Source organism: Pinus tabuliformis, chromosome 7 (genome assembly GCF_031772625.1).
Source record: "Pinus tabuliformis cultivar Carrire ecotype Pingquan chromosome 7, CPIR1, whole genome shotgun sequence".
Lineage (NCBI taxonomy): Eukaryota > Viridiplantae > Streptophyta > Pinopsida > Pinales > Pinaceae > Pinus > Pinus tabuliformis.
The window spans coordinates 1453840342-1453984520 of NC_142293.1; the positions used below are offsets into that span (position 1 = coordinate 1453840342).

Sequence of the window (144179 nt, forward strand, 5' to 3'; positions counted from 1 at the left end):
GAATAAAAGAATGCTATGGTATTGTGGAAAGAACGAGTGTCGTTGAAACGGATGATCTAGTTCCCGGGGATGGAACATTCATATGCTCAATGCAGGGAGGTGAAAACTGGTCAGTGACACTCAAAGGTGTGTTCCTTCCACGGGTCAAGGTGTGTCAAGCTGCAGAAGTCAAAGGTATGCAAGGTTGATTTTGCAGTCGTCATGGTCAAAAGTTGGCTTAAACACGAGTCCAAGTGAAGCCGGTTCTAGGCCAAAAGGTGCAAGTGGTCAACATGCAATGTAGTAGTACAACTCAACGCAAAGGAGCCTCTAGGGTATAAGGCCAGAACAAAGCGAAAAAGCTAAGAGGAATGAGTCTTCAACGCATAAGTCATGGCGGGACTACAGAGGACTCCCGAGCCTACTAAAAGCGGAGCAGCATGGGCAACAAATGTCAGTGAGGTGCTAACTACGATGCCCATGTAAAGGATGGCTCTACCATCGTGTCATGATTAAAAAATCGTCGAGTGAATATGGTTTACGAACCATAACACGATGGGATCGACCCTGTGGCAGATGCATCGGCAAATACAGGCTAGTATGCATAATGCAACGTAATAATGGTGTCCCTAACCTATATGCCAGTGAAAACGATACCTGCCATGACGGGTCAGCAGTGATGGAACCGTCTCGAAACTGTCGAAAAACGTCCAAAATTTCCTGAAAATCAAACCATTCTCGACATTCCAAGCTCCCAAGTTAAAAGTCACATGAGGCCAAACAAAATAAAATTTTGAAAAAAAATTAGATTTTGGACTCACCATTTTCACCATTTGAGCTTGAGAACAAAGGATTTGGAGCAAAAGGAGCAAACTTCCCATAGCCAGATTCAACCGTTCAAATTCTTCAAAAACCTCCAGGTAACTCTTATACTTAGCTTGCAATTGATTGTGACAGGTTTTAAGATTTTTAATTAATGTTTCACCGTTGAATTTTTTGCCAAAAATTTCACCGCGGCGTATACGCGAGTTGGTAATATGAAACCCGCGTACACGCGGGCCCTATACGCGACTGTGTGCACAGGGACCCGCGTATACGCCGCGAACATTTTTTAACCAAAAACTAACGGTTGAAAATCATTTTTTGCTCAGAATGCCAGTCATGTGGCGAGAAAGGGAGCATGCAGTGGTGGATAATGAATTCATGAACAACCCTGATGCTTTGGAAGCCCTACAGGGATGCGGTTTGCTTAAATTCTTCAAACTACCGAATATGAAGGAAAACACACGTCTGTTTGAGATGCTCATTGATTATTGGGACGTCAAGGAGGAAGCCTTTATGATTGACCAGATGCCGCTCAGGGTAGAAGTGGAGGATATCTATTTTATCACGGGCCTTTCCCGAAGGGGAGAGGTAGTACATTCCCGGGGCAGGGCACGGAGTAGTCTCACGATAGAGGACTACGTACAGATATATTGCCCGAGACATCCCAAGAAGGTTGGGAGCCAGATTTCCATCAGACGTGGCGAGTTTATCACTGAGGATAATCCTGTTCACTATAGCTCGAGTGAACGGATCGTCCTCTCTGCATCAGGCATCACGGCTAACCATGAGCGTGGCAATTGACTGTCTCACTACTGTGTTCGACTGGTGTACTCCTCTTCTGGCCAACATGAAGAGCCAGCTCACTTCTATCAAGAGGAGACAGACCAAAAACTTTGGATATGGGACTATCCTGTGTACTTTCTTTTTCGATTAGGTTCCCGCACTTTGCCCCAGGGTAGCAGTTTCCATCAGCACCCCACGAGATCCACGCATGGGCCGGTGGGCTGATATGATGAAACGTCTGGGGGTGGGGAGGTCCCAAGGACTGCCTTTGACGATGACTTCTTTACCTGGTGGGATCAGCAGATCATCGCCGTAGATGACTACCCCTATGCTAGGTTGGATTTCCGAGGAGATCCTGATCTAGCATTACCGCCGAACGCAGCATGGGGCGAGATTGGTAAGAATTTTTGATTTTATGATTTTTTGGATTTTTCAAATATAATGATGCATTTTGAAAATTATTTTTGATGAGATTCAAATGACTGATATGATGATCATGTTCCAGACATTGGGCCGGTACGACTAGATGGGTTCCCGCGGCATGGATGGTGCGGCTGAGGAGCCGAAGAGGCGGCTGCTGATACAGAGCGGACTCTACATAACGTCCAGCGACACTTGGCGAGACTGAGCTGCTGAGTACCGATGGATGCCATAGAGTACCTTCCCGAGGATATGCAGCGTCATGTGGTTGGCATGCCACATGACTGGGTTCGCACTTTTCGACGTGTGGCCAATGTGATAATTACCTACTTAGCCGCTCATCTTGAGCCGGGGCATTAGATATGCTGGACATGATTATGGACATTTGAGTCTCAATTTTGTATATTTTTGGACAAACATATGTACACTCGAGACGCTTTATGAGATATGTATATATATATATAGTTTGACTTTTTTATGCTTGATTTTATTGTGATAAATGATTGATGTGCCAGTCTAATGCTTGATTAGCAATAGAATCAGCTAACCAATTATGAGATAAGTAAATGATCTTTGCAACAACCTCACCCTTAAATACTGGAAATATAAACATGGATCCCTTACCCGATAAATGTTGTTTAATTGTGACACTATCAACTGAGAATCGAGATAAACTACCTACGATTCGATCCCATGAGAGATTGCCTCGGATAATAAATTAATAACGGCAGTATACTCAGCCATATTGTTTGAAGCAGGACCGATACATACGCCTCTTGATACCATCAATTGACCAGTTGGATAATAAAGTACCCAAGCTGCGGAAGCGATATTCCGAGTGTGCCGACTAGCACCATCGGCGAACCCAAAATAGACCAAGTCATCCATCAACACCTGCCACAGCGGACCAAAAAGTGTTGATATCAAAAAAACTCTCGACGATATATGTACAAATATACATAAAGTACAAAGAAGCCATTGCTTAATTCCTACTTAAGCAAAGTACTTCTTTAGGTAGAGCCCGTCAGGGGGCTCCGCCAACTCGCTCCTAGGGATGTTTATAGGTACAGTTATTGAACCAATCAATATACTTCCTTCGGCGAATGACTGTGTTGGAGCCAAAGGGACCGTACAAACATCTCTAGTCGGACTAGAGGACCTAGATTCGACTTCATGTGAAGGGGAATGAAAACATGACCAACGATGTAGATCTTCCAAAGGTTGATCTACAGCCGTCATTGCTTCGAATATCGCTTCGTCAGATGGAAAAACAATATCCGAGCAATCCAACACAGAAGTGGAATCAAGGGTCCGAGCATGAGCCACATCACCATCTATCTCTTTCCCAGAGGAAGTAGTAGAATGGTTATCTGCAGAGTTATCGATAGATTCACATCTAGGTTCTACTACAGACATAAGAGATTCTATTCCACCCACCTTGTCGTCATCTGATGTGGTCACATATGAAGATAAGGTTCCAAGATCCGAAGAATAAGGAGTTTGAACAAACTCTCTCCGTAAAGGGTCTCTGGAGGATGAAATTGTATCTATTCTAGCCGTAGGAGGGGGAATATCAAACGTACATCCCGACTCTTAGATTCTCAGTAGGTGGACGGGGTTATCCACTAAGGGAACAGTAGAGTCCGAAGTTGCTCGAGGATCGACTGGAGAGTAATCCAATTGATCAACCTTAACGATTTTCCCTTCATGAGGAAAGCAAACGACACGAAACAGAGTCGAAACAACGGCTTCCATTTCGTATACCCAGTTCCTTCCTAAGAGGAGATTGTAGTCTAGGTTAGCATCAATGACTTCTACTTCAATATTAACGACCTTCCCTCCAACACATATAGGAAAGGTCGGGATAATCCCGTATGGCCTATGAGAATGACCATCAAACGCTGTCAAGAGGGTAGGTGAAGGAACAACCGACGGTGATCCAATGGCCTTCCAGCATGACATAGACATGACACACATGGAAGCTCCCTTATCTATAACCGTCCGAAAAATATTCGTTTTCTAGTAGGTAGAATTTATCTGGAGAGCCATGTGATGAGGAAGTCTCGTTTTGACATTATTCATATCAAAAGTGAGAGCTAAGGAATTACTTGGATCCACTGCCCCCATTGCCGATAGCAAGGCACTTCTTTGAGCAAGACATGACTGTTGAACCTCTAAAGCGGACATAGCACATGGACTCTGAGCCAGATCCTCAACAATGGAGTAATTCTGGGTTGCCCTAATATTAGGGTTGATAGTCGCGCGTTTAGCGGAACCTTTCGGTACCAGTGGTATAGTCTCGACAGAAGGTCGCTCAATATGAAGTGGGTTGTTAGTTTCGGGAACTGATCTACCCTTGGAAGTTTCACCTTCACCATAATTGCATGACCGTGTGGCCACATTAGCGTGAGAACCCATCATGAAAACATTTGATGACTTGTCCCCTTCTTGGTTGCCCCCTGCGGAGGTACCAAGATTTGAACTCGCGCTAGCAAGAAGTTGCTGCCCTTGGGGAAAAGAGTTGGTTAACACAACTGGAGAACTAGAAGTCCCTTGCTGCCCTAACAAGCGCTGAGCGTCTTCAATATTGGGGCAGAGGTGAGTTAAATGGTCTCCACTGCACAACTTGCATGGAAACTTAACTTTCTTTCTAGACTCATTTCTACCACCACCAGCGTTATTGCCGGATTTATTTGCGTCAGCCTTCCCATCCTGGTTCTTTTTCTTACCTCGTCCTTTCTTTTTCCCATTGGAATTTTGATTTCCTTTGGGGTTATCAGATTGGACGGCATTAATCGAAGAGGTTTGGGAAGCCAGAGGGTTAGACAATGTGACTTGGTTGTTAGAAGCAGTTTGTAAACACAACTGTTGCAATTGGTTCAACAAGTTCACCGCATTTGTGTCTACCGACCCAACGATACCATCCGCGTGGGGACCTGGCTTCGACTTAGCTATGTCAACCTTAGACCCAGGAGCATCTGGCAAGTATTTTTGTAGGATCCCAGACTGAGAGTAGATCAATTCTAATTGTTGGGCCCTAAAAATGGCTTGCTCCTCAGAATAGACTCCAGACGTGGAGACATCCTTAGAGATCTCGGGTTGTAAATATTTCAAAAACCATTCGAGACGGTACTCTGGAGGGATTTCAGCTTTAATGCGCCTCTTTCTCCGTCTCCATTCCTGAATATGGTCAGAAATATGAGTTGCCTTATCCTGTCGAAAAGTGGCCAGAAGTTCAGTTCCGGCATCATAACGGGCAGGCAACTGGAAATGATTTAAGAAAATATTGGCTAAGTCAGCGAAAGATGTAAAGCTGCCCCCTGGAAACTCTATATACCATTTGGCCGCATTACCAGTCAAGGTGCGTTGAAACAGTCTCAACCTAATTGAGTCATCGATAAGGGAGTTAGATGAGCACCACAAATGGAATGTAATTACATGGTCGCCTGGGTCTTCACCTCTCTTCCCTTCGAATTTTGGAATGTCCGAAGGGAGTTTGGTTGGGACCGGAGGCCAGGCCGGATTGTACTTGATTGGATCATTTGTTAACTTAGTGAGATCTCGCAAGTTCAAAGTTGCCAGAAACGGAAGCCTAGGAGGACCTTGGGGATTCCACCCAGATTGGGCAGAGCTCCTTAAGTTCTGAAAAGATTGGCCTGGATTTTGGAAGGCACCAGGCTGCCTAAAGTAACCAGCAGAACCGGCTGAACCAAAAAGCAAGCCTTGTGATCCAGCAAAATTCGGAGTTCGCCTAGGTCTTCACCTCTCTTCCCTTCGAATTTTGGAATGTCCGAAGGGAGTTTGGTTGGGACCGGAGGCCACGCAGGATTGTACTTGATTGGATCGTTTGTTAACTTAGTGAGATCTCGCAAGTTCAAAGTTGCCAGAAACGGAAGCCTAGGAGGACCTTGGGGATTCCACCCAGATTGGGCGGAGCTCCTTAAGTTCTGAAAAGATTGGCCTAGATTTTGGAAGGCACCAGGCTGCCTGAAGTAACCAGCAGAACTGGCTGAACCAAAAAGCAAGCCTTGTGATCCAGCAAAATTCGGAGTTTGACCAACTCCGGCCGCAAAGCCTCCATAACCAGCAAAGTTTCCTCCTAAAGTATTATAAGGAGTTGATAACCCCTGATACGGATTCCAAGCCGAAGCTAAGGGAGGAATACTTTGAAACCAACTAACTATGGAGTACGGCCTATTCCCTTGTTGGCCGATAAACGGATTCCCAGTTCCCGCGCCACTAACCCCAGGGTTAGTCCAACCTTGGAAAGGATTACTGCTTTGTCCTATAGAAGAAAAAGGCATTGATCCTATCGTCGGGTTGGAATGTGGTATATGACCACTTCCGAAAGGGAAACCCTGGAATGAAGCCGATCCACCCATTATGGACGTGGCGGCACTAAACAGAACTGATGAAATACCCTGTGAATGGATCCCAAATGGAAAGAATCCAGAACCAAAAGCATTGGTTTGGGCATTTCCACTCGTGGACGGAATGGAGGTAGACCCAACTAAAGATGTGCTAGCAAAAGATCCAAACAAAGAAGCAAAGGAGATGGAAATCGTTCCTCCCCCTTGCACCGATGTTGGAGTCTGCATAGTCATAGCACTTGTAGTAGAAGCCATACTTCCAGTAGTGGTCATCGATGGTAAGCGCGTAGCGTAACCTGGACTTGACGGTCTATGCGTCGGAGTCCCAACGTATTGTAATACGTTCGGATGACTAGATGGTATGGGAGAATTCGGAGCCGCTAACGACTTTGAGAGTTCTTCTACCTCTATGTTATTCTCCGCTTGAAAGAGAACTCGAGAAAGAACTGGAGTGTTCCTCTCTTGTTCCGCGGAAGTGTCAGGCCTTGCTTGAATACTAATGCCCCCGAGAGGAGGATCAATCCCCGATGCGTCAACTGCATGGGACGAAACCCACTAGCAGTATTACCTTCGCGCCTTCTAGGAGAAGGCTCTAAACTTGGTGGTGAAAGACCACGAAGTCTTCGAGACCGTCTGGGTGATCGGTCAGCCACTTTGAATTTCTTGTTAAGATCTAACTAAAGACTCAAAAAATTGAAAGCTAGACCAACTAAGAGCACAGAGCACACACTATAAAGTCCCTAAAGATAACAACCAGTCAAACAGCTTCCAAGTATTTCTGCTCCGGGTGATTAGGACCAGACACCAAAATACAAGAAAGTGAATGGGCGAAGCATCCAATACCATGTGAGGGCCCAGTCTTATCAGCGAAGGTATCAGAGGAAGTTACGCTGACCTCCTAACAACAGCCTGCGCCGGTGCAAGCCCCCAAGCTTCGCAAGGGTGCCCTCCAGTAGTACTGTTGAGAGTGATGCAACGTCGACCTCAGGTGCCACGGGATTCCCCTCCGCAGCCACCTGTGTAGATCCTTAGGAGTAGCAACTATGGATACCAACTTGTCGCAGAAGCCAGGCGGAACAGTGGTGAGGTAAGTTCGGACAAGTAGGAGAGGGGGCATCTCTCTTCCCTGTCTTCACAGACCCTCGTGCTTAACTCCTAGATCCGGAGCTTTCCTGGTCTTCCTAACGCTATTGGATTTTCACTCGCTATTCAGACTCCTACGTTTGACGTTTAAATGGCCTTGGAGAGTTAACTCTCCACTCGCCTAATCCAAGGCCCTAAAATCCTAAAACTTGTTGGTGTATCTAACTTACAAAAAAGTTTTAGTGAATTTTAATAGCGCTTGATTTTAAAATAGGTTGTTTTTTAAGTCACGAGATAACGGAAATGAAACTAGTGGTGTTTTTTGACGCAAAAGAAATTAATAAAAACCTAACTACATGCACATGCACTTGTTTTCGTTTTCGATGAAAAGCAATTTCTACAGGGTTCAGAGGAACTTCTAATAAAACAAATTTTTTCTTTTCTTTTCGTTAATTCACGCTTCACACTCCCAAAAGTTAACAAAGCTATGTATCCCTAAAAAGATATGCAAATCTATCCTAATGCAACAAAAATATGCTGATGCAAGATTCTAAACCACTCTAAAAACAAGAAATGAAAGTTGCTTTCTTATCAATTTTTATTTTGCCACTTAAAATGTCTAGATGGAATATGATATGCTACCATTCATTTCGTCTAAACACTAAAACAAGTTCCAAGACAAACATAAAGCACTTTCATTCACTAAAAAGAAACCAAATGAAAACAAAGTTCAAGAAAGAAAAACTAAGTTTTTCAAAAAGTTTTCTTCAAAAACAACAAAAAAGTCTTTTCAAAAATGCTCTCAACAAGACTGAATCTTTGTGACTGAAGAATAGGCAACAAACACTTTTGCAAGTTGACACCACACAATGGATGAAAACTCAACAAAAGAAATGTGTTTAAGGATGCTCTTAACAATAAAAAGTAGCAATGAAAGCTTTGGCAACAAAGACCAAAAAGATCAAAAAGACAAATTTCAAGAAAGTGTCAATCAACAACTTTCATGAAACAAAGAAGTGGATGGTCACAAAAAGCGGTTTTGTCAAGCAAACAAAAAATCACCAAAAGCAAGATTTAACACAAAGATTGAGATCAATCTTCCTGCCCTGATGAATCAGAGCAGCCAAGATTCCTAGCAAGAAATCTTGCGTGCTTTAGCAAAAACGATGATGCTTGCAATAACAAAAACAAGACCAATACCCCTTACAATCAGAGAGAATTTGGAACAAGATGCTTGCTGTAAAACAAACAACTGATACTAGAAAATGATTGTTTCACACTGAATCAAACTACCAGACAGACCTTCAGAGATAAAAAGATTTAAAAATCTTGAAAATTGCTATATTTACGCCAATGTACTGATGTACAGACTGCGTGTATACGCCACTGTAACTAAGGAAACCTGCGTATACGCGGGTTCACTTAAGGAAACATGCGTATATACGCCTCTGTAACTAAGAAAAATAGCATATATAAAAGGTTTCAAGACAAATAAAAAACAAACTGAAGAAACTGGCAAAACTTATAATTCAAGAACAGACCACACAGCAATAGCAAGCAAACAGGTAGCTAAGCCTTGATTGGCTTGAAAACACCTAAACTAGGAACAACAAGAGTGTTGTCCCCAGTGGAGTCGCCAATTCTGTTGAGGGAAATGTTCCCCTAAGGCTTTTGGGTTGAAACCCTAGCAGACTGAAAGTTGTCTATACAGAGAAACACACATTCACACAGCCATTATGCTATTATAAGCAAATTCTATGATAAGGGAACGCACCTTAGGTCCTACGTTTGAGAAGGTTCTCAAGGGTCCAAACCCTTCTTCAAGTTCCTCTTGCTCCTTTGTCCTGCAAAACAACCAATTCCAAAGAACACAGCAGTATATGGACAAAAACTTATAAAGAAACCATCTTCATGTTATAAAGAAAGGTAGTTAGTTATGAAATATAAAAAACCATTCACATATGAATTCTAACATGAATATCATAAACATAAAGAAGATTCATATCAGGAACCAAGACATGTATTTCTTTTATTATAAACAAATAAAGTACAGAAAATGAATAATTTCACCTGAGTCACCTTCCGCAGGCTCCAAGCAAAGCTTCCTTCCGGATCCGTCCAGCCTCAAGCCTTTAACAAACTCCTTCCATGACTTACTCCATGATGTCACAAGTAGTGGATGAACATCAACACACAATGAAACAAGAGTTTCCTATACAAATGGGGGAAGTGCAGAAGGCACAAGGGTCTTCAGACCTGGTCAGGGGGAAAATCTCAGCGTAATAACCTCTCTCTTCTCTCCTCCTTAGGCCTTCCCATTGAGTTCTTTTATACCTCTCCCAAAGTAGTTTTTTAGTTGGGAGTTGGTTGGGAACAGTTGGGCCACGGGCACTAACAGGTGATCACTAGGTAAAACCTGCGATCTCCGCCCGAAAATAAGGAGTTTTATATTTTTTTAAGTGTTTTAATACATATACACGGGTTGGGTATATGCCTTCCCGCGTATACACGCATTTAACTCAGGGAAATGTCGCGTATAAGGGATAAAACACTATTTTTTAAATTTTAGGACCAAGTCTGGAAGGAGGGGTTGCCCTAGGCCATGAGTGCAACATCACAAACCATAAGAGTGAGATTTGGAGCTATAACAAGTACAGAGCCTAGAGAGAACAACCAATGGAAATTGCATCCACTTTACTTGAGAATTTGCAGTGAGAGCCGAAGACAGACATTCCACCCAAAGTTCTGATTAACTGCGGCGACGAAGGAGCAAACCAGGTCAGAAGCTATGGAAAGAGAATTACAAATTGAAACAGAGAAGAAAGACTACCTGCGTTTTAAGCCGAGGATGAAAGAATGCCATCGAGTTGAGCCTGGAGACAAGCCAATCACTAAGTTGCCAACCAGAACGAGAAATACCAGCACAAAACTTGAAATACGGCGGCCTGTTGAACCAACAGCAGAAGGAAAACAAACCACAACAAAAGTATCACTTACCCAGGTGGCTACAGGGCAAACCACAACTGCTAGTGAACCAAGGTTTAAGAACAACCACATTCACAGCAAGGAGCCAGTACTGGAAACAACCAGAGGCGCGCCCAAGGCTCGCAGCAAAGCTGCTTACCAAAACTTACAGAGCTCAGCAGAGCAAACCCTCGGCAAGTCAACAGCAAGTGACCAAAATGAATGACAAACGAAGGGTTCAGGCATAGAAAGGAGCGGGAATACGAAGTCCAAGGCAAGTACCCATTCATAATTGTGTAATTGAATGCCACATAATACAAACCCAAAATATCCGACAGTGCATTCCTCCCACGTGTAATCACAACCGATTTATTCAATCAAACATATAAACATCACATAATCATTTTAATTACGACAGACTGTAAAGTGTTGGGATGGTCCCATCAAAGTGGTATCAGAGCAGGTTAAATTGATTAAAGACATGGAAATAGGAAGGCGAGGTCGTGGCAGAGGTGCTCGAAGGATAGCGGAGGAAGGACTGAGAGAGGAGATCAGAATTCTCGCTGCTCGTTTGGAGGCAATGGAGGCAGGGAGAAGAAGAGACCTGGAGGTAGGCGATGACAGCGAAGAGGAAACTAAAGCAGCAACAGATGGACCGGAAGGTGAGACCCCAGAAGTGAGATTGTTGAGGTCTGTTTTAGTGGCAAGCAGTAAACCCAAACCAGAACTCCCAACCTATGACGGCAGCCTATCCATAGAGGTTTTATTGGATTGGATAACCGAGATGGATAAGTATTTCGAATGTGAAGAAGTTAGCGAAGACCGGAGAGTTAGGTTCGCTGCGACGAAATTGAAGAGACACACAGCCCTGTGGTGGGATAGTGTCCAGACGGAGAGAAAGAGATTGAACAAGATGCCGATTAAAACCTGGTCAATGATGGTGGCCAAGTTGAAGGGCAGATTTCTGCCGAAAGATTATCAGATTGCACTACACAGGAAAGTGCAGAATCTGAGACAGAAAGGAATGATGGTAAGGGAGTACATAGAGGAGTTCTATAAAGTAAACTTAAGAGCCAGATATACAGATGATATCGCAGAAAGAACAACCAGGTGTGTAAAAGGGTTAAGATTAGAAATCTTAGATGAAATTAGTATTTTATCTCCAAAGAACACTGAAGAAGCGTATCAAAGTGCGATGAATGCTGAAGAAAAAATTATTAAAAGGCAAAATGCCCGGAGAGGACGAGGAGCTGGCAGGGGAAAAGGCCAGTCATATGGCAGAGGGCAGACTGCTAGTAGTAATGAGGAAGGCAGCAGTTCTAGAACTTCCAGATCAACGGACAGAGGTGATAATGCGAGAGGCGGTAGGTCATCCCAGCGAGGCAGGGGAAATGGTCGAGGAAGAGGGGCTCGTTATCAATATTACATGTGTCATAAATGGGGACACAGATCGTTTGAATGTCCAGAGGCAGATCAAGCTGGATAGCGGGGTACATATGTTGCACAACTAGAAGAAGCAGCGGCACCTCCCCAAGAAGCAGAAAATGCTCCAGAGACAGGGGAAGCCCTGGTGCTGCACAAGGTGTTGTTAAAACCAATCAAGGAGGTTACCGAACAGACACAGCGGAAGGATTTGTTTAGAACAGTTTGTAAGTCACGGGGTAAGTGTTCTAAGTTAATTATTGACAGTGGTAGTACTGATAACTTAGTGTCCATAGAGATGGTAGAAAAGTTGGAGTTGAAGTGCTTGAAACATCCCAACCCTTATAGAGTCTCATGGCTGCAAAAAGGTCGTCAGTTGCTGGTGGATGAACAATGCGAGGTGGAGTTTCAAATAGGCAGATATAAGGATAAAGTCGTTTGTGACATCATGCCGATGGATGTATGTCACATACTGCTAGGCATGCCTTGGCAGTACGACAGGAAAGTGGTACACGATGGATTGACGAACTGTTATATGTTTGTCAAGGATGGAATCAAGCGTATGCTTGTGCCCATCAAAGAAGAAGGGACAGCAGGGACAAGTGAACCAAGAGCATTGTTGGTTAGTGGAAAACAGTTTCTAAAACAAGTTGAGGACAGTGAGATGGGTTATGCAGTTGTAAAGAAATCAAGGACATTGTTGTTGCATACAGTGGTATCATATTTACCTACAGAAATCCAGTAGATGTTGCAAGAATTCACGGATATAGTGGTGGATGACTTGCCAGACAAATTACCCCCCAAAAGAAGTATAAGTCATCATATTGACTTCATACTCGGAGTCAGTTTGCTGAACAAAGAAGCATATCGAATGAGCCCCAAGGACAATGAAGAGATTAGGAAGCAGGTGCAAGAATTGCTAGACAAGGGATTGATAATGGAAAGTTTGAGCCCTTGCACAGTGCCAATGGTTCTCGCCCCCAAAAAGGGAGGAGAGTGGCGGATGTGCACAGACTCGAGCCATCAACAAAATCACCATCCAATACAGGTTCCCATTGCCACGGATGGATGACATGATGGATTGTTTAAGCGGGGCAGCTTATTTCTCTAAGATAGACTTGAAGAGCGGGTACCATCAGATTCGGATACGAGAGGGGGACGAATGGAAGACAGCTTTTAAGACGAATGAGGGACTGTACGAATGGTTGGTCATGCCATTTGGACTGAGCAATGTGCCCAATACATTTATGAGGTTGATGAATGAGACGCTGAAGGAGTACATCGGGAAATTTGTGATAGTGTCCCTGTGCGACATACTAATTTTCAGCAGGACAAGGGAAGAACACCTTCAACATGTACGGAAAGTTCTGGAAAAATTACAGCAGAATAAACTGCTCATAAACTTGAATAAATGTAACTTTCTGCAGAAGGAATTGATTTATTTGGGCTTTGTAATAGCATAAAATGAACTGAAGATGGATCCGGAGAAGGTTGCAGCGATAGTTAATTAGCCATCTCCGAAAAATTTATTCGAGGTACGTAGCTTTCATGGACTAGCGATTTTTTATCGGAAATTCATAAGGAATTTTAGCGAAATTTGTGCACCTATGTTGGACACCATTAAAAAGGCCAGTCGGCCTTTTCGATGGACAGATGCAGCGGAGAGAAGTTTCCAGTTATTAAAGAGAAAGATTACTGAGAGGCCGATCCTGAGATTGCCAGATTTCAAGAAGCTTTTTCAGGTTCGCTGTGATGCTAGCCGTATGGCTATTGGAGCTGTACTCAGCCAGAAGGATAAGCCTGTAGCGTTCTTCAGCGAGAAGCTAAATGAAAGTCGACAGAAATATTCATCGTATGATAAGGAGTTTTATGCTGTTATATAGGAATTAAAACACTAGAGGCATTACCTATTGGGAAACGAATTTGTGTTGTTTTCAGATAATTCTGCACTACAGTATGTAATGCAAGAGCACAAGTTGAACCACAAACACACCAAATGGGTGGAGTATTCACAGAGTTTCAACTTCGTATTGAAGCATATTAGCGGGCAGGCCAACAAGGTGGCAGATGCACTAAGTAGGAGAGCTCTACTTCTGCAGGAAAGCACTGTGCAAGTGCTGGGTTTTGAGCACTTAAAAGACTTATACCACACTGATACAGATTTTAAGGATGCCTATGAGGCATGTTAGAATCCCTTGGTGAGAGATAACAGTCCATGGTTGGACTACAACCTACAGGAGAAACCACTGTTTAAGGGAGGACAACTATGCATATCTGACTGCTCGATGAGAGAGAATATTATTCGGGAGAAGCATAGTGGAGGTCTGGCTGGACATTTCAGCATAGACAAGACACTCGAGCAGCTCAGTCATTTCTACTTTTGGCCAAAGATGCGGAGGGATGTGCAGCGATTTGTGGCTAGACGTAAAGTGTGCCAGTTGGCGAAGGGTCACAGTCAAAACACGGGACTGTACACACCGTTACCTGTTCCAGGCAGACCGTGGGACTCAGTCAGCTTGGACTTTGTCTTAGGTCTACCTAAAACACAGCGAGGTTACGACTCGATGATGGTTGTAGTGGATAGATTCTCGAAAATGGCGCATTTCATCCCTTGCAGAAAAACCAGTGATGCCACTCACGTGGCCCACTTTTTTTCACAGAAATTGTCAGGTTACATGGGTTGCCTAAGTCTATCCTATTGGACAGGGATGTGAAGTTTACAGGACACTTTTGGCGTACCCTGTGGAAGAAAATGGATACACAGTTGAGTTACAGTTCTGCTTATCATCCGCAAACCGACGGACAAACAAAAGTTGTAAACAGGAGTCTAGGAAACCTGCTACGAAGCCTGGTTGGAGAGAATTTGCGGCTGGTTGGAGAGAATTTGCGGATGTGGGATCGAGTGCTGGCATAGGCAGAGTTCGCTTATAATGACTCGCCTAACCGCAACACAGGGTTCAGTCCATTTCAAATACTGTACGGCATGCATCCTCGTGGAGTGCATGAGTTGCGGGATCTTGGACTGCAAGAAAGGCGAAGCGCAAATAGGGAAGATTTCGCTAACGCGATGAGAGATTTACATGAGCAGGTAAAAATCAAATTACAGGACAGCAGCCTAAAGTATAAACAACAAGCTGATTTGAAGAGAAGGGAAATACAGTTTAATGTGGGAGATGAAGTCCTCACACATTTGTGCAAGGAACGCTTCCCTAAAGGTACATACAATAAGTTAAAGTATAAAAAGATAGGACCCTGCAAAGTCCTTCAGAAATTTTCGGCAAATGCCTATGAGAGACAATTGCCACCCGGAATAGGCATTTCACCTATCTTTAATGTAGCAAATCTGTTTCCCTACACGGTTGACCCAGAAGAGAAGGAAGAAGATGGAACCATGCGGCCTACATGGAATACCCAGGATGGAAGAGAAGCTTGGATGAGACAGATTCCTTACGTTCAGCTTCTCGAGATCGAGCGCATTCTCGACACTCAGGGGGCCAAACGAACTCGGCGGAAGGAGTATCTGCAATACCTGGTCAAGTGGAAGAACCGCCTATTGAGGACAGTTCGTGGCTTGATGCCAGGCAGATTGAGCAGACAGGTTCTTCAGTTGAGAAGCTCATGGACCGGAGTCATGATTTTCTTTTGCCCGGGAGCCTGACGCAGGAGCATCCAGCGCAGGCCCCATGACCGAGTGTCGGTCTCTGCCAGGTCGAAGAGTTGAGTTAACTTTTTATTTGTCTTTATGTTAGTTGACAGAGTAGGAGGTAGGATTTTTTTATTTTTTTTAATCTCTAAATTAGTCAAGGGTAGGTTTGATCGATTAGGTTTATTTGTTTGTCTGTTGCTAATAAGTCATGGATTAATAATTGTTCTGTTATTTTAAAAAGAAAAAGACAAATGTGTCTAAAAGGAAAATCTTGTCATAAGGACATAACCGAATGACTAATAACCATGTAACTGTAAAGTCTATAACTGAAAAGCATCTGTACAGTTTCATTAACTGGAACCATAAACATATAAATGTAATAGCAAAATTCATGTACTGGGTTCAGTACCTCTCGCACTCGAATAATAACAATAACAGAGAAACTAAGTTCTGTCCATCTGTGTGTTCTATTGTATTCTATTGTGTTTTCCAATTGAAAAATATCTGAACAGACAACCTACTGTATACAGATTATTGAGTTTAATTCCTTTTTCTTGTTTCCTGAGAGAAAGAACCAGTTCTCATAACGAGACAGAAGAATAGATACAATACAAGGGTTTATAATTCATTTGTAGCAAACAGTGAAGATAGACCAAGAGTGATACAAATAGTTTCGGTACAGGCCAAGCACACACGGCCGGACGAAAACTTCCACCATACATATAAATTGACAGTCATACAAAATTACCAGCGTATCTATAGCGTTCGTGCACGTTCATATAATCACAAGAAAAACTGCAGAATCATAACTGCAATTCAGGCCAGGCATTCGAAGTAAACCAAAAGCAAATGTCATTCAGGTAAATCAAAACCAAATCCCATTATATTTTCCTGAAGGATTTTTTCTTTCAAAATTGGAAAGTCCAATGTATAACAGTTACATAGTGGTACTGTAAAAACAAAGCCGTAAACGTTCAAACCGTGAACGTCAAACCCTAGGTGATGGTTTCAAACACCTACTCATACACAGCTATAGACACGCAAACCCTTGAATGACAAACCCTAGGTGAGGGTTTCAAGAGAAAATTGCATCCACATACAGAAGATGGCAGTCAACGAAACAGTGGAAGTCCAGACCTCAAAACGATAGAGCATCACTCACAGCATGAGTCAAACAACAAGCTTTGAGCCATACGACCAGACAACTTGCACTGAAACTAGACCGAGGACTGAAGAAAATACAAAGAAGCAGAGCCTACCGAACCAGACCAAGGCATAGAGCACCGAGACCTCCAACCGCAAACCCTCAATACCTGCACAGCGAATGACACACAAGTGTTAGAAAATATATTGTTGCCGAAGTGAAAGTACAGAGCCTGGAGAGAACAACCAATGGAAATTGCATCCACTTTACCTGAGAATTTGCAGTGAAAGCCGAACACAGACATTCCACCGAAAGTTCCTACTAACTATAGCGACAAAGGAGCAAACCAGGTCAGAAGCTATGGAAAGAGAATTACAAATTGAAACAGAGAAGGAAGACTACCTGCGTTTTAAGCCGAGGACAAAAGAATTCCATCGAGTTGAGCCTAGAGACAAGCCAATCACTAAGTTGCCAACCAGAACGATAAATACCAGCACAAAACTTGAAATACAGCGGCCTGTTGAACCAACAGCAGAAGGAAAACAAACCACAATAGAAGTATCACTTACCTAGGCAGCGATAGGGCAAACCACAACTGCCAACGAACCAAGGTTTAAGAACAACCACGTTCACAGCAAGGAGCCAGTACTGGAAACAACCAGAGGCGCGCCCAAGGCTCGCAGCAAAGCTACTTACCAAAACTTACAGAGCTCAGCAGAGCAAACCCTCGGCAAGCCAACAGCAAGTGACCAAAATGAACGACGAACAAAGGGTTCAGGCATAGAAAGGAGCGGGAATACGAAGTCCAAGGCAAGTACCCATTCATAATTGTATAATTGAATGCCACATAATACAAACCCAAAATATCCGACGGTGCATTCCTCGCACGTGTAATCACAACCGAATTATTCAATCAAACATATAAACATCACATAATCATTTTAATTACGACAAACTGTAAAGTGTTGGGTTGGTCCCATCAAGTGCGGGTCTTCAACTGCGATCAGGACCCCTGTACACGCCTATCCCCGCGGTCTATTCCTCCGCCGTTAATATCCATCAATCTAAACTATGTGACGGCTCCCTTTGCGCTTGTTTGCTTATGATGGAATTCACCTTTCCACCAAGATTCACTCTGCCACACTTTGTTTAAACACTCACATCACTCATACAACAGTTAACGAGTTAACATTGGATCGCCATCGATCCTTACAGTGATTGATGGTCGATCAACAATCTTGTGACACAAAATTTAACTCACAGTAAAAAATATATGTAAATTATACACAAGCATACAGAAATCCACATAACACGTATATCTTATATTATACACATAATTATATTACATTCTAAGGCATTTCAGTCTTAGTCACAAATTCTCCTCTCGACTACATTGAATCCACCCTCCTTGTCTATGCTCCCCATCAAAACACGCAGGTTCATAATATATAAAAATAACTATAGAATCATGTATCATTTTAGATCCATGATCTTCTCCTAAAATCGTTCAAACAATCCCTAAATCTCTCAACACACATACATGGCAGATAATTACATTAAATTAAGTCTTCTCAAGACTTATCAATTCCATCAAATTAGCTCATTTTTAACAGAAATTTGCTCCCAGTTTACATGATTGTCCACGTCTCCTCCTCCATAGCTTTCACTTTGACTTTTGATTAAGGGTGGTCGGATGGCAACTCTTAAAAACAAGTCACTAAGCCAATCCCTGGTCGGATGCTCCTGCATCAAATACATATATTATATACAATATTTCAAAAATAAAAACCATGTCTATATACAAGACTTTCATCTAAATATACACAAAGCTTAATTAAAATTCCATAATCATTATAATGAATAAATAGTTAAAATGTTTTTAAAAGTTGAGAAGAATGTTAAAAAATTTAAAGCATAAATTAAATAAAATTTCTCTATTTTATTTTTAAATTGAACATCAACACCATATAATATTTGTATTGAAATCAATAAATAATCTAATATACGTATTTTGGAATATTCATTTTAATAAATAATATGAATAGTACTTTTTATTTTAGTATTATATATTATTTAAGAGATGCAAAAGTAGATTTTATTTAGAGTACATACACTTTTGGTTATATATAATATCTAGATTAAAATTAATAACATATCTTAAATTTTATATATGTTTGATTTAATTGTAAGTTATATATATTATATTAACTATATAAGTTTGATTATATAATTTTTATTTTATATTTATATATAATTTTTATTACAAATTTTAAATTATAATATTGGATAGATGAAAATAATTATTATATATAATAATTCCATAGAAATTTATATAAATTAAAATTAAAATTTTAAATTTTTTTTTGGTAAGCTTGGTTGGATTATATCTTCATCATGTCCAACTTCTCACCCCAATCCGCCGATAGCACAATATTTGAACCCAAAACTTCAATTGAGCTCTCCCAAAGAGTCTTTAAAAATTAAATTATTAAAAGGTTAAAAAAGGCTAGAAAAAATAGTTTTATAATAAATTTTTATTTTAAATTTGGAAGAAATTTTAAAATATAATTTAATAAAAACTTTGAAAATTGAGTATAAAGAACCGTGCTATTTTTAAAATTTAATTAGAAATGAATCTCCACCCCACAATTTTTTATGAGACTTTTAAAATTTAAATAGAAATGAATCTTTGCCCTACAATTTATGAGACTCTCTAGATTTTATGGATGATGGAGTCAACCATTTGACAATGTGTAGATGTTTTTGATAGGGACGCAGGCAGAAAACTTAGGAGAGAATAGCTTCAAGGCTTACAAGCATTAAAAAAAAATTTTTTTTAAACAATTTTCCAATGAAATGGAATGATTTTTTTTTTTGAAATTTCATTCTTGTTCAAATTTCAATGTCAAGGTTGTGATAATATATGCACTACTCTAGTTCACTAGGATTAATTATTTGATCTACTATGATTTTTTGAGAATAGGTAAAGTCTTATATAAGTGGTTCGTTATAGCTATATGGTGAGTGGTTAAATTCATTCCATATAAATTTTTCTTACTAAGCATTTATATGATGAATATTTCTTGTTCTTTTGAATGGATTTGGAAGATATTTCCCCCATAAAAAATTATATAAATAGAAATGAATTAATATCAATTTTTTCAACACTCACATGATTACTTCATATATTCCCTTTATATATTAACATTATAATAAAAATTTATTTATATTTGATAATATATTGATAATAAATAATAAATTCACTGAAGAATAGTTTAAAGGTATCGCAGTTCGAATCGGCCGTTTTGTTTTTCTTTCGATACCGCTACCCCTGCAGACTATCCCCTAGTCATACAGTGGTCAGATCAGGTTTTTGTCGGTTGCTATGGTGGTGGAGGACCTCGTGGACTACGAGGAGGACCCCATGCCTGAACAAGAAATATGGGCGCATCAAAAAAACCCAGTTATGGAGCCCTGGGGCAAAAGCCTCCCTAGATCGACAGTTGCTGTTCATTCGCCTCTACACCCGCCGTGCACCGGAAAAAAGCAGCATCCGACTGTCAACATTGAGGATATACCGGAGTTGGAGTGCCATCCTCTCTTGCCAGCCACACTGCATCTGCTGGGCTCTTGCATGCAATCCTCCCCCTCCTTTGACTCCCCCCTACCATACCCTTCGCAGCGTCCCCTGACTTCCCCCTTGCTGGCCACCCAGCCCATCAACCCTTCCTCCATATCCTTGGCTCCGGCTGGCCCCTCCAATGCACAGCACCCTGCTCAATCTTTCTTTCAACCCGGCTCCTGCAGTTTTAACCCTCACTCGCCTATACGCTCGAGCTGCTTCAGCTCTCTGCTATTGCCTGCTCGTCCGACCAAATCAGCCCAACATAGCACCTCGGATTCGTGTCGAAATCTTCTCAAAGATTACCCAACAAGCAGGCGCTCCGACAAGCAGAAAAAAGGCCGGTGCCTCAGAGCCATTGACTAAGACATCAACTTGAAATTCGGGGAAGACGTTCAAATGGCGGATGCAATGGATACAGCGCAAAAAGTTCTGGTAGGCCGTGTCCGAGGTCGGACCTATTCTGTGGAAAGATTGCAGCAATGGACCGAGGATATTTGGGGCACCCTTCTGAAGGAAGTACCAGCTATAAGAGTCTTAGCCAGAGGCTGGTTTGCTCTACACTTTCATAGAGCGGAATACACAGAATGGATATTGTCGCAATTCTGGCATATTGAGCTAGCACTAGTCCTACTGAAGCGATGGGATCCCCTCTTTGATCTGGAGCGTGAACAGCGTGGCGCTGGGCCTATTTGGATCAGATTGTCGGGGTTACCTATGCAATTTTGGACCCCTCAAGTGTTCAAGCGTATTGGAGATGCGCTGGGAACTTATCTTGAGCACGATCAGTCCTACGAAAGAACAGGAATTATGACTATGGCAAGGATTTTAGTACATCTTGATACTAGGGCTGGGCTGAAAGAGAAAATCACATTACACCGCAGGCATTTCTCACGCAAACAGCTACTAGACTATGAAGGTGTCCATTTTCGGTGTAGAAGGTGCCACAAAGTGGGCCATTTGTACAAGGACTGTCCATTGCTCTCGGAGGTGACTTCGGAAAATTTGAGGGGGACAAAACAACAACCTTCGGTTGAGCAGAACAAAGGTGATATGAAGCAAGGAGAGGGAGACAAGAACCAAGGCGAAATCCCATCAGTGGCTGGGAAAGGAGCTTCAAAGAAGGCAAATAACAGGCGGAAAGCAGCGTCCTCACCGCCTCGTACCCGCTCCAAGTCTACAGTGGACAAATCTTCTGCCCCGGGTAATGAGTCTTTCCCCATAACCTCTGCACTTATTTCAGATGTTATGTATTCTGTTCTGCTTACATCTCTGCATCCTCAGTCCTCTGCCCTGGGCCCTATACCCTCCATACCATGCTCCATTGCCCCTCTCCCTCCCGCATACTCCACCACTCCCTCCTCCCTCAGGGAGTCTTCCTCTCCCCTTACCCTTTTGCCCCCCTGACTAGATCGGGATCTCATCCTTACCATCTTCGTTCTCGCGTCCGTCCTAAAGTTTTGGGACTGGGACTCTCCCTGGACGATCCACTAAACATAAACCTACTCGGGGCCATCCATCCAAAATCAAATCAGCCATACAGTCGGTCGTGGCAGATGTTGCGCAAGGCCGACAATGCCATTGAAAGGGCGCTTAGAGCAATTGAGCCCTCTGCCCTTGGTTCCCCATGATTTGGCTCTCCTTCAACTGCAGGGGATTAGCCAACCCCAAAAAGCGTTTCGCTCTCAAACGGCTAGCTCAGGAAACCAGAGGTGACATCCTCTTACTACAGGAGACTCTTAGCACTTCAGACATCAGCACGAGAACCCTCCAGACCATTCTGACAGGTTGGGTTTTTCAGGGTTTGGATGCAAATGGCAAATCCGGTGGCCTTGCTATTGGTATAAACCCCAGGGCAGTCAAGATAATATCATCCTAGGGTGGATGGGGCTTCATAAGAATGGACATCTTTGTGGGGGAACTTGGACTCACATTAAAAGTAATCAACATATATGCCCCAAACCAGAACAGAATAGCATTTTGGCTTAATTTTCAGGAAAGTAATCTTGTCACAAATTCCACCATTATTGGAGGAGATTTAAACTTTTCCTTGGGTATGGAGGAATCCTGGGGACATCATGCACAATTGGACCCTATCTCGGAGCAGATGAGTACTTTACTGGACACCTACAAGATGGTTGATGTTCCCATGAACAAGAAAGTTCCCACTTGGCATAACAGGAGATCGGGGGAAGCTGCTTTAGGACGGAGATTGGACAGATTCCTGATCCATGAAGACCTCCTCCGTAAACTACCCCTGTACAGACAATGGGTAGGCACTGGAGGCTTATCCGATCATCATCCCATCTTTCTTCAAGTCAGTGGACCAACAAAGAAGCCCTGTCCTCCCTTTAAATTCTTTTCAGGCCATCTACAAGATCCGGATTTCATCAACCTTGTCACTGATTTATGGAGATCACAACCTCCGCTAAGGGCTCAGAGGATGGCGTCGGATTTTTGTGAAAGGCTCAAAGCTCTCAGGATAAAGACTGAGGAATGTTCAAAGAGGAAGAAATTGCGAGATGATCAGCATCTCATTGATATTGAGTTACAGATTGCACAGCTTACGGATGAACGGGGGCTTGGATTCCTATCAGAGGATTCAAAAGCTCATTTGAACACCCTGGAGAAGCAAAAAATTAAGTTGCTACATGACAAAGAAAAACAGTGGAGGTTGAAAAGCAAAGCCATCTGGCTGCAAGCGGGAGATAGTAATACAAAGTTCTTCCACAACTTTGCAAATGGCAGAAAGGCCTCTAATACTATCTGGCAGCTGCCTTGTGAACCGGAAGTATGGGCCTCAATGCACCAACAATTAGCCAGATTGGGTACAACACATTTTAAAAGGCAATTTACAGCTCCGACAGTCACCAACCTCCCGGATATCATCAACCTGGCAGGGCATTTTCCAAGGTTTGTGGAACCTGATGCTGTTGAGGATTTGATTCAACCAGTTACCATGGAGGAACTGGAAGGAACACTAAAGTGGTTCAAGAAGGACAAGAGTCCGGGACCGGACGGCTGGCCAGTGGAGTTCTATCTAGCTTTCCTTGAGCTGTTGGGGAAGGATCTGCTGGCAGTCATTGAAGAAAGCAGAATCAATGGTCATATACACCCTCCCATGAACTTCACCTTCATAGCCTTGATTCCTAAATCTGACTCCCCTGCCTCGTTCAATGACTTCAGGCCCATATACCTCTGCCACTGTCTATACAAAATCATTGCTAACCGCATCAAACCCATCCTATCAAATCACATCTCCCAGGAGCAATTTGCTTTCCTCCATCATCGCCACATTCAAGATGCCATTGGAACAGCCCAGGAAGCCCTACACTCCATTAAAAACAAAAACCTCAAGGGCATCTTTCTCAAAATTGACCTATCGAAGGCTTTTGACAAATTGAATTGGCTTTATCTGAAAATGATCCTCACACATTTGGGTTTCCCTCCTGTTCTCATATCCTGGATCATGGGTTGTATCTCTTCCGTCTCTTTTGCTATTCTTGTAAATGGATCAACCACTTCTCCATTCAATATAGACAGAGGGATCAAGGAGGGCTGCCCTCTATCACCTCTCCTTTTTTTGCTGGTCATGGAAGGACTGAGCAGACTTATTGCAAATGCAAAAAGGAGCGGGGGATTTAGTGGGTTAAAAATCATGGAGCATTTTTATCTATCGCATCTACTTTTTGTAGATGACATCCTGATATTCTTGAATGGGAGTGTCCGAGACACTACCTCACTGTATGAGACTCTGAACCTTTTCTGCAGAGCTACTGGAATGGAAATTAACAGAGGCAAATCCACTATCTCCCTATCGGATTGTACTCTGCAGGGATCACAGCTAGCCATACAGAAATTCTCCTTCCAAGAAACTGATCTGTTGGAGGGACTCAAATACCTGGGCTTCAGGCTTAAACCTGATGGATACAAGATTGCAAACTGGACCTGGCTCATCACAAAGGTGGAAAAGAGAATCAGTTGCTGGTGTCATAGACTCCTTTCTAGAGCGGGTAGGCTTACCCTCATAAAATCAGTCCTCGAAGCCACTCCGGTACACTGGATGTCGCTGCCTTGGATACCGAGAGGTATCCTCCACAGAATTCAACAAATTTGCTGCAAGTTCCTCTGGAATGGCAAGAAGGAGGGCAAGACATTTGCCTGGGTAAAATGTTCCAAAATTGCTACTCCAATGAAGTGGGGAGGTTGGGGACTTAAATTACTCCCAGCTTTTGCACAAGCCTTGGCTGCCAAACAAGGATGGCTCCTTCTGAAACAAAATACTCTATGGGCGGAGGTTATACATCACAAATATATCTGGCCAATGACCATCACCGACTGGATCAGAAGGCCGAATTGGAGTAGAAAGGGTATTTCGGGGATCTGGAGAGCTATACTCAATTCTATGCCCATTATAAAAGAAGGTTTGCTATGGAAAATTAGGAATGGCGCATCTGTCCGCATTGGTATTGACCCATGGCCGGGCTGTGGAAACTCCCATATGTTACCAAATGCTTTGGTACATTATCTAAATAACAGAGGTATTAAGTTCCTTTCACAGATTGGAGACCAGCAGAATTCTACCTTCTATTCACAAGCCTGGTTGAATGAACAGCACTGGCATACCCCAATTCAATGGAGTGGAGCTTGGCAGAGCTACATACATGCCCTCACTGAAACACATGTTAGATTAAGGACTGAAGAGGATGAACTCATATGGGCACTCTCAAAATCTGGACAATATACTCCTAAATTGGGCCATGACAAAATCATTGAAGATAGAAAACCCGAGATCCTCAAAAGCTGGTGGGTCTCTCTATGGAAATTAAATGCTCCTCCATGCACTAGACTGCTGATGTGGAACATTTTGGAACACAAGATCCCCACTGGATCCTACCTTAAAAAAAGGGCTTTTTCGGGACCTTCCCGATGTGTGTTGTGCTTTCAAGATGAAGAATCAACCCATCATCTATTCCTCTCTTGTCCTACCACCAGAATTATCTGGTCACAAGTCATCCAATCTCTTAACTTGAATATGAACTGGTAGGGGGGGGATATCAATACAGCTTAAGAACTTTGGTGGAGCACCTTGGCGGCGGAAAAACTCAGAAACCTCCCACTCCTGGTTTCATGGCATATATGGATCAAGAGGAATAACATCATCTTTGAGGACAGACAAGTCAACTGGAACCTTCTCCACCCAATAATCTGCGCGGATTATGCAGAACTACCAATAGACAACAGTCATGACAAACCCAGGATCATTCGACAGGTGCTGATAAATAAAGAAATGTCGTGGGCCTATTTTGATGGGGCCGCCCAACAGCATGGCTGTGGGGGCAGCATACTCTTCCACCTAACTGAAACTCATTATTTTCATATTAATATGGGTCTGGGACCGGGAACAAACAACCACGCCGAATTGATATCACTCCGTCATCTTTTATATTTTGCCATTATGAAAAACTGCCGAAAGTTGAAAATATTTGGTGATTCAATGAATGTGATTGATTGGTTTCACAACAATGTTGTTTGTACTGCATACTCATTGAGGAATATCTTGGAAGAAATTGTTTTTTTCAAAACATTTTTTGACCAGATATCTGTTTCTCACATCTACAGGGCAAGGAATGGAACTGCTGACCAGCTATCGAAAAAAGCGACGCATTGTCCTTTAGGCTAGTGGATGATCGCTGAATTTTCTCCAGCAGGGACATACCAATACTTTCACAGGCCTTATATAGATGGGGCTTTCCAGTGAGGCAGCAGCCTCTTTTTTCTATAGATTTATGATCATGAACTTTTTTATTATGCTTTGTATATTTTCAGTGATTTTTGCTTGTAAATAGGACATCTTCTATGTACAGTCGATGCTATCAAAAACTTTTGTGATGGTCTCTGCACCAAATACTATACACCCTCTGGGTTATTTTCTGCTTCTAGTCTCTTGACAGTGGACGTGTGCCACAGTTTCAGCGTATGCCTTTGGGCATTTACAGCATGTAATTTCTTTTTATGAAATTATGAATTTTCTTTTTTGGAAAAAAAAAAAATAATAAATTATTAACTATGCATACACATACTTTATATTAATAAAAATATTGATAATAGCGACGTAATTGTGTAATGCATTAATGTTGTAACAATAATTACCATTATATAAAATTTATAGTATAATATTATACATTTATGTATAAATGGTTTGTTATAGCTATATGGTGAATGGTTAAATTCATTCCATATAATTTTTTCTTACCAAGCATTTATATGATGAATATTTCTTGTTCTTTTGAATGGATTTGGAAGATATTTCCCCCATAAAAAATTATATAAATAGAATGAATTTATATCAATTTTTTCAACACTCACATGATTACTTCATATATTCCCTTTATATATTAACATTATAATAAAAATGTATTTATATTTGATTATATATTGATAATAAATAATAAATTATTAATTATGCATACACATACTTTATATTAATAAAAATATTGATAATAGGGACATAATTGTGTAATTCATTAAGGTTTTAACAATAATTACCATTATATAAAATTTATAGTATAATATTATACATTTATGTATTCCTATTTATTTATCATTTTTAATTTGGTTTGATATTTAAGTATTTATATTAAAAAAAAGCTACTTGGTTGTATTTAGTTGGAGTGGTAAAGATAAACTACCAAAATTATTTTAAAATGATTCATCTTTATATGTTGGAATAAAATAACATAATAATTTATTTTTTTTTGCTGAAGCAAGAGTCGTACCTTCTATTTCATTGTAACTATAAACAACTTACATAATATACAACATTCCCATAGGAATTTTGGGCCAAAGAAAACCCAACCGCTTACAGCCAAGGCAACACTGAGCCTTGGTCCCTAAAAAAAAAAAAAAACTACCATTACCTCAAAATACAAACAAAGTCGAAACCGTGCGAGGCGGAGACAACAAACAAATTAAAATTTAGACCACCACTAAAAGGATTTCGAGTTTGGAAGGTGGAAAGCCCTCACGCATGTAGAGCGCGCGAAAGCCACTGATTCCCACCAAGGCACGAAACCTGCCCGGAACAACGCCATTATCCTTGACCGTCGATCCTCCATGCCAGATCCAACGGCGGAGGATAATATCGCAATACCAAGTAGCCCAGTGATTAACCACGCGATAGCCATCCTGGACCCACCAACATGCTCGTTTGTTCCTGACCATTGATCCGTCTTGCTTGATCCAACGGCCGAGGTGTATATCGCATGGGCTTAACATACCGAAGATTAGCGCGCGATGAGGGCGGTATTCCTTCCCCATACTATGCCACATGTTGCTTGGTGAGTGGAATCGCTCCCAACTTCGTAAAACCACTTCCTGCATGAAAGGCATGAGATGGACGATAAACCACTTCCCGAGCGGTATTGCATCCACAAAAAGCAAGATGGGGGTTTTAAGGCCGCCGGGAAAGCCGAAATTCTAGCCCCACTTACCATCTCTTTTCCGCTAACTCATGTACCCTTGCTGAATGAAAATCCATCTTTTCGGTCGATTTTCCGTAGAACTGAATCTGCTCAGCAACTCCGATCTGAAACTTCTGTGTTCATACTGTCGAGGGTTGGGGAGGCCGACAACGCCCTGAATCCCCAGAATATCCTTACTTCTGATAAAACACTGCATAAAGAATCCAAATCAACTCGATCCTGCCTCTGTGTGTTTGTTTCGAAACACCATTATATCCTCATCTGCCTGGTCGTGACATTGCGCCTTTAATCTATTCAGAGGCATCTTAGGCCAATTCATCGCAACCCTGCTATTATTACAGAGTACACCTTGATTGGCCAAGATGTCCGCCAATTTGTTTGTGGTCCTTCGCACATGGTTAAAACTCACAGTGCGTAAACCACGGAGATGAAGCTGAATCCTTTGAAAGACCTAAAGTAGTCTCCATTGTTTTGAAACTTTTCTAGCTTCGTGCCATAGTTGATTCTTTTGATTGAGTTTATTATTAACTCTGAATCAGCATCTACAATAACATTTTGGAGATTATCTTGCTTCAGGAATTCCAAACATTGCTCCAGAGCCATTAACTCTGCCATATTGTTAGGGGCTCTTGCCAAATGGCAATGAAAAATGAAAAGGAGCCATTTTCATCTCTTAACACCCCTCCACAGCCAGCAATACCCGGGTTATCTTTGGAAGCCCCACCAATGTTGTATTTTAAAAAACCATGAGGGGGAGGATGCCAATAATCCTGCTTAGTATCCATTTTCAAAACCTTCATGTCCAGGCCCTGTGGAATAATCCCCTGCATGCCTACCTTCCAAAGAATCTGTGTTTTAGCTTCTGAAGGTGGATTTTTAGGGAAAGTTACCACTATGGTACTTGCCGTTTCCTTAAGTTGTCTTAAGATCTACTCAAAAAGGCGTTGGGAACATTTTTCATTCTTAAAGATTCTGTTGTTCCTTTCTTTCCAAACAGTCCAAATTATGAAGCTTGGTGTTAAAGCCCAGGGTGAGCCTAGAAGTTCAGAATCAGAGAAGTTGCGTCTCTAATTGATTAGGGTATTGATAATACTTCCTTTGTCCCTATCTGTCTGCTGGAAGATAGTGGCAAATGTATCCCACAACCAAGAAGTGAAAATACATTTATTGAGAAAGTGCTCCATTGTTTCCTCTTGGGCTTCACAGCGCTGGCATCTGGAAGGGCCCAGAACACCCCTCCTACAAATTTTATCCCAAGTCAAAAATTTCCTATGATGAACCAACCACATGAAGAGTTTAATCTTCATCCATCCTTGATGTTTCCATATGTTCTGTCAAACCCTGTCCGAATCATTGGAATCCAGCTCAAGGAGTAAGTTTTTTGCCTCCATAAGATTGAAGGTGCCTCCATTATTGTTGCCCCATATAAGTTGGTCATGCCCCCCTATCACTAAAAATTTCCTTTGTTCCAATATTATCAGAAGTGCCTCTGCTTCGGCTTTCAGTGGGTTGTCTTCCTTGTGATACAAATTCTTCCATGTTCTCCATTTTCCTTCACTGTTGGTTTGATCTCAAAAATCTTTTACCTTAAATAACCTTTTGGTATCTGTTTCTTTCTTGAGGTCTAGAAGGTTCTCTCTTAACAGTGTAGGTTCTTGTTTCCATTTGTCCTCACAAAACAAAGCAAGATCACCCTCTCTGATTTCCCAGAAGCTGTTTTTTTGTACTAATCCTCTATTCCCCTAGGCCTTATTCCAGATGTGTGAGCCCTTTATGATGTCAAACATCCTTATTAGATCATTATCTTTCCAATTGCAGGCATATTTTTCTTTCCAGATTCTAGCCAACTGCGCCTTTGGCTCTTTCACCCAGCGCCACCATAATTTCGCCCCTAAAACTTTACTTAGTATTTCTGAATCATCCCATCCAAGACCACCATAATTTTTAGGTTTGCATATCTTCTCCCAATCTACCAAGGCCCATTTATTTCTTTCCTCCCCCTTGCCCCAAAGAAAGTCTCTTTGAATGGTTCTAAAAAGTTGCAAAACTCCTTTTGGACCTGGAAGGGCTGATAACATGAAGACGAGGATTGATTGGAGAACAACTTTTGTAAGCACTAACCGACCAGCAAGGTTTAAAGATCTAAAGGTCCATTTCTTGATTTGATCCTGCATCTTATTAATCACTGGCTCCCAAATGCCCTTGTGCAAAGGCTTATTAGTAAGAGGAACTCCAAAATATTTAGAGGGAAGGACATCCCTTTGAAAGCCTCGAATCGTGGAGATATTTTTCTGAATAGCTATATTGGTGTTAAATAAAGAAATCTTAGATTTGGAGAGATTAACTTCCATACTTGTAGCCATGGCAAAGTCAAAGAGGATATGTTTGTACGGTAGAGCTTCTTTGACCGTGGGTATTTCTGCAACATAGTATCATCAACAAATTGTTAATGGGTCAAAACCTGACCAGTCTCTGAAAGTTGGAGGCCTTTGATATTACCAACTTCTTTTGCATGCTTGATAGAACGACCTAGTCCTTCCATCATGAGGATGAAAAGAAAGGGAGAGAGCGGATCACCCTGCCTGAGGCCTCTAGAAGGAGTAAAAGTCTTGGAAGGAGAACCATTAACCAGAATTGAAAAGTTGGAAGAAGTTACCAGGAACATGACCCATCTTACCTAGTTATGATCAAACCCAAAAGCAATAAGGACCCTCCTTATATAGGACCAATTCAGCTCATCATAAGCTTTCGCTAGGTCCAATTGCATTATCATACCCGCCTTCCTATTGCTTGTCAATGAGTGCACCACCTCATGCGCTTGAATGATGTTATTGAGAATTTGTCTGCCTTCCACATAACTAGATTGCTCTACAGAAACTAGAGTAGGAAGAAGTGGTTTGAGTCTGTTAGCAACAACCTTGGATATGATCTTGTAAACCACATTGCACAAGGCTATGGGTCTAAACCTGTCTAAAGTCTGAGCATTGTCTTGTTTGGGGATCAAGGAAATGAAGGAAGTATTGAGCACCTTCAAAATAGTTCTATTCAACCTGGAATCTTCCACTACGTTCAGAATATCATAATTAACTATATTCCGCAAGCTTTAAAGAAATCCACATTGAAACGATCAGGGCCTGGAGCTTAACCATTCTGCATTTCTTTGATGACCTCACTAACCTCCTCTTCTGTCACTGGCCTATTGAGATTGAAATTATCCTCTCTAATAACTAGTCTAGGAATATGCTCGATTAAATCCCTGATAAAATGCTCTCTATCTGAGATGGTTTCCTGTGTTATTCCATGAAAGTGTTGAACTAACACATCTTCTATATCTTCATGGGAATTAAAAAGATGACCACCCTCATCCTTGATCAAATAGATTCTATTATGAGATCTGTTCGCTATGGTTAATCTATGGAAAACTCTAGTGTTACACTCCCCTTTTTCAGCCATTGAACTCTAGATTTTTGTCTCCAAAATATTTCCTCTTGTTTACATAAATTATCCCAGTCTTGATGGTGTTTGGTGACTTCGTCATTTCTATCTTTACTAAAGCCCTCTGAGATAAGGGTTTGATTGAGTTCCCACATTTTATCTTCCACAGCGTTTTTCGCTGCAAAAATATTGCCAAATTCATTCTTGTTCCAATCTTTAATTCTTAGTTTGATGTGCTTTAGTCTTTTGTGTAGTTGGAACATACTTGTACCCTGAATATGCAAATCTTCTGTCTACCAATTTGTAATGTTGTTGATGAAGTCAGGGTGTGTGAGCCAGATATTCTCAAATCTGAAAGCTCTGTTCTTGGGGGTACCAATGCCCTGAACCTCAAGTTGAACAGGCCAATGGTCTGAGCCTCCAAAGGGGAAAATTTTCGTTGTCATTTCCTTGTTGCTGAGCATAAGGTCCTCTGAGATTATGAATCTGTCTAACTTTGAGGCTACTTGAGACTCTCCTCCTCTTTTATTGTTCCAAGTGAAGAGACCATTACTCATGTCAGTATGAACAAGCTTCATATTATCTATAAAAGTTTGAAAAGTTGTGGAGTCTTTGCTTAATGTTCTGGTTCCCCCTTTTTCTCTGACAGTGATTTGATCATGTTGAAGTCCCCACACAAGATCCATGGTACATCTACATGTATGTCTCTAAGCTCCATAAGAGAATCTAGAAACCTGAGTTTATCATCCATTCTTTGAGGGCCATATACATTCGTAACTAGATAGGTCTCCCTATCTCCCACCGGCTGTATAACCACTAACAAATAATTTATAGATGCCTCAGCATCTATTATGCCAATCTTTTGGGGCTTCCAAAGAGTAAGTATGCCCCTTGCTGTGTTATCTGCTTTAACTTCTAGAAACTCAAATCTATTGAGCCATTTGTTGTGAATTTCTTTTATTTTTTGAATGTAACATTTAGTTTCCTGGATAAATATCATATCCGGAGCTTCTTGTTTCATTCTATTACTAAGAATTCTTTGTTTCCTTTTACTACCTAGACCTCTGATATTCCGAGATGTAAACTTTATTATTAAAGATTCGTAAAGGAGTAGTTGGTTAGATCTTTCATCTTACGTGAATCTATCATTAGCTTTCCGCATTCCATCAATAACTCGTTCTGCTTTTTCTTGCCTCTTCTTTCCTGGGTTTCTGGGCACTAATCCAGGTGTGATTTTCATAGTTTTCACACCTTCGTTGCCCTACCTTTCATTTTTTCCTTGCTTGTCCAGCCCTTTATCATGAGTTTTCCATAGGAATAGTTGTTGTACTCTATTGAACTCTTATGGAGGTAAAGATTCTACTCCCCTCATGGTCCCCTGTTTCAAGAACCCTTCCATATCTAAGTGTTCCCTGTAAAGAATCTCTTGTAGTTCATGATCCTCCATTTCCATCTCACTCTGGGTCATTTCTTGGTCCATCTCTGGTTCTACATCACTCAGCATAGTCTCTTTCTGTTCGTTGATATCCTGTGTTTGTACTATATCTTCTTCTTTCTCCTCCTCCATTGGGTTTTGATCTAGGTGGACGTTGGTGGCCACCCACCTATCCCACTTGGACCCCCACAACTGTCTCTTTCAGTTTTTTAATTTCCTTAATTATAGCACAGTTTACTATTTTTAGCAGTTTTTCGGGTCCTAAACTTCCGGAGCCGTTTTGAGGCCAGCGATTTTTCTGATAAAAATCGTCTTTTCCGTCGTAGTCCTCGGAGAGATCTTTCCAACGGGCTATCATGCGCGTCAAACGGAGATAATACGACCAATTCGCGACCCCGGGAAGTTGGTTGTCCAACTCACCCCAAAACGGGGCCCACAATTTGGCGTTTCATCTTCTAGGGTTAGGTTTTGGAATGTGAAGGGTTTTCCATTGTTTCTCAATAATAAATAGGCCTTCGAGCCTCATTGTAAAGACACTTCGAAACAGTTCAGAGGCATGTAGCCATCACATCTCTTCTCAGAGATAAGCTACCATCACCCTAGCTGGTTTATTTCCATTTCTGGTTGTAAGCATATTTCAGTATTTTCCATTAATGAAATGAAATATTATTTCCGTTGCATCTTTGTGTATATGGTTATCTCTGTAATTTGTTGTGTTCCTGTTTAAATCCGGATCAGTGGTATCAGAGCGGTCTGTTTTTTCTCTGTTTTTCTTTGCATGTCCCCAACGAGGTCGGGATATAAGGAGTTAGGACTTGAATTGGTCGAACCTTTGCAAGACCAGCCTCGCAAATCTCGACAACCTCCCATGGCGGATGAGAAGAAAGACGAGGGGGCAGGACATCCTATCAGAATCTTGCTCGAAGAAGCCCTCGAGCGGCAAAGGAACGCGATGATGGATAGCTTTGCGCAGATCCTTCAGCGGCTACCCAGAGGCGACGCATCGGCTTCCAACAGCTACTCTGGAAACGCCACACCGTTTAAGGTACAAGTTAATTTTGAAATCCCCATCTTCGAGGGTCAAATAGACGCAGATGTCGTAGATAAATGGTTAAATCTGCTAGATGGGTATTTTTCTGTTCATGAATTTTCAAGTCGGGAAAAGATTGTTTTCGCTCTTCTCAAAGCAGCCCCCCACGTCAAGGACTGGTGGGAAACATACTGCGAGCAGAAGGATGAAAGTACAGGCTCACTGTTTTCAGCCACCCCCACTTGGAATGACCTCCGGGATGCCATCAAGGCGCAGTACTACCCTGTAAAAAGCTATGAGGACAAATACATCAAATGGACCACACTGCGGCAGGGATGAGACCAAGATGTACCAGAGTTCACAAATATTTTTCATACCCTTCGCACACAGTTGGGTATCAAAGATTCTGAGCTGCATCTGGTACTCAAATATCGCGGCTGCCTACACAGATACATCCAGGAAGAGATGGAGTTCTTGAACATCTCCTCACTCGGCACAGCATACCGATACGCTATCAAAATCGAGCAAAAGTTCAAACAGAAGAAGCGAGACTTTGGATCTGCAAATCCGAAGCCCAAAGGACAAAGCCAAGGCGGGGTGACCCAAGACAACCCCTCTATGCTGCAAGAAAAGAACAACACCACGAAGCCGAAGAAGGACACAGGAAAGTGGTGTGAGTTCCACAAGAGTCCCACTCATAACACAAGTGAGTGTCGGACCAAGCAGTCGCTGGTGGCCGAGTTGAAGGCTTCTGAATCAGATGCATGTTCTGACTCTGAGTCAGAACCCAACAAGGGGAATGACAAAGGGAAGCAGATCATTGATGCGGATCCCAGCGCCACTGTTGCTACTGCCAAGATCCAGAAAAATGAGCCCGAAGATCCAGAGGAGGGGGAACGTCTTTTCCACTCACAGATGTGGGTGAAGGGTTCACCGCTGCAATTCATTCTCGACAGTGGCAGCCAAAAGAACCTCATTTCAGCAGAGGTCGTGAAGCGGTTGGGCCTACCAACTACACCACACCCACAGCCATACAGTATCGGTTGGCTTCACGAAGGACGAGATCTCAAAGTTCGCCAGCAGTGCCGCCTTCCCTACAGCATCAAGCCCTTCACAGACGAGGTATTGTGTGATGTTACACCTCTGGATGTTTGTGATGTACTATTAGGCCAGCCATACTTGTGGAGGCGACATGCTGTGTATGAGTCAAGGCCTCGCGCTGTCATCATTTTGTTGGATAATTCATTATACAGGATACCGGAGGTAGCCCCACCTACCGCCACCTCTTTGATCACTGCTAAGAAAGGCAGCAAGCTCATCTCACAGACTAGGAAATTTATTTTATGTTTGGTTCGCTCCCAAAGTAAGGGGAAGATCGGTTCTACATCCATGACCCCCGTGAAGGGTTCCTCCACACAGTAGCAGCAACAGAGGGATACAGTCTTGACAGAACATAGAAACAACTTCTCCTTACCCGGAGGGGTACCACACAATTTTCAGGTGGGCGACAAAGTTTGGTTACATTTGCAGAGGGAGCGCCTTACTAGAACCCATCAGAAACTCAGATCACTTCGACATGGTCCTTACACCAGTAACAAGGCTGTGGGAAACAATGCTTTGAAGCACAGCATTCCTCCATTCCTTCACTTGCACCGATTGTTCAATGTGGACCATTGCCGACCATGCTTCCCACCATTTCTTGACACATCAGAGATTGCAGAACAGCTCACTAGAGACCCAGTTCCGCAGAAGCTTCCTCATCTCAGGGAGGAACTCAACACAATGGGGACCATTGCTTCCTGAGGGGGGAGGAATGATCCAGGTGGACGTTGGTGGCCACCCACCAATCCCACTTGGACCCCCACAACTGTCTCTTTCAGTTTTTTAGTTTCCTTAATTATAGCACAGTTTACTATTTTTAGCAGTTTTTCGGGTCCTAAACTTCCGGAGCCGTTTTGAGGCCCTAAACTACGTTTTTTGGGAAATCCACCGCCAGTGATTTTTCTGATAAAAATCGTCTTTTCCGTCGTAGTCCTCGGAGAGATCTTTCCAACGGGCTATCATGTGCGTCAAACGAAGATAATACGACCAATTCGCGACTCCGGGAAGTTGGTTGTCCAACTCACCCCAAAACGGGGCCCACAATTTGGCGTTTCATCTTCTAGGGTTAGGTTTTGGAATGTGAAGGGTTTTCCAATGTTTCTCAATAATAAATAGGCCTTCGAGCCTCATTGTAAAGACACTTCGAAACAGTTCAGAGGCATGTAGCCATCACATCTCTTCTCAGAGATAAGCTACCATTGCCCTAGCTGGTTTATTTCCATTTCTGGTTATAAGCATATTTCAGTATTTTCCATTAATGAGATGAAGTATTATTTCCGCTGCATCTTTGTGTATATGGTTATCTCTGTAATTTGTTGAGTTCCTGTTTAAATCCGGATCAGGTTTCCTTTCATTACCTGATCTACTTTTGTTATTCCTTCTTCTTCTTCGAGTACTTGGAACCTGTTCAGATTAGCCTGCTGCCCTTCTGTTTGATGTTGCTTTGGCCTCCTCTTGCCCCCTTTTCCTCTATGTACCACTTTGTGAAATCCTTCAGTACCTTTCATTGTAGTCGCTTTACTTCCGTTCTTTATTTTGCTGAGACGGTAGTGTCTAAATAGGTGCCCATGCTCATGGCATCTCCAACATCTGAAAGGAATATGTTCATAGTCCATTGTTTGCATCCATCTTCATAAAAAACTTCCAAGATGACCTCATCCGGTAGAGCTCCAGAGAGATCCATCTCCACACATATTCGTGCGAAGGAAGTGTACTTTCCCCTTTTGGTGGCCTCAGAAGATTTGACAAAACGCCTTAATTTCTTTCCTATGGCAGATAACGATTCAGGTTGCCAGTAATCAAGAAAGAATAGAGTATTACCCAAACTGGGACCGAAGTGAAAGTTTATCACTCAGGGACAAAATTCATCATCCACGGTCGCATGTACAGGCCTCCTACCGTTGCATAGAAATAGAGCCCTCCTTCAAACACCCTGTCTTTATCATGAATATTTGTGACGACCACAGTAAAGAAACCCTTTAACCCAAGATGTAAGTCAATGCTTCCTTTTGGTTTCCAGATGTATTTAATCCATGTCTGTAAAGCCTTTTCAGTGGGCCATAATCCCGTGAATTTACAAATGATAGCATATGTCCCCATATGGTCCCTGTGCACCTGCAGAGCAGGATCATTTAAAACTACTCTGGGTGTGACCTCAGCTTTGGGTTTACATGGCCCCTTTTGTGCTTTGCTTTTCACTCCATGTTCCTTGTCTTCTTCCTCATTTTCTTTATTGCTATTATTCTCCCTTGACTTGTTAGATTCTTGCTCCTCTTCCATGTTCCTTATCCCTTCTCTTGAAGGACCTCTGACACTAACGATTTCTTGCCTCAGCTAGCTACTGCCTGCCTGTAGGAGGGAGTGCAGCTCCCCCCTTTGCACCCTTCCATGGATTTCTAGACCTGCAGACTCTTGAAAACCCTAGCTCTTTTTGTCGCGAGTCGTCCTCATCGTAAACCTCATCAAAGAAAAAAATACCATGGATTATCAATACCACATGCCAAAAAACCCAACATAATAAAACACTTAATATAAACATAAAAATAATAAAAATTTCTATTTAATAGAAGGTTTAAGGTGATATTCAATTCATATGAAATTTCTAAAGATGATAAGTCCATTTTATTTATAACACTTGAAAAAAATAACAATCATTTATATATATAAAGTTTACATTCAAATAAAAAAAAAATGGATACATTTTTATCTTTATAATCATAATTACAAAGAAATTTTATAATCTAAAGATAAAAATATTTTTCATGTATTAACATATAAATTTAATTGAACAATTATTAGCACTTTTTATGTAAAGTAATGCATTCGAGAAATATGTGCATCTTTAAATACATGAATTGTATATAATATTTCGTAAATAAAAGTCATATCTTTTTGCATTTTTTTATCACTGGCTCTTTTTGCAATTTTTTATCACTGGCTCTTCAATGAATCAAATTCTATCTTGAATATCGTAGATTTCTACCCATCCATAGTGCATAGAAATACCAACAAAAAATGTGACTAAACTATATATAATATTCCAAAGATTGATAACCTTTTAAATAACATTTGTTATAAAACAAATTTTACTTAACCCAAGATCAAATTTAGCAAGATTTTGTCAAAACTTTTGATGTTAAAAAATGATAAAGATATATGCCTAGTTGGAGGGAGCACATGTAATATTCCACAAACAAAAACTCATATTTTATATATCTAAATAAAACGAGTTATCATTAAACAAAATTATCTTTCGTGTTTTAGGTGCCAAAAGTATTGGTATTCAAAACATTTAAAACAAAATAAAAGAAGTTAATATATTGAAACTATCCTTGTAGCCCCTTTATAGACAAAACAATGGCTAAAGTTCTATTATTGTAGCCTAAGTCATTTGAACTTGTTGGAATGTTTAGGCTTCAAAGTAGCAAACCTAGTGGGTTTAGTGAGAGCAATGCTAGTTGAGCATATATGCTCTATGTATTGTTTGCGTGACTTGAACCCACGTGTTTTCAAGTCCTTTGGAGTGATTTTGGTCCTTTTAACCATAGCATCAACATTTATCGTTTTTGTTTTCTGTGGAAATTAAAACATTATCAATAAATATCAAAATCCACATAGATATAATGAAAATATGAGGACCATGTAACGAATATGAAAAGACAATGCATTAACTAACTATTAATAAATATCAAAATCCATATAGATATAATGAAAATAAGGGAACATGTAACAAATATGAAAATACAATGCATTAACTAGTCATAAAAAAATATGTCAATGTTATTATGAGCTAATATATATGGCATATAACTTACCTCTCTTAAATTATCTTGAAGTCTAGATGAATGTCACAATGGTTGAGGAGAATGTGATTTTTGCTGACTATCATGTCCACCATCATACATGTGAAAAGGTGTTTTAGGAGATGTATATTCATTACTCTAAACATTAGATTATACATAGATATAAGTATGTGACTCAAATAGAATTAAATGTAAAAATATGATAAAATTATAAGAATATAAATAAATATAATCCTACTTTGAATTGTGACATTGGATGTGAAGATGGTTGTAGCATTTGAACCATTTCATTTCCATTCTTCTTAAGGCTTCGACAATCTTTAGGGGTTTTCATTGATTGAAATGGTTCCAAAAGGAACACCTACACCATAAATAAAAAATAACACACACACACATATAATCAAAACAAATCAAGGATAACAGTATAAAACATCCATTTCTCATCCCATCATTATGGTAAAACATAAAAATATATATATTAATGTTTTTTTGTGGAATAGGTTATATGGATTAAACACTTACTGGCTCAATAACCCCTTGAAAACCTTGAAATCTAGGCAAGCGTCGTAATAGTTGGTAGCTTGAATTTAGGGAATTTTGTTGATTAGGATATGCATATCAATAACAATGAGAAATTAGTATACAATTATAATAAATATAAATATTATTTAATGTTAAAATGTTTAAAAAATTAATATATGCAAAAGAATGGACTCAACTGTGTTGTCATTGTCATGATTAGCTTCATCAAAGTTTAATATATGGTTGTGCCCATCTAATCCTTCTTCCCCCACATCATCAGGAACTTCAATCCCTACTTTCTCTTTTAAAGTAATATCTATGCGCTTCATTGTTTCCATATGTCTACAAGGTAGACTTTGATCCCAATGTTGAATTTTTTCACAAATTTTTTGCTTTGAAGTATCATTGTGCTGATCAAATGCAACAACTCACTGTGAAAACAAGTTTCAATGAATTTAGTCCACAACAATAAATTCATATTAATAAAAAACATATACAAATAAATACTTACAGCTGAAAGAATTTCTTCATTGAAAATATTAATAAAAAACATATACAAATAAATACTAATAAATACTTACAGTTAAAAGAATTTCTTCATTGACAAATCTTTTATATGCTTGTTGTCGTGCACGACATAGCCTTGCATCTAAATCATATTTTATTTTTGCATTTTGCCTTTTAACTGCACTCGTTGACTTGACATCACATTTAGCATTTGCATCTCTTACTCGACCTCTTTGACGTGGAGGAATTGGTGGGAGATTTTGCGTGATAGCGTGATGGTGATTAAGGCCAGATAGCTTAGATCAACTCAAGATCTCCACTCAGCCACCAACAAGACAAGTGAACACACACTTGGTGCCTTTGATAGTTACCTCCCATTCATGTCTATTTTCCTCCATTTTCTTACTTCCTTATAAATGAATATGTAAACAATAGTGTTGTTAAAAACATCATAAAAACACTTTAAAGTAAAAAATCAATATTCATATCTATTTCTTTGAGGTTAACCATAACTATCAACTTTTTAAAAATATAGGCCTAAAAATATATTCTTTTATAATTTAATAAATTAAATTTTATTATTATTTGAAAATAGATAATAATTAAATATTTAAGTTAACTATACACAATAAAAAATGAGAATAAAAATATATTAAATATTTACTTAAATTATGTTAAACACACATGGAAAACATAGAATAGGAAAGATAAATCATGTGAGTACCTTTTTTATTAACAATAGATATACATTTATAGTACAAATATGTGACTCTTGGGTTTCAGATCCCAAGGTCTCTTGGACTCTTTTTGTCCATTCGACTTCCACACTAACCCACTTAGGATTAGGTGTCCAACATTCCCCCCCTTAATCCGAAGGGTTATGTATGAGTCCAAGAAGAGAGCAGTAATACAAAATGTGCAAAAATGCATGGCAGCACTAGGCTGAATGTGCTCTCTGAAATGTTGGTATAAAGGGCGGTGGTTTAAGGATGACCACCAACACTGGAACGCTTAGTGCAGTTCCCGGAACTCTTCCAAAACTGGCAAGAAACGGAAGTTTTCTGTTAGAGGAAGTGATCCTATTGTTTTAAAGAGGGAAACCTTCAACCATAAAAGGGAGGTCTCACCCCACATAAAAGGTAAAACTTCAACCTGAAAAGGGAAGTCTCAACCTGTGATGGTTTAAGGATAACCAACAACTCTGGAATGCTTAATGCAATTCCTGGAACTCTTCCAAAACTGGCAAAAAGCTGGAGTCTTCTGCTAGAGGAAGTGTTCTTAATCTGCGATGGTTTAAGGATGACCAACAACTATGTAATTCCTGGAACTCTTCCAAAACTGGCAAGAAGCTGGAGTCTTCTGCTAGAGAAAGTGTCCCAGATTGCCAACTGAAGGCATGTTCACGGGCATCTTTGTCTCTGGCTACAACTTTGAAACTGGTGTGGCAGGTTGTGGCTCAGGGTCGCTTGATGTGACTTTGAAGCTTGTAGATGACCATCATTTCCCCCCCTGTCAGATACAAGGTGAGATGATGGAGAAAACTCAACTGCAAGACTGTTCAATATTCTGGAACAAGTTCTGACATGTGTTTGGAATATCTTCTTGGCTGTTGATGCCCATTGCCAAGAAGCGATCCATCCAAGATGAATCTTTGTTCTTGTAGGACGTTTGTTTCTGAAGCATCTGTGTGAAGAATGACTGGTTTTATGACAGTGCTTACATGGATGAAGATCAAAACAGTGATCTTTCAGATGGCCAACTCGGTCACAGTGTTAGCATTTTATGATCTATTGTTGTTGTTGTTGCGGTGGAAGAGGAATCTGGAATAGCTGAAACTGAACTGTCAAGAAGAGCAGGTGAACTGTCATGAATGAATCCAGCACTCTGAAACTGAATGGGCTTTGAGTAGTCTGGAATATGAAAGGACAAGTCCTTGTCATATCCAAGACCTGTTCTGTGCTTGTTGTGGACAAGCTGTTCCCAAGGTCTGATGATGGGCTTGGGAAGTGCAGACTTAGTTTCTGCATCTGCATGTACAACTGCTGCTTTATTGGGCACTGGATCTGAATTAACTTGCTGTTTATGGGAGTCTGCTTCATTGTTCTGAACAGAAACAGGTTCAGAATGATGACTCCTTTGTTTTAATTCTTCTTGCTGTAGCTGTGTTTCAAGCTGCAAAAAATCAATTTTCTCTTGTGCATATTGTAGACATCTCTGAATTTCTGAGAGAGAGCCTTTGCTGACTTGGAATGTTTCATGATTAGAGGAATATATCAGAGTTTTTAAGAACTCTAATATTTCAGTAATTCGAGGCATATTGTCAAAATTACAACCCTTTAAAAGACTGATTACAACTATGACCCAATGAGTAAAAGTAACACCCACTCACAGTACAAAGACACAGAAAAATCCTTTGTAAATCAAGCCAAATTTACTTCTGTATCACAAACTCTTAGCAACATCATTAATATCCAATCACTAGGTCAATCATAATCACCAGGCATTATTTGATTGGTACACATTCACTCAGCACATTAACAACATTAACAATAGTATCTTCATATTCTTACTAGAAAACCTTGCCAAATACATCTCTGTCAAATCATGTCATTGGCATATATATTCCTCTCATCAATCAGAAGGATCACAACATCAATCTGAATACCAAACCAAACATAACTTCTGCTCAACACCAGCACATAATTCTGATCTCATGTTGTAGAACAAACTGTCCAGACCCTAGCAGCAGCACAACAACTTGGATATATATATATATATGCTTTCTGACCGACTCAATCAGCAACAACCAAACTCCACTTATTAAATCACTCTCTGCTTGGAAACCTTAAACTTATCAACCTCGCTTTCTGCTCAGCTATAAGCTCATCACCCTGAGATTGATGTGTTGGCTTGGCTAGTGCATGATAATCTTCTCCGCGTACAGTGAAATGCCCAGAATTCTTTCCATGCCCATATTAACACTCGGTCTGCTGAAATTTATATAGTGGAGTGATGTGATATTCGGTCTTCAGAACAACCTGTCTTTGCTTATGAAAGGGAAATCTGGCTGGTGTTAGACTCCGAAGAACTTGTCTTCCTTGGTACTTCAAGCTTGAATCCCCTCGCTGGAAAATTTATCTATCCTCTGCAATGTGATTTTCAGTAGTGCAATTTCAGTGATTATTCCCACGCCACTGTGTATTAGTTCACTGTTACTGCTTCCCAGTGAACACTTGTTACACGCTCAACCAACAAGTTAATTTCGTGGGGGTCTAGACTGACATGTCCAGGCCTTTTCCACCTCACTTCTAGTAGTAACTTGTCCCCCACAGGGATAAAACTCCTCACACCAGAACCCACGTTGAACTATAAACGATACACAACTCAGGTTTATAAAAGATTTGGATCTCTGCTAATGGTGAGAGCGATTTCCTCCGGGAAATTGATTTGGCCAGAAATGGATGCACACTCTTCGTGCCCTTTGCTTAGCTGAAGGTCCAGCTAGTAATATTTCTCCCACGCAGTCCATAAATATGACTAAATGGGTTGATAACGGTCACCTGGTACGCTGCCACTGTTCTGGGTAAACCCAACTCATCATAATTTTTTTTTGATAACTTTTCTTTTTATAGCTTGCTAACCAGTCACGCAGAGAGGAAAGGCTGTTATTTTTCCCAAGCCACAGTCTCGGCCTCCAATATATTAAACCCGGCCAAGAGAAGTAAGGAATCGACAACATTCGAGACTAGTGCTCAATGTTCATTATTGTGGGAGCTCCACTTCCATTTGAAGCAGATTCAACCTCTTTCCTCAAAGACCCAGACAACAGAGAGATATTCGTTTCCTCCTTCGAACAATGTTTTTGGTTCCTGCAACACTCCTGTTACAGAGATCTCCTTCTCCTCAGGCTTCTTAATGAGCAGTCTTCAATTCAAAACAACTCGTAACATAATGAAATAGTGCCAGCGCACCATTCAAGGCTTCCAAAATTGATGTGGGTCTCTACAACTTCAACCCTTCAAGCTCTGGTCACAGGCGAACGAGCTCTGTAGTTTAATCTACGGTTCTTGAGGCCAAGACAAGGGTTTGTACAAGCCTAAAACAATGGATATGGACAGATGCCAAAGTAGCGGATGACAACGTAAGGAGTTACAAGGGCAGTGGGAGCGTCAAATGAAAGAGCACACGTCCCACACAACTCTGCACTTCTCAGAAAACTGATTAAAGAAAGGTCCAATAATATAACGACGTTTATCCCCGCATATTTGACCTCAAATCACATCATTTCCGCAAAACTATATGCGTTTTCATTGAAAAACTATAGCGTATAAATGTAACAACTTTAAACGCAATGATGACTATACCACGTTTCCGCGTTCTTCAATTTGACAGCATTCTTTTCATGCGTGGATTGGAGCAGTGTTTTCCAAAATACCCTGCTTCTCCATCAGACTCCAAACCGGACCACGCTTAATATGACAGCGTTCAACGAGACAGCGATTTTTCCTCCAGCAATCAACGGAGCCAACGCATGCGCTTTTCATGGACCATTCATGATTACAGCAAACGCAACATAATTACAGCAAACCAATAGTCATAATTACAACAAACGTATGGAGCAGAGCGCAGAGGTAATGGCAGAAAATGAGAGCGCAAGTGCAGGTACGGCAGACAAAATGTAGGGAATGTTAGATAGATAGTCTTAAAATAGCCAGAGCCAGATGCAGCGTATACAGTGCCAGAGGTCAGGTAGGAGAGGCAGCAGATTTTTTTTTTTATTTTTTTTTGGCAAACAATGAATTAATGGAGCTTTATAGGTAATGGGCAGAGGTGCAGGACTGACATGCACATAACAGGCCACAGAAAAACAAGCGGCTCTGATACCATGTTAAACACACATGGAAAACATAGAATATGAAAGATAAATCATGTGAGTACCTTTTTTATTAACAATAGATATACATTTATAGTACAAATATGTGACTCTTGGGTTTCAGATCCCAAGGTCTCTTGGACTCCTTTTGTCCATTCGACTTCCACACTAACCCACTTAGGATTAGGTGTCCAACAAATTAAATATCCATTAGTTTTTGTTAAAAAAATCCTTATTTCCCTACAATTTAAATCAAAATATATGTTTATTAAAAATCCTCAAGATGAACAAAACCAAATTACTTAATTAAAATATTAATTTAAACCCCCTCAAGGTGACACCCTTGTTTGCTAGATTTTTGGAGTGGAATTTCCTCTAGAGGGCCATTAAACAACTTTGTTGGTTAAGGAAAGAGTTTCATGACAAGAGTAAAAAATTTCCAACTCCAAGACAAGAGTGTATCAAAGAAATTTGCACTTGAAGAAATTGGATCCCTCTCCGCTCATGCTATTATGGTTATTAAAAATTTTCAATATTCAAGCAGAAGATGGTCTAGTGTAAAAGTGATGTAATACCTAGAACATCATAAAAATAATAAAGTAATCTTCATAGCTCATAGATTAATACATCCATTCTCTACCACGAATATCTTTAATTAATTTAATCCAAAAGCCTCGCTGGTTAAATAAATCATTAACCAAGTGAAATTCACACTTAAAAATCTATTAAATTTCTTAAAGATAAATCTACTCTAGACAATCTATTGGATTTTTCTCAAGAAACAAAGATTTAAAACCTCAACTTCATCCTATTATTCATTAAGGCCAGTGATGTATTCCACAAATTAGATTTAAAACAAACTTATCACATTGTTGTTAAGGGCCAACCACGTATTCCACAAATTTGATCTACAACCATACTTCTATAGACTATGACAATGGTCAAGTGCCTATCTTCTACCAGAATTGCTCCACCTATAAGAACTTGCTAACAAGCTCTTCCTTTTTCGAACTACTCTGATAATCTATAGAAACGCAAGAATTCAAATTGTTTTAAGCTCTTCCTTTTTCGAACTCTGATAATCTATAGAAACACAAGAATTCAAATTGTTTTGAGAGTTGAATCCTTGCAACTACTCCATGCAACTCCTAAGCTTAAATGTTCTATTTCCTCATAAATGAATTGGGTTGCACAATAGATAGCTTCGCATCTTCTCTTGTGTATAGATGACTCAAACAATCATATGGCTTATAGAAATGCATTGAGATGGACTTCAAATATCTATAACTTTTCATTTACACGAGGTTTCGTTGCAATGTTTCAATTTAAAGTTAATTTGAGTTGAGTTTATAGTGATTATAGATTTGATATATCTAATGAAAATTTTGTTTAATGGTTCGAGACATGTTTTAAGCAAAAATTACATATAAATTTATTTGTTTATGAGTTTGGAATCAGTAAATGTAAATGTTGTTGGTTTTGAAACCAATAAATATGATTAATCATTAAAACAAAAATTGTTTAATGGTTTATAATTTAATATTTTAATTCAATTTACTTAAATTTGTATGGATTATACATTTCAATATTAAAAAAAAAAATTACTTTGTAACTAGTAATCCAAAATTTTGTTTAATGGTTCGAGACATGTTTTAAGCAAAAATTACATATAAATTTATTTGTTTATGAGTTTGGAATCAGTAAATGTAAATGTTGTTGGTTTTGAAACCAATAAATATGATTAATCATTAAAACAAAAATTGTTTAATGGTTTATAATTTAATATTTTAATTCAATTTACTTAAATTTGTATGGATTATACATTTCAATATTAAAAAAAAAAATTTACTTTGTAACTAGTAATCCATAATAATTAACCCATGATACTTGAATTCATACATTTTCTCTATGACCCCTGATCGCTAAATTCTTAAAATCATCAATCCATATCGTTGAATTCTTAAAAGTCTGCAATCGATTTAAGTATGTTTGTTACTTTTGAAATGAAACCAAAAACGTTTGTCAATTTTGGAATGAAACCATAATGCACTAGGGCATGGTATTTCGTTCAAGTCCTCGACTGCAACACTACAGCCTCTACTTTCGAGCTACAATCACTGTCTGGGAATCTAAAACACTCTCCGCAACTAAACATTTAAATAAGACAATCGAAATTCTAACAAAAAATGGTTTTGACAATCGAAATTCTAACAGAAAATGGTTTTGATTGATGCCGCTAACTTTGACTCTAGAGATGGTAATATTTGCTTTGCAACTTTGCAGCAATTAACCACAGAAAAATCATACAACACCAGCCTATAACTACCATGCTGACCAAAATGGCCTGCCACAAAGAAAACTAGAAATAAGATAACAGAAACCATGATAAAGACACTATCGAGCTGATGGCTCAAAACTGGAAATAAGATAACAGAAACCATGATGAAGACAGTGTCAAGCTGATGGCTCAAAATCTGAGCCTGCCTTTTTTAAAGATGAATATTAGTTAAATTATTCTTATATTATGATAACAATTTTATTAAGGACCCTCTGATTCTCGCTTAAAGGTCACAATCTATGTCCATTTTAACCATTTAGTTTCGTGGCTTAGATTTTCTTTATGAGCTCACATTCCACAATCAATATATCGTTGTTCTAAGAAGTTTCCTTTATTCCAAATCGAAGAAATAAAATTTAATATCAACCTCTGTGTCCTGCAGTCAACTCTCAGAGATCCTGCAAAGACAAATATGTACAAAGGTGTTTCAGTGGCATACACTATTATCATTTTAAGCTAACGGATACTGCATTCGTGGGCAAAGCCCTGTGGTTTCGGGTTATAACCTCTGGAAAAGGACCAACTTCTCATTATAACTCTCATTAAGTAATAAGTGATTAGCTCCTAATCGATGAATTCTTACTCAATAAGATAAAACATTGTTTGATTTCTTTGGTTCCAAATAATTTTCCATCAACACTGTGAACTTATCATAAAGTCCTGTTTTCTTATCAGAAAATGGATCAGTCAGGAATTAGTTTCTTGGATAGGTGTTTCGTTTATTGATCAAAATTTTTACAAGGGTAAATTTTAGAATATTTTTGAAATTTAGGTAAGATTTCAAAATAATTTTTCAAAATATTTCAAAATTTATAATTAAAATATTTTATTCTTAAAAAAAAAATGGCACCTTTAAGATATCAAAGTTTTCCATATAAATCATCATTTCTCTTTGGAAACATGCTAGTTTTTATTAAATTGTTTTTTGATATTTTTAAATGTTACAAAAGTCTGTGAAAGAAGAAAGAAATAAATTATTTTAACATGGCTAAAAATAGTTTATGGGACAAATTACTTTTTTCATCTGCTTGATATTTTCTCTTTGGAAACATGCTAGTTTTTATTAAATTGTTTTTTGATATTTTTAAATGTTACAAAAGTCTGTGAAAGAAGAAAGAAATAAATTATTTTAACATGGCTAAAGATAGTTTATGGGACACATTACTTTTTTCATCTGCTTGATATTTTCTCTTTGGAAACATGCTAGTTTTTATTAAATTGTTTTTTGATATTTTTAAATGTTACAAAAGTCTGTGAAAGAAGAAAGAAATAAATTATTTTAACATGGCTAAAGATAGTTTATGGGACAAATTACTTTTTTCATCTGCTTGATATATCTGCCCTTTTCTGTGAAGTTTCAAAATAAATACTTAACTATTACAACTAAAAAATCTTGTTGACTTGTGAATATTATTTAATAAAATTTTGTTTTGTTTTAATTAATGAAAATAATTCAAAAATCAAACTTAACAAAAAGTGTACCATCATGTGAATATTTCTTTAATAATCATGTTGAATTGGTAATAATTTATTGATATAATAGGAATAAAGTTTAAAATTAATTCATTGATTATCACTATATTTATTTTTTAGTTTTATCACAATAAATTAAACATATTTTTAGAAATTGAATCTAAGTAAATGGGAAAACAAATCATATTGAAATTTTAAAAAATACAGATTAAAAATTAAAAACTAAACATCTACAGCTACTTTAGTCTTGCTGCAACTAAAATTCACAAAAGAGTCTGAGCACAAATAGTACACAGAGATTTCCCATCTTAAAAGTGAGGGGAAAAGGAAACTTGAAGAAAGGAGACTGAACTTGAGTGATGCCACAGTAAACCCCTCACTACGAATCATTTTCTCAAACAACAGCGTGTGTCCTCTCTGAGGAAGGCAACCTGTTGGAGATGGGAATTGGCGTGTGTCCTGGAGCAAGCTGTTAGAAATGGAAATGTATGACCGCGTGCATTTCAAACGGAGGGCAAGGGCGAGGGCGAGGCTCCGTTATGATCATCAATAATTCTGCGACTAAGGCTACCAAATCCAAGGCACTCGAATGTGGCGAATGATCAATGAGTGCTTTAGATTTGACCGTTGCTCGTGTTATATAACCCTGGCATCACCAATTCACATTTTTCACAATTATCCTTCATCTTTATGAATGGAAACTGGGCTTTCTCACCTGGACGAACGACGCAGTGCTCGGATTTGAGCGTCCTCGTGAGGATGATAACACAGGTCTGCCAGTCAAAGAAAAGAAAAATGCATCTGAAAGGTCATCGAAATGAAACCGCGGCCACCATTACAGTGCACAAGGTATAGATCTGCCAGACCAAAAAAAATGCATGTGGAAGGTCATCGAAATGAAACAGCAGCCACCATTACTGGGCAAAGACTAAACACAAGTCACTACAGGGCAAGCTTCATTTTGAAGGAATCATATTTCGGCAAAGGAATCATATTTCGGCAAAAAATTACCTATGAATTTGGAGCAACAATCCAGTTAAATGGAGAGAAAGGTTTCCAGAGCAACCTCCACGCACAGGAATGAAATCGAAAAATCTAGTATCCACTCTCTTGATCGCGAACGAATTCTCCTTCTCCACCAGAACAGTTCGGGAATTCTTCTCCTTCTCCACTAGAACAATTCAGGAATTCTCTCTCCACCATGCAGGGGAACAATATGCTGACAAGCGAAGGCGACCATTGTAATTAAGTTGGGGAACAATATGCTGACAAGCGACGGCGACCATCGTAATCAAGCGACGGCGACCATCGTAATTAAGTTGGGTTGGTGGTTCATTTAAGATCACCATGAATAAATACCCCCGATTAAATGCCGTTAATAGAGCTGCAGTGGAGGCGGAAACGCGTCAATTCGAACCACCCAGACGACCAGTTACATCAACCATGCTTCCCTGAAAGCTCATGCTCTTCGCCGGATTTTTTGGGAGTATCATGCCATAGCATGCATGCATGTATGATGGGTACTGTGAGGGACAGCGATGGCGGGCACTGTCAAAATGATGTCAAGGATAGGTCGCTGAGAGTTTCGGCAAAAGCTAACCAGCCATATATTGGGTATTAAATGCCCCTATGGAGGCTGGCCCATCTATGTATGTCGAGCGGGTCATGGGGGCGCATCCATCTCCATGGATTGTAACTCCGGTGGCCACCTTTGCGTTTCCGGCAACGAACGCGGGACCCACCAACCGCGAGCCCGCCGCCCCGTCTTGCCTTTGACAACAGCGACCTCGCACCAAAACGCTATTGACTCCCGTTCGAAAATACTCTGCCTCTGCAACCCGCCTGGACGAAACGCAAGAGCTCTGTTCAACCGCCGATTGCTTCCCCTCGCAGGCTGGTTCCCGGGCTCCTGGTACATTCCTAGTAAAGATTTTCTTATATGTATATGAAGGATATGCGGAGCCTAAACCTAGATTTAGTTATAAATTCAATGACGTCTTTATTAATTAGTTCCGTGGATTAAAACGTTAGTTCTGTGAATCAGAATGGATAGTAAAGGGAAAATGTTACAGATCTATATTAATGCTCATTGGAGCAATCTCTCACTCTTGCATGGTTTGTTTGATGCGTGCTCAAACTGAGGCCGCCCTATGGGCATCCGCTGTAGCCGACGTGCTGAGCATTGGAACTGCTTATTGTGACTTAAATTGCCATCTGGGTTGGCTTCTTGCAGACCCTCTGCCATTTTTGAAGTTCAATATGGCAAATACTGCGGATTGAGGTGAAAGAGCTGTGTTTAAGTTAGAAACTCATTTTAAAGCATTCCTGGTTTTTTAAGTCATGATATGATTTAGGGTTAATCTTCTAGCTTTTGATTTCAGTTATTTATGTCTTGTTAAAGTTTGTTCTATAATGCATCTCATTTGTTCTACTATTTACGCTGTTCTGAACATTTGTAAATTACTAGTATGAATTTGAATATGAAACCTTAAAGAACCACATAGCAGCAAACAGAGATTCATATGATGGAAGTTTTATTTTCATGCAAGGAACTCTATTATTTGTAATGGATCGTCATTGTGGTAGATTCATCAGAAATCAAGACTCTTGTTCAGCTGACTTGGTTTACACCATTATTCTTTGGAGTTTAATCAGAAGAGACTACTTGTGTAAGAGCTGGATGGAAAGCCTCACCCCATTCTAGTGGAAGAAGAGTTAGAGATTAATGTCCTGGGTTAGTGATAGACAAAATACTCTTTTCATTGAGAAGGTCTCCGCTCCCATTGTCCTGATGCTCAGATATATGCCTTCTTTGCATAGACAGAAGATTAAAACGTGGATTAGTTTCTAGTTCCACCTATTGTTTAGTCCCAGGCTATTCCACCTCTGCTAAGCCTCACCCCATTCTAGTGGAAAAAGAGTTAGATATTAATGTCCTGGGTTAGTGATAGACAAAATACTCTTTTCATTGAGAAGGTCTCCGCTCCCATTGTCTTGATGCTCAGATATATGCCTTCTTTGCATAGACAGAAGATTAAAACGTGGATTAGTTTCTAGTTCCACCTATTGTTTAGTCCCAGGCTATTCCACCTCTGCTAAGCCCAGAGCCACATTTTTCAAAGAAGAAAGGTGACCTTGGTCTATTCAGAGTGAAGAAATTGTCTCCAGTCAATATTATTCATGATGCAAGTTGTCTTTCTTCCATTGATCATATCTACAAAAGTAAAGTGAGTTTCAGCCATGCAATCAAAACTTTTTGAATAACAATTTTCTGACCATCAATATAAATGTTTTCTGTTTTTTAAATGATGTATCTTATATTTCACTACTGAACAAATATATATCAAGAAATATACAAGTTGTCCCGCCTTGTGTAGGCAAAAATAGCCAGCTTAACCACTTTGGCTACAATTTTGAAAGATTCTACATCTTTCCCAAAAATGCCAAGCCCAGCTGTAATCTTAACTGCCAGCCCTTGAATGCAATGCCAGTTAAAGAGTAATCTCCCCTAGGATATTCAATCATAAGCTTCTAAAAAAATAACATGCATATCATATGGAAACTTTGTTATGTAATTGTTTTGGACTTCATCTGAGCATAACAAAGTGGAACAAACTGATTAAAGTTGTATAACAGTTTTTTCTTTGCAACAGATTTTGCATGTTATTATGTTTCTTTCAGCAATGTATTGATTATACCAAGATGAAGCATTTGAAAGTCTATAATACTGTTTTGTGCATGGGTAGGAAATATTGAAGGGGAGATAGGGAATTATGCTGTAAATGTGTTTATATCTGGTGGGGTCTTTAGTGTAAATTCTACACACTACAAAAAATTGCATTTCAAGTGGTGTTCAATATTCATAGTATGAACTGTTGCTCATATGTTTAGTCAATATTCGTGTTCCCTCATTTGTATAGGGATTTGAAGAATGAGGAAGTGGGAATTGATCAATGAGTTGGAGGTTGAGGACCCAGAAGGGATGATAGAGTTTTCAGCGGAAGATTTGACATGGACAGAAGTAGCAGGAGACCAAGTCGCAATTATTCCATATTGTCGACTTGAGGATTTTATAAGGGGAGAGCAAATGAGGGAAAGTGCACCTACTCAATTTGTTGCTAAAATTCGACGAATTAAAGATGTGAAGGATATCAAGAGGACAAATTCTTCAACATATCTAGAATATGTTGTGTGAGTCTCTCTCTTTCTCTCTCTCTATCTATCTATATATATATATATAATTTTGATTTTAAGTTCACTATGTCAAACATGCATAAATATTTTATTTAATTTTTGGTGAATTCTTGATCACAGATACAGGTATGTCTATGGTCCAAATCATGTACAATCCAGCAATGTGGCTGAACCTGGATCCACAACTAAGAAACGTCTTCCACGTCACAGCATCAAAGTTGGTTGTCAGTGTCACTTTATTATGCGACGACTTGCTCTTAGACAAAATGATGCCGTTCTAATATATACAGCATGCAGACATATTGATGACAAAAATGTGGTTTGTCATGGAAATGAGGCAAATGACATGCCCAAGGAATTCAATTTTGCGCCGCATTTAACAGAGCATATACGAACTATTGTTGAAGATTTGGTTCGTGATGGTTTTAATGCTACGATGATCTGAGAAAAATTTATCTTTGATTTAAGGTATGGATCTGGTGAGTTTTTCACAGGGGCACCTCGAGATTCTTTCATGACAAGAAAGGATGTGTCAAACCTGTACAATAATATCAAGAGGCTAGAGTATGTGAAGCATGAAAGTGATCCAATGAGTGTGGATTGTTGGGTTAGTGAGTGCCTAGAGAGCTTTTTCTTCTACCAACAACAAGATGTTGTTAAAAACATTCCTTTCATTATAGGCATACAAACTAAGTGGATGCTTTCAATGATGGTGAGATACTCACACAACAACATGTTATCAATGGACTCCACTTTTAGCACTAACAAATATGGGGTAAACATATTTACCAAAACTTCATTTATTCTACTTTATTTCAATGTCGTCCTCTTATATGCTTATAATCTTGTTTTCTTATTGTAATGCAGTATCAACTGTACACCATAATGGCTTTTGATGATCATCACAATGGGATCCCAGTGGCATGGGTAATATCATCACGGAATGGTACTCCAGATATTTGTAAATGGATGTCACAATTATTTGCAAATGGGAAAAAGGAAAACCCAGATTGGAATGTCCGAGCTGTCATCACAAATGATGCAGCAACGGAAATCGAGGCATTAAGGTGAACCAGTTTTTTCTTTTTAGAAGAGATAAAAAGCAATAATGTTCAAGGATATTCTCTTATAATGTTATATTATTTCAGGACTTGCACAAAATGTACACTATTATTGTGTGTATGGCATGTCCGTAGAGCCTGGTTGAAAAATGTTGGAACGAAAATCAGGGGAAAGGAAAATAAAGTCCGTATCTTCCGTGCTCTGGGATTAATCATGCATTCGTGTGAAGATGATGCATCTGTGCAACATGAAATTCAAAGTTTCTTTGATGAATTCAAAGAAGAAACTGTGTTTTTGAATTATTTTGCAACCAACTGGTTAAACAACAACAAGCTATGTAAGTTTCCTAAGGTTGCATTTTATCAATTTATTTTGTAATTGACCATTTTCTATTGTTTTTTCGTATCTAATATATGTTTTTTTCCAGATATGTGGGCAAAAGCATATAGGGACTTCCCACATTCCAACCAGGATACTAATAATGCTATCGAATCTTATCACCGGTATCTAAAGCAAAGGTACCTCTGTGAGAAGAATAATGCGTCCCATAGAAGGGTGGATTGGCTGTTGCACCTATTATTAAAAAAGGTTGAGTTGTATTACATTCACATGCAACGTTTAAAAAATGATGGTTTTGTCCGAGTTTCAAAAATTGAGCAACAAATAAATTTAAGTGCGTGCAAAGCAAAGAATATCCCAGATGAAGATTGTATGGCTGATGGAAACAAGGAAAGTGAGTATTTGGTTCGTAGCCAAACTACGACAACTCGTGATACATGGTATCATGTCATCTATAAAGGGCTGAACCTAAACTTTTGTAATTGCAAATGGGCCCTAAATGGCAATATTTGTAAGCATATTCTAAAAGTTGAGATGGTAGTGACTAGCAAGGTTTCAAGGGGCAATGAATTGCCTAATGTCTGTAGGTCTATTACAGAAAGACCTGGATATTTACTTGATTTAAATGAATCGTTTGTAATGAGCCCAGAAATTGAAATGAACCTTCCAGCTTCTCTTTCCACTGATTCAACCATTGTAAGGCAAGATAGCGCCCTAACAATCGATGAGGAAATTAAACTTGTGATGTCATCAACTCATAAGAGATTGAGGGGTTTATTACAAATAACACCCACATCTTTGGAGCAGGCATATGCACTAAATCAATTGGTAAAAAATGTAAGCCAAGAGTACAATAATAAGAAATTTGATGTTGTAACTCCATCCAAGGTCACTACCAAGAGGCGACATAGTTTCTTGAGCCCAACAAAAAAAGGGGGGCAAAGTGTTCCTGCGTTGAAATCAAGAAAATATGGACCACAGTTTCTAAAGGTTGGACGGTGTCGTGGAAGGAAAAGAAGCATGAATGAACAATTGGAGATTTTTTCTACAAAATAAATCAATCTGGACCACACATCTAAAAAGGTACAAGGTTCTATGTTGCAAAATACTGGTATGGAAATATTAATTGATGTACCATTTAATGTGAAATTCAAAATATCATTATCTTCATTGCCTTCAATGCGATTGCATAACATGTTTTTTTCTTTTTTGTTACAGCTGAAAAATCCACATCTCATAATACTTCAAGTTGCCAAGTTCGTTTATTTCATGAGAATAATGTGGATCCAAATATGGGGGGTTCATTGATTCATTTTCCATTTGATTCACCACGTCCACCTCTCTCGTTTGATCATCGAACCCCCTGGTTGTTTCCACCAATGGCACCAAATTCATTCATTGGGCAGCCTACTTCAACCCATAACATTTTGGTTCCACACCCTAGGGTGATGCCCCCTATTGTACAACCAGTCGGATTGTATCGCCGCTTGCACTCTATACAGGAAATAGCGGGTGAATAAAACAATCAAAGTGTCAGCAATCAATGGCAAGATGACAAATATTCGAGCTAATGAGTATTCATGGATATAATATGGGCATAACCCTATAAAGGAATCTCCTAATCCAAGAACATGTTGTGAGCATGATGGGTTGAAAATGTTTTTGGATATGTACAACATTATCTAATTTCAATTTTGTATGGTTATTGTATTGAGCTACTGAAATCTTTTTGTTGAACTCAAAGCATATAAAATCTCAGTGTAAATGTTGGCTGAACTCTAACAAACTCCAGGAAAAGGTTATTTGCCTTTTTGCTACTATAAGATTGATACATCTTTTTTCGATAACAGTATAGTGTATTGTACATAAAGGCAGAATTGGAACTCTTATATATCAGGCTGGCTCATTATTGTAGATGTTATTTTGGCATGTTGCTTCAATACAAAATGAATTTCAATGAAAATTGGTGAAAATTATTGACATGCTCAAAGTCAGTCCTTTGGTGTCTGGAAATGATTGAAAATTGTGGAGTTCGAACAGCAGCTTGCCCTCAAACTTCACAAGAGGTTTCTTTGTGCTAGTCTGGGAGGATTTACCCCAAAAGCTTTGTTCTTGAAGCAGTTTTTGGTTAAACTGATAGTTTGTGACTGATTTTGGGAAAACCTGGTTTGGGTGTTTCAGTGGGATCAGATTAGTATTTATTTGATCAGATTTGAGCAATATTAGCTTTTTCTTCTGCACTCATAATTTTTGTCAGGTTTAGTGAAAATGATGATCCTTGGTTGACGTGGATGCGTATTTTAGCTCTTTAACAGACTTTGAACAGGTTTGGAAGTAGCTTTGTTCTTGACTAGTGCAATCGATTTTATTAGCTGTGAAGCCTCTTTTCCCCAGTGTTACGATTAGTTTCTGTTCAGCAGGAAATTTTCTCGGCTCATGGGAAAATCTATTTTCTGGTAAAATGATTTTCGATCACATGTTCTACTTTATAGCCTGCATATTTGCGTTGCTGGAGCAGTGGTTCAGTGGGAAACCAGTTGGAGTTTTACCTCTACCGGCCCAGGTTTGATTCCAACTTTTTCGGTGTTTGCACTGCCTCTCGTGTAGTTGGAATACCCAGAGCAACACGTCGCAGGGGATTTACCCCAGTCTAGCCAAAAATTGGAGACTCAAGGGTTCCTGTCTAAAAAAATGACCTTTGATCAGCTTTCCAAGGGCGTCACAGGAGATTAACCCCAGTCTGGCCAAAAAAATGGGGAGTAGGGAGTCCCTGTGTAAAACAATTACCTTTGATCAACTCTCTAAACTAGACATTCTTTTGCCAATTTCTGGTGTAACTTGTAAGGACCAAAATGGTGATGATTGCTTTTAGTTAGCTTTTGTAAGCCTTTACTGGTCAGCTTTTACAGGTTTTCTGAAAGCAATAATACCTGCTCGCTTGGTAGATTGATGTTCCACTTCAACCGTAGTTTCTGTTATGTTTACGTTAGATAGTCACTGTTCAGCTTTTGGAGATTATTTTAGTTTATTGGAAGTAACTGATTTTCTTTTATTAGAAGGATTAAGAAAAAAGAATCCTTATTGGGGTTTTGAGATGGACTGCATTTTGGTTTTGTAGCATTTTCTGTTAGGTTTAGATAAGAGGGGCTGGAAGGTTGTACTCTGCATCTAGAAATTTCTGTTGTTTGAGTGTGTCATGGGATCTCTGTTATTTGCTGTTACCTTTCAGAAAAATGCTTCGTTAAAGAATTTGCATCATTATGTTTGGGTTTATCTTTCGGGAATTCGTGCTTTTAATCGTTAATAGCATGTCTTAGCTTTATAAAATATATTCAATTCTAACTGAAAAAAAGTATTGACAATGCAGAAAATGGGGCTTCAGAGGATGAAGACACTGGGAACATTCCTGAATCATTTTACACCAATGGGGGCCTGAAACTGAGAGTGGTTTGGACCATCAGCTCCCTTATTGCAGCCTCTGCAAGGCATTATCTTCTTCAAAATATCATATCTGAGCATCCCACCTTGGAAAATCTTATTCTTACTGATTCAGATCAGCAAGGAGTTCTATGCATGAATAGAAGTCAATTGCAAGAATTTCGTGATAAACCTCTTGCAGCCTTTGCTTCATCTAACAGAACCCAAGTTCCTGCACTAAACATGAAGCTTTGGTATGCCCCATGTCTGGAGCTCCCATGTGGAATGGTGTTGAAGGGTGCGACACTGGTCTCAATTCGCCCTTGTGAGTACCCAATATGCAAGGAAACTGATGGATTTTTGGCTGGAGCTTTCGAAGGACCATTCAAGACTGCAGCTAGCCTGCTTTCAAAGCAGAGGACATATCTTCTGGAAATGAATTCATTCTAGGCCTCTGAAGTTTGAACATAGGCAGTTAGCTCAACTGTTACAGGATTCTCTATGATTTATCCCTAGTTTCTATACATTCAAGAAGTCTGTGAATGGAATATCAGTTGATATCAGAGTAATTTGATCCCGCCTTTGAATTTGGTGCTTCCATAAATTGTCCAAATGGGTAAAAGTTGGTCGACCATTCTGATTATCAATGAACTGGAGTGGGGATGTTGTTACCACTTTCCCTTGCTCGACAATTTGTCCAGATCCACTACAATCTTTTGAAAAGTTCATCAGAGTACTTTTCAGCCCTGCATTTCCTCTTCGTATCACTGATATGCCAGTGTAAGAATTCTTGATGACCATTTGATTTGTTGTGAGGATGACAAGAGTCAGGAAATTGTTATTTGTATAGAGACCACCATTTCTAATTTCTGATAAGTTTTATCACATGAAGGCTATGTACAAGTTGGGTTGAAAAATTCCAACATCTCTCATTGCCATGCAAGGATAAAATTATACAGGACAAGTGAAAGAATATGTCCTCAACAAGCATAGCCATAGTTTACCTTTAATGTTTTGGAGTATTGGAGGACTAGTGTTCACTGAGAATCCCTATTTCAATAAGTACCTTCTCTTCATCTCAAAAAGGACTTGTAAATTTCAATAAAAATCTGTAGTTGTAAAGCATAATAAAAAGCTGTCCACTGATTTCAGGTTGTGGGAGCTAAGTTGCTGCTATTCAGCGGTGCCAAGCAATAAATAAATACAAAATACTAACTACAAATTGATAAAACAAATTTGTAGATATCTCTTGTTCTGCTTGTTATTTTTGTTAGCAGTTTCAATAAAGTTGATCACGTGGAGATCTGTTGCTCTACTTCTCTGTTTCGTATGGGTTTTCTCAACGTTTTACAACAGCACAAACAAATTACAAATATTGATGCGGTACTTAATAGAGTGAGAGCTCTCCTTTGCCATCATGACTCAAACTCAAATCAGATACATCCATATTCATAGCTCCCTTTATGAGCTTATTGTATTTGCACCGAGTATAAATGACTATTCTCAATATAAGGTACTGGTCTTGACATCTTCTCAGACAAGGTCCCAAAAGGGCTTATCTGGGCTCAGATTATGTCCTGGTCTTAACTAAGAAAACTAGCTCTGCTGATTTAAAAGTCCCAAACTTATCTTCCTTTCTCTTGAGGGGAATAACGAAAACCATTATGATGATTGTGAGAGGAGGTCTGCTTCATTTAGCCATGAAGGGCTTTTACGTTCTCCAAGGGTGGGCATCTTGGTCTTAATATCTTCTCAGACAAGGTCCCAAAAGGGGTTATCTGTGCTCAGATTATGTCCTGGTCTTAACTGAGAAAACCAGCTCTGCTCATTTAAGGTCCCAAACTTATCGTCCTTTCTCTTGAGAGGAACAATGAAAATCATTATGATCATTGTGAGAGGAGGTTTGCTCCATTTAGCCATGAAGGTCTTTTAGCTCTCCAAGGGTGGGCAAGTGATCACATTTGGATACAAATCCAAATCTCTGTAATTTATATTTAAGTAATTTTATTATTACAAATACGAAAATGATATATTTTTAATCTCTCTTTCAAGTTATTGAGGTTTAAGGCAAAGGTATCAAATCTAACTTTGTGCTTATGCGCATTCTTAACATGGTTGTGATTATGTTGCTTTGGTAGGTAGACATGATTCGGATATGGTTTACAATGGTTGTTTTGGTAGGTACATATGATCGGGTTCTTGGTCAGTATTGGCTATGAATGAGTGAATATGGGATTGGCTATGAAGTTTCTCCATGCTGTCATCATTCTTAAAGAGAATCAGAATTTTGCTTTCATCATTGATGGTTCTATGTTTGTGTCTGTGAGAGAGTTCTTGAACCTCAATATCCAAGTGGGAAAAAAATTAATATATGAGTAACATTGTGTCCATAATGTTTTCTAAAGAGCACGCTTTCATCATTCTTACACAATGATGATTTATGTTTTCATCATAGATGGTTCTATGTTCGTGTCTGTGAGAATATTTATTATCCAAAAGATAGAGAACCCATCACTTGACACTAATGAAAAGCAAAGCCTATTGCTTGTCACTGTAAATTGGTTCTTGCACGATTGAGTTGATCTTTGGTTGTGTTCTTACCAAGTGTGGTAAGTTACATTCTGAGTGGATCCTAAGTATGATATCATTGAAAACATGAATTCCAGTAAAATATATTTAAGGGTATATATACCATCCAAAAAGATGTAAAACTTACAATACAATGCAATTGAAATATATATATATATATATATCACAGAGTGGGTTTATATATTTGTGTGAGAGGCACAATTTTGTTGTGAAGAAATTTGCACTTTTTGGAGTCACTATATGGCGGGGATACATTAATTAAATATCTGTTAATGCATTACATTATGTCACTATATGTGTAACTCGGTTTATAAAAACCTCAACTTTAAAAACTATGTACTTTTCTTGATCCCCGTTTTAGATATATTATTTCACTTGGTCAAATGTAAAGTGATATTCATTTTAAACTTTGAAGTTTTAAGAGAGCTTCGAACTCATTGTAACGTTTCTTTGTAAAAGACTCTGCTTTACTTACTAGTTTGGATGTGAAAGATGCATGTACATGAGGGTAACGGAATGCTGTAAAGGTTACCTAAATTGCCATTGAGCAGGTAGTGGTGTACAAGTACTTGAGCTCTGAACAGTTTAGGGTTGTTGCTAGTTTTGGGTTGTTACAAGTGGGAACATTGTTTAGTTTTGGCATGCTATTGAAGGGTTCTTGCCATATTGTGTGGATATTGAATGGAGCATTGTTCTAAATGTTTGATAACCTACTCTGTTCCATCAGGATTCTTGTAGTTGTTGTGCATATGTTAATAAGCATGGTATTTTGTTACATCTTTCTTCGTTACACTTTGATGAATATGGATGGTGATGATGTACTTCCCTGTTATGGTTTATGGCATGCTTTTTATGGTCGCACATCACCATTGATTCTGGTGTAAAGTCAATAGTGAGTGTTCTTGATTAGATGATTAGCTATGTCCATTAGCTGAGTTAGACCTGTGGTAACGAGATGGCCAATATTATGGGGCATTACGCTTTAAATTTGTAGTTATTGTTGGTGTCATTCTTGCAAATTCCAAAGCCTTAGTTTTTTGTTCCGGTGCTGGAAACATGGGACACTAGACTCTAGAGCATTTCTTGTGCTTGTAAGAAAGGTGTCCTAGTTGGAAGATTAGTGTGGGTGTGATGAACAAGCGACATGTCAAGAAAATGGGGGATTAAGTTTTTTGAAGCAAAATTTATCATTATGATTTTGACAAAGTTTACGGACTCCATATTTTTAATCTTTTAGGCAATTTTGAAAGATGAGCGTTTCTTCACTTGTGTTCTTTATTTATTAACTTTATTTATTAAGATTATGGAATCTTCAAAGGCATCATGGGCATGTAGGACTTCATTGATATATGCGTACATTGCATCATTATAGGGCAAACCATGTACCTAAGAAAATTAACTTCATACTAGGTTAGAGTTTGTCATTATTATGCATCAATGTTCCTAGGAGGGTTTCATGGTATGGAATTCTTCATCTCACATTAGATTATGCATCAACTATTTTTGGCCTATCATCATATAGATATGGATATATCTAGGGTTTGCATCAGAAATGACTTATACTTCTTAAATGTTGTGAAAAGCAACAAACCAGATGTAAATAACCTTCTTTTGTTACTTTCATTTATTCCCATGGCATCCATCCAGGTGGAAATCAACACTATTAAAGAGGTAGCATCTGAAACTTGAAATTAAAATTAAATTCATACGAAGCTACAATAATATTCGTTGAACCACTAGTAAGTTAAGAATAATTAGTTCACCTCAAATATAATGTACATAATTGGACACATGAATTCAGTTATAACATGATTGGACATCTAAGGTGAATGATATTACAAAACCAAAAAAAAAGTACATTAACGAGTACTTTACTGAAAGAACCACAGTATGAGAATCCCAAGAAAAATGACAACCATGGTGTATACACATAGTCGAGACCTATATTGATGCTGATCAATGTTTGCCAGTGGAATGAACGATGATCCTGAATCATCTCTGGCACCTGCATCTACACTTGAGATTGCTCCAACCATTAGATCAGTAGAGATTTTATGGATCTCCGCAAGGTGCTTTATCGAAAAAGAATTAAATCGAGCACTCCAGATTTTTGCCTCTCTGTAGAGGGGCTTCAAATTGTCTGCACGAACATTGTAGATGCCTTCCATGTGATTACAGATTATCTGAGTTTGTCAGCACTGTTATGTTATTCACCCCATTGTGTTTTGCCTCTTTTAAACCTGCAACAAGTGTAATGTAGTATGCTTCGTTATTGGTTGTCTTTCCCTGCACTTCCCATATTCTATAAATCACATGATTTTTTGCCCCATTGTGAAAGACAAATTTTAAAGATGCTGGACCCGGATTGGGGCAGTATGATACTTCAATGCACAGTGTCCATTTTTCCACCATTCCATGGGCTTTGAAGCACTGCATAGTGACAACAACAAAATAGATTCATGTTAGAATACTTTAACATGACAAAATATCCTGATTGAAATTGATTATTTTTATGCTACCTCAAGTCTGAATGCACATCCTTGAAAAATAACAGAAAATCAAATATCAGTGATAAGACTTTGGGCATATAGAACAAACTTTAACTCGAATGTGTTTAATTTTATATATGGATGGAGAAATCCTATGGGGCAGGAACTTGTCACTTTGTATGTTGGGATGAATGCATGTTAAATGTAGAAATGCCAGTATTCTTCACATAATGTAAAAGCAAGGAAGGTTTCTTAATGACCAAAGCCTGCATATATCAAAATATTTAAGATTCAAAAGATGCAGTTTGCAAACTCTTAATGATGTAAACTTTCAACAGCCAACCAGCCAGAGGCATGACATGAACACAATAATCATGAAGTTACATTTTAGCCCTGAGCTTCACCAGCTCAAAATAAAAGTCAAAATCAACTAATTAAACTAAAGTGACAGATCACAGCTACTGGAAATGGCATATAGAAACAGGTTTCCATAGAACAAGGATCCGACTTGACTATTAATCTCTCTCTACTGGTGAAACCTTACTGTATTTAAAAGTCGCTGGAATATTAAATTCAAACATTTTCATCTGGTTCATAATCACCAAGAAATTTATGAAATGCTATCAGAAAAGCTTGAGTTTGGAACACTTTTTCCATCGCACATCTCAAACAAATGTTTAAATTGCATTATAGACTGACATAAACGTATCACCATGATCTGTGCTCATTTGTCAGCATTAGTTCTAGAAAAAATTGAGACAACGAATGCAAAATAGTTTCCGCCTCTTAAAAACATTTTTGCAAATGATTCTAAACGCAAGTGCATATCCTTTAAAATGAGTTTCTAACTTAAACACAGCTCTTTCACCTCAATCCGCAGTATTTGCCATATTGAACTTCAAAAATGGCAGAGGGTCTGCAAGAAGCCAACCCAGATGGCAATTTAAGTCACAATAAGCAGTTCCAATGCTCAGCACGTCGGCTGCAGCGGATGCCCATAGGGCAGCCTCAGTTTGAGCACGCATCAAACAAACCATGCAAGAGTGAGAGATTGCTCCAATGAGCATTAATATAGATCTGTAAAATTTTCCCTTTACTATCCATTCTGATTCACAGAACTAACGTTTTAATCCACGGAACTAATTAATAAAGACGTCATTGAATTTATAACTAAATCTAGGTTTAGGCTCCGCATATCCTTCATATACATATAAGAAAATCTTTACCAGGAATGTACCAGGAGCCCGGGAACAAACCTGCAAGGGGAAGCAATCGACGGTTGAGCAGATCTCTTGCGTTTCGTCCAGGCGGGTCCAGGCGGGTTGCAGAGGCAGAGTATTTTCGAACGAGAGTCAATAGCGTTTTGGCGCGAGGTCGCTGTTGTCAAAGGCAAGACGGGGCGGCGGGCTCGCGGTTGGTGGGTCCCGCGTTCGTTGCCGGAAACACAAAGGTGGCCGCCGGAGTTACAATCCATGGAGATGGATGTGCCCCCATGACCCACTCGACATACATAGATGGGAAAGCCTCCATAGGGGCATTTAATACCCAATGTATGGCTGGTTAGCTCTTGCCGAGAGTTTCAGCCATTGCGGCAAGTACTGTAAGGGAGAGTTTCGGGAGTTGCATCAAGTACTGTAAGGGTGCATTAATGTATTTATAGAAATGGAAATAAGTGTTGCCTTTTCCACACTCAATTGTTACCACTCTTGTTTCATAGCTTCCAAACAAATCAATTTATAGAAATGGAAATAAGCGTTGCCTTGTCCACACTCAATTGTTACCACTCTTGTTTCATAGCTTCCAAACAAATCAATCTATAGAAATAGAAATAAGCGTTGCCTTGTCCACACTCAATTGTTACCACTCTTGTTTCATAGCTTCCAAACAAATCAATGTATTGGACCAATGAAAATGGATACCTATATAGATACTAATCACTAAAAACACTACATTTCTATGATACAACTTATAATTTTCATTTTTAATTACTCCTTATAAATAAACATCCTAATACCATTAAAAATGTAAATTTCAAAATCATCAAAATTCTTTATTACAACAATAGAACATATACCTTCATTTTCCTTTCCCTAGAGGACAATCCATTTATAATCATCCTTAGAGGACCAACCAAAGTTACCGACGACCCAATAAAACACAACACCATGGCTGACTAGAAACGAAAAACCTTACCTAACTGAATTGGTCCTAACCTACGACCAACCGAATAAGGTAACTCTGTCTGACATTAAGATTGAAAAAAATATATTTATAGTCCCTTTTTTCCATTATTTTTATACCAGATTTCTTTTTTTTAAATGCAACTTATTCGGTTAACAAAAGCGATACTTACTTCGGTTAATTCATATGCAATGTGATTCATTTGCCACAAACGTTGAATACTACGTTGTGCGAGGCATATATTGCCCATAAAACTATGGATTGTAATGGATGGAGTGAATCTCACTCCTTGTAATCCATTTTTGTAACAGTTCGCCTTTCGAGATTGGGTTGTTTCCTCAATTTCCTCTAATGGACTGAAGGTTAAAATCAATTCATGGCCCCCCTGCCTCGTAAGCTTGGTTCACCAAATGAATTTAAAAGATTGAATATTAGAGCAAAACAATCATCAACAGCTTGTTCATTGACATTATATTATGGAAACAATTTATAGATCTCCACCACTCAAATAACAAAATTTCAGCGCTTCTTACATATTTGGATCTCTATTTCAACTGCTTTGACGTGGACAAGACAAATGCCATCTGAGGGGATCTAAAAACGAAAGAGACACTTCAATTTTTGTTTGATATAGAACCAACATATAGAGTTCACCCTAATTTTTGGAGTTCGAAAACGCAGTTGCCCTGTTTATTGTTCACCCGGTTTTTTCTGGAAATCCACTGTCCCAATTTCCTTGTAATTGGCCGATGCTTTATGCTTTCGCGAGTAATTAAACTATACAATCTCCATTACAACGAATCCTGTGAGCTACGTATACCTCTACGGTATGGCGAAAGGTCCTAGGATGGCCAAAGCTGACTGATCTTGCTAGGTGTTTGACCACTATCCGCTGACGCACATTTATGCAAATTCTAACTTTCAATTTAGAAAGAAATTGAAGACCAAGAGAGGTTAACCTAAGCGAGTGACCCACTAAAGCTATGTACATAAAATGAGAAACTAACTTTGCATTTACTTGATAAATCGCTGGAACATGAACTAGATCTGTGACCGGAACCACCAAAAATGCTGAGAACACTGGTTCTTTCTAACGAATGGTGAATATGGCTACTGCCACTCGCGGCCTCCTATTCCTTCTAAGGCCAGGCAACTGCTCACACAATGACTTATATACACTAATAATGGTGACTTATATACAATAACATTTGCAGAAATAATGGTTATTTATAGGTTTTACAAGACCATGTGGGTTCGACAAAAGGTTCAGTCGACCAATATTTTTCAAACTTCAAACTCAGCAACAACTAAAATTAAGATGACCATTCATTGCCTTTCTCACAAAATATTTAAATCAAAAGGTAAGCATGTGCAGAGCGGTATACACCATGTGTTTAATACAAGAAAAAATAAAAATGTGAACATCGTTAGATAAGCACATACCCCGGTTTTTTTTTCTTTTCAATTCTACCCATTCCATACAGCTCTGTCCTGTACGGTTTCCAATATTTTCGCCTCGGCTAACTGTACAGCGATAATAAATATTTATTACACAAAAGGCCAACAAAACAGCTAATTGTTCTAGACAAAACACTCGAGGTGTCTTTACCTGAATTCCAGAGGTCCCTGTTACAACCCGCCATGGCGCCATAGATTTCAGAAATGGAACGGTGAAAATATTTTATATTGAAACGCTGCTGATGCTGATGCCGATTCAAATGATATAATACGAGTGAAATGAAGCGATAGTGTTAGACAGAAGATATAGAGGGTAGGGTGTCACCGGTATTAACAGTCACACATCCAACACTCTGAAAACTTACAGGCGTGCCTTTCACGCCACTGCAGCGTCGCACAGGGGATGTCCTTCAACCCGGCGACGTAATGGATACGGCTTGGTCTCATGACTTCCATTGATATTCTGCCCCACGATATTCTGCCACAGATTTTATTAATATATCAGGGTAGGGCAGATAAACGTCAGTCTTATCAGTCACAAACCTAACACTATTAAAACTTGAAATCTGTCAATACAAGACAGTGTACAGTCACATCAAATACAATAGGGTACTTCACCATCTGTCAATACAATACAGTGTACAGTCACATCAAATCATGTCATAAAACTGAGTACAGTGCTGGCATTAAATATTTTAGAGCCGCCACAGATTCCGGACTTAATGGGGATGATATACAGCATTATACAATATGGTGTTGATATACAGTGCATTAAATTGAAATTGATTTAGTACATTAAATTTAAATTGTTTTCCATACTGTATACCACCTACCCAACATTAACGGTTAAGACACGGCCCTGGGCTATGGACTTTTTGTGTAAAATTGTTGGGTTAGTATGATGTGAGTTTCCTCAGATGCGTGCCAGGTCAGATGGACCTGCTGACATCGATTTCTTGTATGGAGGTTGTCCTTGCGTCGGTCCAATTCAAGTTATTCCGAATTTTTCTGGGGCATTTGTATTTCGTATGTGTCAGTTTTTTTTGGTCCTCTCCCGCAAAACCCTCCATAATGTGAAATGCACCTTTGAGTGCAGGGCTTTAGTGTCCAGGTTCTTGATATAGATCTACACGAGTCTCGAGAGTAATGGCAATCAATGCTTGTGTAGTTTTAGTTTTATTAATGTATTGGGTAATATATATTATTTGTTGGATTTTGTATTATAAAATATATTGTGTAATTGTATTAATGGAGTTATAGTTTCACAAATATTGATAGGATCAACTAATATTAATATATTTATAGCTCTGTTAATGTATTGGGGCATTATATATCATCTCTTAGATTTTGTACTAAGTCAAATCCAACCAATAATATATATTGCCCTAGTACATTAATGAAGCTATAACTTCATAAATATTAATAGCTATTGTCATTTTCTGGTTCAATGTAATTTTTACTAACAATTAGATTATGTTTTATTTGCTTGATATTTAGTTAAATGGTGTTAGAATGATTGGCATGTATTACTTTGGAAATCAATATATAGATCTCATTAAGAATTTGTACAAATGAGAGGTGTTGCATGTCTTTTTTTTAGATTTTGAAAATGGGTGTCAGTGTATAGAGGTATACCATGGGAGCCTTTTTGTTCATGTCTAAATTGTTTAATGTAAAAAAGTTTACATATTTCATCTTTTCTTTTTCATATATATATGGATGATTCATCTTTTCTTTTTCATATATATATGGATGATTCATCTTTTCTTTTTCATATATATATATATATATATGAATGATAATAAAATTTATAATTAGTAAAAAAAAAAATTAATATTTTTAGTTGTTTTTTATTTATTCGTGTGACTTTACATTCTGATTTGATGTTTGGAATTACGCTCACATTAAACACCTTTTAAAAAAAGAAGATGATCTTACTTAAGGTTGGGATATTAGTTTTACCTAAATATTATTTAAGTTATTACTATCTCAATTTTTTGTTGCATTTATTACCGGTACAAATTTGTTTGTTTTTTTTCACATAATAGTTATTTTACATATAAGTATATATACTTATATTGTCAAAATCTATTATATCAATTGATAAAATCGATTTTGGGTGAGGAAAATATAACCCCAATTAATATATATATATATATATATATATATAAATTAATAATAATTAATAATTAATTATTTTTGCGCATGCCACGTGGATAGGGATGACACCTATAATTTCACGTTCTAATTTAATATTCATGTTCAATTCTATTATGGATGAGAGTTTACATCATCCAACTCTACTTTAGACGACAGCCACAGCCATGATATTTTTGAATGTGAATTCGTTTCAATGTATTTTCTTTGGAGTAGGAAGATTCCAAACCTCCAAATGTTTGATATAATTCCATGAGTTACATAATCAAGTTATGTATAAAATGAATCAAATAGATCTCGTTGACAACGACTTTTCACGTAGCTCTAGCCACATCGTTAAGTTAATTGGGCAAAAGCATGATTCCCATACCACATGTGAACGTAACCACATGTTGATAATATCTTTTAGTGGTCACATTTGATATTTTCAACATGTGGTAAGTACATTGGATATTTTTATACATTTTATAAATATATTAAATAAATAATTGTTGTTCATATATTAATTAGTGTTTTGCAATTTTGAATTTTTCATAATCTAATATTTTAGATGCAATCTAGTTATAAATAATTTTTATAAACATTTTAAATTTAAAACTAAAACTAAAATAGATTAATCATTTTAATTATCACTATAAGAAGTTCAAATAGCTAAACATAAGTTTAGAATACTAATAATGATGATGCAATAACCAATTGGTTATTGATTTAATGGAGAGTATAATGTTCTTATCCTCACACTGAGAGCACGAAAAAACAAAGGAATTCTCTGTTAATCCATTAATTAATTTGTGTTTACTGTTCAAAATTGTAAGCTCAATTTAAATTCATACTCCCTGGAAATACACACTTAGTACTCGATAGCTGGAGTTCAGTGCACTTGAATTTCCACATTGAAAGGGCTTGGGTTGAATTACACTTGAATTTTTCTGTTTACTAGTGATAACTACATATTCAGTTTATATTCATACTTCATGCACTTGAATTTCCACATTGAAAGGGCTTGGGTTGAATTACACTTGAATTTTTCTGTTTACTAGTGATAACTACATATTCAGTTTATATTCATACTTCGTGAAAACACACTCTGAGTAATTCTACAGTTGGTGATTATTACACTTGAATTACAATTGGAGATTATTACAATTGAATTTCAATTTTGACAGGGATTGGGTTGAATTACAATTAAACTATAGAGCTTAATGGGATGCTTCCAAGAGTGTTACCATTTGCATGTTGTGACAGGTACATGCCGCTATGTAAGGATTTTATGTGTTTTGCACCTTTAGCAAAATGATGCAAATGGAAAAAACATGAAGCCTACCTTTTCTGAACTAAAAGCATAATACCTAGTCCTTAGTTGATCTATAAGAAGGCTAAAAGTAAACATAAGTTCAAGAACGAACCAACAGAATGTTGGGTTGTGTTATATTCTTTCCACGACTAACCCACGTAGTGAACCGGGGGGTTAGAGGGGGGACGAAGCCCCCCCCTTCGTTGCGCCGATTGTGCAGTAGGGGGGTCACAGGGGGGTTTGAGGGGGGCAGGTAGCCCCCCTCTACGAGATCTGGGGTAGCGCCCTGGGAAAAAAAATTTGTACCATATATTAGGTTGGGCGAACCTACCGATGGTTTTTGGTCCACGGGTTTGGACGCAATGGTTTTGGTCCATGGTATTGGATGCTTCAACATGTATAAATATGTATTGTAACATTGAAAAAAACATAATGGAAAATCAAGCTCGTAGTCCCGGTTTTGGGATGCAGGGGAAATCTCTGTGTATATGTGTTTTATGTGTTATGTTCTCACATTGCTTATTTTATATGTTTTAAAATTCATATGCAGGTAATTTCTGTATGGGGTTAAAACCTACATTTGGTATCGGAGTTGTTTTGGCTTCAAGGGGACGCCTTTGTTGCTGAGGAGTTTCGCTCGGGCCTGTGGTAGACCTTGTTCAGTGGGAGATCTGTGAGATCAATTCTGGTGGTGAAAGAAGATGGCGAGCAGTGGAAAGATAGAGATCGAGAAATTTAATGGTCAGAGTTTTTAGTTGTGGAAACTCAAGATGGAGGATCTATTGGTGGATAAATATCAATGGATCGTGGTAGATCCAAGTACTAAACCAACGAGAGTGTCTGATGAAGAATGGAAGAAGCTGGATCGGAAGGCAAAAAGCACAATACGATTGTGTGTCTCAGATTCAGTATTGCTGAATGTATCAGGGGAAGCTACAGCGAAGGCTTTGTGGGACAAGTTAGGGACTTTGTACCAATCTAAGTCTCTGGTGAATAAACTGTTCTTGTCGAAAAAGTTGTATAACCTGAGGATGAAAGATGGAGACTCAGTGACAGAGCATCTGAACGCATTTAATACTGTGGTAAGTCAGTTAGCATCTATTGATATTAAAATTTTAGATGAAGATAAGTGCATCAGTTTGTTGTGTTCTCTACCAAATTCATGGGATAGTTTGGTTATTGCAATAGGTAGCAATGCAACTGCCTTGCATTTTGATTAAATAGTCTCATCCTTGCTGACGGAGGAGATGAGACGGAAAAATATGGAGAGCCAGAATGGTGATGCCTTGTCTGTACGAGGACGGTCCTAGAACAGAAATAAAAATAAGTCATCGAGTGGGAGATCTAAATCTAGAGGGAGATATAAATCTCCAGGAAAACCTGTAAAAGTGGTGTGCTGGAAATGCGAAAAGGAAGGGCACTACAAAAGGGATTGTAAAACTAAAGCTCCTGATAAAGGAAAGGGATCTGATGATGCTCCTTCTGTAGAGGCGAAAACTACCTCAGATGAAGGTGGGGATGTGTACTTGGCCTCTTCAAGTACACATGTAGATCATGAGGCATGGTTGATTGACTCAGGTGCATCCTTTCACTTCACTCCCAATAGAGAGTGGTTTTGCGAGTATGAGAAATACGATGGTGGTGATGTCTTCTTGGGGGATGACAGGAAGGCTAGAATCGTTGGTCGCAGAAAAGTAAAGTTGAAGTTGCAAGGTAGAAGAGTTAGAACACTTCCAGGTGTTTTGCATATTCCTGCATTAGCCAGAAATCTGATTTATGTAAGCAAGCTGGATGATGCAGGTGTAAAAACAGTGTTCGAGAAAGATACCTACAAGATGGTTCGGGGGGCACTGGTATTGATGCGGGGAGTTCGGACTGGAAGTCTGTACAACCTGCAAGGTAGCACTGTTGTTGATGGGTGCAACATTTCTGTGGTTCTTGAAAGTGGAGCAGAAAATCTAGTGGTCTCTAGAGAGAAGACCATGCTGTGGCATCAAAGGCTTGGACATATTGGAGAGAAGGGCCTTCGAATACTTCATGGTAAAGGTATGGTAGAAGGTATGAGTAATAGCTCTCTGGATTTTGATTTTTGTGAAAATTGTGTATATGGGAAGCAGAATTGGGTGAGTTTCCCCTCTGGTGGTAAGAGGGAGAAACAAATATTAGAGCTTGTGCATAGTGATGTGTTTGGACCTATGAAGGTTCCATCACTGGCTAAGTCTGTGTACTATGTATCATTTATAGATGACTTCTCAAGGAATACATGGATATATTTCCTTAAGAAGAAATCTAAAGTCTTTGATAGGTTTAAAGAATTTAAGGCTGTGGTGGAAAACCAAACAGAGAAGAAGATAAAGGTGTTGATGTCAGATAACGGTGGAGAGTTTTGCAGCAAGGAATTTGAAGAATTTTGTAAGAAGTGTGGTATAGCACAGCAGAAGACTACTCCATATGCTCCTTAGAAAAATGGAGTCGCAGAAAGAATGAACAAGATGTTGATGGAAAGGGCAAGAAACATGCTCAGTGATGCCAGGTTAGGACAGGAATTCTGGGCAGAGGCGGTGGAGACAGCATGTTACCTGGTCAACAGATCACCTTCATCAGCGTTGGAGGATAAGACTCCACAAGAGGTATGGACTGGTAAGAGACCCTCTCTTTCACATCTGAGGGTATTCGGATGTGATGCTTATGTACATGTACCAAAGGGGAAATGAACCAAGTTAGATAGTAAATCTAAAAAGTGCATCTTTATTGGGTATAAGGATGGTTTAAAGGGTTATAAGCTTTGGAACCCAGTAACAAGGAAGGTTGTGTACAACGAAGATGTGGTGTTCAGAGAGGTGAAAGATGTTATTAAACATGAAGTCCAACCAAAGGAATCTGAGAAGATAGAGTTTGAGCTAAAGGAGGAAGAATCAGACTCTACAGTAGAGGAGGAATCAAAAGATGAAGAGCCACAAACTCCGGGTGTAAGAAGATCAGCTCGAGAAAGAAAGCAGCCAGAAAGGTATAGTCCATCTGCTTTCTGTTTAGATTTTGCTTTATCTATTACTGATGATGATCCCAGAACTGTGAAGGTAGCAGTAGATTCAGAGGATGGAAAACTCTGGAAAGAGGCCATGGTTGATGAAATGACATCTTTGCACAAAAATGAGGCTTGGGATCTGATGGAGTTGTCGACTGGAAGGAAACACATTGGCAACAAATGGGTATTCAAGAAGAAGACAAATGCAGAAGGAAAGGTGGAAAAATACAAAGCTCGCTTGGTAGCAAAAGGTTATTCCCAGGTGCCGGGAATTGATTTTGGTGATATTTTTTCTCTTGTTGCCAAGGTAGCTTCTATTAGGTTACTTTTATCTGTTTCTGTTGCTTTTGATTTTGAGGTAGAACAGATGGATGTGAAGACATCATTTCTTCACGGGGATCTGGAAGAGGAGATCTACATGAAGCAACCTAAAGGCTTTGTGGTGAAGGGTAAAAAAGAACTGGTATGCAAGTTAAAGAAGTCTCTGTATGGGTTAAAACAGTCACCAAGGATGTGGTATCAGAAATTTGATACATTTATACGGGGACATGGCTTCACCAGAAGCAAAGCAGATCACTGTGTGTATTTTGAATTAATTGGTGACCGTGTTATTTATCTGGTATTATATGTGGATGATATGTTGCTACTTGGAAATGACAAAGAAATTATCCAGGATTTGAAGACCCAATTGTCCTCCAAATTCGACATGAAAGATCTTGGTGCTGCAAAATATATTTTGGGCATGGAAATTAAAAGAGATCGGACAAAGAGGAAGCTCTGGTTAAACCAAAGGAGGTATGTTGAGACAATATTACAAAGGTTTAATATGCAAGATAGTAAACCGGTGAAGGTTCTTATTCCTATAGGTGTAAAGTTATCTGCTGAACAGTGTCCCAAGCCACAAGAAGAGGAAGATGATATGTCTCGTGTTCCATATTCAAGTGCAGTTGGTATCCTGATGTATGAAATGGTCTGTACTAGACTAGACATTGCACATGCAGTGGGAGTATTGAGTAGGTTTATATCAAAACCAAGGAAGGAGCATTGGATAGCAGTGAAGCGGGTTTTCAGGTATTTGCGTGGCACTAGTGATTATGGTTTGTGCTACCAAGGAAGACTAGGATTGGACAGAGTTTTGGATATCCGTGGCTTTGTTGATGCAGACTGGGCTGGAGATTTGGATCAAAGAAGATCTACAAGTGGGTATGTGTTTAACCTATTTGGAGGTGCAGTGAGTTGGATGAGTAAGAAATAATTGTAGTGACACTATCAACTACAGAGACAAAATACATGGCAGCCACTCATGCAAGCAAGGAAGCAGTTTGGTTGAGAGATTATGTTCAAGTATGGGGTTAGTACAGGGAGCTATAAGGATAGACTGTGACAGCAAAAGTGCAATTTTCTTGGCAAAGAACCCTGCTTATCATTCAAAGACAAAGCACATTGATGTTCAGTATCACTTTGTGAGGGATATGATAGAGGACAAAAGGTGTTGCTAGTAAAGGTGGACACTTTGAAGAATATTGCAGATGCATTGACAAAATCTATGAGCTCTGAGAAGTTCTCCTGATGTAGAGAAACAATGGGCATTTCAGGGCTAGAAAAATGACTAAGCTCTCATGTGCCCCCCTGTGGAAAGAAAACAACAAGTGCGATAATGTTGGGTTGTGTTATATTCTTTCCATGACTAACCGACGTAGTGAATCGGGGGGTTAGAGGGGACGCGAAGCCCCCCCTTCATTGCACCGATTGCGCAGTGGGGGGGTCACAAGGGGGGCGGCAGCCCCCCATGTCTGGGGGGTTTCTACAGGGTTCGGGGCAATGCCCCGGGAAATTTTTTTTGGACCCTATATTAGGTTGGGCGAACCTACCTATGGTTTTTGGTCCATGGTTTTGGACGCAATGGTTTTCGGTCCATGGTATTGGATGCTTCGAAATGTATAAATATGTATTGTAACATTGAAAGGAACATAATGAAAAATCAAGCTGGTAGTCCCAGTTTTGGGATCCAGGGGAAATCTCTGTGTATATGTGTTTTATATGTTATGCTCTCGCATTGCTTATTTTATATGTTTTAGAATTCGTATGCAAGTAATTTCTGTACGGGGTAAAACCTACACAGAAACATAAGTGCACAAGCCCACCCTGTAACATAAATGATAAATAAATATTTTCTAAGCTCTAATTTTCAAGATGGCCACTTTCTTGAAACTCAAATAACTCCCTCGTGTCTCCATCCATTGACTCTGAATCAGACTTGGCTTCAATCCCACATTCTCCTCAGAAATAGGGCAAAATTTGCGGCTGGATCAACTGTGTCACAATGTTGCAAGCCTTGAGCCACATCTAGTCCTTGATGGTCCCTTGTAGCCTGCCAAACAAGAATTACTGTAATAGCTTCTAATAACATACATACAAAATATGCCCTCAACCTACACAAGTCAAGATTGTTCTTTAAACGAATACCTATTAAAGACCCATGGCTTCTTACCATGTGTATCCCTAGCTTCGGGACCTTCAAGAGAAGGATCATTACCTTACCCAAAAAGCCTTCAACAACATGCCTAATCCCCGAGACCGGTCTTAGCTCCGATTACATCAGGACCTTGTTTGAGGATGGGTAAGCCATAATGACCCAACTCAGCTTATGAAAGGCCACACTCTAAGTAGCCAACTCCCTGCCTTAATTTTTTTTTCTTGAGCTAGGCTGAACCTAGACTAGGAGCAAACCTTTTTTTGTTTGTCAATGTGAAAACATCGAAATGACTATGTAATAACCCAAAATATCACAATCTTTAATTCGTCCTTTTTTAATTTTTCCAAACTTAAGTTCATTTTTTTTCTATGTTACAACCATCATCAAAGTGGATATTCCTTCACCCAAAAGCATAAGAGGGCAAATAAATCATATTTAAATTAAATTCACGTGTTTACATGGCCCTAAGTAATGAAATAAAAGTTGTAAAAAGAAAACCCCAATGGTGGAAGAAAAAACAATGTGACTTTTGCTTCACATGCACATGGTCGGGTCATACTACTTTATGTTAATTATATAGGACCCATATCTCTGAGGATGTGGCCAAAATTTAAAGCATATATTGCATGAAGGGTCATGATTTTACACTTACAGATAAGTCATGTTTTTCCATTCTACCATTATTATTTCATTCTCCAAAGGAATGTCATCTCAACCGTCGATCATGGGGTATGTGTTAAGTACAAGGAACTCTTATTATGAGTAGATCTTCTTATTGTTTATGAAATTAATTTAATAATCCACCTCCCATTTTGTGGGGTGTGGTACTAGGGAAATAAATTTTACACCATCCAAAAATGTAGGTTACTCAAGAATGTTATCCCTTGTTCATTAATGTGCTCCTATATGTTTCATATCCACTAGAAAGGAGGTATCCATAAAGAATAGGATTCCATGTATCCGGGACACCAGGTAGACACTAATGATTGCAATCTTTCCTGTGGAGTGAATCTAGTCCATGCCCATTCCCCAAATAGTACAACAAGGAATGACCATCTTTCCTTAATTCGGTCAAATATATATGTTATGTTTAATAACTGCATATTCCTCTTGCCATTGAGTTGTCTGATTGCTTCAGACATGATCTGGTTACTTACTAGCTCCCATTAAAACCAATTAGAATTAAATTCTATCCAAGTTTCCTTATGAAATTTCCCTCTATTTTTCCAAGACCCTCCTCTGCATTTTAAGATGTTGAAAGACACATATATCAGATTAAGCTTTTAAATACAAGTATACCCTTAAAAATATTCAAATCCTACCATTTAAGAGGAAAGCATAGTCTAATATTGGAGTCTTGAGCTTGTGACCAATTCAAAATCAAAATGACATAGAAGAACAGTTCTATTTTCTTTTTTCACATAAAGTACATAGATATTTCTTCCTATGAATTGAAAGCATTTGCCATGGACCAGTGACACCATAATTATTTGAAGTGAACAGGAGCATAGCTGCGCAAAAATAGATTTTCAAATTTGACATGCTGGAGAACCCATTTAGCCCATGTCTTCATTGCTCTCCGAAGTGCGTTTTCGACATCCATATTCAAGTCCACATTATTTCCCTCCTGGAAATAACAACATCTGCAAAAAACTTCCTTCAAAAAATTCCATTCGCTTAAACTAGCATAGTTTTTTTATCCTAAAAAATGAAATATCAAACGCCATAACTAGCATAGTTTTTTTATCCTAAAAAATGAAATATCAAAAGCCATACATACTCTCTAATAATATTTTCATAGTGCCACCAATGTCCTGTGTTGAAGATGAGCACATCCCAATTAGACCAGAGATGTGAAGTATCACCTAGGGTGTCCACTTTCAGCGTGGTTCATAAGTCATGAGGAACACCTCTAGATGGGAAACCTTGGAAAACCAAAAATGGCGCCCTATAATACTGTATTGTACAATTTTAATCTACAAATCTAAAGGACCTGAATCCCTTGTGTTTTGTGATGGGATTTTCATTGACTTCATAAATCTTATTCTTGTTCAGAATTGTTTTTGCAAGCATGAAAATAAGAGATTCCCATTGGTTCCTCCCAATGGAATCACCCACAAACACCCCATGTTTGTTATGGATCCTCTCCAAGAAGTCACTTGTATTGAAACTGAAGTTCAATTCAAACATGACATTAAATCTATTTGATGAATATTGAGAAGAATATAAGTTCAAAAAAATACAGGGACAAACAAAGCATTGATTTCAAACTTATAACCACTCTGCATTTATCAACATTGTATACTGGTGTTAACCCTTTCTACTCATTGAGCATTTTATGAACAATTATCAAACCAATGGCAGTTGGTGAATTGGGTGAAAATTTGATGAACGTGCATGAACTCCGAATGACAATGGAATCTAAAAATACATCGTATTATTTTCAAAGTTCTATTGCTCTCAATGGGGTTGGAGTTTGACGATCAAGACAATAGGATGTGATGCCCTCCACGAAGGTTCAATTCCCTTGAAGAAAGGAATAATCGTTGAGATCAGGTGCAAGTTCTGGGTGATTTCAATGGAATAGTGCACCCTGTTCTAAAAGATTAGCTACATATAAGCTAAACAAAAGATCCTTTTGTTCATTGGTTTGTTGCACCTCGAAAACGAAAAGAATCATTTGTCCATAACTTCTAAAATCACACATATCCCAAAAAAATGATATTTTTACTTTGAGATGGCAAAACTCAGAGCTCCAACAGACAAATCATGGCCTACTAAACGTCTTGAAATCCCAAGCGAAGCTTAGTCAATCCTAAAATCCTTGGATTATCACAATATCCATAGTTTTCGTTCAGTGGGAAGCAAACAACCACGTTATCACAGTAGCAGACAAAGGTCAGGGTTCAAATAAAACACCCATGATAGTTCAATGGCTTAGTAGGTCACAAGAGTAACTTACTAATAAAAGTGCTACAGTAAGATTATTTAGTCCAGAATTCCATTGAATTGGGAATTTTCATAGAATTCAAACACCACAAGGCAAGATTGTTATAATCGATGTTGGCCTAATAGGGTTTTATAGCCACTATAGGTCTCTTAGGTGGGTGAAAGCAATCCACTGTTGTGGGTTCAATATTCAAATCCTCCAAAAACTTCAGTCACAACTTAGTCAAGGCAAATGGCCACTAGCTTACTTTGTAAAACTATGTGTCATCAATAAATATAACAAATGGACATTTTCCGCACAAATGTAATAGAGTCCCTATGGAGAGTGAATCCATATATAATTTAATGTTTAGAAGAGGGTATTAGAGGGTGGTTGATACATTGTTGCATTGAAAACAATAATTTCATTTTTCCTAAAATTACAACTTTTTTAAATTGCAATTTTGAAAAGTTCAGAAGCTTCGCACTGTGCAAGGAGGTCATCTATTGTAGTGAATTTTACAGACATAATGAAATTAACATGCTCAAATTCTTCAAGTCAGTTTAAACTTCCATTGGGATCAATTTCTCGCCTCTGGAATACCTTTCTCTGATGAGAAACTTCAGAGGAACAACTAGAGGCATTGCAAGAAGAATGAGCAAGAAGCCCACAAAAAATGCATGAGAGCACAATTTTGTGATTTCCAGTGATGTCGAAGGCGAGAAAATAAACCTCCATGATGATTTCTATGACATTGAAACTAGGGAAGCTCCGAGCTTCTTCTTTTTCTTCTCTTTCATCGGTGGAACAAGGAGCGGGGCATAGAAAGATCATGAAATTAATGCACACGATGCCCGGGTGAGCATGAGCACAAAAGATGTGATTTAGATTGGCCCTTTCCATTTTCAAGAATAGAAGCCTATCGCTTTAATTATTGAAATTACATTTTTATATAAATAAATATAATGTTTACATTTTTGAAAATATTTATATTAAAATTACAATTATATATTGTTTTGCAAAGTGTTAATTTCACAGCCATTGCGACCAACATTACCTCTCCAATGATCCTCGAGAGAGAGTTGAATTCGGCCTTAAATTCCATTTCTTGGATGGAAATATTTTTCTCTTGGCCATTGTTAACTTGTGTACAACAAAACGGTCATCTAGTCGAGCAACAAGAACATGGTAGTGTAATGGACTGCAAAACTAGTTGTCAATAAGATAAAAATTTGGTGCTAAAAGATGATGATGGATTCTTTATTTGGTCTGCAAATGTTACAGGAATTTACCTCATGATGCTCAGTTCGAAGGGGAATCTCTTAATATACAATAAAAAATGGCGGGCTACTCTGACAGAGTTTTGAGAATTGCTTGGATACACGTGTCGCAACTTTTACCATATGGTTTTTTGGAGCTTAATATGTTCAGGCAATATACACGATAAGTGTTTATTAAATCAGTGGAATTAGGTGTTATGATTTTTTTTTGGGGGGGGGGGAATTTTGTGTATTTTAAATTTAAATTAAATATTTTAATATATAATTAAATTTAAATTATATAAAATTAATAAAAAACAAATTATCAACTTACTTAGAAAATTAAAAAATATATATATGGAACATTTAATTTGGATTTTACAATTTTAATGATGATCAACACGAAAATTGTTTATTCAACCTCATAATTTTAGTTATAATCATACAATTGAGCTTACTCTAATTCTAGAAGTGTCCAACCACTTAAACTATGGATTGTTCATGCAGATTGTTGTTCGAATCCTGACCAGAGAAAAATAGAACACAAAAATTCACGATAAAAACCTGAAACAATCCTTGTCATGAACACAACCTTATTGTAGGTTAGATTCAAGTCAATGGAAAGATAAGCACCCAAGATCAATCATTGACTTTGAAACTCGACCATCCAATCCAATGAACCCTGGCCCTGAATGGGGGCGTCGTATGGGTTCTCTATCACGATTTTCTCCAATTTCCAGAAGGCTTCTAGTATATAGAATGGAGCCCAGTGGGAACATAAATACTTATTTGCATACGCCTTTGATATTGACAGTAGAAAATAATTTCTTCTTCGATTTCCTCAATGGAATATGTTGCTTTCCCAACTACTGCAGCCCTTACGATATTTTTTTTTTTGTGAACTGCGGTATTTCTATTATCTACATACAATTATAAAAGTACAAAACTTAGGAGCCTCAATCTGCCCCGTAGGGAAACCAGATCTGTTGGCTCCTATACTTCCAACAGTCAATGAAGTTATCAAACTGGACATTGTCAAACAGCAAAGCAACAAAAAGCCCTCTTTCCCCAAGTTTACCCCACCAAACTAGATTTTTCTCAGTCCTACTTGACCAACCCCATGAACTACTGCCGCTATGGCATGCCAGATAGTGTTCCAAAAAAACATAGTATTGACAATCGAAAAAGAAAAAGAAACGGATAACAGGCCTCTCAGTTCGCTGCATTTCCTCGGCCGGTTTTGTTGCTGTCGCTGTCTTTCCTCAGCTCCGTCAACATTTCTTTAATCTCCTTGAGGTGCTCGTTCTGCTGCCTCACCAGCTCCTCCACATTTGCAACTTCCTTTTTTGCAGCCGCTGTTTCTTGCGCCATCTCCACCATCTCGGTCGCGACTTGCTCCATGGCCTTGGCCAGGAGGTGTTTCAGAACCCAGTATGTATGTAGAGCGCGGCGATACAGAGTGAGTCTCCCTCGCGTGTTGCCAGGGTCCGGCAGCTGCGAGGACCATTCATCCATTTCCGGGTCAGAGGGTTCCTCTAACACCCTCTCCTCCATGGCGTCGATGATGTTCCTTATATCTGCATTGGTTTCCAAATTATAGGCTTGTTCAGCTTCATGCATTGCCATACTGATCGACCTGTTCCCTCTTTTCCGCCTTTTCTGCGTCCTGTTGCCCTCCGCATTGTTGGTGGGTTGTCGGGGGCGCCCTCTTCCTCTCTTCTCCTGTTGCTTTTGTCCTCCTCCCTTTCTAACTTGCTTCGGGCCTCTGCTGCTCTGCCCGGTTTCGAACTGCTTGCCTCTGAGTTCTTCTCCCTGTCTGAATTCCATCTCTTCTGAACTTTCAATTTCAATTTTAACCCGATCCTGTTCAAAGTGCCTGCCCTCAGCCGCGTCCTTCTCTTTTAGGGCTGTCTTATCTCTTCGCTCACCCATTTTAGAGCGTTTGAGGCGCTGGTTAGGGATTCTCTTCCAAGTCGCCTCTTCTCTCGCCACCTTTCTGTTGCCTGTCATTCTTCCTGTGTTCCTCCTTATAGCCTTCTCACCACTTTTGCTCTTATGATGGGATTGCTCCCCACTTCTATTGTCACTCTTACTCTGAATGATGGCTTTAGTATTGATAATCGGTTTTCGTTTTGGGCCGCGTCCCTGTCTCACTGAAAAATCATTTATTGCTGATGTCAGGAAGTTAAGGGCGCCGTCCTTCTGTCCTCTCCTTATTGCCGCCGGATCTTGCCTTATTCTCCTTCTCCCGCTCCACGCGGAATTGTAATTATCCTTGTTCTGCATCATGATTATCACTACCAATGAGTTGTTTGAGACCGTCCCATTTTGCCAGCGTTACCTGATTGGTCCAGCTGTCATCGATTCGTTCCAAAGGTTCTTTACTTCCCCAGTTCGCTAAGCAATCTGCGGGTTTATTGCCCTCTCTTCTTACATGCGAAGTGATCTTGTAATCAATCCCTTTCAACAATTCCTCTATGTCTCGAACTATGCTTGCATTCCTCCAGCTTTTTACTACCTTCTCCCATTTCTTTCCTTGGATTAATTTTCTTATCGTATCAACAACTAGGGTGGAATCTCCTTCAATTTCTATCTTCCTATAACCGTTTCTTCTGGCAATTTTGAGACCCTGATATACAGCCGTAAATTCTGCCTCGTTATTGGTCATTGTTCCTCCATGTTCCGCATAGATCCACTCTGTTTCCCCTTCTCCGTTTCTGAATATTCCGCCGAAACCCGCTGGTCCAGGGTTCCCTTTCGCAGCTCCATCGAAATTGAGCTTAATAAACCCTTCTGGAGGCTTTCGATAAACTGCATGACTTTGATTTGCTATTGATTGGTGCTGCTTTGTTTTTTGATGGTAGATCATCCCCTGTTCTAAGTTCAGCTTATTTAAAATCTTTGTTTCAGCTTCAGAGGTTTTCCAATCCTCTTCTGCCCAATTCTCCGCTAGGATTGATTCTCTAATTTGTCTTAGAGTTCTCTTCCATACTTCCTCCGGACCTGAGGACTTCCCTTTAAATATTCGGCCATTTCTTTCCTTCCACAGATTCCATACATTAAAGCCAGCTGTAATACTCCACGCTCTTCTAACTATTTTACTTTGAAACTTTCCTTCTCCCCAGTCGCATAGGGTTTGAATTATGTCATGCGGATTTCTTTCTGTTGTTGAGAATAGATTTCTCGTTTTTTCCCACTGGAATTGGGCCACACTACATCCATTAAGAAGGTGTTCCTGATCTTCTTCATCTGAATAACAGAGACAACATCTTGAAGGGCCAGAGAAGCCTCTTTTTTGTATTCTGTCCCATGTTAAAATCCGCTTTCTTCCTACCAACCATGCAAACAATTTAATCTTCGGCCACCATTTTGTTCTCCATATCCTTTTCCACTTTTGTTCTTCCTCCCCCTGATCTTGCTGCGTTTTTACTTTGTAAGCTTCCTTTATGGTAAATATTCCTTTCGTTTCTTTGCCCCATCGAAGGATGTCTCTGCCTTCTCTCTTTTTTATCTTTCTGGAGTCTATTTCCTTTCTGAATGTTGTTTTTTGATCTTCTGTTGCATTCCTTTTCCATTCCTCCAGAGGTTTCCATTCTCGCCATTCCTCATTTCCCCGTTCTTCAGTCCAGTAATCTTTAACTGTAATGAGGTTTCTATCCATACCTGTTCTGTAGATTTCTTGCATATCTTGTAGGTTCATCATTTTCTCCCTTTGTTGCCAGGCTTCATCCCAAAATCTCGCGATCTGACCTCCTCTGATTTCCCAAAATATATGTCTGTCAATTAAATCCCTGCTTTGAATGGTTAGGTTCCATATATCTGATCCCCGAGGCATATCCTGCTCTCTTAGAATTTCTTCCGGGGTGAGAGGCATATTATATTTTGTTGTCCAGATTTCTTTCCATAGATCCGGCCCCCCTTGTATCCATCTCCATCTTAACTTGGCAGCGAGTACTTGATTTAAAGTCCATGGGTCTCTGAGGCCTAAACCCCCTTTTTCCTTTGGTCTAGTTAGACTGTTCCATGAACAGAGGGCCCACTTCTTTTGTTGCTTCGGTCCCCCCCACAGAAATTTTCTGTAAATCTCTACAAGTTTATTACATATTCCTTTAGGAGCAGCCATCACGGATAAGGGATATATCGGAATTGCCTGAATAGTGGCTTTGAGCAGAACTACCCTTGCTGCCAGGTTCAGAGCACGGAAAGTCCAGTTTTCCAATCTTTTCATGATCTTCTCAAGGATATTCTTCCAATTTCCTATTTTGAGGGAAGAGGAGTCTAACATAGTTCCTAAATATTTGGTAGGGAGATCCCCTTTCCGATATCCCAGGACCCTGGTTAGATGATTCTTAATAGGTTCCACAATGTTAAAGAAAAAAGTCCTGGATTTCTCATTATTAACCTCCATCCCTGAGCCTTCCATAAATATCTCTAGGATTTTCTTTATCCTTTTCACCTCTTTCAAGGTTGCTTTGCAATATATCATTATGTCGTCCACGAACTGTTGGTGGGTGACTGTGGTTTGATTTCCCCATAATCTGAGACCTTGAATTTTCCTTTCTCTTAATTCTTTTTTAAAGTATCTGCCTAATCCTTCTGCTGCTATTATGAAGAGAAAGGGGGATAAGGGATCCCCTTGTCTGAGGCCTCTTGTTGCATTGAATGTTGTTGTTGGAGCTCCATTCAGCAGAATAGAGAAATTCGGGGTAGAGATCATACTCAGGACCCAATTCACCCATCTATCACAGAATCCAAAAGCTTTAAGGATCGTTTCTAGATACTTCCAGCTTAGCCTATCATAGGCTTTTGAGAGGTCTAATTTGATCAGCATGCCTTTTTCTTTTTTCGTTTTCAGCGTGTGGATTACTTCCTGAGCCACCACTAACCCGTCCAAAATCTGCCTTCCTTCTACGAACCCAGTTTTCTCTGGGGAAATAATACTTGGCAGGATCGATTTCAATCTTTGAGCTACTACCGAAGCCACTATTTTGTAGATGACGTTACAAAGGGCTATGGGGCGAAAGCCTTCAGCTTGATCTGCCTGATTAGATTTAGGAATAAGGGTCAGAAGGGTTGAGTTTATTCCAGTCATATTCTTTGATTTATTCTGGCCTCCTCTACAACTTCCAGAACCTCTTCTGCAAGAAAATGCCACCCAGCTTGGAAGAATTCTACTGTATACCCATCCGGTCCAGGAGCTTTGTTCCTTTTCATGTTTCTGACAATATCCTCCACTTCTTCCATCGTAATTTTCCTCATTAGTGCCAGGTTTTGATCTCTTGTTACCACATTTGGGATTTCCTTACTGCAGCCCTTACGATATTGGTGTAGCTATAAGGAATTGATTATTTTTCAAGCAAGTATTTGTGTCTACCTCAAGCAAGCTTGGATGAATGCAAGAGACTCTTCTTGTCCAATTACTATTACATATCTGAGTTTTATTAGAAATCCTTTGGATCTTGTTTGCGTGACAAATAGCTTTTGTCTATGAGAACCATCTGGGATCGAACCCAGGTAGCGCTCATCAAGGTCATAGATGATTTAGTCTAGCTAATAGAAAAAACTTGGAGGTCTTGTTTTTGGAAGAAGACAGGGAACATCGTGTGCATCAGTTTGGTGGGTGGTCTATTCTTTATAATAATTTTGTATTTTCTCATTACCCTGCTATGACACAAGAAAAGGATGAGAAAGGCAGTGGTCGCTGAATGGGACGACAGATTGTTGAAGACGCTAGAAATATATTGAGGTAGAAATCATGGAGACCATGATCATGCATCATGGGGAAGGTTCATAGCTGACAACAAATGTATTTCTAACACAACGAGACAGATGTCATCAAAGGAAAAAAAGGGTAGACAAAGGTTGGGCTGACCATTTTCAAGAAGGGACACCTATCAACGTAAATATAATTTTATATGTAAATGTATAATGAATGTTTGATATAATTTCATCAATAATCAAGTTCTGTACAAAATCAGTCAAACAATAGATCTCATTAACAATGACTTTTCAAATAGCTTGTGTGACATCAATAATTTAATTGGACAAACACGATTACCATACCACATGTGAACGTAACCGCATGTTGTCGATAATATCTAATAATAATCTCGTTGCAAAGTAGAGTGTTATCGATGTGTACATTAATAACTATCCTCTACTTGTATATACGTATATGCAATTTAACTTATAGAGGAAATCATCTTTTTGGGACATTTTTTCTGTTCAATTTTAAATAAAATCCAACAAAGATTTTTAAAAACTTGGGTTTAGGTTGTTTAATATGTATAAATTGAGTGTCACAAGGGGTTTTTCATGGTGTTGAATCTATTTATGCATTCAAAAATGCATTTTAAACAACAAAAAATCACATTCTTTATTGAAATTGTTTTGTCAGATTTTAGTGAAAAAGTATATTTCGTCCCTAAGTTAGACTACACATATACATAAACTAAGAATGCTTAAAAGTGCAAGCATGTCTCATTACATAATGTAGTGGTCAATTTTCTTCCCATTTTAATTGTGAGTAGTTTCTAAGTGAGACTTTTGTAATTTTTTTTAAAATTTAATTTTTTTTTTTTTTTTTTTTTTTTTTATTATTTATTTTTTCAATCTAGTTTGTTTAGAATCTGGCAGAGATTCATTGAAATCACAAGTTTTTTTTGGTGAGTTCTTCACAATCGAAGTGCCCCATGGGTTCTTGAGGGTATGAGATGATATATGTAGTCAAAAAACCAGTTTAAACAACATATAAAGATTTGACCACAAATTTTTTCGTCAGATTCTGGCCAAAATTCTGCTGGAAACACCAAAAAGTTGTAATTACACACTATTTTTAGTTGTAATTTTTATTAATATAAACTTGTTTTTTTTCTCTAATTTAATTATATTTAAACTAAGTGAGAATAGGTACATTGTAGCCCTTGTTCAAATATGAAAGCTAGTTCATACCTTTCAAAGTTTAATAATTAAAATAAGCGACAGGAATGCTAATTATATGGCCTTGTTGCGAGGCTGCGAGGGCGCCCTCCAAATTTGAAAATGATGTTGAATATCTTAATCTAACTATTTGATGGTTTTTTTCAGTGGATTTTGTTTATATTTGTGAGAAAATTGTTGAAATTATAATTTTTAATTGTACTTGAGTATAATTTGAGTGTTTTTAAAGAGTGTGAAAAAGATTATATATCAAAATTATATTATAAGTCATTTAAAAATGCATTTTTTTATATAAAATTATAATATAAACAATAGAAAAAACATAATTTTATTGAAAATTATATTTTCAAATGAAAAAAAAAGAAAGTAAAAATCAAGTAGCTAAATTGGGCATATAGACAAATATAGATCTCATTAAAACAAAGTGAGCTAAGACCCCGAGATCATGTAAGAATTAAAATTCAACCAACTCAGACCCTAAGATCATGTCAGATTGTGATGTAAATTTCAAATTGGAAAAATAAAAATCAAATAGCTAAGTTTGGAAAATACACAAATCTAGATCTCCTTAAAACATAGCTAGCTGAGACCCCAAGATCATTTAAGAATTACAACACATCGATCGTAGTCCCTGATATCATGTCAGATTGCAATGTAATTAAGCACATCTTGATGTAAAAACTCAAAAGAACAAATGCACATAAGTTTTCATAGAATTAGCAATATACGACCCACAAGAAAGTGAGAAAACACAAATGAGAGGCCATACATAAAGGAAATTATTAAGGGTCATGCACTAACCTAATCATTGGCTTATTGCTTGGCCATGTTGATGTATGCCATGGATGAATCTTTTACATTCCTGCGCAACTTCAATGAATTTTTTGGTGTCTATATTTCAGACGGATGTGACTTGCTAGTTGTAGATGGGATGACAACTAGTTGTTCGAGGGACGTGGGAATAATGCTTAATTAAGCCAAGTTATTTTCGAATTAACTCACCCATCTACCCTATTGGCTTCCGCGTCTTACTCTGGCACCTCGGATCTCATCCCTGTCGAGCAGTGACTAGAGCGTGCCATGTTGAGCGTAGAGCAGGGGTGTAATTCGTTGTGAACGAAAATTTAGTACCAACATAAAAGCTTCATAGAGGGCGTCAGTAGAAATTTATTGTGTTAGTCTATCCAACAGGTCGCATGCCTAGGTCATAGGTAATTTTCGCCCAAACTCACCATTAAGAAAATCTTCCCTTTTTTATGTGGCCATGCATTCTTATTTGTGTGAGACCTTCAGAGTTGGTAAACAAAAAACACTAAATAACAAAGTATTAAAAGCACATTAATTTATGTGCATAGATTTAAGGTTGTCACTTGATTCAGATTTTTATATTGTTGTTCGCATGGTTTTCCATATCCCATGTAGAATACTAATGCTTTGACATATTAATGATGATAAATTAGTAATATAGTGTACCCATTGGTAGCTTTTCTTGGTATTTTTATTGGTTCAATTTTTCTAGAAATCCTAACACTAAATTTTTTTAAACAATGTTAAATTTTTATTTTTTTTCTGCAATAAATTAATACATAGGGCCAAATTAACAAACATCGATATTTATTTACAGAACAAACTTTTAATAATCCAATATAGGCGTTTTGAACTCATTATGCATTGTAATTTGGGAGAATTTTAATTATTGGATAAAATAACCACACTCAAAGATATTAATTGGAAACTTTATTGACTCCCGGGAATATTAAACCTTACCAACAATCTCTTTCTTTATCCCTATATGTATTTCAACTCTTGTATGTTCTAACTATTATGTATCTATCATAAACTCCTCAACCCTACCCTTATTTCTCCTCAAATATTTTTCTAGTCACCCATATCAAAGCCATGCCCACAAGTTTTACTAGTTTTACTTGCCATCCTTCAAATTTGGGAAGAGGAAAACTCTTCACGAAAACTTTTACATGGTCATACAGGGTCTTATTTTTATAATGTTTTAGTATCTACAAAATGAAAAGAAACAAAAAATTATACATGATGGTGAAAGTATTAACATGGTGTATTTCCAGATTGGAGTACATATAATTTATAAAAAAAAAATACTGAAGTTGAGGTTCAAAAATATCGATGTGCATAGGTGATTCATTGCATGGTTGATGTAATGATCACAATCATTTGAATTGTATTGCATTCTAAAATTGCAATGCCTCATAATATTATGATAAGTATAATTGTTACATTGCCCAAGTTATCATAATAATTGTCCATAACCACATTTCCCACCTTCAATAATATTCTTCTTCTACATATGTAAATGTGTGTCTAAATCATCGGCAATAATAGAGACTAAAATTATAGAAAAAAGGGTTTAACATGAATCTTTTCATATTTATAAATGGCTTAGACTTTCCTTTGTTGTACTCATATAATTTTTTTGCAATTTGTGGGACATAATGTTGTGTATAAACAAACAAAGTAAGATTTTTTAAGATGCATTTTGCAGTTGAAAACATAATGGGAAGTGTGAATTATTCTTCCCAATTATCTTAGATAAATCCAATCAAAATTTTGTGTTTTCATTTGGCACTTTAAAATTCTCTTAGCCTCTTTAATTTGATGATTAAAGACTAAGGTAGACAACATTCGACAATAATTAAATTTGTATTATTTCAAGATTTTATATTTTATATTTTATTTCATAATTTCAAGATTTTTGTCTATTATCACCGATATCAAAGGCATGCCCTGATCCTAATTTAAAGAGGCTCCTCACCTGCATAGATCTCACCAGTAAGATACAATTTTTTGTTTATAATGAGGTAACCTTTCAAACCAATTGATGAGAAAAGCATGAAAATGCATAATTCAGATCAATGTATTTTTGCAATAATTTTATATAACTAAGTAGATGGATAAAATTACCAATTTGTTTGTCTCCAGTGTCTTTTAGATTTGATATCGTGTTTGTATAAGAATATCCCACTCGAGCAAGAGACTCTAGAAAAAGTAAATTGGGCACTGCCAAATTGTTAATTTACCCAAACGAATGGTTATGCAAATGAACAATATAACAAGGTAACAAGGTGAATACTATGCAAGCATGAAATTCTGAGTTTTTTTTGGAGATTTTAGGAACATTTAGAATTTGATGAAAATGAGTGGAGTTAATTGTTTGACTTTATTTTTGCTTTTATCTATTTAATATTGAAATATTCTTAAAACTTAACAAAGGTAATTACTTGACTTAGACTTTGCTTTTGATTTTATATATTTAATTTTGAAATATTCCTAAAATCTATAATAAAAAAGTAATCTTTATAATACTCATCATTCCAAAAAGCGCATCAATTTCCTAACAGGGTTTTAATAACTTACATTTATTTCATGTGAAAGGATTCAAGTGTAGACCAACGCTTATCTTGTTTAATCGAAATGAGTGTATCTATTTCGATTCTCCAAAGGCTATTAATGAGTATCCTAGACCTACAATTGAACAATATTATAATTATTATTGACGCACTTTAATAACTCATGCTATGTTGCATGCTAATCATTCTTGGATCACTTGCAGATAAATATTTGTATACATAGCTCATGAAACAACATGGTTTATTCTTTAAATTGCCATTGTAAATAGTAGGAACACTATGGCTCTTTTATGATTAACAAGAAAGAAATAGATATGAATATTGATTCTTATTTAAAAGTGTTTTTATGATGGTTTTAAAATCACTATTGTTTAAATGTTGATTTATAACGAATTTAGAAAATGGAGCAAAATAGACATGAATGGGATGTAGCTATCAAAGGCACCAAGCAAGTGTTCACTTGTCTTGTTGGTGATTTTGTTGGGATCATGAGTTGATCTAAATTATCTGGCCTTAATCATCATTGTGCTATCATACACAATCTCCCTCCAATTCCTCCATTGCAAAGAGGTCAGGTAAGAGATACAAATGCTAAATGGGCTGCCAAATCAACAAGTGCAGTTAAAAGACAAAATGCAAAAATACAATATGATTTAGATGCAAGGTTATGTTGTGCATGCCAACAAGCATATAAAATATTTTTTAATACGTAAAATGTTTAAATTATGTGTAATTATTTATTGGTATTTATGTGCATATATTGTTTAATAATATAAATTTATTGTTGTGGACTAAATTCATTGAAACTTGTTTTCACAGTCAGTTGCTTCATTTGATCAACTTAGTGATACTTCAAAGCAAAAAATTTGTGAAAAGAATCATCGTTGTGAGCAGAGTCTACCTCGTAGACATATGGACACAATGAAGTGCATAGATAATTCTTTAAAACAAAACGTAAGGATGACGATTCCTAATGATGTAGGGGAAGAAGGATTAGATGGGCATACCCATATATTAAACTTTGATGAAACTAATAATAATAATGACTACACAGTTGAGTCTATTTTTTGCATGTATTAATTTTCAAGGCCTTTTAACATTAAATTATATTTACTTTTATTATAAATTGTATAGTAATTTCCCATTGTTATTGATATGCATAGCCTAATCAACAAAATTCCCTAGAGAGATCTCCACATAGTCTGGCTGCTAAATATAGATCCATAGAATTGGATATACAACAAACTTCAAGGTACCAACCATTATGACACTCACCAAGATTTCAAAGGGTTATTGGGCTAGTAAGTTTTTAATCCATACAACTTATTCCACAAAAACATTAATGTATAAATCGTTATGTTTTACTGTAATGATGGGATGAGAAATGGATGTTCTATATTTTATATTGTTATCCATGATTTGTTTTGATTATATATATCTATTTATTTATTTATTTTTAATCTATATGTTGTTTCTTATTTATGGTGCAAGGGTTGCCTTTGGAACCAGTGCAATCAATGAAAACCCCACAAGATGGTCAAAGATTTAAGAAAGATGGGAATGAAATGGTTCAAATGCTACAACTATCTTCACATCCATTGTCATAATGAAAAGTATGTTTATATTTATTTATTGATCCATAAATTGTCATGGATATTCCACTGGAAAGTTCGTCACAACATATATGATAATAATATATTAAAATTCTGAATTTCTACACTATTGCAGTTTTATTATAACTCTAGATCTATAAATTTAATTGTAATTAGTGCATGCATGCGAATGAAAATTATGCAAAAGAGTAGAGAACGAAAAAATAAGCTCACACACACACATAAGACATAATATATTCTTTGGGAAACCCTTTCGAGAGAAAATCCAGCTGGAAGGTGAGGTCGCTTCACTGTCATTCTCTATTTGGAAATTTGGTTGCAAGTACAAAGAAGTAAGGCTTGTGGCCATGGGCTGCTACAATGCATAAATCCTCCTTGTGTGCTCTACTTCCTATCCCTCTTAGCTATATCTTCTCAGCTATTGAAAAAATGCTCTTGAAATGATGGAATGCCTCTTCCTCTTAATGGCCCAATTATAGCACAACCCAATAGCCTACTAGTGCTTAAGTTTGACTACATAAACTAGAGTTATAATATTGACTATTCTAGAGTATTTTACATCACAAACACGTGGCTAGTCCCTTTTCCATGAATAATGAGGGCTGACATGGCATCCTACCAAATTATAAGTGTGAAAACTGGAATGTCAACTTCTGAGTGGCATAAATTTTGCATACGGACTCTGATTGATGTGCTTCTTGTGCCATTGGAAAGATATATGTGTGTATAATAACATAAAAAGGTTCAATGCTAAAGAGGAAAAATTTTACCCCCAAAAAACGTTTTTTGATGCCTCAAAAAGCTCCTGGAAGGTTTCAAACCGCGTTTCGCCAAACTAGGTTCCGCTGGTAAAAACAGTGCCATGAGTTGATTCAATTTTTTCTTGGTATTTTTATTGGTTCATTTTTTCTAGAAATCCAACACTGCGTTTTTTAAACTGTGTTAAATTAGTTTTTCTTGAAATTTTTCTCCTTACTAAATTAATACACAGGGCCAACTTAACAAACATTGATATTTATTTACAGAACAAACTTTCAATAATCCAATATAGGTGTTGCGAACTCATTATGCATTAGAATTTGGGAGAAGTTGAATTATTGTATAGAATAACCACACTCGAAAATCTTAATTGGAAACTTTATTGCCTCTTGAAAATCTTAAACATTACCAATAATCTCTTTCTTTGTCCCTATATGTATTTCAATTATTGTATGTTCTAACTGTTGTGTATCTATCACAAACTCCTCAATTCTACCCTTATTGCTCCTTAGGATTTTTTTCTATTGTCACCCATATCAAGGCCATGCCCTGCAAGTTTTACTAGTTTTACTTGCCATCCTTCAAGTTTGGGAAGAGACAAACTCTTCACGAAAATTTTACAAGGTCATACAAGGTCTTATTTTTATAATGTCTTAGTAGCTACAAAATCGAAAGAAACAACAAATTATACACATTGGTGAAAGTATTAACAATGTGTATTTCCATATTGGAGTACATATAATTAAAAATAATAATAATTGAAGTCGAGGTTGACAAATATCAATTCACACAGGTGACTCATTATGAAATTCTAATTTTTATTGGAGATTTTGGGAACATTTAGAATTTGATGAAAATGAGCGGAGTTAATTGTTTGACGTCGTTTTTACTTTTATCTGTTGATGTTTGAAACATTACTTTTTCTTTTATCTATTTTATTTTGAAATACTTTTAAAACTCAGTAAAGTTAATTATTTGACTTAGACTTTGCTTTTGCTTTTATATATTTAATTTTCAAACATTTTACTTTTATATATTTAATTTTAAAATATTCATAAAATCTATGATAAAAAAATTAATCTTTCTAATACTCATCATTCCATAGTACTCATCATTCCAAAAAGCACATCAATTTCCTAACAGGGTTTCAATAACTTACATTTATTTCATGTGAAAGGATTCAAGTGCAGACCAACACATGTCTTGTTTATTCGAAATGGGCCTATCTCTTTTGATTCTCCATAGGCTATTGATGAGCATCCTATACCTACAATCGAACAATATTATAATTATTATCGCCATAATTTAATAACTCATGCTATGTTTGCATGCTATGTTTATTCTTTAAATTGTCATGGTAAATAGTAGTTTTAATATGGCTCATTTATGATTAACAAGAAATAAATAGATATGAATATTGATTCTTATTTAAAAGTGTTTTATGATGGGTTTGACATCATTATTGTTTACATGTTCATTTATAAGGAATTTAGAAAATGGAGCAAAATAGACATGAATGGGATGTAGCTATCAAAGGCACCAAGAAAGTGTTCACTTGTCTTGCTAGTGATTGTGTTGGGATCTTGAGTTGATCTAAATTATCTGGCCTTAATCATCATCTTGCTATCATACACAATCTCCCTCTAATTCCTCCATGCCAAAGAGGTTGCGTAAGAGATGCAAATGCTAAATGGGCTGCCAAATCAACAAGTGTGGTTAAAAGACAAAATGCAAAAATACAATATGATTTAGATGCAAGGTTATATCGTGCACGCCAACAAGCATATAAAATATTTGCCAATACATAAATTGTTTCAGTTGTAATTATTTATTGGTATTTATGTGCATATTGTTTTTAATAATATAAATTTTTTGTTGTGGACTAAATTTATTGAAGCTTGTTTTCGGAGTAAGTTTCTACATTTGATCAGCGTAGTGATAGTTCAAAGCAAAATAATTGTGAAAAAATTCATCGTTGCCATCAGAGTCTACCTCGTAGACATATGGACACAATGAAGTACATAGATAATGCTTTAAAATGGAAAGTAAGGACGACAATTTGCTGATGATGTAAAGGAAGAAGGATTAGATGGGAATACCCATATATTAAACTTTGATGAAACTAATAATAACAATGAATACAAAGTTGAGTCCACTTTTTCGCATGTATTATTTTTAAATACATCTTAATATTAAATGATATTTACTTTTATTATAAATTGTATACTAATTTCCAATTGTTATTGATTTGCATAGTATAATCAACAAAATTCCCTAGACATATCTCCACATAGTTTGGTTGCTAATTATAGATCCATAGACTTGGATATACAACAAACTTCAAGGTACCAACCATTATGACACTCACCAAGATTTCAAGGGGTTATTGAAACACTAATTTTTTAATCCATATAACTTATTCCACAAAACATTAATATATAAATCGTTATGTTTTACTATAATGATGGGATGAGAAATGGATGTTCTATATTTTATATTGTTATCCTTGATTTGTGTTGATTATATATATTTAGTTTTTTTAATCTATATGTTGTTTCTTATTTATGGTGCAGGTGTTGCCTTTGGAACTAGTGCAATCAATGAAAACCCCACAAGATGGTCAAAGTCTTATGAAAGATGAAAATGAAATGGTTCAAATACTACAACCATCTTCACATCCAATGTCATAATGTAAAGAAAGTTTATTTTTATTTATTTATCCATAAACTGTTGTGGATATTCCACTGGAAATTTCATCACAACATATATGATAATAGTATATTAAAATTCTGAATTTCTACACTTACAATTTTATTAAAACTATAGATCTGTAAATTTAATTGTAATTAGTACATGCATGCAAATGGAAATTATGCATAAAAGTAGATAACCACAAAATAATATCACACACACATAAGATACAAGATATGTTTGGGAAACCCTTTCGAGAGAAAATCTAGCTGAAAGGTGAGGCTGCTTCACTCTCATTCTCTATTTGGAATTTTGGATGCAAGTACAAAGAAGTAAGGCATGTGGCTCGTGGACTGATACAGTGCACAAATCCTCCCTGTGTGCTCTACCTCCTATCTCTCTTGGATATCTTTTCTCAGCGATCGAACAAAATGCTCTGGAAAGGATGGAATGTCTCTTCCTCCTAGTGGGCCCAGTTATAACATAGCCCAATAGCCTAATAGTACTTAAATTTGACTACATAAACTCGAGTTACAATCTAGACTCTTCTATAATATTTTACATCACAAACACATGGCTAGTCCATTTTACATGAATAATGGGGGCTGACGTGACATCCTCCCGAATTATAGGTGTGAAAATTGGAAGGTCAACTTTCAAGTGGCATAACTTTTTCATATAGACTTCGATTGATGCACTTCTTACGCCATTGGAAAGATCTGTCTGTGTATAATAGCAAAAAAGATGCGGTGCTAAAGTGGTAAAATTTTATCCCCAAAAAATGTTGTTTGGTGCCTCAAAATGCTCTTGGAAGGTTTCAGACCCCGTTTCACCAAACTGGGTCCCACCAGTAAAAACAATCCCATGAGCTGATTCCTCCACTTTTTCGAGTATGAATGCATCGAGATGGATGACAAAAAATATAATGATCAAATCTAGATCATTTATACTCTTATAATATTATCATATTTTTACATTTAATTCTATTTGAGTCACATACTTATATCTATGTATTATCTAATGTTCAGAGTAATGAATATACATCTCCCAAAACACGTTTTCACATATATGGTGGTGGAAATGTCAACAAAAATCACATTTTCCTCAACCATTGCGACATTCATCTCGACTTCAAGATAATTTAACAGAGGTAAGCTATATACCATATATCTTAGCTCGTAATAACATTGACATAATTTATTATAATTTGAAACTGCATATCTAGTTAATACATTGTCTTTTGGCTTTCCATACATGGTCCCCATATTTTCATTATATCTATGTGGATTTTGATATTTATTGATAATGTTGTAATTTTGACTGAAAGCAAAAAAATGAGCGTTGATGTTATGGTTAAAAGGACAAAAATCACACCAAAGGACTTGAAATCATGTGGGTTCAAGTCACACAAACAATACATGGAGCATATATGCTCAACTAGAATTTCTCTCACTAAACCCACTAGGTTTTCTACTTTGAAGTCTAAACATTCCAGCAAGTTTAAAAAACTTGGGCATCACTAGTATTATAGGGACCTAACATGCCCCTCTCCTTCAAAAAAGTGTTATCCTCAACGTTTGAGTAGTTTTGGATGCTTCTATATAAAATTCTCATCCTCCCATGCGGAATCTTCAGTGGATAAGTTCTTCCACTTGATGAGATACTCTGAAATGGATCGATTTCGTAGTTGTCGAGTTCTTGTTTCTATGACTGCTTCCAGTTCCAATATAATTTTTCCTTCCTCGTCAAGTTTTGGCAATATTGTTTGAACTGGGAGCTTTTCGCCTATAACCTTCTTTAAACATGAAACATGGAAAACTGGGTGCACTCGAGAAGCTGCAGGAAGCTCCAATTTGTATGCCATAGTACCAATCTTTTGCAACACCTTGTACGGACCATAATACTTTGGTGACAATTTGTTATCCTTCTTAACTTGCTTGAGGGACATTTGTTTATATGGTTGTAGCCGTAGGAATACCCGATCACCTACATCAAAACTTCTTTCACTGCGATGTTGATATCCCTGTTGTTTCATTCTATTCTGCGCCAACACAAGGTTATCCTTTAAGAGTTGGAGAACTTGTTGTTGATGCTCGATGTGATGTTCCACTGCTTGAACCTTAGAATTTTCTCTTAAATATGATGTGATGGATGGTGGCTGATATCCATAAAGTGCCATAAATGGGATCATTTTTGTTGCAGTATGGAAGGAAGTGTTATACCACCATTTAGCCAGAGGCAACCATTTGACCCTTTGTGTTTGTTTATCATATACAAAGCAACGAAGATATCCTTCCAAAAATTTGTTTACTATCTCTGTTTTCCCATCAGATTGAGGATGATAAGATGAGCTATGAGCTAATTGAGTACCAAGACAAGAAAATAATTCTGTCCAAAAAGTTCCTGTAAAAATGGGATCTCTATCACTTACAATAATCTTTGGGTTTCCATGTAGCTTTTGAATTGTTTCCATAAATGCCAGAGAAACTGTACTGGCTTTAAATGGATGTGATAATGCACAAATGTGTGCATACTTGGTAAGTCTATCAACTACCACCATGATGACACTCTTTCCCTCAGACTTGGGTAAACCTGTGATAAAATCCCTTGAAACCTCCTCCCAACGTTGGCTTGGAATGGATAAAGGTTGTAATAGACCTGGTGTCTTAATTGTTTCAGCTTTATTTTGTTGGCATACCAAACATTCCGCCACAAACTTTTGAATATCCGATTTAAGGCCATCCCAAAAAAATTCCTTCTTAACCCTGTGGTAACTTTTTAAAAATCCTGAGTGCCCTCCTAAGGGAGAAGCGTGCAATTCCAGAAGAATCTTTTGTTTGAGTTGGGAATTCTTACAGAGTTATAAGCGATCTTTGTACCATAACGAATCATTTTTCCAGCTAAATGTATCAGATGTACTGGAATATTGTTGTAACTTTCGAATAAGTTCCCACACTTCTTCGTCATTCTTCCGTTCCTCCCTTGCTTCGTTTATCCAATCTGGTTGGATAATAGAAATGGCGCAAAACAATGCTTCCACATCCTCATCCTTTTTTGAGAGTGCATATGCCACAACATTTTGCTTCCCTTTTTTGTATATGATTTCAAAGTCATAACCCAACATCTTTGTGACCCATTTTTGTTGTTAGAGGATAATTTTTTTTCTAAAAAGTATTTAAGGCTATCATGATCCGTTTTTACCTTGAAGTGTCTTCCCATTAGGTAGGGTCGTCATTTCTTAAGTGCATGTAGTATTGCCAACATTTCCTTCTCATAAATAGCTTTGTGTAAATACTTTCCCTTGATTGGCCTACTTTCGAAAGCAATGGGTCTTTCATCTTGCATTAAAACAACACCAATTCCATTTCTGGAAGCATCACGTTCCACAATAAATGTTTTTGTGAAGTTTGGTGTAGCTAAGACCGGTGCTTGGCACATTTCCTCTTTAAGATATTCGAAGGATTTTGTTGCTTCTGGAGTCCATGAAAATGCATCTTTCTTCAACAATGTTGTTAGAGGTGCTGCTATTTTCCCATAATTCTTAACAAACTTGCGATAATACCTTGTCAACCCGAGAAATCCTCGCAAATGCTTTATGGATGTGGGAATTTCCCATTCCGTAATGGCTTTAATTTTGCTAGGGTCTACCTTAACTCCTTCATGAGATACAATATGACCCAGATATTCCACCTCTTGTACTCCAAAGAAACATTTGGATCTTTTTGCATATAATTGTTTCTCCTCCAATAGTTGTAGTGCCTTGTCAATGTGTTCAACATGATCCTTCCAAGAATTGTTGTAGATTAGTATATCATCAAAAAATCCTAACGCAAATTTTCTAAGGAAGGGTTTGAAAATGGAATTCATCAAACCTTGAAATGTAGAAGGTGCATTGGTAAGGCCGAAAGGCATGACCAAAAAATCATAGTGACCCTCATGAGTTCTAAATGCTGTTTTCGGAATGTCTTGAGTCTTCCTTCTGATTTGATGATATCCTGAATGAAGATCTAACTTGGTGAAGTAAATTGATCCATGCAATTCATCCAATAATTCATCAATGACATGAATGGGAAATTTATCTTTAACAGTGAGCTTGTTGAGCTCCCTATAATACGGACACATGCACCATGATCCATCCTTCTTGTGCACCAATACTACTAGAGCAGAGAAAGAACTTTGGCTAGGTTGAATTATACCAGTCTCGAGCATTTCTGCAACCATACGTTCAATTTCACTCTTTTGGGCATAGGGATATCTGTATGGCCTCATATTTGGAGGAACACTTACTGGAATCAAATGAATAGCATGATCATGATCATGAATAGATGGGAGACCTTTGGGAGTCTCAAATACCTTGGAATGATTGTACAAGACTTTTTGGTGATCTAGAGAAATAGATGATTTCGATGTGGAAACATCTATCGAACATAATTGTGCAATTACACCTCGTTGTTCCTTTTTTAGAAGCTTTGTCATAACGTTAGAGCTTATTATCTTTCCCGGTTTCCCTGCAATACCCCTTAATTCAACTTCCTTTCTTTCCGCATAAAATTTCATGAAAAGTTCTTCAAATTTAAAAGCTATTATACCCAAGGATTGTAGCCATTGGACTCCTAGTACAACATCAGCACCTCCCATTGGAATGGAAAGCATTGGGCTTTTCAATACATATTCTCCCATGGATAGCTTGATATTATGGCACTTTCTAGAGCAATTTATCGTTCCTCCATTTGCAACCATCACTTGACACTCTGGTGCTAGATATAGGAAGCAATTCAATTCTTTTGCTATCTTACAATGAATAAAATTGTGGGTACTTCCTTAATCAATCAACACTATTACCTTTTTCTTCTTGATTTGTCCTTCTATCTTGATGGTTTGAGGAGTGGTAATTCCAACCAATGCATTACAAGATATGGTCGGATTCATTTCTTCTTTATCTAGGCTTTGTTCCTGCAGTATATCCTCTTCTTTTGACCTTTCTTGCTCCTTTTCTTCTTCCTCTTCACAATCTATGTAGAATAATTTCTTCCAAGCACACTTATGACGTTTAGTGTATTTGCTATCATAACTGTAACAAAGCCCTTTTGCTATTTTTTCTTCCAATTGTTGTGGTGTCAACCTTATAGGTTGTGGAAGGCTAGGGGCAACAACACTTCCATCTTTATAGTTGTGAGTGGTATGCTTCCTGGTTGCCATAATTTTGCTTTCCATCTTTCTTTCTAACCTAAACGCCTTCTCTAATGAATCAGGTTCCCAAAGGAAAACATCATGTTGGATATTATCTTGTAAAGTCTCTATGAACACATAAATCCTATGCTCCTCTAGAATATTTTTAACCCTTATGTTCAATTTTTGGAACTCCTCAATGTGCTCCATTATTGAACCCTTTTGTTTGAGACTTATCAATTGGCTAAAAAAAGTTTTGTTTTTTGTATCCTCATAATGTGCTGTCAATTCTTCCGTAAAAATTGCCCAAGTGATAATTTGTTTACGAGAGCAAAGCCATTGATACCATACAAACTGATTTGGTTTCAAATATAAAGTTGCAATACATACCTTTTGTGTGTTTTTCACATTATTGAGATCGAAAAATTGCTCCATCTGTAATATCCATGTTGCGGGATCCTTGCCATTAAACTTCCTCATATCGATTTTTGGAATATGGTGGGTCTTCGATCCAACATTGGAGTCTATGGAATCATGATTAACATTTCTTTTGTTCTCATCATGAGTTTCCTTTACTACCCTTTAACCATTAGTGACCATTTCTTGTAGCAACTTATTCAAATTTATCTTCAATTCTTCCATCTTATCAGCCATGCCATCCATTTTAGCGTCCATGCCATTCATCTTAGCGTCCATGCCATTCATCTTAGTTTCCATGCCATCTATCTTACCTTCTACGCCTTTCTTTAAACAATCCATCTTAGCTTCTACACCTTTCTTTAAACCATCCATCTTAGCTTCTACATCTTTCTTTAAACCATCCATCTTAGATTCTGTTACTTTTTGTGCAAGTGACACTTGTTGCACTTGGTCTCGTAATTTTGATATATCATGTTGCATTTCTTCCTCTTCTTCATGAGTCATGCTAGAACTTTCAGGTTGCTTACTAGGTGTTTGCATTTTATTTCCTCGGGGCATCAATTACCGATAATAATGCGTTACTATGCCCTTTGAATTCCTTCAAACTAATTTTTCAAACCAAGCTTATGCAAAAATTAAAAAAAAAACTACACACCTTTTTTCACTTTGTAGGAGCTTGATATTGAATCTGATGTATCTCTGTAATTTCAGATCATCCAATTCTGAAATTACGACCTGTAGTAGCCCTCTGTGTCCTCTTTTCAATGCCACCAGTCTGATCCAAATTGGATTCTCCAAGGAAGAGTTATGCACAATCTCCCAAGATGACCTGATTATAGACCTTTCCAGAAGAGCGAACTTGTATGAAGTGCCACGTGTCACTGTTTCGACCTTTGGCTCTGAAAAATATATACAAGAAGCTATAGTCTGTCCTATTTCTGTACCTTCTTACAAAATTTCAATCCGATGCTCAGAGAGAAAGTTATGATGATTTTCCCTAGGTCACCTGTTTGGAATGTAATCCAGGAGTCTGCAAAAAGACCAACTTCCTCAGATCATATCTCCGCAAATATAGTGCGAAAAGCTCTTAAATTCGGACCCGAGGTTCAGTGTGATTTCATCTCAAATGGGTTTTTTTTTTCGCTTCTGAAACATCACAGAAAAAAATTATAGAGAAAATTCCACGATGACCTATTTGGAGCAGCGAAACCCTAGAATCCAAAGCTCTGATACCAAATGTTATGAAACCAACTCACAAAAAGATAGAAAGATAGTTGAACGCCTTAGAATTCAGCCTCTTCGAGGGGGCAACCTCCTTTCCATTACACAAAAGAACAATTCTTGGATGATTCAAATGACAAAACCTCCTTTCTATATATAGTAGTCTAAGGGGTCACAATATAACCAAGCTGACCTAACAATAATAATATAAAGGCACAAAAATAAAAATAGAGGGATTCTATGGGGCACAGTAATAACAATATGGGGTCAATAGGGGCACAACAATATTAATAAGAGATACAAATACAATATTAATGGGGGCATCACTAGTATTATAGGGACCTAACAAATGTTGTATGGTTACCATATATGGTAATGGTCCCATACTTGACCCATATCATAATATGGTACAAAGTGGTTATACCAACTAAGGTTGGTATGTAAAAAACCAATGCATATATTTTGATGCTATTATATATCAAGGTTTCAAAACACAATTTTTATAACCACCAAAAGAAAATCTGACTAAGTTGGGATCGAACGTGGGTCTTGTGTGCCCAAGCGGGACTTTAAACCATCAACGCGTCATAACCAAGGGTTAAAAATACATAACACGAATAAGTTTGGAGGGTCAGGATTTGATCCCCTGACCTCCGCGTGCCTAATATAGGCAACTAACCAACATGCCAACGACTTCATGTGTTAAAGTCCGCCCACCTTAATATTTAAAAACTTGGTTTTGCCAGCGCTGGGAGGGGAGAAGGACTGCACGAATTTCGAGACAGGGGCAGGCACACAAATCGAGCCAGTTTAATAATTTTCTAATGCAGGAACCATGAATTTTTCAGGAGGGCAAAATTTTCACTATGTTAGAATTTGACAAGTTTTATATGGTTTTTACACCTCCCGTCGCCACAAACATAATGATGTTGTTCGTTTCTCCATCAGAGGTTTGCATCTTCGAGTCAATTCCAGAATGCACGTGGAACCATCATTTCAACAAAAAGAGGGAGCGAAACCATGAGCCATGAAATTTTCCCAAAGAGCAGATTTTCAGCTCATCCCTGAAATGGAATCTTTGAGGAATCCTGAGGGAATCTAAAAGATTCCTTGGGCTCCGAATTTTCAACTTCTCAGAATTCGGATTTTGGACAGTCGTTTCAGCACTACTCGACGCCACAAATTTGATGGTGTATTCAGATTTGTCTTTCTCTCATTTCTTCTTTCAGTCACTTTTCTAAGTGCTAGTGCAAATGTCCATCTTCATGTGTGAGCAGTCATCTTCATACGATCGATGCCTTGAGATCGATGGTATGAGCAGCTTTAGCAGTGTGACATCCACTTCTTCAGATGGCCCTTGGTGGTGAGGTATATGACGTGTTCATGTACTTCTTCTTTCTGCATTATGTTGTACAGATCCATGATTGATGTTGATGCAGGATCTTGTTTATTACATGTTGTCATGATTCCTTGCTTGATTTGACGTGGAATCTTTCTATGTGATGTAATTTCTGTCATAACTCTTCATGTTATGCTCTGAGATCCCTTGTTGTATGTTGTTAGGATACTTTTGTTGTCGTCATGCATGTGTTTTTCTTTGACATCCCTTTTGTGCCATGTTGGCGGGATGCACACCATGCTTGTTTTTATGTCATACTGATAGGAATCTTTTGATTGAGAGTTATAACTGTGGAACATCTCTTAGAGCCACTCCTGCATGAGGGCATTCTACCTTGTATGATTGAGACATCATCTCTGTGTACATCATCTTTGTTGACAACACATAATGCAATGGCCTACACCATCATGACACCGGGGCCAAGAGACGTAGTCCCTCCTGGACGAACTCTGTTATCAACGGCTTTTGTTCTCATGTGCTGATGATTTTATGTTCCTCTTCTTTACAATGTGCAGATGTATTCATTAATGTTCTTTTAAAATCAATTTTAACACATCACGAAATTAAAAGGTCTTGGAAGGTTCCTTCTTCACACCCGGACCTGGATCAAGTGGTATCGGAGCGGTCTTTATGTGTATGTGAATTGGAGTGTGAACAATGGAACCTGTAACGATAGAGAATGAAAGAGAAATGTACGAGACCATGGTCAACATTTCCAAGAGAGTGGAAATCGTGTATGAGACTCTACAGAAAGAGACAGAGGAAAAGGAGTGGTTGCAGCTTCAGTTGCAAGCCACGGAAGAGGCCATGAAAGAATTGAAGCAAAACAAACATAATATTCAAACAGAGAACGTTGAATTGAAGATGCGCCTACATGAAGAGAAAGAGAAAAAACAAAGTTTGCTATGACAACTGCAATCAAAGGACGAGGCCTTGGAAAAGCTGCAGCGTGACTCATGTGAGGTAAAAAGTAGTTCTCCATCTTCATGTATGTTTCCTGATGATGATTTCGTTGTGTTTGAAAATCATACCACAGGAATTGGCTCCAAACTACTGAAGAGAATGGGGTATGAAGGAAAAGGCTTGGGAGTTAATGGCCAAGGCATTGTCAACCCATCAAAGTAGATGAATTACCCCGTCAAGCAGGACTTGGGTATGTCAGGAAAGAAGTTTGGGAATGCGCTGAGACAGTTAGCGAACCACAAGTGACAGATGATGAGCAACCCTCATTAGTTCTTTCCAAATTGAAAGAGAAGGTAAAAGATGTTGATTTCCTTTCGATTTCATCTTCTCATAGTATGATGTTTGTTGGAGATGTGGAGATCTCAGTTACAGGGACAAATATGAGGCTCCTTACAAAGACAAGGCACGAGGAGAAAGAACTTGGTGTTAAGAACCAAGGCATCACTCAACCTTTGGAGGTTGTGCATGAACCTCGATTTGCAGGCTCGAGGTACACTAAAGGAGAGTGCTCAAAGGTGTCAGAGTCGTCCGAGACATCGTCGAGGAAAGAGAATGATGGGAAAACATCCCCATCATCCCATGGCAGTTTCCATTACAGGGAGAAAGCTGACGTAAGCTCTCATCGCCATGCTGACATCAGAAACAACAAAGGAAGGTATAATCACTTTCGATCTTCGAATGTTCTTTTTGATTATGATCATGTTTTTAATAATGAACGAAGACAAAGGCATCGAAAAACATGCACTTTTTGTGGTTTACCTAACCATACATTTTCCAAGTGTTGGAAAAGAATGGCAGCACTCATGAGGCGTGAAAAACCCTCTCAACGGCATGAAAAGAAACAGGTTAAGTAGATGTGGAGGAAGAAATCCTACTGCAGTCATTGCGACAGAAATGGCCATCAGAGAGCCACTTGTTGGAAGCTCCATCCAGAGCAGCACCTTAAAGACAAAGTGTCGGTGTGTGAAACAGGAAGAGCAGTTGTTCGACTAACAAAATCACCTCAAGGAGGCGACCCATTCACCGTGATAAGCGAAAAATGGTTTCTAGACATGTTGTCGTTTCATGGTCATTCTTTTGTAAATCATTTGTTGCATTTTAAAGTGTAAAAGTGATGATGTGTTTTCCATCATTTGGTCAGCAACAATGATGTATGGTCATGTTTTGAGTCGTATTTTGAGTTGCATGTTAAAACTCTGAAAGTGATGTTATGTTCCATCACTTGTCAAAATAATAGTGTTTGGCCTTATGTATGTAGATCACGTGTTGCAGTGATGATGTGTTTTCATTACTTATTGATGCAACAGTGATATGTTGGCCTTGTTGTCGTAACTGAAGTATTGCGTCCATCTTGTTGTAAACTTGTCCACCGAGTATGTGTTATAAACTCGTGGCAAGTGTGGGACGTTTGGGTCATTTGTTGGTCACGTCCTTCCAGCATGTAATTTGCAAAAACAATGTACTACAGGTTGCAAAGGGCAGGTGTCAGCTCATCGTTCAAGGCTCCGAAGAACAAAGGTGAAGGAGATAGAAACGAGACCTTTTCACGACGCTTGCATTGCAGACGGGTACAGAGAAAGTGCAGATTATTCTACATGCTTCTGGAGGACCAAAAGCTCCTCAGTGGGGAGGATTGATCCAGGTGGATCTTTAGGAACACAGACAGGGAAAGGAGGACTCAGGGATGCTAAAAAATCAAAGTCATCAAAATGACTTCAACCCAAGACCAACTCATAGATCTCGTTGTCCTGACCGCAGAGGTGCGAATGGTTCGTCAAACCGAGCTCATATGCAAAATATAGAGCTCTTCAAAGTTTGACATGACAGGGGAAAAAGTGAGGCCCATAGTGTGCACATGGCATCCCAATAAGCGAATGGGATGCACATGGCAGCCTATCAACCATTGACACATGGCAGTCCGTCATTGGCATCCTAAACCTGCACAAGCAACAAAAATCATTTTAGTTATAACCATACAACAAAAATAATTTTAATATAGTTATTAAGATAACTATATACAAAAATATATAAAACAAATCCTAACAAAATCATTTTTATATTAACTAAAAGTCACCAAAAAAAAATAAAATTAATATAAATTTGGTTATATTAAAAATAACACCATATAACAAAAATAAAATATAATATGGTTAATATGATCTTTGAATATTTGGTTAATGTTGTATGGTTACCATATATGGTAATGGTCCCATACTTGACCCATATCATAATATGGTACAAAGTGGTTATACCAACTAGGTTGGTATGTAACAAACCAACACATATATTTTGATGCTATTATATATTAAAGTTTCAAAACGCGATTTTTATAACCACCAAAAGAAACTCTACCTAAGTTGGGATCGAACGCGGGTCTTGTGTGTCCAAGTGGGACTTTAAACCATCAACGCGCCATAACTGAGGGTTAAAAATACATAACACGAATAAGTTTGGAGGGGTCGGGATTTGATTCCCCGACCTCCGTGCGCCTAATATAGACGACTAATCAACATGCCAATGACTTCATGCGTTAAAGTCCGCTCGCTTTAATATTTAAAAACTCAGTTTTGCCAAAGTTGGGAAGGGGAGAAGCACTGCACAAATTTCGAGACAGGAGCGAGCACGCAAATCAAGGCAGTGTAATAATTTTCTAATGCAGGGACCATGAAGTTTGCAGGAGGGCAAAATTTTCACTATGTCAGAATTTGAAAAGTTTTATATGGTTTTTACACCTCTCGTTGCCACGCACACAATGGTGTTGTTCGTTTCTCCATCAGAGGTCTGCATCTTCCAGTCAATTCCAGAATGCACGTGGAACCATCATTTCAATAAAAACAGGGAGCGGAACCATGAGCCATAAAAGTTTCCAAAAGAGCAGATTTTCAGCTCATCCCTGAAACAGAATCTTTGAGGAATCCCGAGGGAATCTAAAAGATTCCTTGAGCTCCGAATTTTCAACTTCTCAGAATTCGGATTTTGGAAAGTCGTTTCAGCACTACTCGATGCCACAAATATGATGGTGTATTCAGATTTGTCTTTCTCTCATTCTTTCTTTCAGTCACTTTTCTAAGTGCCAGTGCAGATGTCCATCTTCATGTGTTAGCAACGATCTTCATACGATCAATGCCTTGATATCGATGGTCTAAGCAGCTTCAACAGTGTGACATCCACTTCTTTAGATGGCCCTTGGTGGTGAGGTATATGACGTGTTCATGTACTTCTTCTTTCTGCATTATGTTGTACAGATCCATGATTGATGTTGATTCAGGATCTTGTTTATTACATATTGTCATGATTCCTTGCTTGATTTGACGTGGAATCTTTCTATGTGATGTACTTTTTGTCATAACTCTTCATGTTATGCTCTGAGATCCCTTGTTGTATGTTGTTGGGATACTTTTGTTGTCGTCATGCATGTGTTTTTCTTTGACATCCCTTGTGTGCCATGTTGGCGGGATGCACACCATGCTTGTTTTTGTTTCATACTGATAGGAGTCTTTTGATTGAGAGTTATAGCTGTGGAACATCTCTTAGAGCCCCTCCTGCGTGAGGGCATTCTTCCTTGTATGATCGAGACATCATCTCTGTGTACATCATCTTTATTGACAACACATAATGCATCGGCCTACACCATCTTGACACCGGGGCCCAGAGACGTAGTCCCTCCTGGACAAACTCCGTTATCAACGGCTTTTGTTCTCATGTGTTGATGATTGTTATGTTCCTCTTCTTTACAGTATGTAGATGTATTCATTAATTTTCTTTTAAAAACAATTTTAACACATCACGAAAGTAAAAGGTCTTGGAAGGGTCCTTCTTCACACCCGGACTTGGATCAAAATCCTCTAAAAAAATTCAGTCACAACTGAGTCAAGGAAAATGGCCATTGGGTCACTCTGTAAAACTATGTACCATCAATAATTAGAACAAATGGGTATTTGACTCACAAATATAATAGAGTCCCTATGGAGAGTGAATCCATAGACAATTTAATGTTCAAAAGAGGGTATTAGAGGATGGTTGATACATTGTTGAATTGAAAACAATAATTTCATTTTTTCAAAAAGAACTTTTTAAAATTGCAATTTTTAAAAGTTCAGAAAAGAAGAATGTTAAGCCTTAGTTTCTAGATTTTGGATTGGATTTTACATTGAGGCCAACTAATAAAAGCTCCACACTAAGCAAGGAAGTCATCTATTGTCGTGAATTTTATAGACATAATGAAATTAACATGCTCAAATTCTTCGAGTCAGTTTCAACTTCAGCTGGGATCAATTGCTCACCTCTAGAATACCTTTCTCTAATGAGAAACTTCAAAGGAATAACTAGAGGTGTTGTGAGAAGAATGGGTAAGAAGCTTGCAATTATGTGTGAGAGCACAATTTCGTGATTTCTCGTGATGTCGAAGGCAAGCAAATAAGCCGCCATAATGATTTCTATGACATTGAAAGTACATAATCTCTGAGCTTCTTTTTCTTCTCTTTCATTGGTGGAACAAGGAACAGGGCGTAGAAAGATCATGAAAGTCACGCACACGATGCCTAGGTGAGCATGAGCACAAAATATGTGACGACGATGGCCTAGCCATTTTCAAGAAGAGAAGCGTATTGGTTTAATTATTGAAATTATATTTTTATATAAATATACATAATGTTCAATTTTTTTGAAATATTAATTTTAAAATTATAATTTTTTTTTTTTGCAAGGTGTTAATTTCACAGCCGTTGTGACTAGCATTTCCTCTCCAACGATCCTCGAGAGCAAGGGAGTTCAATTTAGACTTAAATTCCATTCCCTGCATGAAATTTTTTTCTCTTGGCCATTGTAAACTTATGCAACAAAACGGTCATCTGGTCAGGAAACAAGAACATGGCAGTGTAATGGACTGCAAAACTAGTTGTCAATAAGATAAAAAAAAATGGTGCTAAAAGATGAGGACGAATTCTTTATTTGGTCTGCAAATGCTACAGGTATTTACCGCATGATGCTCAGTTCGAAGGGAAATCTCTTAATAAACAATCAAAAATTGAGAGCTACTCTAACAGAGTTTTCAAAATCGCCTTGATACACTTGTATCACAAATTTTATCATATGGTGTTTTGGAGCTTAATATGTTCAGGAAATATACGCGATAGGCATTTATTAAATCATTGGAATTATGTGTTATGCTTTTTTTTGGAGAAATTTTGTGGATTTTAAATTTAAATCAAATATTTTTAATATATAATTAAATTTAACGATTTAAATTCATCATTTTGGAATATTTTTTTACAATATTTAAATTATATAAAAGTAATAATTAATAATTTTTTTTTTTATCAACTTACTTAGAAAATTTAAAGGTATACATATGGAACAATGAATTTGGCTTTTACAATTTTAACAACGATCAACACGACAAATGTTTATTCAACCTCATAATTTTAGTTATAATCATACAATTGAGCTTACTTTGATTCTAGAAGGGTCCAACCACTTAAACTATGGATTGCTACCGTAGATTATTATTCGAATCCCGACCAGAGAAAAATAGAACACAAAAATTCACAACAAAAACTGGAATCAATCCTTGTCATGAACATAACTTGATTGTAGGTTAGGTTTGGGTCAATGGAAAGATAAGCACCCAAGGTCAACCATTGAATTTGGAAATGGAACCTCCAATCCAACGAACCATGGCCCTGTATGGGGGTGCCATATGGGTTCTCTATCATGATTTTCTCCAATTTCCAGAAGGCTTTTGGTATATCTGATTGGAGCCCAACGGGAACATAAGGCTTTATTTGCATACACCATTGAGATTGACAGTAGAAAAGAATTTCTTCGTCGATTTCTTCAATGGTATATGTTTCTTTCCCAACTACTGCGGCCCATACGGTATTGGTGCAACTGTGAGGAATTGATTATTTTTCAAGAAGCTATTTGTGTCTGCCTCAAGCAAGCCTGGACAAATGCAAGAGCCTCTGCTTGTCCAACTACTATTGCATATCTGATTTTTATTAGCAATCCTTTGGATTTTTTTTGCGTTACAAAGAGATGTTGTCTATGAGAACCATCTGGGATCGAACCCACGTAGCATTCATCAAGGCCATGGATAATTCAGTCAAACCAATAGAAAAAACTTGGAGGTCTTGTTTCAGGAAGTAGACAGGGAGCATCGTCCACATCAGTTTGGGGGGTGGTCTTTTGTTTATAATAATTTTGTATTTTCTCTTCACCCTGCTGCGACACAAGCAAAGGATGTGAAAGGTGGTGACCGCTAAAAGGGATGACTAATTGTTGAAGATGCTAGAAATCTCTTGGCGTAGAATTTTTTTGAGACCATGATCATGCAACATGGGGAAGGTTCACAGCTGAGAACATATGTCTTTCTCACACCACGTGACAAATTTCATCAAAGGACAAAAAGTGTAGACGAAGGTTGGGCTAACCATTTTCAAGAAGAGATGCCTATTGCCGTAAATAAAATTTTGTATATAAATGTTTGATATAATTTCATCAATAATAAAGTTATAAAAATCAATCAAACAATAGATGTCATTGACAATGATTTTTCACGTAGCTTGTGCCACATTAATAAGTTACTTGGACAAACACAATTACCATACCACATGTGAACATAACTGCATGTTGTTGATAATATCTTTAATAATCATCTCGTTGAAAAGTAGAGTGTTATTGATGTGTACATTAATAACTATCCTCTACTTGTATATATGTATATGCAATCTAACTTATAGACGAAATCATCTTTTTGGAACATTTCTTCTGTTTAATTTTAACTAAAATCCAACAGAGATTTTTAAAAACTTTTTGAGTGTCACATGGGGTTTGTCAGAGTGTTGAATCTATTTATGCATTTAAAAAAACAAAAATCGCATTCTTTATTGAAATTATTTTGTCGGATTTAAATGAAAAAGTCTATTTCGTCCATAAGTTAGACTACACATATATAAAAATGAAGAATGCTTAAAAGTGCAAACATGTCTCATTATATAATGCAATGGTCAATTTTCTTGCTATTTTAATTGTGAGTAGTTTTTAAGTGTGACTTTTGGAAAGTTTTGCGATTTATTTTCCGATCTAATTTGTTTAGAATCTGGGATGGATTCATTGAAATCACACGTTTTACTGGTGAATTCTTCACAATCGAAGTGCCCAGGGGTTTTTGAGGGCTTGAAACGATATATACAGTGAAAAGCCCAGTTTAAACAACACAAATAAAGATATGGCCACAATTTTTTTCGCTGGATTCCGGCCAAAATTCTGCCGGAAACTCCAAAAAGTCGCACTTAAACACTATTTTTAATTGTAATTTTTATTCATTTAAAGATGTATTCTTATTTTTTTTACTCTAATTTAATTATATTTAAACTAAGCGAGAGTAGCTAAATTGTAGCCCTTCTTCAAATACGAGAACTAGTTTATACCTTTCAAAGTTTAATAATTAAACTAAGCGACATGGAACACTAGCTATCTGGCCATGTTGTGAGGCCGCAAGGGCGCTCTCCAAATTTCAAAATGATGTTGAATAGCGTACTCTAACTATTTGATGGTTTTTTCTTCAGTGGATTTTGTTTAGATTTGTGAAAAAATTGTTGAAATTATAATTTTGAATTGTACTTCAGTATAATTTGAGTGTTTTAAAAGAGTGAAAAAAAATTATATATTAAAATAATATTATAAATAATTTTAAAATACATATTTTTATAAAATTATATTATATTGTATAAATAATTTTAAAATACGTATTTTTATAAAATTATATTATAAACAATAGAAAAAACATAATTTTATTGAAAATTATATTTTCAAATGAAAAAAGCAAAAATCAAATACCTAGATTGGGGATATAGACAAATATAGATCTCATTAAAACACAGTGAGCTAAGACCCCGAGATCATGTAAGAATTAAAACACAACCAACTCATACCATGAGATCATGTCAAATTGCAATGTAATTTTCAAATTGGAAAAAAAATTCAAATAGCTAAGTTGGACAAATACACAAATCTAGATCTCCATAAAACATAGCTAGAGGATACCCCGAGATTGTCTAAGAATTAAAACACAAAAAACTTAGACCTTGATATCATGTTCAATTGCAATGTAATTAAGTCCATCTCGCTATAAAAACTCAAGAGAACAAATGCACGTAAGTTTTCACAGCATTAGCGATATACGACCCACTAGAAAGTGAAAAAAGACAAACAAGAGACCATACATGAAGAAAATTATTAAGGGCCGTGCACTAAGCCAATCATTGCATTATTTCTTGGCCATGGCGATGTATGCCATGGATGAAGCTTTTACATTCTCGTGCAACTTCAATCAATTTTCCGATGTGTATATTTCTTATGGATGTGACTTGCTAGTTGTAGATGGGATGATGACTAGTTGTTCGAGGGACATGTGAACAATGCTCAATTAAGCCAAGTTATTGTTGAATTAACTCACCCTTCTACCATTTTGGCTCCTGCATCTTACTCTGGCACCTCGGCTCTCATTCCTGTGGAACAGTAACTGGAGCATGCCATGTTGAACGGAGAGCGGGAGTGTAATTTGTTGTGAACGAAAATTTAGTACTAACATAAAAGCTTCGAAGAGGGTGTGAGTGGAAATTTATTGTGTTAGTCTATCCAACAAGTCATATGCCCAAGTCGTAGGTAATTTTTGCCCAAACTCACCATTAATAAAATCTTCCCTTTTTTATGTGGCCATGCCTGATTATTTGTGAGAGACCTTGAGAGTTGGTTAAAAATAAACACTCAATAAGAAAGCATTAAGAGCACATTGTTTTATGTGCATAGATTTAAGGTTGTCGCTTGATTTAGATTTTTATATTGTTGTGCACATGGTTTTCCATATCCCACGCAGAATACTAAAATGGTTTGCCATATTAATGATGATAAATTGGTAATGTAATGTAACCACTGGCACCTTTTCTTGGTATTTTTATTGGTTCAAATTTTTTAGAAATACAACACTAACTATTTTTAAACTGTGTTAAATTAATTTTTTTGAATATTTTCTTTGCAATAAATTAATACACAGGGCCAAATTAACAAACATTGATATTTTTTACAGAACAAACTTTCAATAATCCAATATAGGTGTTGTGAACCCATTATGCATCAAAATTTAGGAGAAGTTGGATTATTGAAAAATAACCACACTCAAAAATCTTAATTGGAAACTTTATTTTCTCCTGAAATCTTAAACCTTACCAATAATATCTTTCTTTATCCCTATATGTATTTCAACTCTTGTATTTTCTAACTATTGTGTATCTATCACAAACTCCTCAACTCTACCCTTATTTCTCCTTAAGATTTTTTTCTATTGTCACCCATATCAAATCCATGCCCCATAAGTTTTACTAGTTTTACTTGCCATCCTTCAAATCTGGGAAGAGGCAAACTCTTCACGAAAATTTTTAGAGGCTCATACAAGGTCTTACTTTTATAATGTCTCAGTAGCTACAAAATGAAAAGAAACAACAAATTATGCACGGTGGTGAAAGTATTAACAAGGTGTATTTCCACATTGGAGTACATATAATTTTAAAAAAATATATTGAAGTTGAGGTTGACAAATATCGATTCGCATAGGTGATTCATTGCATGGTTGATGTAATGATCAAAGTCATTTGAATTGTCTTGCATTCCAAAATTGCAATGCCTCATAACATTATGATAAGTATAATTGTTACAGTGCCCAAGTTGTCATAATAATTGTCCATAACTACATTTCCCACGTTGAATAATATTATTCTTTTACCTATGTAAATGTGTATCTAAATCATCTGCATTAATAGAAACTAAAATTATAGAAATAAGGGTTTACCATGAATCTTTTCATATTTATAAATGGCTTAGACTTTCCTTTGTTGTACTTGTATATTGTTTTTTCAAGCCGTGGGACATAAAGTCATGTATAAACAAATAAATTAGCATTCTTTTTTAAAATGAATTTTACAGTTGAAAACATAATGGGAAGTGTGAATTATTCTTCCCAATTATCTCAGACAAATCCAATCGAAATTTTTTGTTTTCAGTTTGCATTTTAAAATTCTCTCAACCTCTTTAATTTGATGATTAAAGATTAAGGTAGACAACATTCTACAATAATTAATTTTTTATTATTTCAAGATGTTATATGTTAATTCAGAATTTCAAGGTTTTTGTCTATTTTCACCGATATCAAAGCCATGCCCCACTCCTAATTTAAGTTGACTTCTCACCTGTATAGCTCTTGGCAGTAAGATATAATTTCATGTTTATACTCAGGAAATATTTCAAACCAGTTGATGAGAAAAGCAGGAAAATGCATAATTCAGATCAATGTATTTTGCAATAAATTTATATAACTAAGTAGATGGATAAAGTTACTATTTCGTTTGTCTCCAGTATCTTTTAAATTTGAGCTCATGTTTGTATAAGAATATCCCACTCCAGCAAGAGACTCCATAAAAGGTAATTGGTCACTCCCAATTTGTTAATTTACCCAAATGAATGGTTATGTAAATGGACAATATAACAAGGTAACAATGTGAATATTATCGAAGCATGAAATTATGAATTTTATTGGAGATTTTGGGAACATTTAGAATTTGATGAAAATGAGCGGAGATAATTGTTTAACTTTGTTTTTGCTTTTATCTATTGAATTTTGAACCATTACTTTTGCTTTTATCTATTTACTTTTGAAATATTCTTAAAACTTAGCAAACTTAATTATTTGACATAGATTTTTCTTTTGCTTTCATGTATTTAATTTTGAAATATTTCATTTTTATATATTTACTTTTGAAATATTACTAAAATTTATGATAAAAAAATTAATCTTTCTAATACTCATCATTCCAAAAAGCGCATCAGTTTCCTAACAAGGTTTCAATAACTTTCATTTATTTCATGTGAATGATTCAAGTGGATACCAACGCCTGTCTTGTTTAATAGAAATGGGCCTATCTCTTTCGATTCTCCATAGGCTATTGATGAGCATCCTGGACCTACAATCGAATAATATTATAATTATTATTGACATACTTTAATAACTCATGCTATGTTTGCATGCTAATCATCCCTGTGTGCTCTACCTCCTATCTCTCTTGATTATCTTTTCTCAGCTATGGAACAAAATGCTCTCGAAAGGATGGAATGCCTCTTCCTCCTAGTGGCCCAGTTATAACACAACTCAATAGCCTACTAATGCTTAAGTTTGGCTACATAAACTAGAGTTACAATATAGACTCTTCTAGATTCTTTTACATCACAAACAAGCGGGTAGTCCTTTTTCCATGAATAATGGGGGTTGACGCAGCATTCTCTCGAATTATAGGTGTGAAAACTAGAAGGTCAACTTTTGAGTGGCATAACTTTTGCATACAGACATGTGATTGATGCATTTCTTACGCCATTGGAAATATCTCTAAGTGTATAATAGCATGAAAAGGTGTGGCGCTAAAGTGCAAAATTTTACCCCAAAAAATAGTTGCTTGATGCCTCAAAATGCTCCTGGAAGGTTTCAAACCCCGTTTCACCAAACTGCATCTCGCCGATAAAAATAGGTCCATGAGCTAATTGCTTCACTTTTTCAACTTTGAAAGCATGAGATGGATGAAAAAAATATAATGATCCAATTCCGATCATTTATAATTTTATCATATTTTTACATTTAATTCTATTTGAGTCACATACTTGTATTTATGTATAATCTAATGTTCAGATTAATGAATATACATCTCCCAAAACACCTTTTCACATATATGGTGGTGGAAATGATAGTCAACAAAAATCGCATTCTCCTCAACCATTGCGACATTTATCTCGACTTCAAGATAATTTTTAAGAGGTAAGTTATATAACATATATCTTAGTTCGTAATACAATTGACATAATTTATTATAATTTGAAACTACATAGCTAGTTAATACATTTTCTTTTGGCTTTCCATACATGGTCCCCATATTTTCATTATATTTATGTGGATTTTGATAATTATTGATAATGTTGTAATTTTGAAAGAAAACAAAAAAAATAAGCATTGATGTTATTCGTTAAAAGGACAAAAATCACACCAAAGGACTTGAAAGTATGTGGGTTCAAGTCACACAAACAATACATAGAGCATATATGCTCAACTAGCATTGCTGTCACTAAAACCACTAGGTTTGCTACTTTGAAGTCTAAACATTCAAGAAAGTTTAAAAACTTTGGCTAAAATATTAGAGCTTTAGCCATTGTTTTGTCTGTAAATGGGCTATAAGGACAATTTCAATAAATTACCTTTCTTGTATTTTTTTATTTATTTTTTATTTATTTTTTATTTTTATATTTTGAATACCAATATTGTTGGCACCTAACACGTAAAAGATACATTTGGTTTAATGACAAACAACTTTATTTATATATATAAAGTATATGAACAAAGGGATTTTCTTTGTCCAGCTAGGCATATATCTATATCATTTTTCAACATCAAAAGTTTTGAAAAAAATTGTTAACTTTGATGTTGGTTTGAATCTGATTAGTGTGTCTAAAAGTGAATTTTGGTTTATAGAAAATGTTGTTAAAAAGGGTTTCAATATTTATAATGTTGTATATAGTTTATTCACATGTTTTGTTGATATTTATCTGCACTATGGATGGGTAGAAATCTATGATATTCAAGATAGCATTTGAGTCATTGAAGAGCTAGTGATAAAAATGCAAAAAAAAGGAAACATCAATGTGATACAATATATAATATATGGTGAAAAATTACTTTCTTGTGATTATAAATTACAAACTTATAATGAGATTCTAAAATATATTGTGCAAGTTCAAGCAAAATAATAGGGAATACTGAAATTCTCTATCTATATTTATATCTAAAAATTTAGAAGCCTTTTAGAAGAAGGAAAGAAAAAAACACTTATTTCTTATATGTTACAACTAGTTCAAGTTTTATATTCTAAACTCTTTGAATTCGACATATTAAATGGATAGACATATACTTCTATATATCCCCTTCTTATAGATTCCCTTCATAATAACAGGCGAAGGAGGAAGCCATTCATAAGAGCAAGTAGGAATCGTGAATATTAAACCAAAAAAATGAATATCTTTGCAGCATTCCGTGTAACTCCTAAACTTGGGTGATCCAAGTGGATATTGGTGGCCACACTCCTATTCCACTTGGACCCCCACCATTGTCTCTTTCAGTTTTCTAGTTTCCTTAATTGTAGCACAATTTATTATGTTTGGCAGTTTTCGGGTCCTAAACTTTTGAAGTCGTTTTGAGGCCCTAAACGACATTTTTTGGGGAAAAAGGGGCAAACATGAGCCTTTAAATCATGTTTGCATTTGAGAGTTGTAGTCCTCAGATAGATATTTCTAACGAGGTATTGTGCACATTAAACAGAGATCGTATGCCAAAGTTACAACCCCAGGAAGTTGATGTACCAATTTACCCAAACAGGGCCCATAGTTTTGACGTTTCATCTCCTAGGGTTAGGTTTTTGGATTTTTATAGTTTTTATTTATTTCTAAATAATAAATAGGCCTTCGAGCCTCATTGTCATACAATTTAGAGGCATGTAGTCGCCACATCTCTTCTCAGAGATAAGCTACCATCATTTGAGCTAGTTTATTTCCATTTCTGTATGTAAGCATATTTCAGTTCTTTGATAGTAATGAAATGAAGTTTTATTTTTGTTGCACCTTTGTGTATATGTGTATTTATATATTTTTTTGTGTTCATGCATAATTCTAGATTAGTGTTTTAAGAGCGGTCTGCTCTTTCTTTGTTTTTCTTTGCATGTCTCCAACGAGGTCAGGGTATAAGGAGTTGAACATTGGCAAGACCAACCTCGTAAACCCTGACAACCTCCCATGGTGGAAGAAACGAAAGACGAGGGGGCAAGAGATCCTTTCAAAATTTTGCTCAAGGAAGCCCTCGAGTGACAGAGGAATGCGATGATGGATAATTTTGCCTATATCCTTCAGTGGCTACCCACAAGCAACACATCTTCATCCAACAACCACTTTGGAGGCACCACTCCTTTTAACGTACAAGTTAACTTTGATATTCTCATATTTGAAGGCCAGATAGATGCAAATGTCGTAGATAGATGGTTAAATCTATTGGAAGGATATTTTTCAGTTCATGGCTTTTCCAATCAAGAAAATATTACTTTTTCACTTCTCAAATCACCCCGCATGTCAAGGACTGGGGGGAAACCTACTGTGAACAAAAGAATGAGAGAGAATCCTCAATTTTCTTAGCTACACCCACTTGGAATTCCTTTCGAGATTCCATCAAGGAACAATATTACCCTATCGGGAGCTATGAAGATAAATACATAGAGTGGACCATGCTGCGCTAGGGAAGGGACCAAGATGTGCCAGAGTTCACAAATATTTTCCATACCCTTCGCAAAAATTTGGGTATCAAGGATTCTAAGTGGTATTTGGTACTCAGGTATCGCGGTTGTCTACACAAGTAAATCCAGGATGAGATTGAGTTCCTCGACATCTCCTCGCTTGGCGCCGCCTATCGATAAACCGTCAAGATCGAGCAAAATTTTAAAAAGAAGAAGTGAGACTTTGGATCTGCGAATCTGAAATAAGTGAAAGACACCCCCAAGCCACAGAACAAAGGACAAAGCCAAGGCGGGGTGACCCAAGACAACTGGTCAAAGCCGCAAGTGAAGAACAACACCACAAAGACAAAGAAGGACACATGGAAATGGTGTGAGTTCCATGAGATCCCCACTCACAACACAAGCGAGTGTCAAGCCATGCAGTCATTGGTGGTAGAGATGAAGGCTTTCGAATTAGATGCATGTTCTGACTCTGAGTCAGAAACTGACAAGCGGAATGACAAAGGGAAGAAAATTATCGATGCGAAGCCTAGTGCCACCATTGCCACCACCAAGATCCAGAAGGATAAGCCTAAATATCTAGAGGAGGGGGAGCAACTCTTCCACTCACAGATGTGGGTGAGTAGTTCATTGTCGACATCGGGAGCCAAAATAACCCCATTTCAGCATAGGTTGTGAATCACTTGGGCCTACCAACTATACCACACCCACATCCATACACCATCAGGTAGCTTCAACAAGGGCGAGATCTCTGCGTCAGCCAACAATGTCGCATTCCCGATAGCATCAAGCCTTTCATGGATGAGGTACTGTGTGATGTTGATCCTATTGAAGTTTCCAATGTATTATTAGTCCAACCATACTTGTGGAAGTGACATGTTGTATATGAGTCTAGGCCTCACATTGTTATTACTACTTAGGTTGATAAGTTGTACAGGATACTGGAGGTAGCAACGCTTACCACCATTTCCTTGATCACTACAAAGAAATGCAATAAGATCATTTCCCCAACTGGTAATTTTTTTTTCCTTATGATTTTCCCAGGAAATAGGAAGATTGTGGCCACAACCTCCAAACAGGGCTTATTCGCACGACAACAGCAGATGAACAAGGTTGTGGAGGAGTACAGGGACATCTTCACCTTGTTGAAAAGTGTAACTAGGTTTGGCCTTCATAATTACATGTAATTGTGAATTTTGTAAATCATGTAATAAAGAAAGTAAAATTATTTTTGTAAGCCTTGCTTCATGGGTTTCATGAGCAAGTGAATTTTATTTTAGATGCCTCCCATTGAGAGCCTTAGGATTTGTCATTAAGGTCAAAGAATTAATGTCATTTATGAAGATCTCTTCTTGAGAATATGTAAAATGTATATGAGTCAATTAAGTGCCTAGAAAGCCCTCCAAAGACAAGAACAATCCTCTTCTCTTAATTTCGGCTTCTATATTAGTGAAAAACTCATGTCGGCTCACATTAAGGAGAGCCACCCATTCGCATGCTCATGTCGACTTGAGTATATGGACGAACCACTATATATAGGAGGCTAGGCTCTTCCCATAATCACAGAAAATAACTTCGCATATCTCTGTGATTTTGGTAAACAAAGACAACAAAGGGATTCAAATCATCTATGTTTCGGTGAAGGCTATAGCTTGAAGGTTACAAGACTACAGTTCTATGGAGAAGGGAATTCAAATCCCTCTTCAATGTAGATCACAGTGACAATGAATATTGGTCTCTATATAGACCAAAATTTCATACTCTTGAAATAGTCACAATTTCAGATTCTTCTGAAGTTTCAATGATCGAATATAGCCAACATTTCAACGATATCTCTGAGTTTTTCATATGGGCTAGACATAGATAAATTCAGATCTTTGGCACAGTTAGAGAGTTAAGATTTCTTTGAGATTTTCGGAGGGTAATCTAAGTTAATAGTGTGTATATTTTTGGATGAAGAAAACAACGATGGGCTCAGAGCTCTAGCAATTTAGATCTCTATTTTGGTGGGTGAATTCGAATGTCATTGCAGTGAGAGGAATTCAGATTTAGTAATCAAGAACAATGATTATAGTAATATGAAGGACAATTAGGTGTCATGGAAGCACTGCAATTCAGTGAGGTAGTGGAACATCAAGGTCTCAGTGCTACCTTAAAGGAAGTACATCAATACTAGATCAAGGAAAGCGATCGATGCTCTCAATATGAAGAAAGCAAGAAGATCTCGATGATTACAAGTAGATCGAAGAGAAGAAGAATAAGAGAATATAATGTCTTGGTCTTATAGTGGCTAATAGTTCAAGGGTCTTGGTCTTGGTATTCATCAATTGGAATCTCTATAAGAATAATTTGTGTGGGTTTTCCTCTCAAAGAGTGAGAGGTTTCGGCCTTGACTCATAGCCTACATTTTGTGTCCCTTATCTATTTGTTCATGCATTAGTTACTATTTGATGAATATGAACACTAATAATGTAACATGAAGAAGATCCTAATCTAAACAAGTAAAAATCATTCACAAACAATCACTAATCGTTGAGAAATCACCTAATGCTAATGCCCTAGATTTCTCAACATGGTATCAGATCTAAGGTGTTGAAGTCAAGGCAAGGGAGTCTACTCAAAGAGACACTCAAGGATCGTGTTTCAAGAAAGGAATCTAAAGAAGTCGAAGATTATCAAATCAAAATATAAATATCTACATTGAAGAATAAAACCCCAGATTGAATAAGCAGTCTACAAAAACAATTTTTTTGAATCCTCTAGTCATCATCAAAAGACCACAAATACCCTCATCAAGTTATCAACAAAGAAAGGTAGCTCGAAGTACTTTAAAGACGAAGATCACATCATCTTGGAGAAAGTTGAAACCCTAGAAGCAACTCTGATCTGCACTCATTCACTACCAAAGTAGTTGAAGTATCTTGAAAGAAAGAAGCCATTATCACCATTTTCAAAGCTATCTGGAAAGTTCCCTCTCATTGAAGAAAGGATCATCTCATTGTCCTTGAAGAAGATAATCCAAGAGGGATCACTAATACATCTTCTTCAACCATCGTCAAAGTGAACAAGTTGAAGATTTCATCTTCACTTGTCATGCAAGTATCATTCATTCTTTAATCAAATTTGGTAAAATGACATTGTGTTTTCAAGGTGATCTATAATTTGGTTGGGTCATCAAAATTCCTTGCATATAAAAAGGAGGATAGACATAGTCCTTGAATAAATTGAAGTTATTTAACATATCAATGAAAAGGTCTCCTCTGAATACATGGAAAGAGATTCTTATGAAAGGTGCCCTCATATAGCAATATTGGAGACATCAAAGAGAAGTATATGATAAGCTCGTAAGGCTATTATATGAAGATATGAAAAATAAAGTCACATGACTTAGATCTGATCTACACAAAATTGAAGGTATCAAAGAACGTAGGGATATCTTCATAAGATCTCAACTGTGAGATCTGGGAGAGATGGTAAGAAGATAATCATCATTGTTCTAAATGCATTAACTGATGAACAAGCTAACAAACATCCACGGGGATAAGAAAGTTACCTCATTTGACAACTTTTGGTTTCTATGCATGATAGAAGAAGACAAGTTGAGGGTAAAAGTGTTTAAAGTTGAAGGACCCAAACATTTGGAGGAACGAAAGGGAAGTTTGGAAAATTTGTTCCTCAAAAAATAAAGAAGAGCATAGTTGAGATTCAATGCTATGGATGTAAAAATTATGGACATTACAAGAAATATTATGTTAAAGGGACAATATCAAAAGAGGAAGAGAAGAAGTGGAGGAAGCCAAAGAGAAGTAGTCCAAGAAAAGAGGAAGTAAGAGAACTGTAATATGTTGAGATAGTCTCCCTCACAAGAGGACTTGAAATATATTCTAAATATTATGTTATAGGATATAGCTATAATAAATAATAAGATGCATCATGACATCATGGAAACATTAGAAACAAGAGCTCGTGACATCACCATAAGGAATCATGAAGGACAGATGGAAAAAAATCCATGGAAATCAAATATGAAGGATATAACTCTTGAGAACCTCATTGAAAAACTTAAAGAAAGGAAGAAATCATCCAGGACCAAGCTCATCATACATCAAGTCAAAAAGGAAACATTTGTCGGATAAGGATATACAAGATCCTCAAGATCCTCTGATGGAAATCTCATCGAAGGGTTCACCAATCTAGAGAGGAAGAAAGTGTTTCATCAGGGACTCCAAATTGTGGAGCTCATGGGATGATGATATGATGACATAAGAAATGTAATAGATAAAGGGTTGAAGATATTTTCAATAAAGGAATTTGTTGAAAGAAGCCTAGATGACCTAAAGGTAAATGAGGTATGTATTCTTGTATTTAATATTATAATGTCATGTCGTATGGTTGCAGGTAACATAATTCTATATTGATAAGCATGATCAAGGGAAAATGATCTCTTCCTCTGAAAGGATGTAGGAAGGCATAGGTCGTACTAGATGAGATCAACATAATATGTCGTCGTATGAAGTATGAGGTGGTTGACTACAATTAAGGAACTCTGGTTGGAATCTCCTGGGAATGAAATGTGTGAATAAAGGAAGGAAGAGATCGTGAGATATGCAACCATGGTAAAGGAAATCAACATCCAAAAGACCAAGAAATATTTGACTAGGAAAGCTCCTGGAAATATATGAATACTTTGATGGAAGTCTGAAAAATATGGAGACCCTTGACAATGGATATCTTTGGGAGATGTGTCAACATGTAAGATGTTGATGCACACTAGAAGACGTCATGATGAAAGACCATCACAAAGGTAATTTTGATTTAAGTGTTCATTTCTTATTTTTTGAACAAATATCTGGATGGGATTATGCGGGACTTCCAAAGGGAAGAACTTTGGATGAATTCCAATAGAACCATATAGAAGGATGTAAGATCCTCTCGAAAATATGGCATGAAGCAAGGTGAGATGAAGATTGATGGATCAATTTTTGATTAAAGGAATGATGACATGAATGATTTGTGGATGAAAGTGATGGATGGTCTGAGCCATATGAAGAAGCCACAACCAATGAAGACTCATGGATAAAGAAACTCATGACATTGAGGAAGGAGCTCTTCAAGCAATTGGTCAAGGAGCTATTGTAGGTCCCTAATCAAGAGGGAGCTTGAAATCATGTTTCTTACTTGGAAGAAACTTGGAAATTCCTAAGCCAAGAGGAAGCTTAGCTACATTCCTTGTGTAGGAATGAGTACATTCCTTTACTGGAATAGATATGTCCTACCTAATTGAAAAGGAGAGATAAAGACATCATTCTGGTCTTCACCTATGAAGACAGAATGGAGGATTAGGTAATCATTTGACATTTGATACTCTTTGAGGATGAGATAGGGCATCCAATATAACAATAGTCAACGACCGATATTATTTGGTGACTGGTTATCCAAGATAAGAATATTCCAAAGAATTTCATACTCCGTGAACACCTGGGTGGAGTATGAACCTTACGAGACAATGATTTTGGTGTCAATGAATCATTGGTCTCGCTAGCATTGTTCTTTGATCATGTGGATAGATATGTTATTCAAGGCCTTGCTATGGGACAATGTTGGTTGATATGATGCTATACAAATGGGTTACCAATCCCATTCTTATTATGATAAATTCTTCAGATTGAGAATGACCAAGTACCATTATGAATACCTCCATAGTTAGGAGGGAGCATTGAAAAGTGTAACTAAGTTTGGTCTTCATAGTAACATGTAATTATGACTTTTGTAAATGATGTAATAAAGAAAATAAAATTATTTTTGTAAGCCTTTCTTCATGGGTTTCATGAGCAAGTGAATTTTATTTTAGATGCCTCCCATTGAGAGCCTTAAGATTTCTCATTAAGGTAAAAGAATTAATGTCTTGTATGAAGATCTCTTCTTGAACATATGTAAAATGTATATGAGTCAATTAAGTGTCTAGAAATTCCTCAAAAGACAAGCACAATCCTCTTCTCTTGATGTCAACTTCTATATCAATGACAAACTCATGTCGCCTCACATTAAGGAGACCTGCTCATTCGCATGCTCATGTTGGGATGAGTATATGGACGAACCACTATATATAGCAGTCTAGGATCTTCGCATAATCACAGAAAATAACTTTGCATATCTATGTGATTTCGGTAAACAGAGACAACAAAGGGATTCAAATCATCTATGTTTCAGTGAAGGCTACAACTTGAAGGTTACAAGATTACAGTTCTATGGAGAAGGGAATTTGGATCCCTCTTAGATCACAGTGAAAGTAAAGATTGGTCTCTGTATTGAACACAATTCGATACTCTTGAAATAGTCACAAGTTTAGATTCTTCTGAAGTTTCTATGATGGAATATAGCCAACAGTTCGGTGATATCTTTGATTTTTTCATACGGGCTAGAAAGAGATAAATTCGGATCTTTCGCATAGTTAGAGAGTTTGGGTTTCTCAAAGATTTTAAAAATGTAATCTCAGTCAATAGTGTGGATATTTTCAGATGAAGAACATAGTGATGGGATCAGATCTCTGTTTTGGTGGGTGAATTTGGATTTCATTGCAGTGACAGGAATTCAGATCTAGTAATCAAGAAAAATGATTACAATAATACGAAGGATAATTAGATGTCATCGAAGGGTTACAATTCAGTGAGGCAGTGGAACATCAAAGTCTCAGTGCTACCTTCAGGGAGGACATTAGTACTAAATCAAGGAAAGAGATCGATTCTCTCAATATGAAGATAGTAAGAAGATCTCGATGGTGACAAGCAGATCGAAGAGGAGAAGAAGAAGAGAAGGCAATGTATTGGTATTGGAGTGGCTAATAGGTCAAGGGTCTTGGTCTTGGTATTCATCGATTGGAATCTATATAAGAAAAATTTGTTCGAGTTTTCCTCTCAAAGAGTGAGAGGTTTTCACCCTGGCTCATAGCCTACATGTTGTGTCTCTTATCTATTTTGTTCATGAATTTGTTATTGTTTGATGAAGAAGAGCACTAATAATCTAACATGAAGAAGATCCTAATCTAAACAAGTTAAAAAATATTCACAAACAATGACTAATTGAAGATAAATCACCTAATGTTAATGTCCTAGATTTCTCAACACAACTCACCCACAGGGGTACCTCTACATTGTCAAGTCAAGCACTCCATCAATCTGACCCCGGGAACACCGCTACCCAATTGAGCGATCTATTGACGCTCTATTCTGGAGAACAATCAAATGAAGAGGCGGATTCAAGAGTTGTTGCATAAAGGGCACATCAAGCTAAGTTCATCACCCTATGGGAGCTCGATCGTGTTGGTACAGAAGAAGGATCAGACCTGGAAACTTTGTATTGACTATCGGGCGCTAAACAAGATCATTGTCCAGAACAAGTATCTAATCCCACGGATTGACGACCTTCTAGACTAGCTTAAGGGGGCGAAATATTTCAGCAAGATTGATTTGAAGTTCGGTTATCACCAGGTACTGATCGAACCCTCCAATGTGTGGAACACTGCCTTCCAATCCAAGGAGGGCCTTTTCAAATGGCTAGTCATGCCTTTCGGGTTGACAAATTCCCTCGCAACCTTCATAAGGTTGATGGACGACATCTTGCGACCCTTCACCAACTCATTCGTGGTGGTGTATTTGGATGACATTATGATCTTCAACCAGAGTTGGGAAGAGCACCTCCACCATATTCGACAGGTCCTCCAAACCCTACGGCAACACAAGTTGTGTGCCAATTTGGAGAAATTCACTTTTGGTGTGACTCAGGTTTAATATCTGGGGTACAATATTGATGAGTGGGGTGTGTATGTGGACTTAGCCAAGATACAAGTCATTCGTGATTGGCCAACCCTAACCACTCTAATGTAGCCCTGCAACTTTCTGGGCCTTTCCAACATCTACCGCAGGTTCGTGTTGGGGTTCTCTCATATCACTTGGCCCTTAAGTCAAGTCACCAAGGGAGGAGCTAAAGCAAAGTTCTTTTGGCCAAAATACCAAAAATAGGCATTTGCTGAGTTGAAGCATTGCCTCTACTCTGCACTAGTGTTCACATTACTGGAGCTGCAACAACAATTTGAGATTGAGGCAAATTTCTCAGAATATGTTATTGGTGCAGTTCTTACTCAGCAGGGGCATCCAGTGGCATATCATAGTGAGACACTTTCAAACATAGTCTAAAAGTATCCCACCTATGACAAAGAGATGTATTCCATTGTGCAAGCCTGTTGACAATGGAAGCATTACATTGTGGGGAAGGAAACGTTCATCCACACAAACCACCGACCCCTACAGCTCCTACAGACATAAGGGAAGTTGCAGAACGATTTCCATCAAAAATGGTCTGAATACCTACAACAATTCCATTTGAACATTAAGTACAAGAAGAGAAGAACCAACAACATTGTAGATTGCCTCAGTCGACCACTGATCATGGCGCTGACTAATGTGCTTGACTCTTGTTGGAACGACACTGCGGGGTGGTCTCATATTTACAAGAGCGATCTAGAATTCAGCAACACATACCAAATGCTCCCAGAAGGTAAGAAAATTCCAAATTTTCACCTCCATGATGCATTGTTATGCGACCTGGGACACCTCTATGTTCCTTCAAGCGAGCGTGCCAAGATGATTTGGGAGGCACGCTATAGTCAGGTTGTTGGACATTTCATGGTAGAGAAAACATTGGCAGTGCTGCAGAAGTATTTTAATTGGCCGAACCTCCGACAAGATGTTGGGAAATACATCAGATCCTACACTACCTGCGCCATTCCCAAACTGACCATCAAGAAGAAAGGTCTATATACTCCTTTGCATACTCCTATTTGACCTTGGGAATACATCTCCATGGATTACATGTTGGCCATTCCTTCTACTAAGCATGGATTCCAACGACTCTGTTTTCGTGGTCGTCGACAAATTCTCTAAGATGGCCATTCTGACACCCTGCAAGAAGAGTATCACAACAGAAGCCAATCCTAAGCTCTTATTTGAATGGGTGTGGGTACACTTTGAGATACCACTGTCTATTTTCTTAGATCGGGACAAGAGGTTCCTAAGTACATTTTGGTCAAGTCTTTGTTCGATGTTGTATACCAAGCTCACTAATTCCACGACTTTCCACCCACAAACTAATGGCCAAACAAAGGTCGTCAACAAGATGATGGTACACATTCTACGCATGTACAACTCGAAGCATCCACACACATGGAATGAAAGCCTCCTCTATGTCCATCACAACGAAAACATAGCTCTCCATAGCTCAATTGGCCATAGCCCTTTCCAGGTGGGATTGGGATTCCAGTCACTACGTCCCATTGATGTTTCCATACAATTTGCAGCTACTCCAGCAATTTTGCTCATGTACAATATGAAGTTGACAAGGATAAAAACTTCATTTATAGCATGCAACACATCTGCCAGCCAGTACATGACATATTGGACAGAGCCAATGCTAAGTACAGGTAGCGTCATGATTAGCATCAAGCTCCACAGAAGTTCCAGGTGGGCGAAAAAGTTTGTTTACATTTGCAGAAGGAGCACCTCACTGGGCCCCACGCAATATTCACCTACTCCGATATGGGCCTTACACCATCACTAAGGTTGTAGTGGAAAATTCTCTCGAGCTCAACATTCCACCATTCCTTGGCCTGCACCCAATGTTCAATGTGGACCACCTTCGACCATACTTTCCACCATTACTAGACACATCAGACATTCCATAACAACTCACACCAACCAAGTTAAACCCAGACTACATGGAACATGACACAATAGATCAAATCATGCACACACATATCAATAATACTCGCCAGTCGAAGATCCAACTATATTGGGTTGTCAAAGATGGCCAACTCTTGCACCAAGGCAAGTGGCTCACTAGGGACCAAGTTCAAAAGAAGTTTCTCCATCTCATGGAGGCACTCAATGCAATGGGTATCATTGCCTCCTAAGGGGGGAAGACTGATCTAGTTGGATATTGGTGGCCACCCACCTATTCCACTTGGACCCCCACCACTATCTCTTTCAGTTTTTCAGTTTCCTTAATTGTAACACAATTTACTATTTTTAGTAGTTTTTGAGGCCCTGAACTTCTGGAACCGTCTTGAGGACCTAAACGAATTCTTTTTAGGTAAATTGAGTAAACATGAAGTTGTCTTATATGATTTCATTCAAAATTTGTATTCCTTGGATAGATATGTCTAACGAGGTATTGTGCGTGTCAAACAAAGATCGTATGCCAAAGTTATGACCTCGGGAAGTTGATGTACCAATTTACCCAAACAGGGGCCATAGTTTTGGCATTTCATCTCCTAGGGTTAGGTTTCTTGATGTTTAAGGTTTTCTAATATTTCTCAATAATAAATAGGCCTTCGAGCCTCATTGTAACATAGTTTAGAGGCATGTAGCGAGCACATCTCTTTTCAGAGATAAGCTACCATCATTCGAGCTAGTTTATTTCCATTTCTGTATGTAAGCATATTTCAGTTCTTTGATATTAATGAAATGGAGTTTTATTTCTGCTACACCTCTATGTATATGTGTATTTGTGTATTTTTTTGCTTTCCTACATAAGTCTGGATCATTGGGCTTGTGCTAGAGGAAGTGAGAGAAATGAGATGTAATGAATATTTCATTGGTACATGGACCATTGTTTGGGCGAATAATCTATTTGGGTTATTGTTTTGACTATTTCTATATATTATGACAATGCATATTTATATGAAAGTTTTGAATATAAAGATTACTTTTATATACGAAATATTACAATATATGTATTTAAAGATGCATATTTTGTTTGAATACATTTGTTTACATAAAAAAATGTTAATAATTGTTCATTTCAATTAAAGTGTTAATATATGAAAAAAATTGTATCTCTAGATTATAAAATATTCTTATAATATGATCATCTAAATTATTTAGTCACATGATTATAAATAAAAAATTGAATCCATTTTTTTATTGATTTGATTGTAAACTTTATGTATAAAACATTATTGTCATTGTTTTCAAAAGTGTTAAAAATAAAAGGAATTATCAGCTTTAGAAATTTAATATGGATTGAATTTCACCTTAAACCTTCAATTGAATAGAATTTTTTATTATTTTCATGCTTATATTGAGTTTTTTATTATGTTTTTTTTTTCAATGTATAAGGATGAATCATTTTAAAATAATTTGGTAATTTATCTTTACCGCTTGTCTTGTTTTTTAATATAAATACTTAAATATTAAACCATATTCAAAATTGATAAATAAATATTAATACATAAATGTATAATATTATAAATTTTATATAATGGTAGTTAATTTTAAAACTTTAAAGAATGACACAACTATCAATATTTTTATAAACTTAAAGTATATGTATGCATAATTAATATTTATTATTTATTATCAATATATTATTAAATATAAAATAATTTTGTATTGTAATGTTACCATATAAAATGAATATATAATGTAATCATGTGAATTTTGAATACATATATTCTATTTATAAAAAAATTATGGGGGGAATATCTTCCAAATCTGTTCAAAACAACAAGTAATATTCATCATATAATTTCTTAATAAATAAAGACTATATAAAAAGAATTTCCCCATTCACCATATAGCTATAACAAACCTCTTATATAAGACTTTATCTCTTCTCAAAAAATCCTAGTAAATCAAATAACAAACTATAATGAACCATAGCAGTGTATATATTACCATTTGACAACAACTCTAACAATTTTTAGAACTCTATAAAATCGCTTGTAGGCCTTGAAGCTATCCTCTTCTAAGTTTTTTCCCAGTTTCCCTATCACAAGCATCTAAACATTGTCAAATGATTACCTCCATCATCGATAGAATCTATAAAGTTTCATAAAAAACATGGAATGGATATTCGTTTCTAATTAAATTTAAAATATGGCACTACTGTCTATACTCAATTTTCAACGTTTTAATTAAATTAGAAAAAAAAAATCTAAATCTAAAATAAAATATTATTATAAAACTATTTTTGTAGTTTTTTTTAATAATTTAATTTGTAAAATTTTAATTTTAATTTATATAAATTTCATTGGATTTATTATATATAATAATGATTTTATCTATTTAATATTATACATCTAGATTTTGTAATAAAACTTAAATATAAATATAAAATAAAAATTAACATAATTAATCAAACTTATATAATTAACATAATTTATATATAATTAACAATTTAATCAAATTTATGATATGTTATTAATTTAAATGCAAATATTATATATTATAAAAAATTTATATACTCTAGATTTTTGTATTTTTTAAACACTATATGTTATTAATATAAATAGTATTATCTATATTATTTATTATAATGAATATTCCAAAAATATCTATGTTAAATTATTTATTGACTTCAATAAAAATATTATATATTGTTAACGTTCAATTTAAAGATAAAATAGGGCAATTCTATGTAACTTATGCTTTAAAGTTGTTAACATATTTTTCAACTTGTATCTAGAAACATCTTAACTATTTATTTATTATAATATTTGTGGAATTTTAATTAAGCTTTGTGCATATTTAAATGATAGTCTTGTTTATATACATGTTTTTTTTATTTTTGAAATATTGTATATAATATATGTATTTAAATATGAATATTTTGTTTGATGTATTTGTTTTATATAAAAATTATTAATTTAAATCTAAATGTTAGTACATTACAAAAGTTTTTATCTTTATAATATAAAATATTCTTATAATAATGATCATCTATATTATTTATTCCTTGATTATAATCAAAGTTTTACACCTCATTGAATCATGGTTGGTTGTAATATCAATATCATTTTAGATATCGTCTAATATCCGTGTTGAGCAGTGAAGCAGTTACAAATATTCCTTGTACTAAAAACTAGTAAGACATATGGATATATTTTATTTTATTTTACCATAAATTACTTTATCTATATAAAGTAGTAGGACATATGGACATATAGATATATTTTATTTTATTTTATTGTGAATTACTTTTTCTATCTAATTATGTTATATTTCTGTTATTACATTTGTTTACGTAGTTATTATTTTATTTACTTTAATGTAACACTACGTGGAAACATCTATTAACATTACTACTATTTTTTTATTATTATAATTTTATATTTAATTACTATATAAAGTAATCACATTAATGTTGAATAAATTATATATATATATATATATATATAAGTTTTCTATTACATTATTGTATAATAGGTAAAATAGGTTTTTTTATATTATTTTTTAGGGGAAGAGGGGAATATCTTCCAAATCCATTGAAAAAAACTAGTAATCTTCATCATATGATTGTTTAATACATGAAATGAATTTTCCTATTCCCCTTAAATAGATAACAAACCATTTATATAATACTTCACCTATTTCCAAAAAAATCATAGTAAACCAAAGAACAAAGCATGCATTGCATATATTACCGTTTGACGTCAATGTTGACATTAAAAGTACAATACTATTTAGTATAAGAACTCAATTTTAGGGCTAAGCTTGGAAATCAATGTTGACATTATAAGTACAACAATATTTAGTATAAGATATGAATTTTAGAAGTAAGCCTCCTCTAAGAATAATTCATTACATTTTATTGGAAAAATAATTCATTCCATTTCAAAAAATAGTTCATTATATCTCATTGGAAATTTTGTTTGAAAAATAAAGACATTTTAACTTTTTAAAATGGCTCCTAGGGCTCTAAAGTTATTCTCTTCCAAGTTTATTCATGCTCCTCTATCACAAAAATCTACACATCTTCAAATGATTGACTTCATCATTGATAAAATCTACAAAATCTCATAAAAAATGTAGGGTGAAGATTTATTTCTAATAAAGATCTTACATCAATTATGTAACGAAGGCATTTTTCTATCTCAGTGATTTCATATATAATTGACATCAACTTTGGTGCATCTTCATTGTCCGAACTACATTACAATAAAAACATAAACAAAGAAAAAGTTTTAGCGTTGTTTATATATATATATATATAGATTACTAAAAAAAATTCATTCCGACATATTGTGTATAAGATCAGTAGATCCCATATATGAATACGACAATTTTTTACTACTCATATAAATGAATCCAATGCTTACAAGAATGAAAGTTACATGAAGACGATTTATTTTTGCATTTTATATGCACTGTCAAGTACCAAATATACAATCATAAATTTGAAATCATTAAGCACTACAATGTGTATTCTTACAAGCAAATTTGAATTGGAAACACATAAAATAGAGCTACCCATTATAAAAAAAAATGATAAAAAAAGGAGTAACATTTTCCCCAAATAACATTATGTAAATGTGGCTAGAGAAAACCGACATTTGTCCATGATTATTCCATCCCTATACTGAAATTATTAACTTTGATATTAAGTTTACCTTTCATCAAAATTCACATGTTCAAATCTGGAATTAATGGGCTTGTCGGCATGTCTGTGCCAATTTCTTGAATTGCTATATTAGTTGGTTGAGTTTTTATCATAAACCATTAAAGAAAAATAAATTTAGAGTTAATTGCATGACATAGAGCACTAAATATTTAAATAGAAAAGCATTCATTCAATTATATAAATAAACAAAAATAACTTATAAATGTGTACATGACAAACCCTTGACAATATCATAAGAAAATAATTGAATTTCACAATGTTGAACATGCCTTTGTTCATTTTGATATGTAGATCCCTCAATATTTCTATGTTATTTTGATGAAAGTAGTTTCATTTTCTTGTCCATTCTCTTCCTTGACTTTGAGCTAACTCGTCCAACCTTTTTGAATTGTGGTTTTTCCTTCCTTGAATTTCTTCACTAAATGTGCTACACATCTCATCAATTGCTTCTAAATTCTCAAAATTTGTAGGCAAATGGTATAATATATTATTATCTTTTTTATTATTGATGCACATACAACTTTTGATCTATCAATCTCAGAGATTGAATTGTTCAATGTCGTAGTTTCAAAACCAGTAGGCTCTAATAAAATAGGTACATGGTGGATTCTTGAATGGTCTTCTAGTAGCGGCCTCATTGTACCTGTTTGATGTAAATCAACTAAAAATTTAGGACTTGGTAATTGGACTAGAAAAATTTGGCGACATGTTGAATTCCAAACCCTATTCACTGGCCCGTAATTGAACTTTAAAGATATGCTTACAAACATTTCCATTCAATTCCCAATCACAAGTACAAAATTTAAACTCATACCTTGTGCATCTGACATTATATCAGGTATAAGGAGTATCATTATTTTGGCTACGAACCATAGATTCGTTTATACTCTTAGGGTCATGCACACAATCATCATCTCATATATGAATTGCTCTGGACTTTAAGAGAGTGTCTTGTTTCCTAAAATTTGTAGACCTTCTAACTCCTTCTTTTAAACGTTAATTGTGAATATAATATAGTTCAACTTTTGTCAACAACATAAATATTAGCCAATCCATACATTTGTGGCAAGAATTATGTCCCTCATATAAGTACCTATATTTTAGATGCATATGGTATGACTCAATTGCATTGTTGATTTCTTGATTAGAATGTGGAAACTTCCAATAAGATTTTCCCACATATCTAGAAAAGGTAATGATTAGAAATGATTATCAACCAAAACATAATGACTAAAAACATTCAATTACAAAGTAATAGCCATGATAAGATGTTGCATAACACTTAACTATTTATCATTAGATAGCCAAGTGGTGTCAAAATATTTCAAAAAATGTTCCACTTTATTAAATTCAAAAAATATTCTTGCAACAACATTTCATACTGACTCATCATCCTTGCACAACTGAATGATTTCCCTAAAGCACGTAAAATGCAGACTTTGTTTTCTTTGCCTTTAACTTTGTTTCCAACATTTTTCACCTATTCTCGATGGACGTGCCATACAAATAATATGATGAAGGAATTATATAAACCCCTGAATGGTACAACATTAGAATAGAGTAAATTATGAATGAAATATTTTTTTCATGTTTCTTTTGAAAAAAACAAATATGGTACCTTAATGCCTGAATCTTAGCAACAACATCATCTGTGATAAATTATTTTACATTCAAATTTAGACGCTCTTTCATTATCATTGCAAATAAAGCTCCCAAACATATTTTAATGTCATCTATTGTATTGCATGAAGAAATCACCCAAGCCACACGGACAACATTACAATGTTTGTCGAATACCATTAAGGTATAAAGTTGATACTACATTCAAATCACATAATCATAAGTATTATGTTCAACAAAAAAAAAATCATTTTTATAACTCTAGAAATCAAAAGAGTGATAATACGCACCCATGGAAAATTTTAGGGGCTAATATTTTCAAGTGGGCCTATTTTCCACGATTTTTCCACAAAAGCGTTTTGTCAAATTCCATTTTTATAAAAATGATTTGCCCAAATTTTACAATATAAAATTATTTTACCTTAAAAATCGTCGACATTATATAGAGACTATATATATAAATTTGAATAATCTACAAATATATCAATAAACATTTTATAGTTTTCATATTAGGGACTAATGAGATTTTCCAATGTTTTTAAACTTCAAGATAATTTTTCATTCTTAATTTTTCCTTGTACACACCTCATACATATTTGTACTAAATGTAGAATCCATTGACATAGCATTGTTTTGTGAATGTGCCACCATCATAGAATGCATCCAATGTGTTTGTATGCCTATAATAAATGGTATTTTTTGCACAATATCCTATTTTTTTATAGAAAAAAAAAACTATTTGGAAACTTATTGTACCAACACTCGACACTTGTGTTGAAAATAGCAACAAGAAATGCTAAAAATAGCATTTCAAGATAGATTCTAATTTTAATTAGTCCCTCAATTAAAATTGAGAATTAAAATTCGAATTTAGTCTCGCTAGCTGTTTGAAAACTAATTAGTTAATTAATCTTGAGTTAATTAGTTGGAGAAAATCAAACATGAAGTCTAAGTGAAGACATGCAACAATTATCCCTTTGATTGAGGAAGTTATCCCTTAATTAAGGAGATAAGGATGAGTTGTATTTGAGTTGTAATTAGTTAGCCCAGTTAACTGAGTTAAGTCCAGTTAAATTAGTTCCAAAAAAATTGTGGAACTAATTGCGAGTTTAGTCAGTTAATGCATGCATGCATGCAACTAGTGTTCTCTAGATAACTGAACATTCTCTCATAAATAACTCATGCATGTCAGTTCAGAGAAAGACCTAGTTGAGATTAAAGGAAGGGACAGTGTAATATCAGTTGGAGGAATTTTATTATAAAGGAAACTCATCCATGCAGAAGGAATTATCTCCTTCAGGATTGCGCAGTTAGTTTAGAGGTCAGTGTTGTGTGTGAGGTGAGAAACACACAGGTTGCAGCTGGAGGACCCAGGAGAAACTATGCAAGGAAATAGGAGGCTTGAAGGACTTAAGGAAGGAATATGTGTTGCCTATTTTGTCTATGAATAGCAGTGAGGGATTGTACTAAGAGTTGGATAGCTTGAGAGCTAAAGCTTTGTGTTATCCTGAGATATTTCCACTTGTATGATAATACAGATAGCGGGGTTTTTAGCTGAGGCTTTCCCCAAAGTATTCTTTTGTGTTTCGTGTGTGATTGAATCTTCTTCTCTGTTATATGTGTTCTATTTGATCTTGCTCAAAATCAATTAAGCTTCCACAAGTTTGTTGTAGTCACTTCACACAGGTTGCAGATGGAGGACCCAGGAGAAACTGCGCAAGGAAATAGGAGGCTTGGAGGACTGAAGGAAGGCATATGTGTTGTCTATTCTGTCTATGAGCAGTAGTGAGGGATTGTACTAAGAGATGGATAGTTTGAGAGATAAAGAATTGTGTAATCTTGAGATATTTCCACTTCTATGATAATACAGATAGCGGGGTTTTTAGCTGAGGTTTTCCCCAGAGTATTCTTTTGTGTTTCATGTGTGATTGAATTTTCTTCTCTGTTATATGTGTTCTATTTGATCTTGCTCAAAATCAATTAAGCTTCCGCAAGTTTGTTGTAGAAGTAGATCTAGTATTTTTCTTTAGTATATTGCATTATCAGGTGATCTACGGTGAAATTTCTACATGGTATTAGAGCGACATTTTGTAGAAAAAATTCTACATGGTATCGGAGCGAGGTTTTGTAGAAAACGTTCTACATGGTATCAGAGAAAAGGTGATCAAAGCAGAGAACAATATACAAAGAAGGGAGAAGTTTGAAGTTTGAATTTCTTGATTATAGAAATCAAATTCTTATCACATCTCAAAGTTCACCAATGGCGTTCAATGGTTTGAGACTCGAGTATGCTCTGGATGGCAGCTCGAATTATATAGCCTGGAAGGATCACATGGAAGCGGTATTAGAGGACAATGGTTTGAAGGACTTCATTGATTAAGAAGTCCCCAAGCCAGCAGCTGCTAATGCCCAAGAATTGGCAGAATGGAAGAAATTTGTGGCTAGAGTGAGGAGGATTCTTCTGGAGGGAGTTTGAGACCACATTATCTCGAGTCTCTATGGGAAGGAGACACTATTTTCAATGTGGAAAACATTGAAGGATCTATATCAGAACAACAGCGATAAGAGGAAGTTTGCGTTGAAAGACAAGCTTCGGAAAATCAAGTGTGAAAAGGGCGACACGATATATACATATCTGAACAAGCTCACCACCTGCAGGGATGAACTTGGAATTGTAGGAATCACGACAGTCGATGATGGCATGGTGAGTCTTCCTCTCATTGGTCTTCCTAAGAGCTGGCATAGCTACTAAGACTCAGTGAATGGAAAAGAGAAACTGCCAGATTGGGAACGACTATGGTTGGATCTGATGCAGGAGGAGATTAGGAGAAGCACCATAGATGGTTCTTCATCCAAGGAGGAGGAAGAAAATTGTGCCTTAGCAAGTAAGGCAAGTAAAGGGACAGAGAAGGATTCTCATCCCAAATAAAGTTCTTCTCATGGAGGGAAGAAGATTGACAAATCTAAAGTGAGATGATTTAATTGTCATGAGGTGGGCCATTATGCAACTAATTGTCCATTGAATAAATCCTAGAAGGGATCCTCGGAAGGCTCTAAAGGTGAGGCATTGGCCTCTCAGTTCAAATTGGATTTTACCCTCATCGCATGCATGGTTTCATCGATGATGGGTTGTGGTTGGTTTCTTGGTAGTGGAGCCTCATTCCACATGACCGACGATAAGAGTTTGTTCAATACCTTGGAGGAGAAAGACCTCTAGATGCGCATGAGATGGGCAATGATGAAAAGTATAGTGTTTCAAGAGTGGGCATGGTTTGTTTTCAGAGGCAGCATGGAGCTCGCATCACCTTGACAGATGTGAAGTATGTACCAGGACTGAAGAAAAACTTGGTATCGATCATGATGTTGGAGGATAAAGGCTATGATGTAGTCTTTAGTAAGGGAAATGTTTTCCTTAGACACATCACCATGAGACAAGTGAAGCAGATCGATTCACAAGTCAATAACCTGTATGCTCTTGAGGTTCAACATGCATGCAAAGCCTTGAGGAGCAAGGCAAATGTTGGAGACTTGGTGGTTGAGAGGGAGAGTACATTACCTCTCAACATGCAGTGCCAGAAGAAGTCTCAGACAATTGTGGAGGAGACACAATTGGTGAAGCAGCTTCAGGAGGTTGTGGAGTAGCCACAACTGGAGAAGCTGAGAGGAGACTGAGTGGAGGCATCCACTCATGTAGAGACCTCTAGTAGGGGGGCGTTTTGAGCCAAGTGGGCAAAGGGATCACATGCAGCCATACCTCCAGGTGTGAGGTGGGGCGATGTGAATCGATAGTCTCAAGAAGGCTGACATAGGGGTAGGATCCTCAAGGTACCCGGCCTCTTTGATTAGACCTTTCTATGGGAGCCCCGACGAGGAGTAGCAAGATTGGCTGAGTGGGTAGAGACAAATGCGGATGGAGCTGCAGAGGGAGCTTCAGCATCAGAGGGTGTTTCTAGCCCAATAGGGAGTTCAGTTGGGAGATCAATTACTTACTTCTCACTAATTGAGTTGCATTGCAGCAGTGGACAGTATGATGCAACACAATGAGAGGAGGTGCAGTGCGGATGCCGTGTTGGGAGATAGGACCAGCAACATCATGGATGCAGGAGGAGGAATCAATGTGATTAATGTAGTCAGAGATCAAATTGACAGAGGCTAGAGCAGTCATATGCTGAAGAGCACAAAGGTGCAAAGTTTTCAATCAACAGAGGCAATAACAATGTTAGGATATTCCGACACATAGGAAATAGTTAAGTACAACTTGGTCTAGTATAGAGTTAGGTAAAGTGTGTTTCTTTACTATGTACATTTTGTAACTTACAATCCGACGGTCACGATATGTAGTGATCTGACGGTTCATTCTCTCCTCGGTATTACCGACACTTGATCCGTGGCTTAACACCCGATTGGTCCATGATCTCTATTTAAAGATCATGGAGGGTCATTTGTAGGGTAATCCATCTATGAGAGAAGCATATGTAAATTTTCATTATTTTATTAATAAATTGCCTGAAGTGGCCGCGTTGGCTCAGGTCGTGGACTGTTTCCCTCTTTGAGGGTTTTAACCACGTCAAAATACTGGTGTATTGATCTGTGATCTGTTTGTGAGCGGTGTCCTTTGGTGTTCTGTCTGAGGAACTGACCCTGTAAATTCCTACATGGTATCAGAGCTATTTTGAGGGCCGCGTTCGTTGGTGATCCAAATCTGAAGCCGGTAGAACTGCATCCGACTACCATTTCCTAGATCTACTGTTTCTGACTGCTTTCAGGACGAGAGGACTGCTCTGTTGTGTTGGGAGCATCTGTTCCAGTGAGGAACCCCTTTCGTTTCACGCGAAAAGGTTTCCGGTAGCCCTAGCTGCATCATTTTTAAGATCTGGAGGTATACAATGTTTATTTGCAGTTTATAGTTATTTTCTCTCTGTTTATTTCGGTTTCGGTTTATTTAGCTTTTTTATTACCGTTTCTATACCTTTCATTTCTGCGTATGCTCTTTTCCCTGCGACTCTGTGCGATTTGGGCAAATCAGAAACAGAAAGGAAGGATTTTTCTCATGCGTATGCTCTTTTCCGCTGCGCCTTAGTGTGATCTCGGAAAATCAGAAACATTGAGGAAAATATTTAGTTTCCGGCTAATGCTAAGTTTGAGCCGCAAGGTTCATTTTTGAAAATATCTAGTTTCCGGCTAAAGCTAACTTCGAGCCGCAAGGTTCGTTTTTTTGTATGTCCGTGTTGGGTTTTGTGTTTTTTGTTTTGTAGGGAAAAAGAGCTCTCTCAAAGAAAGCACGCAACCCAAAGCATCAAACCCCCCCCCCTCTCTCTCTCTCAAACTTTTTGTATAGCTCACTTGGTGCAAAGCTAATTTATGAGAGTAGAGGTCTTGGGTTCAAGTCTCCATTTTGTGGGGGTGGATTTTTTCATTTCCACACATTCCCGCACTTCGTCAATTTTTTTTCAAAAAGCCATAACTTCTTTATCCGGAAGCCATTTTCAGAACCGTTTTTTTTGAAACGGCCTAATTTTTCGAGATCTTTCCAATGGTACACTTAGTTTCAGCATCTATAGCTTTAGTTTCTGTTAAAAATGGAAAGTCCATTCCAAGTCATTCTTGATAGCACTAACTACTTCCAATGGTGGTCCTACATTGTGGATTTAATTAGAAGTAAAGGTCTTTACAGAATAGCCACAGACCAAGAGACCAAACTGAAAGATGAAGATAAGGCAGCTAAATGGGAAAATAGGCAAGACCAAGCACGTGGGTTGATAGGGATGTCTATTTCTCAAGATCTTAGATTCCATATTGCAGAACTTGATACTCCTGATGAAGCACTGCAACAAATTACTAAAGCCTTTGGAATTAAAAATGAACTTAAAGTCCATCAACTTGAAAATGAATTGCTTACATTGGACCCCAATAATTTTTCTTGCATTGAAGATTTTTTGTCCAAGTTCAAGACCCTTAGACTTCTCTTGGAAGGTGTTAAGGTTAAGAAAGAAGATAGTAGCCTTATCTACTCCATTCTTACTAAGTTGGGACCAGCCTATTCTGTGTTTGTTTCCACCTTCCATTCTACAAGAGAAGCCTTCATTTCTCAAGGACAAACCTACAATTCCCCTTCCTTTGATTCCTTTTTGTGATTCTTTAATAAGAGAACAAGAAAAACTCTTACACCTTGGTCTTCTTCATCTTCGAAACTCTTCTAAGAAAGCGTTAGCCACCTAGCAGCAACCAAATCCAAAGAATCCTAAGAAGTTGTATCCTAAAAAGAATGGTCCTAAACCAAACAAGGGTCCTAAGCAATTTCAGCCTCAAAATGAAAAATCATTTCAACAAAATGATAAGACAAATAAAAAAAGGGAAGAACACTGATAGACATTGCAACTTTTGTACTCGAGATGGCCACTTAGAATCCAAATGCTTTAAGAAGATGGAAGCCTTGGAAGCAGCAATGAAGAAGCATAACATCCATTTGGAGAAATCTTCAACTTCAACTTCATCTTCAGGAATGGCACTTTCTGCATGTGGTTGTCAAGCATCTCGGTCTGGCTATGCACTAAATGTATCTTCTTCTTCTCATTCTCATGAGTGGCTCATTGATTCTGGAGCTTCTTATCACATGGCCAAAAACAAAGCCATGTTTTCTTCTTTAAATGATTGTAACACCAAAAATATATATGTTGGTGATGATAGATCTCTTAGTGTTGTAGGGACTGGAATTGTTCATCTAGACAATGGTCAGTTTAATGATGTATTATGTGTTCCAACCTTATCCTGCAACCTTCTATTTGTATATCAGATAACCCATTCAGGTGAAGGTAAAATCGTTGAATTTTCACCTCACAATGTTGTAATTAAGGGCCTAAGAGATCCTAGACATATTTTAGCTACTGGCATTACTGATGATTCTACAAGGTTGTATAAGTTTCACAACTTTGGGTCATCAAATCTTCCCTCAGTATTTGTTGCTCATAATGATGAAGTGAGCAAACTTTGGCATGAGCGATTTGGTCACTTAAACTATCGCTCTCTTCAGAATCTATGTAAAGAAAATATGGTGATAGGTCTTCCAATGGTATCTTGCAGAGATGGTGTTTGTTCCGGATGTGTACTCGGAAAACATCATCGGGACAGTTTTGAAAAACGTGCCTCTTGGCATGCCTCAGCCCCTTTACAGCTCGTGCATAGTGATTTATGTGGTCCACTTCCAGTTGCTTCATTCTCTGGCTACAAGTATTTCTTAACTTTCATTGACGATTTCTCCAGACGCACTTGGGTATACTTCTTAAAAATCAAGAGTGAAGTATTTAACATGTTCTTGGCCTTTAAGGCCTTTGTTGAAAAACAATCTGGACATCAAATTCTTAAGCTAAGATCTGATAATGGCGGAGAATATGTTAAAAACACATTCATCAACTTTTGCACTGAGAATGGAATTCAAATGCAACATACTGTTCCATATACTCCACAACAAAATGGTGTAGCTGAAAGGAAGAATCGCACCTTAAATGAAATGGCTAATTGTATGCTTCAATCTAAAGGACTTAGTCTTAATTATTGGGCAGAAGCAATTAACTGTGCAAATTACATAATAAATCGCACTCCTACTAAGGTTTTAAATAATATCACTCCAAAAGAAGCATGGAGCTCCATCAAACCAGATGTAAGTCACTTTCGTGTTTTTGGAAGTGAAGCATGGACCCATATTCCAGATGAGAAACATAAAGCTTTAGAACCTAAGAGTGAAAAATGTATTTTTGTTGGATATTCTGAAGATGTCAAAGGATATAGACTTATTCCACTTAAGTCCAAAAATGTTATCATTAGAAGAGATGTAAAGTTTGATGAAAATATATCGGCCTGCGAGCCTAGTTCAGCGGATGTGCCGCCTCTCCCTATCTCTTCTACTTTTGAAAATATTTCTTCTTCAGATGATGAAAGCGAGGATGAAAATCCTCCCCCGCCTTCTCAGGATCCTCCTTCAGCTCCTCAGCTTCCAAAATGGGTCCGTGCTACTCGGGATGCAGCAGGTGATCTTGTCGGTGATCCTACAGATCAGCGACGTACACGTTCTCAGTTCGAGAGAGCTTCTTCTTTACTGGCTCAAGCTTCAGTGAATTATGATCCTGACACCTTTGCAGAAGCTTCAGGCCATCCAAATTGGGAAGCAACTATGAATGAAGAATGTCACTCATTATTGGCAAATGATACAGGGGATCTTGTTCCTCTACCAAAGGGACGAAAACTTGTTAGATGCAAATGGGTTTACAGAACCAAGTATGGACCAGATGGGAAAGTTGATAAACATAAAGCTCATCTTGTTGCTAAGGGTTTTTCACAAGTTGAAGGCATTGACTACACTGAAACCTTCTCCCCTGTTGCCAAAATGAACTCTATCCGCCTTGTTCTTTCCCTTGCTGCTTCTTTCAAATGGGAAGTCCATCAGATGGATGTTAAATCCGCCTTCTTGCATGAAGAAATCTATATGGAACAACCCATTGGCTTTATACAAACAGACTCCAGCCTTGTATGTCGGCTTAAGAAATCCCTTTATGGTCTCAAGCAAGCTCCTCGAGCTTGGTATGCCAAAATGGATAACTTTCTTATAGAAAATGGATTTTCTAGGTGTCATTCTGACAATACTGTCTACACCAAGAAAGTGGGCAAGTCTCTTATCATGCTTGTTCTTTATGTTGATGATCTTATCCTGACTGGTAGTGATCCAAACCTTATAAACCATGTGAAGTCTAGCCTTAAAAGGAAGTTTGAAATGACAGACTTAGGACACTTACATTATTTTCTCGGTCTTCAAGTCTTGCAATCCAAGGAAGGTATTTCCCTTTCTCAGTCCAAGTATGCCTGTGATATTCTACGCCATTTTCACATGGAAGACTGTAAGCCAGCCCCTTCTCCCTTTCAGTCTGGAGTCAAACTTTCAGTCACTTGTACTTCTCCTGAAGTTGATGCTACCTTATACTGTCAACTTGTAGGAAAACGTTTGTATCTAACCCATACTCGTCCTGACCTTTCCTTTGCCGTTGGCCTTGTTGCTCGGTTTATGCAAAACCGACATGAAAGTCATTGGAAAGCAGCTAAAAGAATACTTCGTTATGTTCGAGGTACAGTTCAGTTTGGGATTCATTATAGTGCCAAAGAAGCTCCTCTATTGGTTGGTTTCACTGATTCCGATTGGGTTGGTGACCCTGATGATCGGAAGTCTACTGCAGGTTATGTGTTCACTCTTGGTTCAGGACCTATTACATGGGCTTGCAAGAAACAAGGTGCCATTTCTCTTTCTTCAGCAGAAGCAGAGTATCGTGGTGCCGTAGAAGCTAGTAAGGAAGCCTTGTGGCTTCGTCAGATCCTGTCAGAGTTTGGCTTTCAGCAGCAGCATCCGACTACACTTTGGTGTGATAATCAAAGTGCCATTCAGCTATGCAAAGATCCAGTCCAACATCAGCGCAGCAAACACATTGAAATGCACATGCACTTCATCAGAAAGCTCATTCATGACCATGTTCTTGAAGTGCAATATTGTTCAACAGATGATCAAGTTCCAGACATCTTTACAAAGGCTCTCACAGAGGCGAAGTTCAATAAACTTCGATTTATGGTTGGAGTTCAGGAAGTTGTCACTAAGGGGGGATAGGCTCTAGTGCCTCCTTCCTTCTCCTATTGTGTCATATTTGTAAATCCTTCAATCCTATCCCAAGTTGTTCTTAAGGGGGGATGTTAGGATATTCCGACACATAGGAAATAGTTAAGTACAACTTGGTCTAGTATAGAGTTAGGTAAAGTGTGTTTCTTTACTATGTACATTTTGTAACTTACAATCCGACGGTCACGATATGTAGTGATCCGACGGTTCATTCTCTCCTCGGTATTGCCAACACTTGATCTGTGGCTTAACACCTGATTGGTCCATGATCTCTATTTAAAGAGAATGGAGGGTCATTTGTAGGGTAATCCGTCTATGAGAGAAGCATATGTAAATTTTCATTCTTTTATTAATAAATTGACTGAAGTGGTCGCGTTGGCTCAGGCCGTGGACTATTTCCCC

General features: G+C 37.3%; 1 long non-coding RNA gene across 6 annotated transcripts; it reads right to left on the reverse strand.

Annotated features, from left to right (window-relative positions):
* Window positions 1-18226: 18226 nt before the first annotated feature.
* On the reverse strand, window positions 18227-66478 carry LOC149253197 (uncharacterized). Of its 6 annotated transcripts, none has more exons than XR_016267071.1 (3): window positions 66140-66474; window positions 65974-66054; window positions 18227-18379 (listed from the first exon to the last, which is right to left on the reverse strand). It is a non-coding gene; the product is annotated as an uncharacterized LOC149253197 (long non-coding RNA). The 6 variants fall into 6 exon arrangements; XR_016267068.1 differs by lacking the exon at window positions 18227-18379 and adding an exon at window positions 37961-38316 and having other exon boundaries at window positions 66140-66473; XR_016267070.1 differs by lacking the exon at window positions 18227-18379 and adding an exon at window positions 38792-38907.
* Between the last annotated feature and the right edge of the window lie 77701 nt (window positions 66479-144179).